This window comes from Haemaphysalis longicornis, unplaced genomic scaffold (genome assembly GCF_048455015.1).
Source record: "Haemaphysalis longicornis isolate Haplotype H1 unplaced genomic scaffold, Haemaphysalis longicornis Haplotype H1 scaffold_26, whole genome shotgun sequence".
NCBI lineage: Eukaryota > Metazoa > Arthropoda > Arachnida > Ixodida > Ixodidae > Haemaphysalis > Haemaphysalis longicornis.
In genome coordinates, this window is record NW_027526319.1 from 3,723,233 (window position 1) to 3,844,825 (window position 121,593).

A 121,593-nucleotide genomic window follows, 5' to 3' on the forward strand; every position below is an offset into this window, starting at 1 on the left:
GGTTCTGATGACGTCAAGTAATTAGTGTCTGCCCATCGTCAATGTGAGATAGAAATAATTCGGGATTGGGAAACCGACATCAAAGGAATAAATAATTCAGTGTCCTTCTACACTGGTAAGTAGGAATAGTGGCGAAGCTGGGCGCAGTCCAAGGACCGAATGAAACAAACCACGTTTATTTGTAATATACGATTGAAAATACTTCCCAGCCGATCACCTGAAGGACCCTTGTGAGGGCTGTAATATTTTCGTTGCGGAAAAGCACGGGAATGTCCATTTTCCTCCAGTAGGAGCATATGTACTGACCGCAGATGGCAATTTCCCAATATTTAAAACCGCATTGTGATGTTATTAATGGTGAAAATTATTATCACTCCCAACACGGTACGTCTTAGCGGCTGATACCAGGTATTGTTTTGTGATACTTTTGATTAAACAAGGGTTACAGCGGTTTTCTAGCAACCATTCTGTCAGAATGGTTTTGAAGCGCTGAGCGCGTGAAACCTGGCTGCCTGTACAAGTAACCCCTCCCTTCCTCACCCGCCCCCCCCCCCCTAACACGGGGCTGTCAATACAGAACCGCCAATCCTACAGTTGCCATTGTTCAGTGGTCCAAATCTGTCCTTTTACCCGCCGCGATGGCTCAGTGGCTATGGCGTTGTGCTGCTGAGCACGAGGCCGCGGGTTCCATTCCCGGCCACGGCGGCCACTTTTGTGATGGAGGCGTAAAGCGAGAACGCCCGTGTGTTTGAGATTTCGGCGCGTGGTAAATATCCCGAGGTAGTCAAAATTATTCCGCAGCCCTCCACTACGGCGCGCCTCGTGGCCTGTGTTCCGTCGGCGCGTCCAACCGCACAATCAATCAAACAAAATCAAATCACCCCTTTTATTATCACCATCGTCCTTTTCGCACTGCATTTTTATCTTCCTCCCTCGGTTGCTATAATTTAGATGCTCAGGCAATCGCCGTTGCCAGCCTCGCACATACGTGATTAGCGGAAACCTACGCTGCTACTCATCCAACTACTACTTGCGCAAATACCGTGCTCGAATTTCTCCTGTAGCATTGCGGAGAGGTTTTAACCACAGAACGGTTGTAGCTCGAGCATTTTCGTGAGTCTGCTGAAGGGCGTGCCTAACGCAGTGGTAGCCGCAGGTTCCCAGACCAGCCGGCGGCCTCGCATAAACCGTTCTCTGGACCCTGCGATAAAGGGCGCAATGGACTCATAGGGGCAGGTTCCTCTTCCTCCGGCTAAGGGAAGGAGGAGGATGATAAGCTTTATTAGGAGTCGTCCGCCGCTGTCGTTTAGCTGCTGGTTTCTTAGCACGAACACGCCGCGGTGGCTCAGTAGCTATTGCGTTGTGCTGCTGAGCACGAGGACGCGGGTTCGATTCCCGGCCGTGGCGGCCGCTTTTCTGATGGAGGCGAAACGCGAAAACGCCCGTGTGTTCGAGATTTCGGCGCGCGGTAAACATCCCCAGCTGTTCAAAATTATTCCGGAGCCCTCCACTACGGCGTACCTCATGGCCTGCGTTACGTGGCGCGTTAAACGCCACAATCAATCAATCCTTAGGGCGAGGCATAGAATTTGCGCTGGTTCGACGCTCCCATTCTTGGGCGGGCACCTCTTGACGTTCGAGCCGACACAGGAGGACCAAAGTTTCTCTGTTTCAGCAGATTTAACACCGGGTGGAAGTAGGCTTAATAATTAATATACAATTCTTAGCCGAAGGCAACAACAAATTCACTATGTTCACCTATCGTGAGTAAGAATCCCTCATATTTGGGGGTGGAAAGGCTACATGCTCTTCTGGCCTTCCCGAAGGGCGCTAAATTATACCTACTACGTGCTAAATTACCATTTTTTGATTTCAACTCAGCTTGCAACTTTGTTCACAGCAGCTTGCCTGAGAAATGTGGCGTCATTTCGAGTACTTACTGACGGCTTCTTTTTTGTGTTAGCAGGGACCATTTTTCTGCCACTCACACCAGATTTCTTGACAATATAGTTAACTTATGCTGGCGCACAAATATTAATTCACTTTACAGTACATACCTGGGTGATTTAAGAAGATACAGGAAAGATGTGCTGAAATAACGTTGGTTGAATGATGACTTAGCCCAAAGAACCATTGTTGTAATAACCATACCATAATCATAACCATGTTTGGTGCCAGGGGGGCACGTTTTTACGTTATTTAAGAAACTAGCTGGTTGCACTGCCATTCCCATTGAAATAAATTAACTTTACCAACATGCACCATAATTGTCGGCAATCAACCTTCTGATTTAACTACTCAGGTGTACACATGTTCGGCCCTAATCAAATCACTTCAACTTAGTTTTGCTTTCTCGACATAGAATGGAGCTGTCAACGTATTTTAACGAGGTTAAATTTGTTCTTTGCAGCATTTGTTTGTGTCCCACCAACGTAGCAACCTTTGCCGACCAGAACAAATCATTACAAAGGGCTGTTTTGAAGCACAAGCAAAAGATCTCTCTTTCAAGCGCACGTGTCGTTGTCACCATCATCATCATCAGCCTGCTCAGGTTCAGTGCAGAACTAAGGCCTCTCCCATTAACCTTTAACTGCTTCTGTTCTGCGCTACTCGAGTTTAGAGTTTGCCCTGAAGTTCCGCATTTGATCCCTCCACCGTGTTAATACCCTTCCTCTTCTTCAATACGCGTTTCTTGGTAACCACTCGGTTATCCTAATTTTCGACAAGTTGTTAGTTCGAATCACTACATGACCAGCCAAGGTACATTTATTTTTTCCTTTTAACTATGATATCGTTTGTTATCTGATCTAGGTAGCTCGTTTCGTGTCCCTGGGTGTTATTCCTAATATTATTCCTTTATGGCCTATTGAGGCGACCTAAATTTGCTTTTTAGTTGGTAAGTAAAACGATACCTTGCTGCTCCCTATATGCATCCCCAGCAGCATGCAGTGATTGTAGATTTTTTTAGGGGGTGAGGTAGCTTGTTTTCTATTACTTCGGAGCACCTGCCGAGTGCGCCCCAACACACACCTATACTTCGGCAGAGTTCTCTTTCACGGTTGTGGTCAGCGCTAACCATCTGGCCATGGTAGTCATATTATTTTGTTATAGTGTTATGAAAATAATACAAGGTGTTTGAAGCGCAAAAATCCGGGCTACAAAAAAAGTTGCAGCTGTGATGCTAGTGAGGCGACCCAGGAATACCGTGCTGGGGAACAGAAGCACCAGTGCAAGAGGAGATTCGGAAGATAGCTCTGAGGAAAAAGGACCCTGGAGACTACAAGAAAAGGTAACAGAAGTGCCAAACTAGGGTCGGAAGCTGGCGCCTGTGCAATACAAGCCATGTTTATTGCTCAAAGTACATACAGTACCGAACAGCAGGCTACTGTCTCGGGCGAGCGATCGGTATGAGCGTCGCAGTGTGCTGTGCCGGGAAGATGGCCAAGTGGTGCTGGGTGCTCGCGCAAAATTGCTCACAATATCTAACTCTGTCGTGCCTTCGCAATAGTAGGAAGTCCTACCCGAACCCCATATTTCTTCGTCGATCTTTGTCTTTAAGTACTTAGTGGCATGGGCTCGGACGACATAGTCCCGAGTGATTTCAACATGGCAAGTTGCACACCTGGGATACAATTTTAACCTCTTCACCTGGGTGGGACAAATAACCAGTGGGTGATTTAGGAAAAACATAAATTTTGTTTGAGTATGGAAAGGAATCAGCAGCAACAAGCAGCCTTGCAAATCCGTTGGGCATACCTGCCGTATGCCGAACGGATGCCCAACTCTGACATCTCAGTTTCTCAGGCGTCACCATGTGAAGTATTTGTCGGCTAGTTTTTGCCTTTTTTTCAAAAAGAAACGTAATTTAAACGAGCACCAACAAGTACACAGACCACACAGCACCAACAAGTATACAGACCACACAAGAAACGTAGGGGCAGGAAGCATTCCACCCGTGTCCCCACACACTTGGCGAACTTTGTTTCAGTTCTTTCGTCTTTCGCCTTTCTAACAATGAAGCACATAATAAAGCTAACAATATATAAATCTTTGTATGGCTAAGGTTTTACGTATTTTCTGTTGTGCGTAAAACTTTGCCTCGCGCCAAAGCCAATTTATCACGAATATTCAGCGGAAAATGCTTGTAACTCCTGCTGTATTAAAGCTGTTGCAAAACAAACTATGTGAAACTTCACCGCTAAGAGGACTTTATTATTGGTCTGAGTTTATTTGATTGTCATGAAGAGTTCGCAGTGAAGTTCTAAAAGTTGCTACATTCCTGTTGGCTCTCCACTTTGGCGTTTACAGGAAGAGAACGGCTACATAAAACTGCTGCAACCCCTTTTTTCAGAAGGTTTCCAACAATTGTTATATGGCAGTTGAGTGCTAACACTACTGTATGATGACTCTGAGTTTTAATCATTTACTTATAATTAGTTCATCCAAAAATGGCTGCGCCTAAGTTTAACCTGAAACGTACTTTTTGTGTCGTGCGCTCATCTTCGCTGGTCTTCCACCATTGCAAAGTAGAATGACTAAAGATTTATAGCCAGACAGGAAGGTACCTCAACGCTCGCCTGTCTGCTAGCTCTTTGAAAAGGTGGCATTATTCAAGCATTTCGCTCCATCACATGCAGAGTACCTGCAGTCTCCGAGCTCCGTAGTTCCGTAGTACAATAGCGGTGATGCGGCACAAAATGATGCGGTGATGCCTTTCGTTGTAACAAATTCTGGCAAAGCTGAACACAATCTTATCTGCATATACGTACGCAGAAACGGATCAGTTTGGTCCCGAATAAATTAAAATATTAGCACAAGCTCGTTTCAGAGACAGGTTCTTTAATTCTTTCTCTACAACTTTGAAGGGGTGAAACATACTGCTGTCATTTAAACGTTGACGTCGTACGGCCCAGTGCAACCTGCCTGCTGTCCCCAAAGACGGTAAGATATGTACGAGGGGGAGACGTACAGCCCGACGTTTTACCGCTGGAATAAAACTCGAGACTTTGCTAATTTCATTTAGCTAAATCGCTAACAATTTTCTCAATCGGAAATTACAAGCAAACGTGTTTTCTTTTTCTTTTGTACACTCCATTTACTGCGCGTGTAACGTATGTTATCCTTCTTCATTGAGGAGAAGCGCACTGAATTTTTAACTAAATCATGAATCAATTGAACTCTTTCTTGTTACAAACACCAAAGGTCGTGTTCATAAACTAGAAATATTGCGGCTCCCTAAAGCAAAGGGAAACCTTCAGTGGCACGATTTTGGATTGTCCCTATGCACAGCGTTTCCGAATTAATGCAAAACAATAGGGCTCTAAGGACATAGCCCTCGCCCAAAAAACACGGCACATGAACTGGCACCCCAAAATTATTCAAAATCGACTGCCCAGTCCGGTACGCCCGGGTGACGCCCGTTGGATCGCTATTACCCGATCCAAAATACAAAAAAAAATCTTACGCGACACACAATCAAACTCTTTTTTAAGTCAATCTGAAGGAATTCTACACTCGTGTGCAGGGCGACGCAGCACTCTATCACACATCATGTCCTGAGTATATTAGTGAACACAATTTGGCCCTTAATTTCGCGTGACTGCTGTGGTTTAACTATTTGTTCAATAATCCTCTGGCGTTGTCGGGTGAGAACTTTCGCCAAGGTTTTTGGTGTCGACGTTTTGTAGTAAAATTGGCCGCCGTTGGCTGTTCAAGAGATGAACAGGAAGGAGGTTCTACCGGGTTGCTTGTAACACGCAATGTTTTTCTTTCGGAGGGTACAAACACGCCATGTTACGCTTTAGCGAATTTGGGTGTGCAACGTGTCCACAAGTTTGTCGCACAACTTAAAGATAAGCACTTGATGGCGCTAGTTCAAACAGTATGCCCGAACTGCCCATTCTTGAAAACGGAGTGTCGCCACAAAGCCAACATACCCATCTTAAAGGTGACATACTCACCAAGGTGCGTCGGCCAAAGGAGTTGACAGATCATTGGCAGACAGCAGGTTCTTTACTCCAGTTATTATAAACGTTAACAACAGCCCTCATATACTTTCGCATATACTCGCGCATTTCTAAATTATCAGCGGAGCTTTGTTCTCTCCAGTAACACCGTTCTTCTTTGCAGATGTTCCAATTGATCCCGCTTTGTGGACATAAACTTTATGGTCCATGTTTAGGCGTGTGCAAATGTGTCTTTCTATCATCTTTTTTCCGCGGCAAAACACAAGAAACCAGGAGTGTTGATCTGGCAGCAGCCTCTACAAGCAGAAATAGCCAATATTCCCGATAGTAGAATGAGAGCGAAAAACCCCTTGTTCACCGTTGTACTCACCTGTCCTGCCGATATATAATAATAGTGCCACGAAGCCAAAGAATACGCAGTTGGTTTGAAGGAACAACCACTTTATAGGAGCGAACTTGTGCTCCCCTAAGAAGTCAGATACATAGGAAGCGAAGCGGAAGTCAAGAAAGTTACGTGCGCAGGCGAGTGTCGGTGAATCGAATACAGCGGCATCTGCTCTGCGGGCATTTATGTCTCAGCGGGAGGCCTTCTCGAGCAGTCGAACTGTATCCAGAGCACTGTATATCAACGAATTTTATTCTAGCCTGGTGACGCTAGTTCGAAGCACTCTCTCTATGAAAAGAGATAACACGTGCTGCATAAAGAATGGAACATGCGCTTCACTTGGCCCACGGATAACAAAGATAACATAGCCCGGCGCATAAATATGAACCAACCCAAAAGATGGTTCGTGGCATTACCCCCCGCCCCCTAAGAGAGCATCGATCCAATGCTAAAATAAAAGACATTTCGAACAAATGACAAACAAAGTCTGTCATCTTTCGTAGTAAGGTTTTAAGCGAAACACGTGGATGACTTCGGGCCACGTGCGGCGTCGTGATGTTCGGGAATCACCATCGGGGATCCCCTTGTAGGTAAATTGAACAACACGATGTAGAATCCGGTAGGGTCCGAAATACCGTTGCAGAAGCTTCTCCCTGAGACCACGTCGTCGGAGGGGAGTCCGCACCCACACACTATCCCCTTGGCGGTGCTTGGAGCTTACGCGTTGGAGGTTGTAGCATCCGGCATCCACCAGCTGCTTGTCCGTTGTGCCAACTCGAGCGAGCTGGCGGGGATCCTCCACAAGTCGACGATATCCTTGGACGTCGGCGTTGAGGTCGTCGTCTTTCATGTGCGGAAGAATGGCGCCAAGCATTGTAGTCACTCGTCTTCCGTAGACAAGCTCGAACGGTGTCGTCTGCGTAGTTGAATGGATAGCCGTGTTGTACGCAAATGTCACATAGGGAAGGACTTCGCTCCAAATATTATGTCCAATGTAGACGTACATAAAGCATATTCGCGATCGTCTTGTTCCGACGTTCCGTCAGTCCGTTCGTTTGGGGGTGGTACGCCGTCATAGTTCGGTAATGAGTGTTGCTGTAGTATGAGGTTCCTTGCATAAGCTCCGCAGTGAAGGCCGTTCCGCGGTCCGTGAATAGGATTTCAGGGGCTTATATCGGAGCACAACTTCGTTTATGAAGAACTTGGCGACTTCTTGTGCAGTCACTCGGAAGACCGGCGGTCTCTGCGTAGCGCGTCATGTAGTCTGTTGCTACGACAATCCACTTGTTCTCGGATCGTGACATAAGGAACGAGCCTGGAAGGTCTATTCAAATCTGTTCCAAGGGCTTCCCGGGCATGCGTCTATCGATTGTGATTGGGAAAGCCATGTAATGCATGTTCGAGCTGGCCAGCTGCCAGAGTTCTCTGCGACGCCCTGGAAAAGTCATCCCTTAGCGACGAGAGGAAGACCACCAATCTTGAGCGGTGCCGTGCATTTATGATAGGGATGTGTGAAAAGCACCTTGAAGCGTCTCCCGTCAAATATGAAGCGGTTAGGTGACCTCAACCTCTTGCACTGCTACAACATACGGAAGTTCTCTTTTGATGCTCTTTTCAAAGCTTTTGCGAAATTTATTCCACCGTCAAGTATTTCTCTAATGCAGGGGTGAGACAGCTGCGCATATTGCGCATTTTTGATACAATTCTATTTTCCTGCGCCAAGCTGCTCCAAAAGCATGAAAATTGCAAAAACTGCGCCAAACTGCTCCAGAAGAGCCTGAAAGGCACGGATTTTGATGCTGATGTCAGTTTCGGAGGGGACGAAAGCCTCCCGCATCCTGGTGACCGCTTTTATTGCCAATCAATTGTAAACACAGAAATGACAAAAATAGAAAGACTGAAATGAAGCAAACAATAGCTTCTAAAACACGATTGGCTTTCTGTCCGGGTTCGCTGAAACGGCCTTCGCGATTAAGCATCGCTGTGGCTACAAACATGGCCGCCGCCTGACCTGCCTGCTACTGCCTACTTCATGCGCTCACTGCGCATCGCCGATATTTTCCCTGGATATTTTACGCTATCAGCTGGGTTCCAGTCTATTCATTATATCAATTGTGGCTCTGAACAGTGACGTTGACGCGGGGATATGGTTTGAGATTGGTGCGAGATTACGAGAAGTTGCGCGGCTCGTAAAAAAGTTTTGAAATGTGGGGCCTACGACTTCGGCGTGGTTTGTCCTTGAGTGCGAAACGCGGTGCCTGCGTCTATAATCGGGTTCGTGAATTGAACTTTTTGGCTCGTTGTCGTGTTATAAAATGCTTAGGTGTTGCTGAGCTTCGAAGCGCGATCGCGAGCCTCGGTCCGGGAGGGAACGGTCGGCACAAAAGTTGCGGGCTGCGCTGCGGCGCCGCGACCTGTCCAGGCAGCGCCCAATAGCTGCAGGTCTGCATGGTTGCCATAGCACGTGGCTAATAACACTTGATGTATGCGAAGTGAAATTTGATGCCCAAATCTAGGTGGCTAAACAGTATCGCTACTCAAATGATCACCGGGGTGGACGTGCGCCCCACGGACTGCAACGGGTAGGCTGGTTGGGCTATGCGACCGTTATCTCGAAGTTATCTCCACAGTTGCCGTGACTACACTCGTTCGTACAACGCAGCCTGGGATTACAAAAATAATAATGTTAGCATTGAAACGGTAAAACAAAACACGCCAGAATTGCAGAGCCCTTAAATTTGATAATGTGAACGGCAGTTTTGTTGTCAGTGTTGCGTACATCGCAACACAATATCACTAGTTAAGGAAAAGGTAGTGCAGTTAGAACTTTGTGATACTCTTAAAATATTTTTTAACTTAAGGCTGTTTCAGTGTTCTGTGTATTCAAAACTGATATTGGCATGTGTACTTGACCTTTCCAATTGCTTTAATTGTGATATTTTAAGCTCACAAGACGATGTATTAAATTTCCCTACCTGCTCCAAATCAAGATTCTTCTGCTCCAAAATCGAAATTTTGCTGCTCCGAAAACTGCTCCCAAATCTCTTTGGGCTGTCTCACCCCTGCTAATGGAGTCCGAATATGGCTTTCTGCAATGTAGGCTTGATGAACTCCGTGACGACAATATTAAAGTGTTTTGGAAAAATGTCCTGGATGCCAAAAACAGCGCTGGTGCCCGAATGTTTCCGCTCCTGTCGCAACTAGCCATTTCAGTGCTCACGCTGCCAGTGTCCAATGCTGCAGTAGAACGAGTGTTCGCTCAAGTCACTCTAACAAAAAACCGACTTACGGAACCGAATGTCCATAGAAACTTTCGAGAACATTATACGTGTAAAAGTTGGACTAACGAGAGGTGTAAAGTGTTGTATGGACTTTACTCCATCCGAGATATTTTTTGATCGTTTCAATACCACCGCGATGTACACTGGTAGAGCTGTTTGTACTCTAAACTGATGTTTGCTTATATAACTTGCACTCATTCGGTATATATGTCAAACTTTTAGCAGTAGTCATCTTAATAAACGTTTCAAATGAATTTTGTGTGAAGTTTTCTCCTTTAGATATTTGGGTTATTTCAATATGTGAACATTTGGCTACTTTTGCGCTATGCGGCGCAAAAAAAGTTGGCGGGTTACTCTCCGAGAAACTGGCATCCCTGGTCAAAGTGTTGCGGTGGTGGGCCGACGAACAGCCCCGGAGTAGGTCATAGCCTGTGGCTCACGGGGGGCTTCGGATGGCATAGAAGTTCCCAAACAGTGTTGAACTTCTTCCCGGGTCACGTCAGACAGGGAAGCGACTTGGGGTTTTGGCGCCGTCAGGAAAATTTTCCGCAGCTCCTCCTGTACCACTGCACGGATGGTCTCGCGGAGTGTGTCGGAGCTAATTGCCCCGCCACCAATCGTCTCCGAAAGCAGCGCATTGATTGGACGTCGGACTGCCTTGTTCGTATTTCAAGCGGCTTCTCCAACGCGGCCGCCTCAGACGCTGATTCGGCCGCAGTCTTCGGCGGGTTTTGGACAAGGCATGCGAAGAGGTCTTGCTAAAGCCCTCGCATCAGAAATATTAGTTTCTTTTCTTCGCTCATATGTGGGTCCGCACGGCGAAATATTCGCTTCAACTGCTCAACAAACACGAGCACGTTTCATTGGGATGGTGTGTTCGTCTGCAGCAGCTACGTGGCCCGTTCTTCGCGTACCAGAGATATGAAAGTTTTGTAAACCTCGGTATTGAATAACTCCCAGTTCGTCAGCGTACGTTTCTGGTTTTCGAACCAAACCAGTGCGGAGTATTTAGGGTAGAAAAACTCTTGCCTGGGTGTTTCGTCGCCATTCCATCGGTTAAACGTTCAGACCATTTCGAGATGCTCCAACCATTCGTGAGGATCTTCGTAGGTGACCCGTGAAATGATGGTGGCCCCCGGGGTTGCTGCAGAACTACATGAGCGCTCGCTGCGTTGGTCATCGTGGATGCGTGGTTCACGCCACCAATTTAACCGGCAGTAGTTGAAACTCAGGCTTTATGCCTTGCTGTTGACGGCTGGCACGAGTTGGGTTTGGCTGACGACTTGAAGTGGCTGTAAGGTGCATGTACCCAGCCCCTCCGCCAGATGTCACGAAGCCAAAGAAGACGCAGTTGGCTTGAAGGAAAAAATGGCAGCATCTCCACTCACCGAATAATGGCAAGGGTGCGGAGTACGGGGACTCGAAATGACATCCAAGTAGCACCCAGAGTGACATTCGATTTGCGCCCCGGCCGTAATTCCATTTCAGCGGTGATTTCCACCTTGATTATTGCCTAAATGGAACTGAAAACCACGGCTCAAATTGAAGTTCGCTTGATTTTCGCACCATGGTGTTGTGCGCACGGATGGACGCGGACGGACATTGGGTGGTCCAAAGGTACTTCGCACCGTTGCACGCAAACGAGTAAGCCGTTTGACTCTCGGGTACTAACTCACGGTCGTAGCCCAATGGGAAAGACGACTGACAGTAACTCTGTCTGGTCTACCAGACACAGGCTAGAATCCTGCCGGTGCCGTTGCCTGTGTGAGCTTTTGCAATTGTAAATGCTATGCGCATGGACGCGGACGGACATTGTGCGGTGCTAAGGTACTCCGCACCTAAAACAAGTTTGGTGGACGCAACTTGTGCTCTCCTAACAACTCAAAGAATACACAGGAGGCGAAGTGGCAGTGAACAAAGTGGCGTGCGCAGCCGAGTGCCGGCGAATCGATTGCCGCGGCATCTGCTCTGCGGGAATTTATCATTCGGCGCGAGGGTTTCTCGAATAGTCGAATTGTATGCAGAATACTGTAGATCAACGACGATTATTCTAGGCTGGTTAAGTTGGTTCAAAACACCCTCCCTATGAAAGAAGGTAACACATGCGGCATAAAGAATGGAACATGCACTTCACTTGGCCCACGGATAACACAGATAACATAGCCCGGCGCAGCCGGTCGGAAGAAAGAAAAAACAAACAAACAAACCCAAAACATGGTTCGTGGCAATATAAAAGAACACACGTGGCTCGTGAATTGCAGTAGTTTATCTTGTAATTACACGCTCCACGAACCGTTGCTCTCTTCGAGATACCGTTATCGACCAACGCCTGGCGCCGAAGTTCAAATCAGTTGTGGCATCGTGTCCTGAAGTCTCTAAAATGACTATAATTTATCTGCATGAGAAGAGCTGTAGTGATGAGAAATAGTGCACGCACTAGGCGCCGTGGAATACGTGTGCGCCATGCGCGGCAGCTAGCGCCATTGGCATCGCCGTTAACGCTGCAGCCGCCAGAGCCGGAAAAGATGAACGATCTTTCCACGTGGGACGAATTGCCAGGGGCGTGTCGTGCAAATTAAAATGAGACTTCTTCTATGTTCTAGCTTCTAGCTCGTAATCTTTTCCTAAGAAAAAGCTAAAATAACTGTGATAGTGGCTGTGCACAAAAGCGCTATTTCAGAACGCCTTCATTTCACCTATCTTGCGCATATTAATTTTTGAACAAACTGGTAATGTCAGACGCCGTGTCTTTTACATCGAAGCTGCATGCTTCTACCCCACCGCACTTCGTATCGTTCATCTGCCACCGAAAACATTTCTTTCACTACTTTAAGACTGCTTACGTTCACAGGAGGTAACGGCTTGCTGTAACGTACGAACAATTTTTTTACGTTTGCATTGCATTTTCATCTTTCTCCGCAGCCGTTTTTTTTCGTATTTAGGCGTAAAATACTTCAACAGGCAAAGTACAGGCAACTGCCACAGCTCCACGCCACAGAGTTCTGTGCAGCTGAGAAGCAGTTGTTCTTTTCATTTGCTGTCACGTTCACTGCTCACCCGAAGCGCAAGCGAATAACGTTTGTTCAACCATTGCGAAGGTACACTGACAACGCAACGCAAACACAGTGAGTTCGCAGTCGTGGCACCTGTTTTGCAGTATACTTTTATGCGCACAAATAAACCATTTGCATTTGCTAACTTCACTATTTACACGTTTTCTTATATTAACAACGCATTAAACTGTTCGCATTAAAACCTTCACCAACATTGCTTGCGTATTCGCAGATCGTCTTAGGAGTTTCTGTTGTTAAAGCATGGAGAAAGTGGAAAGGGTTCAATTGTTCCAGAATTCGAAAGGCGTCAAAGCAAATGCTTAGAAGGACGTCTGAATAATTCTGTGTTACGCATAACATTTGCCGTGATTATGCTTGACCACCGAGATTTTCACCCTCCTGCACCATATTGCCGCGAGACATGCATGGGTTTGTTTATTTATTGTTTGTTTTTACTGCCCGGCCGCGCCCGGCTATGGTATCTGTGTCTGAAGCGAAGCGCGTCTTCCATTCTTTATTTTGATGCCACATGGGTTATCTCATTCCGATCAGGAGAGGGTTTCGCCCTAACGTCGCAAGCCCAGAATAATCTTCTTTGATCTACAATGTTCTGGATGTAAATCGACGGTTCCAGAAACACTCGCGCCGAAAGATAAAAGCCTGCACAGAAGGCGCCACGGCATTCGACTCTCGATGCTCGCCTACGCACGTCACCTTCTTGGCTGCTGTGTCGCCGCCTGTGTATTCTTTGAGTTATTAGGGGAGCACAAGTTCGCTCCAATAAACTCGTTTTCTTTGAAGACAATTGCGTCGTCTTTGACTTCATGACAAGATATATACCTACACGGTATGGTTGCGCTGCCGTCCAAGGTAGAGTGACGTCACGCCACGAGCTGGCGCATACATTTTCGAGGTTGAAAATGATACAAATGAAACCACTGAACAACAAAGAAATGAACCAGCACTTCCTACGTTCCGGTTCTCCAGCGGAAAAACGGCTAGACACACGTAACAAAGTAGGGGTAAGCCGTCTGGAAGTCCTCTTCCAGTGTACTTCCGGCAGTTCCTGCTAGGGCGTACTTTGTTCTTTGACACTTCACGCTGATGTAGGGGTGGACCATCGCAACACATTTGTTTGCTTACTCTAACGGTCGCATGGCAGGTATTTTGAAAATATTTCTTTCATGGCGCGTATTCATAAACATGTACTCTACGTTGGCAAAAAATGGAAGCGTCTAATACAGGAGAAAACGCTTGCAGGCATACATGAAAACCCGTCCCCCATCATTCCGTATGCACAAGTAGATAATATAGGGCTAATGTTCCTTTCTTGAAGATTGTGTGCAAAAGCCTGCGATTGAAAAAAATCGGGGAAGCTGTAACTGAAGCTCAGGACTTAAACGGCGAAGCGGTTGTAGGTGTGTATTGCCGGATACAGAGGTAAGTTTCAGTATCATTGTTTTTGCAGAGTTGTGGTGCTAGTAACAGTCGCCATATGCATCGAAGAGGTCGTCTTCTTCTTCGCGGCGAGTTGTGGATGCAGTCATCCTTAGCATTGTAAACTCAGACCAGCTCTTCGAGGCAGCGATGGCGGGATCTCCAAGACGTCTCGGGGAAAATTGCCGCACTCTTGGCCACGTTTCCAGTTATCCATAATGGCTTCTAGAGAATACGGTGGCCGCGGTAACCTCTTCCAAGAAAGGTGTCTTTTCAACTTTAGAACTTAAGCATGTGCGCTGGAGTTCTTTTTACATGCGCGGAGGTGCTTGACGACACCGCTGGAGTTTTGTTTTCTGGGCAAAGCCACTGGGTGAGCCGGGGAATCGGCAGTCGCCGCGAGACATGCGCTCACAACACCTCGGCAATTTCTTGGTATTTCTTTTCTGAAACGGTGAACTTACGTCTAGTAACAACAGCTCTGATGTTAAAAGTGACCCCTGAAACAAATACGCTTGGATGCACAACAGTTTATGACAATCCGGCTCCCGGAAATCTGTACCGCCGTCGTGTCACTCTCACTAGTGTTTTCCCGTAATTCGGAAAAGAGATAATAATGCTGTCTTCAAAAATGTTCTCGCGTGGAGAACCCACATTTGCGTCTATATCTGGCGAAACCTAATTTTACATGTCGTAATACTTTTGACAACCCTTACCAGTTGACCAGTTGACACTCTGTTCCAATTTGAGATGAATATGAAGGAACCTAGACTTTGAGTGTCCCTAACAAAGTGCGTAAACCTACTTCTCACGCATCGCTTTCTTTAAGTTCACGCAGTATGTATATGCTGCAGAGAAGCTACCGACGACCGAAGATAAAGTTATGAGAAGCTATTTTTTTTTGGTCTTGGTAAAAGAGGGCTAGAAATTTTGTTACAGACAGAAACGTTTCTTCAAGAACGGCGGTTGAAAATTCATGTCGGCAGGTGTGGGTGTACTGATCATCTTTACAAGGAAATTATTCCACCCAAAATTTGGATACACAGCTCCAGGAATGCACATTGATCCAAGCGTTTCCTCGTGTGTGCAGTGTGAGCTTACAATGCGATAAGGGTGATTTGAGAAATAGAATATTGCTGCGGCCCGCTTAAGATATAGGTCTTATTCATGGTTACTCACTTGTTTTAGTAGGTTCGCTCTGGTGTCGACATCTGGGACGTAGCACGAAGGACGTCTTTGTTTTTCCTGGGCTTCACATATTTTACCCCTTTGAGAAAAGGTGTAAATCTATGTAACAGGGGAAATATAATTTCTGCCGTCTCCACTAACCGCGCCATAGAAACTGAATGCTGCGAAGTAGAACGCACTTTATTACACAGATGTTTGAAATGCAAATAGACAGAACATTTAAAAACACAGTGTAATAAATACTGACAACGACAAAGCAGACGTTTTAAATTGTTTCCTTGTAAAAATGGCGGTTGCAAAAAGTAAAAAGTCATCTGTTTTATTGTTGACGCAAGGCCAAACTTGGTCTTTTATGGTTAGCCACACCTCTCGAAGCACCCTTTGTCCATATATATTTCAGGTGTGGCGTTACTGTCTGCCTTTAGATATCATCTGCATTTACCAGTTATCTTTTTAATAGCAGTATAGTGTCTTGGGGAACGTTTTGTTTGGCCCTTCCTCTGCTATTGTCTGGCTGTGCTGCAAGCCCTTTATGTTAAAAAGTAAAGAAAACGATTGATGGGTACTTAGGTATTAACACAGAGAACCACTGAACACAAGCTCCGGGCCGCTTTCCGTGTAGCTACTTGTGATCTTGTCTACAAACTTACCTCGTTATTAAAAAAACATACCACAATTATCCAAACAGCTTTTTGTGTATTTCGGCTAACTTTTCGTTATTATTTTTTAGTCATAGTTGGAAACAGTACTCTTGCCAAGGGCATAAAGAAAGACCATACATCTATTTAAAATCACCGGGATCTTAGCTAGCCACTATTTTTCAAGATAATAGCAGCAGCTTTATCGGCGATCATCATTGTAGGCGCATTTAAGTTGCCGGACACAATAGTAGGCATAACGGAAGCGTCGACGACTCGAAGAGCATCCAGGCCGCGAACCCTGCAACAACAACAACAAAAAAAACAAGGCAGCTTCGTACTTTCAGGTTATTTAGAATGAATGATTGTTCGAGTGGGTGCTTGGGATTTTGGTCGTTCGTAATATGGTAGAGTCAAAAGCGCAAAAGACAGAGACAAGAGACGAGAGAGGACACAGGAAAGGCGCTTTACTGTTCCCTCTACTCTCTCTTGACCCTGCCTCATGCGCTATGCCGTGTTGTTTCAATGGTTGTTCAGATAATTCTGCTGCACGGCTATCAGTTTGTATTAACAGAGAGGTACTGTATAGACGCTAATTATATTCTCTAAATAGAAACTGATTATTTTGCCTGATACCTCTACAAGACTGTTTCACAAATAGACAAAAAAAGAAAAATAGGAAAAAGAAAGAAGAAGGAGGGTTCTCGATAACAGATTGAATTGGCGTCTGCGTAAGGTCACAACAGTTTCTCAGCCGTAAGCGTAGCCATACCCAATTTGGGATTCAAAAGTTTCTTGCTTTGGAGCGTACCATTGAAATCAATAGATGCCGTGCTCATGTGCATACTAATGGCAAGAGGAGGGCTGCGTCGTTGTTGGCTGGAATTGGAATCCTTCGACGCGGGCTACTAGGCTGAACGAGGTTTAGCGACTTGCATATACATGTACAATAGCTACTTGTCTGGCAGAACTCAGTGCTTCATGTTTTTCTATCCTAACGAAGCAAGGAAATCATTGAGCTGCTTTTGCGGATTTCTGGACAGTGTTCTTCGGCTTAGCCGAAATTTCTAAGCTCCAGAATATTACGAACTAAATAGACTCAACTCACAAGGAATGCGCTGTGGAAACAGCGCGGAATTTCAACTGCTTCCGGTGGTCTACGAGTGGCTGGAAATTCGCTTTTTAAATCGCCAAATACATTTCCACACGAAAAATGCTATTCGCAACAGAAGATATGTCTACACTCGCACTCTTACACTCTCCAAAATGCAAAACAGCAATTTCCGTCGCTCCACTTAATAGGTCTGAACTTCCCTGAACAGTGAGGAAAACATCCTATGTAGCGGGTGGTTGAATGTAGCCTTCTCGCTGCACTCCCTCCTGACAGTACAGTAGTAATTTTCACTACTTCGCTCTACCTGTGACGTAAACAACGATGTCGGGCATGTCACACGCTTACTTATTATATTTAAATGTCTAGACCGGAGATCACACTAATTTCAGCTCAGTGTGGTGCGCCTGACGTTGTACTCGAAGGTTTTCGGGTACTTGGAGGAGTACAGAAACAAGCCGGTACTGTTAACGAGTGTTGTTTCAGTGGTCGTATAAAGCACTTGTCTTGTATTTTCTACGACGAACATCAGGCCAGAACTCTGTGTGACCACATTTTATGCACATAATTCATCGGCATTAGCTCGGCATTAACTACAATTAGCTTGTATAACACCCGCAGACCTCAACATTTTGCAACTGGCGCGCCAGCTCCTCGAAATGCTCCTAATACACACAAGAGTGAGGGCCGTCGTGTTCTGGATTCTGCTTGGGGACCCACAATGTATGGGCTCGATGCCTACGCTAAACAAATGTGTTTAATTATTCATATTCGTACCAACCAGGCCTTCACATACTTACAGAAAAGTTTCCAGGCTGGTGGATATTATAATGAGGCCATTTATGCCAAATCCAGGAATAAGGCATCATACATCGATCGTTAAGAGCTTCTTCACCAAAGTCAATGCATCGTCTTTTGGTTAGGCTTCCGGGCCTGTTTGCGCCCCAGAAGCCTAACTAGAAAACACTCATATTACGGCAGTATCACTAGTGGTATCTATTTTTTAGCATTCCAGACCTTCGTAAATATTTGGATTCTCACAATGAACATAAAATGCCCAAGGGAACACCAACAAATATTATTTCGCAGCAGAAACGAATTGCAAACAAAAGCAATCAAGGCACTTATTGCACAGTTCCGCAAGGTCACGAAGAAGGTGGGTGAAACACTGCCAAACAGCATGTATGCCCAAAAATGAACAGCATTTTGCAGCGGTGGATGAATGCAATACGAGCCTGCTAATTTGTCATTTCCTACTACAAGCTCTCTTGATACCCTGGACAATATTCAGATGAATTGATAGCACCATCATGTCAGCGTGTGTATGTCCACTTTTTGACTAATGATTCGCCCGGAATGCGGGATTAAACCCCCAAAAAATTGAGAACACCAATAATATTCTGCTGATGGAATGGTATTTCCTACCCGGGAAATCATCCGAGTATGGTTGCACCTATTTGTGTAGCCTTCTCTTGCATCCGGTGATATATTCTCTGCCAGATCAGACGGCCGTCAAGGCCTGAGTGTTGCTTCGCCTTTCACCACACATATGCTTTCAACGAACAACACCAAGAATGCGGGGGAATGTCGCGTAGAGCGCGTTGCTTACTTCAATGAAACCTTGGATGGACACAAACGCAGGATGGCGGGGCTCATACCGATGATGAGCGCCGTCGAGAGAACGTTGGTTTTGTCGGTTCGCATCGCGTGATAGTTCCCTAACCAGGCAGAAACTATTATCTGTACTTTTCAATTTTATCTTGCTCACTGAATAGCAGCAACTCCTATTGCCCCCTTGGTTTCGGAATGAAACAGACTTAGAGACATGATGCTACGTTCACGACAATGCTACCCACGTCGTTAAACCCATTTAAAACTAGGTCTAACTAGGTCAAACAGACTCCCACCTTAGATTATGGTCGAGAACGGCGCGCTCGTCCGAGCCCATGGGACATGTGCAGCAGGCGTGCCACGTCGTGTGTGCTAGGTGCCGCACCAAGCATTCCAAATAGGAATCACTCCATACAGGACTCCTGGCAGCGCACTCTCGAAGTGGGACATCCCACAACTCAACTCCCAAAGCTCTCATTGGACGGCTTTTGATAAGTTTAATTGCCAGCTTTGTGCCTATTGGAAAAATAAAACAAATATAAGATGGATATAATTCGTATTTTAGCTGGAAATAAAGTTAACATTGCTCATTTTGCACGCGAAGCATATGAAACGAACGTTTTCCTGAGGCGGAAAGGAGCAATAATCAGTTAAGGGTAGTTAGTACTATGTGGATGCGTATCACTTAATGCGTTCAAAGTTTGTTATAAAGGGTACTGAAATTTGCGCAGCCCTACTTCCCAACAACTAAGCTAGGAACAACGAAAGATATGCCTCTCTTTATCTCGTTAAAGTTGGATCCCGTAAAAGTCACATTAGGCCTGATGTTACATTTTAGGGAACTACGCTGAAATAAAAGGTGATGGCAGCCAACTACTATGGGTGGTTTCAAGTTTAAATCCAAGACACAATCTACGAAGGTAAAATTCAACTCATTGCTCAAGCCAGGTACAATCTACAAAGGCAAACTAAAACTCGTTGTTCAAGCTAGAGTGCGCAAAAAATAGGCGAAGGCATTTTGTTCCCGTGAAGCGAAAGCTGCTTCTTTGTACACTGATATCTTGCGCCATTAAATGACCTATTGTAGGCCCTTGAAAAGAAAAGTGTGCAGAATTCGACATATACACTGCAAGTATTAGTTTTTAATTATTCGTACAGCACCGCAAAATCGTCTTGATTCTCAAGCACCACCATGAAACAGAAAGGACATCCTCGGGCCATGGCGCTTTTTTACCACAGCTGTAATGTGGTAGATCGTCCTCCTTGCTTTTTTTGTGACGCGCTGGGGCCTCGAAGTGTGGAGAGGAAGAATTAGTTGACTCCTCTTTGGCTGCTGATTGGTTTTGTCGCATGCCCAGTCCGTGGTCCTTTGTCACAACACGACTTTCTCATTAACCGACCAGGACATGGCTCGTGTTTAAGCCACACTGTCGCCTGGTATCGCCTCTATATTCTGTATGCAGCAACTCCACCGCCTTCTTCGTTTCGTTTTTTGAGTCTTAAAGGGATTCAAAATTCTAAACATTTGGGATTCTATTCTTTGGGTTTATAAGGGCGCAGCGGTGGGGTAGAGGTAGAGCATCCGCCTCGCGCGCAGAAAGACCGGGGCTCGAATCCCGGTGCCGGACTATTCCAACCGGATTAAAAAAATCCACGTGTTGATGGAATTGCAAAATGAGGCCTGGGGTGTGGCCTGACGCTGGCGACCATTGCCGGTAACGTACTCCCTCACCAGAGCAGAATTGGCCAACCTGGTGTAGTAGTGATCGCAATCTCTTATGAATATGCCAATTAACCCACGGCACTCAGTCTGCAGTGGCTGCGAAGCAACTGACCACGGCGGCTGAGAGACCTGTGAACCAACAGAGGGGGCTAAGAATCCTCGGAACCGGACAGGTCGTAATTGCAATCTGAACCTGGCAACGTCTATGCGAGAACTTTATCTAGTTAGGCCAGTCTAGATGTGTTGTTCGAGGAGTTAAAGTGCAATAAATGGGATGTCATAGGTCTTAGTCAGGCTAGGAGGACAGGTGAAGCCTTTGTTGTGAAATAAGTGGATATCCTTCTCTCGTTCCCCACTATCATCATCGTTAACTGTGTTCGATTAAAGGCATCATCGGGAGGGGTCTTCGCGGCTCGTCCCTTTCTCCACATATTTTGGTGCCGTGAAGCCCGGGAGAAGGGACCTCCAGAGGTGAGCTACAGCGAGCATACTCCGCTTCTGTTCGACCGCATCCTCACCTCTGGAGATCGGGAATGAAGCCGCACAGGGAAGAAGCCGATTGGGAAAAGAGCGGGGCAGCCCAAGAAGAAGACTGAACGAACCCAGCTGCAAGAGATATCTGCCCGACACAGCACGAGATGTCCGTGAGCAGTGACACAACCGATGCGGAGACGACGCCGTCTTCTGCCTTCTGAGCCCGGTCACCAGCTATTACAAGCGACTTGACGCTGGACCGTACCATGGAGGCCCTTCTCGAAAGGCGGCGCATCGTCCGTCAAGACATCACGGCATTCATCGGCTACGTTGAAGACCTTCTCCCAATGACACGACCCTCAATGAGTGAGTTGAATGAGCTTGCTACCAAGTTAACGGTACTTCATGATGAACTACGCAAGATTAACCGAGAAGTGGAAGGTGCTGTAGACATTGATGATCTGGAGGCCGAGTTTGAAGACGCATTCAACTTTGACTACCTGGTTTGTGTGGCAAAAACGACCCTTGAACTTAAAACAATTGAAACAAAGAAAGCTCGAGAAAACCTAAGGATGTCTATCAAAGACCGAATTCAAGCAGAACATAGGAAACACCGAGAGAATCGGACCAGATATTTGGAAAGTGACGAATCATCAAATGCGAATCACACTCATGGAGCGCAAAACGATCAAGGCCGACAGGAAATGAAAGGGAGTTTTCCAGAGATAACGCGAATGGAAGCCAATTATGTTGTATTTTCTCCCGAAGAGACTGAATACAAAGAAGGGACCACTACCAATACATTCCTGGAACGAAAGGCAATGCTTCCTACCAGGACTGAACTATCGCAAACAAAAGAAACCATGACGAACTTTCACAGGGATGTCCTTATACCAGAGATGTCCCAAGAGAAGCCTTCTTGTGAAGGGGAGACAGTGCTTCCAGTGACCAATGGTGGAGACGCCGATTGCTCTGGCGAAGATAAAATGATAGAGTTGTCATGGCCCGAAGTACCTTGTTCTCCAATGATCAAACATAAGGCGCTGGGAAAGCAGCACATGCGAAAGAAAGAGATTGCAAAAAACAATTGGTCAATGACAGAGGTCCTGAAAAATAGTTGTGCTCATAATTTTCCAAAGTTGGAAAACAATCACTGTTGCCAGCTGACATTGAGAATACGAAGGAAGCATATTCACGTTCATGCAAGAAGACGCACAGTGAAGCACTGCTCAAAGCGCAGAACTGCAACAGCAGCGAACACTAGAAACCGAACCGTGCGCTCTGAAAAGACCCGCAACGAGAGTACGACTCACGTGCACCCGGCTGCTACAAGGAAAAATGTCTTGTGGAAACAGAAAGAAATACCTGCAACCCGGACAAGCAAAAGACTGCCTCAAGGGGCTGCAGTACCTTGGTTCACAGGTCTACAAAAGCCACGGCATTGTTTCCATCGATGGAGGTGGAAGCCGACATGTGTTGAACTCTTTTGACCCACTCGGACATGAAATTAGCTCTCCATGGACTGGACACTTTCTTCGCCACGAACCATACTCATTGTCGCGCGGGGGAGGATGTTGTGAAATAAGTGGATATCCTTCTCTCGTTCCCCACTATCATCATCGTTAACTGTGTTCGATTAAAGGCATCATCGGGAGGGGTCTTCGCGGCTCGTCCCTTTCTCCACAGCCTTTACGGTGCTGAAAAATTGACACGTCCTATGTTACCGTGGTCTAGATGACAGAAGATAACTGGGAGTGGCATTTCTAGTCAATAAAAGCATAGCTGGCAACATAGAAGTACGCTATAGCTATAACGAAAGGGCAGCAGGTTTTGTAATTAGGCTCAATAAGAGGTACAAGCTCAAGGTGGTACAGGGCTATGCCTCCACATCCAGTCACGACGACCAGGTAGTGGAACGCTTCTATGAAGATGTGAAATCGGCAATAGCTATAGTAAAAACACAGTATACCGCAGTTATGGGTGACTTCAATGCTAAAGTAGGCAAGAATGAGGCTGGTGACAAGACAGTTCGGAACTGTGGTCTGGGGTGTAGAAATAGCAGGGGGTACCTACTAGTCGAGTTCGCCGAACGGAATATTCTACGCATCATGAATACCTTCGTCTGCAAACGGGAGAGACTGAAGTGGACGTGGAGGAGCCCGAATGGGGAGCATAAAAATTAAATAGACTTCATATTATGCGATAACCCTGGCGTCGTACAGGATGTAAAAGTGCTCGGACAGGGTAAGGTGTAGTGCCCACCGTATGGTGAGATGTCGGATTAGACTAGATTTGAGGAGGGTCCGCAACAAGCCTGTATGAGAGAAGCCGATCAATGAGATAACAGTGAGACGTAAAGTTGAAGAATTCAGGATCGCACTGCAGAACCGATATTCAGCTCTTACCGAGGAAGCAGAGCTTACGATACAGGAAGCCAGAGACCATCTTACACGCATTATCACGGAACGTGCAATAACGTCGGGGGCACGATGGATAGACAGGATACTGGCAAACTTTCCAAGGAGGCGAAAGATCTAATTATAAAACAGCAAAGCATGATGATCTCCACCCCAGCGGACAGAATTAAACTCGCGGCGCTTTCGAAGTTAATCAATAAGCATAAGACAGCTGACATACGGAAGTATATTATGGACAGGATCGAATATGCTGTAAAGAACGGAGGCAGCCTGAAAGCAGTGAAGAGGCGTCTAGGTGTGGGGAGCAATTAGATGTATGCACTTAAAGACAAGGAAGGCAGTGCCATCACTAATACAGATAAAATAGTCAAAGTAGCCGAGGAGTTCTATGGAGATATGTACAGTAGTCGGATCATCCAGGAGGGAGTCACAATGAAACCTAAACATGAGCGTGGCCAGTGTTTAGCCAATAATTCCAAGCGCTACTCAGAAGCTTCGGTGGACATAGAAAAAAGAAGCACTCAGCATCTCCTGGTGTTTTTGGGATACCACCTTCCACTGCCGTGGCAATGTCCTCCGGATGCGACAGGTAGTTCGGATCGATCATGGGGTGGTCCAACGGGTTGTTGGACTTTATCTTTACGTATCCTCTTGACTTGGGACGATTTATTATTGGCCCTGAGAAAAAGCCATGGCGTCCACGATTGGGCAGATAGTATTGCATGTAAACCTGTGAGAAGAATAATAGACCATTTTAGCACCTTCGCATTCCGGTGTGACGAAGAGAACGTGATCTTCAAGTACCACTGCTCTGATCAAATGTAATACATTACCGCTTCCGAGGCACAATATATTACTTCTTATACGCCTCATTGTCATACCCTTTGTAGGATTAATGTATCATTTCAGCTTGGAAAATTTTCATGTGGCCTTAAAAAAGCTAAAATAACTATGTTTAAAAGTCGCTTTCAAATGAAGTTTGATTCACTGACACAGCTTCACCCTTTCGGGGGAGACTTCCCGCGTAGACCTTAAGTTGACGAGTATGATACTCTTGATAGGCCTTATGCAAAAGTGTTGCTCTCTGTCCGAGCCAAAGAGAACCCACCTTTTGATGCCATGTTAAAGCGTAGCACCAGCCCTGATACGTTGCGTGTTTTCGTGTCGCGCTGGCTTGCTGCTCGCCTCGTGTTGGTTGCGCATGCTGGCTATTGAATGTTGTCTGGACATTACTGTGTTTTCCCGGTTCCCGTAAGGCCTCGCAGATATATTTGTCGCGTCCGAAACCCAATCACAGTGGCACGTCAAACGGAGTTATATGCTTCCCACCTAGCAGAAGAAATTATGTTTGGTGAAGTTCTGTGAGCAAACTCGCGCTGTCCTGTCGTTAAAAAAGGTGTTCTCTTTTCACGGCAATCAGCCATGCTATGCATGCCTGTTCACCATCGGAATGCACTGCAATGAGATTTGCCAAAATAAGATGACCTGATGATTGTTATAATGGGGAAAACTACTGCTCTTAACATAACTTTTTTTGCTGAAAATTTGTGCTAGCTTCTAATCGCAAATACGGTATAATAGGTCAATCCATTGAAGTCTGTGCTGAGGATTATTTCATAAAAAAAAACGTAGTGTGATGGCGGTCACCACACAACAACATTGTGAAAAAGTTAGCCATTCCCTTCCCTGCCTCCTCTCCTCATGCGCTACTTCCTTGAACCCCACGCTGTAAACGGTGTTGAAAGTTTATTTATTTGGCTAATCTTTGAACTAAAACATCCAAACTTACCTGCATTTATATGCACCCAAACTGCACCATATCTTTATGTTCTCACTTTCGCTGTATTTTTGCAGATATTTTTTTAGGCTTGGAGCATTTCCTGCCCTCTTGTTGTATAATTGCGCCAGATAATCGTCATACATGGCAAGAAAAAGCACAGATCAAGCAATGATTGGGTTTCGGCACAGAGTTCATTCACGCGACTGCTCGACTTCAATGCGCATGCAGTCTGGTCCGAACATGGAGTGCTTACATCGTGTGCAAAACTTTCTCTGGGAAATTTTTTTTTCATCAAGGGCGCGCAAAAGACTCATTCTTGCAAACAGTTTATTAAGAACATCGTGCCATGAATTGCAGCACATAAGTGTACCTTGAGCTCACAAAGCATGCTGTCAACACAGTTGTTGAAGCCTCTCCGCTCAAACTTCAGTGACATCCTGCCTTCCGAAGGAGGAAATTTCAAACACCGAACGAGCAAAGACAGACGCTAACCCGACAGCATTAAACACGTACATAAAAGTTACTATTTGCTTAAATCCTCATAGAGCTTCGATCTTGTTCAAGCCGATTACCGCAGGATCGCCGCTGTGGTCGCGCGATATTACGGGCAGATTCCAGGCAAGCAGGCACTTCCTTGGTAACACCTTTTGTATCACACTGATTTAATGTCGGCTTGTCGTTGTTACATAAACGAAACATTCGCAGCGCACGGGACACGCCTACGCGAGAAAGCGCAACCTCCGCGGTCGCTCTTAAACAGTAAAGTATAAACAACAGTACTTTGACTTCTGCAGTTCTTTCATTTCTCCCTTTAACATCCTTGTTCCACCTTTTTGTACAGCATGGCACACAATAGAATGCGGGTACCCCGGACGACAGCACATGCCAGATCCCTCAACACTGAAGCAATGGAAGTGTTTGGGCTTGTTAGTTCATACTTTACACAAAAAACAGCGCTCAAGACGGGTAGTCGGCGCTGTGTGTGTGTGGCCACATTCTTTGTGTCCCGTCTTCAGTGGTGTTTTGTGTATGCTGCTCAACACTCTCTTAGGTAGCTGCTCCGCTTTCCGGTATACCCTTGAACATGGCGGCCGCACTCGCATTGGCCGCGAGGGTGCAGCACATTTCGCATAAGGCCTATAGTTCAGTTTTTTACCCACCTGCGTCAAAAGTACATACACAGGGCAACTTATTTGTCCGTAACACAGCCTTCGATCTTTCAGTCTTGTCATGCCTCGCCCTCGCCGTATTTCAAACATATTACTGCGCCGCCCCAACGCCTAAGCCCACAGCTTTTGTCTACAGCGTTTTTTTTTTGTAAAAAGTTTGTTCCGGCAGTTTTCAGATATAGCAAGCTAAAGTTGCATTCCCTATTAAAGACAAGTGCTTGGCGCACAGTACATGAGATCCCAAATCAATCTAAAAATTACACTTAAGAATAGTTCCGAGTTTGCGTCTTTTCAATGTGGTAAATAATTTGAAAAAGCAACACAATAATCCTCAGCATACGAGAATCCCCAGTTCACATGCTTAATTTGAATGACGTATGAGATTGGCTTTAATAGCTAAACTGAGGAAGAAAAGCTTCAGGTTTAAGTTCTCACATCGGGCCGCAGACCCATGTTCTTTTCGTAGAACTCTGTAAATATCGTGGATGGGGATAGAGACTGCAAAGCAATCTCCACGTCGGGAAACTCGAGCGACGCGTTGACAAGGGGCGTGCTAAGAAATGCGAGTGCTTCGACAGATCCCGGAATGGACAGCGGGCCTGTAGAAAGAGAGAAAAGACGGTGTTATTTGCAGGATGCTTTTGAACCATCTCTGTTTATTGGCTATTGTAACTTATCTTAAAAAAAATGCTTGAAACCGAGTATGAGACAGGGCTTCGTATCTTTGAGAAATCGCACTGTTTATTTTTTACAGTGGGCCAGCTATGAATAGCGCCCAGTAGACTAAGAATATTGTGTGCGCATATTACAGCCTAATATTCTGTTCTTTTGCCGTTTGCTGCTTCCTGCGTCTGGAGTTCTGGAGTCAGGAGTGCCCGCCGTCTTAACAAGAACTTGTGTTCATCTTGGCTACAGTTACATGCTTTCTACGAGAGCTGTGAAGTACTCGTGCTAGTGTATCTCAGGAGAGACAGCGCTGTACCCTCCCCATCCACAACATTTTCCTGTTTTGACAAGGTTCAAGAAAGAGGCAAAGCAAGTGTGAGCACTTCTCTTTACGTTTTGCTTTATTTTAAGAGCAGCCGTGGTTTTTCACGCATTCTAAAAAGCCGTTTGTACGATGGAGAAGCCAGCACACTTAGTTGGCGCCAGGCTTAACCGACGGGCGGAACTTTAATCGTAAACATAAGTATACCTACGTGCTTTGAACGTGTAAGCCTAGCGCTTATCAAACACGCCTTAAAAATCTCCGCAGGTGTTCCTCAGCACAACACCCCTGAAAGACTAATAATCGTGACCATATTGTGCAAATTTGGCCAATGACGGGGCCCGCTATGTGATTAGAGCAAAAATAGTATCTGCGCTGTAAAAAACAGCGCAGATGCACGCTTTGCGCTATTGTCACAGTCCAGATAATATTTTTTGCTCCAATCGCATGCTGGGCATCGTCATTCGCCAAAGTTTCACATTTGGTCACGAAGATTAGTCGTTCTGGAGCGTTGTACTGAGAGCTGCCTGGGGAGATCGTCAAGAATGAAGACTTCTTTACTGCTATATGTGCCGTCTTTGCAGCTTTTTTTCGCTTTCGGTTCTTCGACTTTTGACGCAAATTACTCCGACAGCCAGACATGCCGTAATTCATATGACAGCGTCCCCGAGGTCCCGGTTATTCTCCGCACGCACCCGTTCTACGCACGTACCACCCCAACGCCGCCTGTATACACATTGCCTAACGCGTGAGCGAAAAATGGTCTAACAGCCACTCTCATATTGCTCTCTCCTACCCTTTCCCGCTCCGCAGCCGGCCTGCCTGCTTTTATGTCCGCCAGCAAGCGCCGCTTTTCGGAAACTATGTAAAATAGTTGACAGTTTGTCTAGCGTTATCTAGGCAGTGCTCTACGACTTCTTGTTCTTCGCCGTGCCTGTCGGTCTAGGATAGAGTTTCTTGGTAAGTATGAAGTAAGAAACTCATTGCAGTCTAGGTCTGTCGCTGATAAAACCACCTGCACCAAGGCGGACGCAAAATCACTTGTGCTGCCGCAGGATGATGCCGGCTTTACGCGCTTACCTACGTGGATCTACAGGCCCCGAAATTTTCGGGGAGAGGCATTCCCCTTTCTGTGGTGTCAGCATTTCCGCCTTGTTTTGTGCACACTGTTCGCTCTACGTATAGATATATAATATGCAAAAACAAAAAAAAGGAAAACTATATAAGGAAATGAAATCACATTATGTTGGCGCGCAGGCTCTTTTGCTTTTTCGGTAGTTTTTTTTTTTCGCCGGCGTATGCACCCCGAAACAGATGTTTAGCTACGCCACCTCTCCTGTTTCTTATTAGAAGTGCTATTACTACTTTTACCCCTATTGTGGAAGCAAACAGAATCATTGCACAGCAAACGGTCTCAAGCTGCAAGAATACGAAGTCCTTCGAGAAGCCACCAGGAAGCAAAAGATCGACGCATTCATGTTACTTGTCCTAGGTTGGTGTTTAGGCACTGTGCTTTTAGTAATAAGGTTCTGCATAGCCCAGTAAGTCATTTATGTGTGTTTAATTAGCAGCAATACCACCCCGGATTCAGGTTTTGTAAGCCATCGGGTCTCAATAATGCGCGCGTATCGATCGAGGGACATTGCTCGTTCTGCCTTGACTGTTATAAAAGCTAAACACGTACGCGCAGTAAAAGTAAATTTTGACAAAATAAAATACAAACCTAGAAACTTCGTAACACTAAAACAGGCATTCAAAATAAGAAAAAGTAAGCAAATACAAAACAGTCATGCAAAACTGCCTTTTCATGCTATTAGTCGAACTCCGGATTTTTCTCACACATCAGTCTCAGTTCTGTGCACCGCTGTCTACTTCAAGTCCCGTTCGTCTGTAGTTATAATTCGGTTCCTACCACTAATCAAGCTCAACCTCCGCCAGGAATGTTTCGAAAAATGCCGCAGGTATGAAGCGAGCGACACGCACTGTTGTACGCGTTCCTATAAAACAGGAACGAAAGCTCGTTCCTCGTTCCTTCCCAATTTTGAAACGAATTCCCGTTACAAGTTCTTTTATTGCGTAAGGAACGCGTTCCAGTTCCACTTCGAAAATTGGAACCGGTCATTACACTAACGTTACAATTACGTTTTAAATGCGGAGCATTTCTTAGGCTCGCCAACTCCTCCGTCCATAGGCGTCCGCAGCTCATGACGTCACGTCGAGGCGCAGGTGCGCGCCTCACCCCCGTACCCTACTCGCTCCCAAAAACAGCTGCGGCGGTGCGGCAGGAGGGCGTCTTAGCGCGCATGCGCCGTAGCTGCCGCGTGCGCCTCGTCACTCTCAACAACAGCTGCGGTGGTGCGGGGGGAACGCGTCTGCGCGCGCATGCGCAGTAGTTACCCCGTGCGCTCTGTCGCGCTCAGCAGCAACAGCGGCAGTTGTACACGTGATAACAGCGTGCTAGCGGCGTGACAGCTGCGTGACAACAGCGTGGTGGGGGGCATGGAAAGGTCGCGCGCTTGTGTACGGAAGTGCGCGCATGCGCGTGTCTCCCCCATACTCCTTTCCCTCGACAGCGCGCGCAGAGTATATAAGCGGCGGAGCGCGCGTTCGACAATACCTTCACCTGTCCTTCCCGTGTAAGAAAATCACGAAACATTAAATAAGAATAATAAAGACGAAATAAATAATTAAGCATTCCAAACCCTCCCCACATCCAAACGGTGACCACAAACTACCCAATTACGGAACTTTCACGCAATACAACCACCCCTATGCGACGTATTTACTCGAGTTCCCCCCGTGGGAAGATGCGGGCGGGCGGATTTTTTTTAAAATTAAGTATAGGGTCGATAATCCTGGGGCGAAATCAAGGGAAAAATTCAAAACTCACATCGAACTACGTATATTATACGAATATTAACACCACCGCCAGCAGATTTTCTGGAGATAAAAATAACCGAGAGAAAATCTCCTAGGGGAATGTTTTCAGGGAGCACCGGACAAACTCCAGACGGCTCTGGGAAATTTCGGCGCAGTATGTCTCGGTGCTGAAACTTCGGTGTACGGACATATCGGTGTCCGGATGTTTCGGTGCACGGACATTTCGGTGTACGGACAATTCGGTGCGCAAACTTTTCGGCGACCAAATTATCCGGTGCTTGCCTGTTTGCGACAGCCGTTATATTTTTATTTCCGCTTAAGGTGGGTTATGGACAACAATCTGGAGCAGGGAATTTTATTTTTTCGTTGATGCTGTCTTTGATCTTTGCCAGGTATTTTTAGAAATACTAAGTTTATATGTTTTTGTTTATTACGTATTCCTAGGGACACCTATTATGCAGCTGATTGAATTCTTTATCCGACATTTTTTTTTAATTTACGACAGGTTAACAATTAATTTGTGTTTACGATGGTCCGACGCCGTTTATGTATTTCTTTTTAAATTACACACCCTCAAATTACATAAATTACATGACCACTCTCAATATCAAAAACGTAACAAACATTAGCTAGCCCCCCAGAATGCGGAAAAACTTATGAGGGGTATTACGTAGGCTTGGCTGCCTTGCTAAAATGAATTTGCGAACACTGGTCTAGGATATTGTCTTTGAGGCAGAACGGGTCTTTTGGAAAACAGCCGCAGCTTCTAATGTCACAAAAGTTCATTAAGCGCGTACGGGTTGTGCATACAAATTCCACCCAACCTGTTCGGGAAAACCAACCTTCGATTTATGTTTACATGCCTACATTTACCACATATCTTTGTCCTTGCGGCCCCCGCCTGTACGCTCGAACCTCGACCAGATTTCTTTTTCAATCATATTATTTTCGGTTTCCTCTGAAAATCCTACAGGCGTGGCAAAGTTCACGGTCTCCGAAGCCTCACCGCAGTCATACAGGAAAAATATTTACATTCACCACGAGCTCACCAAATCTCTATAATGTGAAACAAAAAGCCACCCAAAAAGCCGCTGAGACCACGTACCATGACCACTATCGTTTGCTGGCTATGCCCTTCCGCTCGTCGCGGTCATACCGATGCCGCCCCCACTCCAGGAACCGCTATTGGGGATTAACTCTTCAAGTCGGGCATATCATGGACACCCCAGGCATACATGGCTTTCTTTCATTATAAGGAGCAAAAAAATTGAATAGGCTAGCGTGACGAGAGCGGCAACAGTCGTCTTAAAGTTTTCTAAGTCCAGTTGACGAAATGGTGAACCACAAGTGACACCCCTCTCCCTCTACCGAGGGGGCTGGTAGCCGGTGGGGCACAGCCCTCACCACCCCTAAGTAACGCCACCGTAAGTGCGATCGTTGGTTGGTTTTAAGTAGAACCGACACCAAGTGCAACGAATACTAGATTGGTTGAGAAATTAATTAAAATGGAGTGCACACGCGCTTAATCTAGCTCGTATTTCTGTTTTTTTTTGTGGATGCTTTGCTGCAGGGGGGGGGGGGGAGGGGGTGGATGGACTAAAAGCAGCAGCATCTTGCACCGGTGGGTGAAGTGAAAGCAAAGCGCTTTGGTAACACTTAAAGTAGTAGGGTTGTTCACATGAATGTTAAAATAAAAAGAAAGGTTCAACGGACGCAAATTAACAACGTTAATTTTTACCATCTACTACAGAAATTGGGTTTTACGTGGCAATGCTCCGCCAGGGTTTAGCGTTCGTTTCCACGCACGGCGGCGCGCACACAAGTCTCGAACGTAAAATCATATCAAGTCACGAAATTACAATACTAGAACTAAAATGTTCAAAAAATACCTGGGACATCCCGTGACTCAAAAGGTCTGGGCCAAGACGTCGTGCACCAAAATGTCTGTGCACAGAAATGTCCGCACCGAAACGTCCTGCACCTAAATGTCCGACACCGAAATCTCCGGATCCCGTATTAGACAATCTTTCCCCGCCAGGGACCAATTCTATCGGCCAGGAGCGCGTCCTGGCCTCCCCAGGCAAACGATGGAAGGTGAAAAGCATTCTCGCGGCTACGCTATTCTCCCGTCGAACGCCGCGTAAGTACAACCAGCATGAAAGCAAGCACTAGCTGCGGCCTACTGCGGGGTTATTCTTCTACCTTTGACCCTCGCGGAAGCACGTACGGCTGAAGGGCGGGCAAATTGACCAGATTATATAGGAGGAGAAACACAATAACGACTTGTGGATTTTTGCACTCGAGCCTTGGCATCAAAAACAGCCTAATCCTAGCGATGTAACGGCAGGAACGCCGTTCCTGCCGTTCCTTCATAAACCTAACGAGTTACCGTTACAGTTCCACCGACCCTTAATGAAACGGCGGCGTTCCTCCGTTCCTCCAAAAAGGAACTAGTTCCAGGAACGCCGTTCCTTGTAACGCCGTTCCGTACAACAGTGGCGACACGTAGATCGATATCCCCAGTGGCCCAGAGCTAACGCCTTGTCGCGGCTCAAATGTGAGCCAAAGTGATCCTGAAACTCAACAGGCAAGCTGACATACACACTTCGTAAAAGTGGGCGCAGCGTTTGACACTCGCGAGCAGTGACTTAAGGTGAGACGCCCGCGGGCGTGCGCCAAGTTGCGGACGAGCGAATGAACTAAGCGCGCCCACCGCTCCCATTGGAAAACGGCGGGCGACGCGTTAGGCAAAGTTTATATACAAGCGGCGTTGGCCACCCAATGCACCTGTTAGGGCGCGCGCATGTGGCTAATTCTTGTTCATTCGGGCAAAGTGACGGGCTTGCAGAGTTGCTGCTCAGGCAACACGGGTTCAAATATCACACAAACCCAGTTTATTTCTCATTTTGAGCAGCGGTCTTTTGTAACCATTTGTGTTGAAGCCAACGACAAATGCGGTCCCTTTTCGCTCTTCGTGAGACACCTAAGGCCTTCGCATTAATAAAAGTATGGCGTCCAGCGACAGAAAAGACAAGGCCACAGCAGCAGGGAATGAAATGAGTATGAACGTTTTGAAACAACTAAGCTTGTGGCCAACCTGGAAGCATTCCTGCCTTTCCTTTATCTTTCTGCCTTTTGTTTGAACCCGGATATTAGAAAAAACTCGCTGCTGGCAGTGATGTTGAGTATAGGTAAACATTGCTGACTGTGGTATCGCGTGCTTTTCAGTAGTTTATGACTTACACCGAATAGAACACTCCACCTTTTTATGCGCAGCTGGCCGATAAACGCGACAGCCACCACAGATAAACTCCGTTGTACAAAGCAACACCTCTAAATATAACCTGCGACTATCACGCCCGATAGGAAGCTTATCGTACGGCCTGCGTGCGACGCAACATCCTTCGCAGTTTTACCCTGCAATTTTCAGGTTTAAGCAGGTTAGAACTATCTGCACATGAAAAGCATGTCAATACCTTCCAAAAAAAAAACCTTCAGAAAGCGCAACACTTGAAAGAACACTACACAAACGAAGGGAACACCGGACAAGCGCTTTTCGCCTTCTCTGATTAAACTTCAGTCGTAAGTAAGCGATCGTCCTTGGTTCCCTTCGTTTGTGTCGCGTTTTTTCAAGTGATGCGCTGTTTGAAGTTTTTTTTTCTTTGTTGAAGTTTTCGACATGCAATTTCAACGACCAGCCCAACTCGCTATTCTGCACCAGAAAACGATCGGGAAAGGCTAATTAATCGATGGCCCGAACACTACAAATACACACCAAAAACAAAATTACGATGCCCTTGCTCCTAACTTCAGAAACATTGGTACTTCACACCACGGTGGCCTAGTAGCGCCCCAGAGGTTTACACTCAAGTGCGTATACTGCCAATATTTCAGAAACTATGTTTGGCTTTTTGGAATTTTCAGGTGCCGATAAAGTATATCATTCGGGGGGGAAGGGGGGGGGGCGGTAAGCACACATAACGCTGAGACGGCAGGCAATCACAGTGTTTACCTGATCGAGAGAATATGTAGTCCGTCAAAGAGCTGATACGGAAGATGTCAATACCAGCACCTTGCTGCATCGTTCCTGCAATGCCTTCTACGTGCATGTGGTCCTGGAGGTTACGGCCCACCGGCAGGTCCGCAATTACTGGAATCTGTCGCATAACGTCACTCTTCAAAAGCCACGCTTCGGAGAAAAGTGCAACAAAATTTCTCGCACACCGTAGGCACGTCTAAACTGTGTAGCTACGCCTAGTGGTAAGACGACTTCCCATCATCTTATGTATAGTTAGATTGACCCAGAATTTCTTTACGGAAGTATGGCGATGTTGTCAACACTCACGCGCATGAAGTGGCAAATATGGCTTTTGTTGTGGTACTTTCATGTAGCACGCGTGTTAGTCCAGTGGCCAGCCATTAGCCATATCTTATTTCCCTCTGAGGAAAGCTTTTCTGCATACCAATAACTCAAACTGCGATATCATATGCATGATTTCTATAGCTACCTTGGGGTCGCGGATCTTATTAACCACTCATCATCATCATAATCATCATCATCCCCAGCTTACTTAGGCCAACTACAAGAAGAAGGCGTCTCCCACTGACCTCTAACCGCTCCTGTCAGGCGCTGCTCTGGTTCATTCTTTACACCTGAATTTTCTTACTTCGTCTTTCCTCCGAGTTATTGGTCTTCCCCTTCTTCTACACCCGCGTCTCGGTATCTGCACTGTAACCCTGAAGGTCAGCGGCTGCCATTCCACCTCACTACGCAGCATGCCCAAGGCCATTTCTTTGTCTTTATTTCAACTATGATATCCTCTACTTGAGTTTGTTCTCTCATAAAGGAAGCTCGCTTCCTTTCCCTTAGCGTTGCTCCTATCATTCTTCTTTCCATTACCTGTTCAGGCACCCTAAGTTTACTTTCAAGTTGCTTAGTAAGGCGCCAAGTTTCTTCTCCATATGTCATCTCCGGCAGGACGGATTGGTTTATATTCTTCTTTCCAGTGATAGAGGTAGCTTATATTTCATAATTTAGGAGCGTTTGCTGAGTGCACCAACCTGTTCTGACCTGGCTTTCTTTCTCCTGGTTGGGATGAGCACTTACCACCTGTCCACGGTAGTTATAATGTTGAAGTTGTTCAAGCGTTTTGTGCATATGCAAAACAGCGCGCTTTAGGCGTGTTTATGCATAATAATTAAAATTTATGCTTATATATTTTGAGCCATCATTTGGATTTTATTCCGTCAAACAATTTTTCAAGATGTTCTGCAGAATCTCTTACCAAGACTATGTCGCCTGCAATCCTCAAAAGGCTCAGGCTTTCTCGCTTAAGCTGTAATCTAGTGTTTCGCAGTCAAGCATTCTGAATACTTCCTCCAGACATGCTGTGAACACTTTTGGCGAAATGTTATCACCCTAACGTGAGCCCTTTCGGATCGGTAATTTGTCGCTTTGGTTGTGAAGAATTATCCGGCCTGTGCAGTCGCGGCCACTGCTAGATGCAACACGGCAAGGCGTTGCCACGTTTCAGGCAGCACCACCGCTGGCGCTGCGGGAATCTTACGGCAAATGTGCAATCAGTGCAAGGTGCGTCCACCTCTGGCACTAAGTTTGGTAACCTCACATGTGCCGCAAGATGCCCGCAGCGCCTGTAGTTGCGCTCCGCGCAGCCCGGCGATGCAATGCGGTGTTGCACCTAACAGGGGCCGCGCCTGTATGTACATATTTTATACATGCAATCTGGGAGTCTCAGTTGGGTCCCCTCTATTCCCTGGTTTTTCAATTCTTCCAGCACCGCTGTGGTGATTAGTGAATAAAGCGCCTTTTTGTATTCTATAAATGCCACATAAATACTTTATTGTACTCTGGGAATTATTATATCACCTGATTGACGACATGGATGTGATGCTTCGTTGAGTGCCCTTTCCTAAACCATGCCTGCGCTCTTGGTTGTTGAGAATTTGGCCCATCACTTATTTGGTTAACTGTTAGTTTAGTAAACAGCTTGCATGCTATTTTTGTAAACCGCTTGCATACAACTGAGAGTAGGGTAATCAGTCTATATTTCTTAAGATCTTTGGTGTCCCCCTCTTTGAGAATCAGAATTACACTGGAGCTTTTATAGGCTATGGGCACTAAGGTGTCCTGAAGCATTCTGAAAACACTGTAGGAAGCTTTTCCTGTACCAAATATCCTCCCTCCTGCAGAAGATATCGGAATGTGTCGTCGGTACCTACAGCGTTTCCTCTTTTCATGCCCTTGATAGCCTTTTCTACTTCGTCGTTCGTTACTAGTAGAACACCCCGACCTAAGCCGGTAGGCTGATTAGTTTCCCCACGTGTAACATCGCTGGCTTATAGCATGCTGTAAAATTGTTTTTTATTGTCTCGTTGATATCATATGTAATGTTACCCTGCTCGTGTCTGAGTGCGTAAATTCGGTCTTTGTCGATAGCTAGCTTCTTTTTGGTTGCTCTGAAGCTTCTTCCTATTTCCAATGTTTCCTCTATCACTGTATTGTTGTACGCATGAATGTCGTTCGTTTTGCTTCCCCTGGTCAATTTTGGCAACTCAGTTAACTCAATTTGACCCGCCGTACTTGACACGTTCATGTCCCTAAGTTTCTCGTACATACATTTAACTACAAATATAAGCGTTTGCTTCAGTCAGAAGCGATGAATTGTAAACATGTTTGCCTAATACCAGATGTGACAGTCATATTCAGCGCACTACATCACAAAAAATAACAGAAAATACACAAGTTGTGGCGAAATATCCGGTAAACCTGGCACGAACGCAGGTGTTACCTATATTAAGTACTCTGAGCCCCTCGCTGAGAAAGAAAAACCAGAGTATCCCTGCGCTATGACGATTAGAACTGGGTATATAATAATCACATTTGTAATGATGAAAACAAACCCCGAGCTGCCTTAAGTCGGACTTGGGGCCCACTCCAGACAATTGCAGCAGCTGAGCCGACCCAATGGCACCGGCTGATAGGATCACTTCGCGGGACGCGAGCACACTCTGCATCCGGCCTTGTTTAAGAAAACGCACGCCGACTGCTCGTTTTCTTTCGAACAGCACCTGGGAAAAGCAAGCCCGAGCGCAAAGTTTGGCAGAATTGAAAATTTCACTCCCAGCTAACGGCTATTGATAGAAGTCGCGCCATTTAGAAGCACAATAGCCGTTTGCACGTGTATTTTAGAATTTTTGCTCAAACCACATACACAATTTGAGAGATTCCGACTCCATGTACCAAAATCATGTGGCCAATGCGAAAAAGTATAGCATGAAGAATCTGAGCTGCAGCATATGTGTATCATCTGCGCTATGCGGCATCGCTTTGGTTACAAAGTGCTTAGTACTAACGACTGTAGCCCGGGTAACCTTTAACGGGGCGGAAATGGGTATGTCGGAGTAGATATAAAGTAAGACGGTGAATGAACAGTAAATGGATGACGACTGCGAGAGGCCTAGAGGAAAATGGGAATTGTCGTTCGAATGTTTCCGTACTTGTAGCAAGCAGCTGTAGAGGAATGAACGGTGTAGACACGGTAATTTTGAGGACCCTCTTATTAGCCATGAGTGTGTAAAGTTTTAACTCCGAAACCATTCTATGTATTCTGAGGGGGAAAACCCTGGTACAGCCCTCGTAAAATGAAAAAAAAAATCCATGGACGCGCACTTTAAAATTCATAAACACTGCATACACGGTAACAGAGCACAGGTACGCGCCGTGATAACGTCATGACTAACCCCTACTCCCCGTTGACTACACTTTCACATAGCTTTAGGGGTATGTTAAATATGAACGAGACGGCGCTAATCATAGAGTTTCTTAGTAAATATACTAGAGAGCAAACTGGATCTGGCAATCCATGTCGTCGTGGGTGTTATGGTAAGACACCCCCTTTTGACTTTGGCTTGGGATGACAATTGGATTCTTAAGCGGTTTTGGGGATTTGCTTTAGTCACAATGCATCAAGGTATCTACGCGCAAGGAGGAAGCCAGAATCCTCCCTGTTCTGTGGTAGCCGTGTTCGGTGAAAAGGCAGGCAGTGCATGATTGTACCTGACGTTGGTCGTGCCGCAGTCGAAGGACGTACGACTGAGCGCATAATATGCCGCCGTGAAAGTTGTGGCTGACGAAAAAAATAAACAAAACGTACTTCGACGAAGACAAGATACCACAGATGCGGGCGCCTGTACCTGTTGTATCTTGTCTTCTTCCGCGGCTGTTAACGCCACGTTGTATTTATTCTTCAAGTATGAACCAACTCGCTCGGCAACAAGTTTTCTTAAACTAGCTGATACTTGCTGCACCGGTTCACCACGAAGACGACGTTTTTGTATGCGCACTTAAAAAGCTCTCTAAAGTATTCAAACGACATCATGTCTGAAATAATAGTCAAATGACAAAATAGGAGTCCGAATTTCCCACAATATATTGAAATTTTGGTTAACGACCAACTTCGCCTGCAGAACAACAGTAGGCACAACCGTTGCTGCGAAAATATGGTTCACTTCCTATTTCACTAGCGTTGAAACAGCCTGTTTTATTCGGAACTTATATAATAACACACCATCTTTGCGTTTTTTGTGGCACTGTGTTCAAATATACGGCCACTAAAGCGTTTCAATCCAAGCCAATGATATATGGCGAGCGCATGATGTAATCGTGGTCTATGACTACACAGACAGCCTTGATGTGAGCCGCATAGACGCTAGCACCAGATTCCTTTCTAGTTCATATTGTAAGAAAATATATGCGCCAATACAAGAAATTTAGCACAAAAAGTACAGGCACCCTGTTAGTTTCTCAGTGAAACATAGGGAGTCATGTTGCTTTTGCTTTGAACTCACAAACACAGACGTAAGCGCAAGAGTATTCGAGACTTTTAAAAAGTTATCCTTCGACACCCGGCCAGTAGAGTCCTGCTTCACGTCCGGTAACTGGTGAAAAAATATTTAGGGACGAGCTGCTGGGGTCGTTTCGAAGAAAAGGTCTTGGGGAACTGAAGTCTGCTTGTGGGCTTTGAAAGCGCAGCAAAGACGGTTTGAGATTTCTCTGCTGCTACTTGGCGTTTGTGTCTCTTTAGTCGCTTTCGTTTCTTCGTCTCTTGAAGCGAGATAGTCCGACAGGTCGACTAACCGCAATTTGCACGGCCCCCTTCCGTCACAGAAAGCTGTACTCCGCGTACGCCTGTTGCACTTACGTGCCACCATCTTGACATGTGACATGGACCGCACAACATTAATCCTTCTTTTTTCCTTCTGCGGAGTGCTAAGCTGGCGCAGTTAGGTTCAATCTTACATTAACCTAAATGTGTTTTCTTTATTTATTTGCGGTTCACAGCGGTGGCCATTTTGGTGCCTTTTATTTTAGCGATGGCGACGGTCACTTTTTGAATTTGATGATACATCGAAGCATTGCGCCTAATAAAAAACAACCCTTACGTAAATAACCAAACAGGCTTCAAAGGCATCCTAGTATAGAAGTTTTCAATGAAGTAGCTAGATAGGTGTTTTCAAAACACGTGAAAATCTATCGTGTGGTATATTTTTAAAAACTTCGCGTCGTAAAAAAATGCGCGAAAAAGCGCAATGCCGCTTCCGTAAAACACTGTATCACTTGCCTTGGTCACGTGGCTGTCAAGCGAAATGTGCAAGTTTCTCCTCCCAAGAATCGGCGTGATGAAGGATTTTGCCGCACTGTAACGCTCTCCATTGGCTGCGTTAGCTTGAAGTCGGGAGCAACCTGCGACCGCATAAATTCACTTCGCTACACGGTGTAGTTAGCGTTTGCAATTTCAAGTAACCATAGTAAAGGGTATTGCCATTTCATGAAAATTCACGGATCGATAAGTTGAATACGTTAGCAGCATCTTTAACCCTGCCCAAAGAAGCATCGCGGCCTAGGCAAACTGTCGCTTCTTTGCTTCCCTATGTTACGTCGTAAAACTTGCTTTAATGCGACTATATTCCTTGGTCTTTTATTCTACAAACGTCAGTGCATTACAGCTCGTGAAATTTTATTTACATATTTTAATTTCTGTGTCCGTGGCAACATCTCGAAACATAATTTAAAGCCCGAAATCCCTTTACCGAAAATCTATTTTCTGTGGGTATTTACAACTTGGGTATCTAACAAAAGTACCGACAAGTTCGGGTAATATATAATATTCAAATAACTACAATGTGTTATTTGATATTAGAAGGTTCTGACTTTTTGTACGTCACCAAAAAAGAATACGCCCACTTTTATTGAAACAACATGGAATAATATGTGATCAAGAATAGGACATTCAGACAAACAGAAATACTTGTTAATGTTTGTACACCAAAGGAATACTATTATCTTGCCTTTTACACAAAAATGACAGCCATTCCGCTTCGCGAACGGGGGTACCGAGCGGAGCTGTAAACATCGTGGTATTGAAAACTGTCGTAAAGACGTAATTCCGTCACTCATTGTCACATAATAACGGTATACATTCCCAATGGCTTCGTGGTCGCTATTGTATACAGTGATTGGCACTGTTACAACTGCCGACACAATGTCATCATCATCATCAGCCTTCCCAGGCGCACAATGTCAAATAACACAAAATTGGAGCACGTGCCATTGAGCGCTGAGTAGGGACGGATTGGTTTTCAAAATAGAAGCACTCCCTTTTCGGTCCTGGCGAATTCTCATTGATAAAAATCAATAGCAACTACCGCAGGGGTAGTCCCATCCCAACCAGGCCCGCAAGACGAGCAGCCATCATGCTTTCTACATCGAAATGAGGTGTGCACGACAATATATTGTCACCACAAGACGATGAAGAGGGCAAGGCAGCGTACCTCGGTCGTCATTCGACTCTTCCGGCTTTGATGATGGCCCCACGTTGCCTTAGTAGTACCCTGGAAAACGTCGGACTTCATGCTGGAAGTGCTTGCACTGTCTCCGCTAATCCTGCGTTTGGGGGCGTTGTGTCGGAATGGCCGGCAATGGAATCAGCGTTGCAGTCCGACAGCTGTCGTTCTTGCTGTGTTCGTAGTACTTTACGCCGACTCGCGTATACCAGGAGGCGGCTACAGTCGTCGACGTGGGTGGGTTCTTCGGTAGCAAGATGCTCTGCAAGACAGAGCCCTCATCGGTGCCGTTATTTGAGGACCTTGCCTTTCCCTCCCGGTGCCTGACGAGATTGCGGTTAAGGTGACAGTCAACGACTGTGCTAGCGTTTGGTTAGTGCTGACGTTGCTCGGATGATCCTCGGATAGACCCCGGCTAGTTGCACCTTTCACCGCATGGCTGGTTTGGTGTGGTAGATCGGAAGAAGCGACTAGTGTTAGTGTTGCAACTTTTGTGTTCGCGGTGGAAACTGCCACCGTGTAGGCCTCAAGCATGTTCGAGAGTGTAGTAGCTACTGACCTATTGTCTGGATTAGAAGACACGTCTAGGTGAAGGTCACCGTCCCCACTACGGTTTGTCGTACCAGCAGCTTAATCTCCCGCTAGCATATTTTTCCGTGCTTCATATGTTTCGACTAATTTATTACTGCCACCAATACGGCTTGTCGATTATATACCACCGGAATTTCCCGTATTCCTTTCGGCTCGCCTGATGTAAAACTGGAGAAGGGCTTCCGTTCCGGCTAGTTGGTATTCTATATCTTCCTGTTAATTGCACTGGTATATTTTGTTGGTGTATATTTCACCCTGATTCAATAAAATTCAGTTGAAAGTAGCGCTTGTTACTATCTTCTGCGTACGTGTGTTTTTTGTGCGCTTAAGATGAACGTAAAAGTGGAGGTTACCTCCATGGTGGTAACACCAGCGCTTTCAGGTTCCGTCACCGAGTTCAGCTTGGTGACGTCAAGCTAGCCATTTATAACCGAAGTTTATAACCGAAGCGAGATCTTGAGTTGACAACAACGCTGACGTCGTACTCTCTTCGTCGTCATCATTGCTGGTAACTTGGTCTCGTACGGTTGAAATTGCGCTTGCATTATTCCTTGTAGGAGGCTGCAGTTTGGTGGTGCTGGGTGCCGTGTTGATCGATACAAGCAAAACTACGCTTTTGTTCAATGCAGTTAGTGGTGCAGAATGCGTTTCCTTCGAGGAAGCCGCTATCGTATCAAAAACACTCTGCCCGCCCCGCTCGTTACATTAGTACATTCCAGTGGCTTGTGGGTGCTTGTCAAGGAACTCAGTGTACTTGTTTTCAGCAGTGACATTATTCCTTCCCGTTTTCTTGGGACCGAAAATTTCACCTCCACTTCAAGCAATCGATGTCGGTCACTCGTAACATTGCGTGGTGTCGGTGGTTTTGTTGCGTTACGAATCGAGTAATCTGTCGTTTGCGGCTTCTCCCCTGCGATAACTTTCCACTGATGAGTTACGTTCGAAGGAGTTGAAGCTCTCGTTGAGGTGTTTTCGGGGAGGGGGGATGTTTCATTTCGATATAATAGGAACGAGGCTCTTTAACCACCTCGTGACTCCTTCTCTGACGCGCTAGCAATGTTGGAATGACTGACCTCGCCTTCAAAGCTCTGTTGATTGGATAAGCCCAGGAGTTGTGGACACTTTTAGCAGTTCGTCACCTAAAGCGGCCATTGAACATGCATCACCTTCCGAATCGGCCGTATCAGGTACGACCGGCATTTGACTTGTTTCGTTTGACCCGTTGGCCGGGTTTCGGTCAAAGTGATGAACTGCAGTTGGGGACTGCTCACCGCTCTCTTCTACGTCACGGTCTTCTATAGTGTCGTAATAGTGGGATTTAAAGTATACAAACCTTCCAGCCTCTGTACCGCTGCTCTCACTCACGTCTTCGGGTGTCTGATGAGTTACTGAAGTACCGCCAGAGGGATGAGGCGGTGCGACCAGCGATTGGCGATAGATTAAAGTGGTAGCTTTCTCAATTTCCGGCCTATGGCGCACAGCTGTTGTTAGAGGGAACAATACAGCAGTGACAGCCGAGGCTTCGTGATCATCCGACCCGTTAGACGGCGTAACAGATTTAGAACTCGGAGTCGATACGTTCTGGTCGTTTTGTATGAATACTTCAGTTTTATTTGAGCCTGCGGCTCTTTATGTATACGCCATCTTACCTTCCGTTAAGTGAATGAGTGTCGCGCTTCCAGGTGTGAAATTTGTACTGCCAGTAGCAGAGAATTACTGTGCTTTAGGTGACTTTTAACTCATTCCCAACGGCATTGCTTACTTTTTAATGTGCTGAACGATAGGTTATCAGGTTGAAAAGGTGCCTCTGACAAATGTTGTTTTGCCCGTGCACGCGAAGTGAGTGCATTACTGTCCGACTCGGTAAGTTTGGGAGATCCGCCAATGTAACGTTTGAGCTTCGCTAGACCTGCGGTTTCATTTGCGTCATTGCTGTGCCGGCCTCTGGTATATTATTGGCGAGACGTACCAGACTCTGACAGCTTTGTCCCTGGTAGCCCCCGAATCCCCTTAAGCGGCTTCTTTGTGCGCATACACCAATGCGTTTTCAGCGAGTGCGACGACGCCAACACCGACTCATTCTCCAGCGGGGCGGCGCTTGAAGGACACGACATAGTGGTGACCGCCGCGGTGACTACGCTGCCGCCCCTGGTGTCGTTATTTCCACCGACGTACGTAAGGCCAGCCGGAGCGCTTGGCGATTTCTGTTGGCCTCCTCTCTTGGCAGCGGCCCGACCGCGAAGCCTAGTGTGGGCAGCCACGAAGGCTAAGCTTGCGGGTTTGGTGGCGAGCCTTGTCACTGGGTGACTGGAGCCGTTTTTACCACTGGCGCTCATCAGGCCAACCGGAGCACTTGTTGATTGCGGTTAAACTGCTTAGTTGGCAACGGCCTTACCACACCCGGCGGGGGATTGTACTCCATCGGCGTGAACTGGCCTACGGTGGTAGCCCGGTACATGTTCCTTCGAGTTCTCCTCGTCATCAGTCACTGTGGCAACTCGTACTTTCCTCATTACTCCACCTTTCGGCACAGCGATGACCTGTTCTGGGAGAGCTTGTGCTTCCAGCAGGTCCATCTTTGCCTTCGTCGTCGTCAAAGCGGCTCCCAGGTACGGCGCGTACACTCTTTCGCGATTCTAATTGCCCATGCGCTGAGCCGGCGGGCCATGGGCCCCCTTTGCCATTCCCGACGGCGGTCAGGTTTGCAGGCGCAAGTCTTTGAGATTAGCCGCCAGCTTCACGATACCTTGAGGGGCTTCCTGTGCCCCAGGGGAGTCGTAGGGGCTCACAGATTCACCTCCGACTGTCGTTCTTGCCACCAAAGAAGCTGTCAAGGAAAAGCAGCTCGCCTGCAGTGCCCTTGAAAACAGTGCAGTTCAGAATGAAGACAACCCGGGGTGCGGCGATGACACCGACGAGGGCTAGCAGCGCGGCCACCAGCATCGGGAACAGGCACCGTACGCAACACCGTTACACAGGCGCCGCCGGGCGTGGCGGTTGGAGGATTTCGTCTTCGTCTGACGCATCGACGTTGTTGTCTGCCTGCCGTCCACTGTATTCTGCGACGCCTTACCAGACATGCTGGAGGGCCTTGTGTACTACACAGCCACGATGCCGCCGTCGTGATTTCAGCGCATGGGCGCTGCCGCCGCAGCGCGCTCCCACGACGCCTAGGACCCCTCTCGGCGAAACGCTTCGTCGTCGGAGGCTGGGACGACAGAGTTATGCTGAATTGCCCTCTTTATCGTCTTCTCATTACATGGCCCCCATCTGAAAGCGACCGTCGCTGTCGACGCCGCAGTAGTACTTGATGTGGTGAGGACGAAAGTTGCGATGACAATGTACAATGAACTCCTTGCCGCCGCATAGGATGATAGGACACGACCTCGTCGCATAGGACACGACCTCGTCAAGACACGAACGAAATGTCTAAGGTAGTCGGAACCACGTCGGACTTCTGGGCTGGGGACATGTCGCCGTCGTCTGGTCACATGTCATCGGGTCTTGGCGGTTCCGGATCGGCTCGTCACTGGGTGGGAAGACGGAGCGGGGGGGGGGGGGGGGGGGGGCGTTGGGTGTTGTAGCGGTAGGGCTGGGGATGCCCCTCGATGATTTCGCTGTTGCCGTTGAGGTGCTCAGCTAGGGCCAGGACGGCGATGGACCCGCACAACCCACCAAAGATGTTACGTGGCAGCAAGACAAGTACATAAACGATCAGACAGTCGAACGATGCATTTGCTGCTTGTTTACATGGCGGCCAAGACAGCCCTAGGAGGCAGGCCGCAGAATGCTGCCTAGAAGGCTACCGTAGAAAGCAGCCCTAGAAGGCAGCCCGCAGAGCCCTAGAAGACAGCCTTATAAGGCAGCTTCGTCGCCGCAGGCTGCGACGACAGAGCTACGCTCCGTTGCCTTCTTCATCGTCTTCTCGTGACAATATATATTCGCGGTAGAGGCCAAGATCCCGCACTTGGTGATTACGGCCAACGCACACATCTTCAATCTGCGAGGCCATGGCATACGGTTACATGCTCTTTTAAAGCGAATCTTTTTATGTCTTACTGATTCGTCCGTAAGCGCCCCAAACGCTATGCAGGAAAGCCAATTCGTTTATGTCGGCCAAAGTTCATAAAATTTGAAGAACATGATTCGTCTCCACTCAGCGTTCCTTATGGCCTCAAGAAAAAACACTTTCCGTGGACGGCCCCGCACTTGGATCTATCGCGTTATGAAGCCGAGGGCCATCTGATTGCGCTATTCGGACTCACTGTTGGCGAGTGCCGCACTAAAAACGAATTTCAGAACAGCTTACTCATTGATGATAATGAAAATTCATAACTTTGAAGAACCCGATTATTTCCTCTCAACTTTTTTTTAAGGCGTCAAGAAAAAAAATCAAACCTCTTGAAAAAATTTCACCATCTTACCGTAGGGGAACCCTGAGAGTATGCGAAGCAGCCATGGGGTGGACTCAAGTAGGCTGCGTTTAGGTTGTCCGCAGACATCATGCTCACCTCGTCTATGATCCCGCATTTCATGTTCCGGAAAGCCACGCGGAAGGTGTGGACTCGCTGGCGCTGAGGCCTTCGTTCTTGTTGGCGCCAGTGGTCTTCCGAGACAGCTTGAAAGCCACCTGCACCGTGGTTCCTCCCACTGCCGCAGCCGCCTTTCCGATGCTCGCGCAGATGAACGCGTTGTAGGCGGGGTTGTTGTCGGTGTTTCTGTACCGGTTGTAGAGGTGCACGGCAATCCGGAGGACGAACGTCTTTCCGCGACCGGCCGGTCCGCTGAACAAGACCCGTAACGGAGGTGCTGACGGCATCGTCTGCCGGTGGGTGATCTCGCGCAATAGCTCATGTTGTTCCGCGTTTGTCATCCTCATCAATTTGTAGTATTCGTCCCGGTCGACGATGTCCTGGCGCTTGCGCACGGCCACGCACGGACTCGCGTGTTTGATCAAGCGCACCAAGTCTTGACTCGGGTTGAGGTCAGCGTCTTTGTGTTCCGGGTGGACGATCCCGGCAGGAGGAGGTGATGCTCCTTCTTCTTCTTGTTCTTGTTGTGCCCCTTCTCTGCGGCGCTGTCCGTGGCGCGGACACTGTCGTTGACGCTGGCATTGCAGGTGGCGTTACCGGCGGCGTTGCACGTGGCACTCATCGCGGCGTTGCGGGAGAAGGGTCCCCTACAGGAAGATGATGACGGTGGGTGAACGAGAAGCTATCTCGTGACGGATTCTTTTGTTGTGCAAACCCTAGGGGCATCCTGCCAAAATCATCACCAGCGGTGCCTGGCCAGGCATGCGCAGTGGGGGTGTGGACGCAGCACAACGGCGCCCACTGAACGGCGGAGGGAACAGGCGCGACCATAAGCTTCTTCGCATCTAAAAGAGTTCTGAACGCGAAGCTTTCTACCATGGAAACTGAGTCAAAGGCAAAGTCCATAGCCAACGACCACACAATGAACAGACGAACTGCTGAGTGATCCGAATGAAATCACCTAATAAAACCAAAACATCGCATCGGGTAGCGTAGCATGTCTTGGGATCGTTGCGTGGTTCTTGGCTTTGGACTTTGCCTTTCACTCAGTTTCCACGGGAGAAAGCTTAACCATCTTTCGTCAAGCAAGGGTCTCTGATTGTTTCGTTCCCACTGTATACAGTAACTCCACCAGCACCCCAGTCCACACTCCTTAAAAGCGAGTCCAGTGTATTGAAATATTGCGCGCAAAAAAAAAAGTGCTTACCCGCCTGAGATCGGCCATTATAGTCAATTATAGGATAGCCATTTTCACGACAGGCGTCCAGAAATGCTTGACTCAGAGGCGTCTGAGTGGTGGCGTAAACCACTGGCGTTTCCCCGTAACTTCCACGGTACGGAGCTGAAATTAGAAAAGAACGGGTGTTTTATTGTTTGTAAGCTTGCGTACCTGCAGTGCACCCTTGCCCACATTATTCACCACAGTGAATGACTGAACGAATTCATTTATACCGGAGAAGTCGAATGCCTGTCGAGGAGATTAGAGAGGAAGGGGTCGAGATTTTCTTGGGCAATAATGTCAGCTTGCACTTTTTGATTACGAAAGCATATACATAACCAGAGCTATTCAATTCTACATCGTGTTGTGTCTCTTTCTCTTTTTTTGCCGTCTTTTGAAGTGGAATACTCCTACGGGCAGATTCGCCGCAATTCATCCTGGAGTTTAGCACAGTGAAAGCTATCCTCCACGTGCAGCCAGTCGGCGCACGTGCCGCCACACGTGCTTGTCAGGGCGCACGCATCAGCCTAGTTCTTGTTTGTGTTGAATTAGGCCTGTGGTTAGAGAACGTATGTCCTGACCTGGTGACCCGATTTGAAACCCACACGCACCCAGTTTATTCTCTCTTTGTAGTGACGGTCATTTTGGTACCATTAATGTTGACGCGGACGACGACTACGACTACAGTCGCTTGTGACGCTTATGATATGCCTAAAGCTGTAGCTTTACTACGAAATCAGTGTGTGGATAAGTTTCAGTCCCTGCACGGGTCGACCCGCACAAAGAACATTTGATATAGGTAATTTTTAACACGAGAGTGTTTTATTCCGGGATCAAAATTTTAGCTTTGCGTGCCTTCGTTGTATCAGTAGCTTCTTGACGTAGTTTGAATGAGTCAAGGACATAAGGCGCGTTCGTAGCACTTGCTCCTGTCCCGGATTTGTAGCGTATTGGGAGAGCAGCGCGTACCTCCCGTTGCGGACAGAGAGTCGTGGGATCGAAACCGGGCGCAGCTAACTATTTCTTTTTTATATAGTCTAGTATCGCGGAGCTGTGGGTGTAAGGAGGAGAGTTGCGCATGCGCAGTGAGCGTGTGGACGGTGCCGCCATCAACGACGGAGGACCAGGCAAGCCTAAGAACTGCTCCGCATTTAAAAGGCTGTTTTATGCAGCCCTTACTTCCTGATCCTCACGTTGCTTTATTGACACTGCAGTGTGTTTAACTATCCTATGCTAAATGTGAGTTTTGTTTACCATTACATTTACTTATCATCTTCTCGCTGAAATCATCGTCTTGTTCCAATGATAGAACGGGATCTTTTACGAGCGAATATTAACCAACCTGAAGGTGTAATATTTATTTACGATGGTCGAGATTTCGACGGACCTGAAAGATCCCCAGGTGGTCAAACTTAATCCGAAGCCCTCCATTACGGCGCGCCTCATCGTCTGTGTAGCGTCGCCGCACTAAACCTCATAATCTATCAATATACGATAGTCAACGTTGTGAATGTGAGTGGAGATCAGCCGGCATACCGTATCAACAGCGTTGCAGCCCCAATAAAATGATTTCCTCGTGGTTTCAAGGAGTGCTCGGCTTGAAAAAACATTCTTCACTGAAATAATGAATTCGCCCTGCAATACTATGATTTTAATGTTTATTAGTCACCTCTGTGCCTTGTCTGCCGACGTATGTAAGCATGAAATATATACGAGCGCTTGTATTTAGGTATTACGCTTCAGGTATGGCGGCATTTTTTCCGGCATTTGTATGTTTTGTTATTTTTTATTCCAAGTGCATTTCTGTGCACCTAAAGTTGGGCTACAGCGCCACCTGTACTCATTTGGTGGGCCACAGTTGGGAGCAATTGGAGCTGGGATAGCATTTCGTGAAGTATACAATCAATGAGCATCTTGTTCTTCGGTTTTTCGATAAAGTGCTCAGTATCACAAGCAAAGCAACCATGCTACATCTGGAAGTCTCTTCAAGAGGCCCCACACAAAGACAGCACGGTACTAACCGTCATGACCAGGAACATAGGACGTCTCGATATTTCGGAAGTGCGGGAGCACATCACTGTAGGACCAGCCGAACGCCCCGAAATCCTTCTGCCAGTTGTCGTAGTCTCGCTTGTTTCCCCGTACGTAGAACATGAAGTTTATGGAGCTCGAGCCTCCAAGGGCCAGTCCACGAGCCCAGAGACATCTCTGTCACAGTAAGAGGAAAAAGGACAATTACGGAAGATGGTTATACTTTTTATTAATAATGTGAATGCGAAAGCCTAGTTGGAACTTTTTGTTTCTCTGCTCTTGAGCTTCCTTCTAAACTTTGCGGCTGCGGGCGTCGCCTCATTAGAATTACCTAGATAGCGCCCTCCGAAGCTCGTTCCGCGGGCTCACAGTCAGCAGTGAGCTCACGTGTGCCTCGCATCGGTACCGTCCTTTCTCTATGCGGCTAATATTGCACGTGCGGCAGGGGACATCCCTGCTCCCACACCGCCGTTTCCCGACCAGGCATGCCGTACGGTGCCCTTTTTGAGAGCCTTTCTCCGACCCCCCTACCCCATTGTATTTCTATTTTGCCAGCGCAGATCCCAGGCTTGAGCATTGAATTCGAAATTTTAAACACGATAGATTATTTGGGCTACTTCAACTCGAAACTTTTGATCTGCTTGTCTGTATGTCTGTCTGCTTGTCTGTCCGTCGAGTGATGCACGTGGCTAAAAGTTCAGAAAATTCTCAAAGATAAACTTCATATAAAGGCAACAATTTTTCCACACCACCAATCTTGTAGCGTGCTTCATTTTGTCGACATTGCTGAGAAAAAAAACAATATATCTTTGATGCAGAACTGCAATACGTAGCTGGTACTATGCAGTGCTCTTTTCATCTAAAATAGGTTTGCGCTTGATATTTTAGGTAAGAAAATAAAAAATAGCCGTCGAAAACAATATTCCAAGTATGACCGAACATATTAAAAGCGCCTTCGCCCCAGCCCAGACCTCGCGGCTTTCCAAGTCCAACAGCAACGAAAGGTTATAATAGATTGTGCGCGGTAGCAATGGGACGCCAGAAAATAGAATTGGCTTAGGAAATCCTCCACTGGGTTTATCATAAGAGGAGCGAGAAGGGAGAAGAGCGTGAAAAAAGAGCAGGGCACCGAAGACTGAAAACTACGTGGCAGGGGTAGTAGAAGAGTGTCGTCTTCCGAGGGCAGTGTCGTCTTTCGAAAAGTGAGAAGATACGTGGACAATTTTTGTACTGTTCTGTGTACATTACAACAGCTTTCTGTACCCCACGTGTTCAGTCTGTTTTGCATAGGACTCCATATTTCGGCAGAGGGGGTAATAGAAGTCCATCAGTCTAATCATAAGTCACGCCTCCTAAAAACCTCCAACGGTCACAAAGTCCTGAGGCGAAGTGGATTTCTCTGGCTGCTTTCCCACTCAAGAAAATCCCACAAGAATAACGACCAACGAATAAGGACCACACGATACCCATAAATATGCATACCGACTACACCCTCAGCAAAAATACGGTCTCTTCCAATGTTCATATGCACGCAACCTCATTCCTTGGAAGGCGGAGAAAACTATGCTGGTAAGGACGAAGACAAACCTCGTGATTGTCGTCACCCTGCTACAAGCCGCAGCACAAGCAGGAGCTTTAGTTGTAATACTAGACCCGACCCAAACCAAAATAGTCGTCATAGTAACCGATCTCATCAAATACCCAGAAGAAGTTTTTATGCAAGTTGATACTCAGATATAAAATACATTAAAGCGCCAACATTGAGAAGGACTAAAAAAGGACGGGGGACATGTGTTGTCCCGTGTGTGTCTAAGCACCCACAAACTTTACGCCAGGGTTAGTGGCTCAGACCGACCAAAACGCGAATACTGATCACCAAGCAACCAGCCAGGAACGTTGAAATTGTGTGAGCACCGCCCTAATCTTCCCTGCAGGGTGAAGTATTTGCTTACCGTGAGGCCCCAGGTTTCGCATACCACCGGGCTCGCACTGTTAACGACGTATACTACAGACTTACTTGCAGGACACTTCCGCAGCCGTATCCGAAGCTCATGCAAACGCAAGAAACAACACTAAGTCCACTCAAAGTCAGCACAGCCCTATATTCAATGTGAATTCACCTCCTGCTCTCTTATCAGTCTCGAGCGCAATATCAATAAAACGCGCAGCCAGGAATACTCAGAAGCATCGTCCTATAGCACGACATTAATCCAATCCTGCGACAGCTACACCCCCTTACTCATTCCCCAGAGCAGTGGTAGACGCTGTTGTCCAGCTCTCATCTCACCCCCCTGCTCCTGCTGGCGGAAAAGACGATAGTAGTCAAGACTTCACATAAACACCCGTCAAAAAGGCACCACTGCACAAGAACAACTTTGCTCTCACTAGCGCAGTTTTCTCTCCACGAAACATACAGATCTAAGGACTTTGCCTCAAGGAGTCTAGGACACCTAAGCACTTTTTATGATGTAATGACAGCGGAAGCATTAGTGTTGAATGGAGGAACGAAGATAACCGGATTCTTGGCGCCACTGCGTTTGACATGATTGATTGATTGATTGATTGATTGATTGATTGATTGATTGATTGATTGATTGATTGATTGATTGATTGATTGATTGATTGATTGATTGATTGATTGATTGATTGATTGATTGATTGTAGGGTTTTACACGCTGACGCTACACTGACGATGAAAGGCGCCGTAGTGAGGGCTAAAGATTAATTTTCACCACCTGGGTATCTTTAACGTGTGTTGGTCTGCACGGTTCACAGTCGATCGCTGAATACGCAGCAGGGATGAAATATGTAGGATATGTCACACGTTGAGGGCAGCTCGCTCATTTTACGAAAGCTGATGATATAGTGGCTATAGTGCATGTGTCCGGTGCTGCATATGTACTTTTATTATTAGCGCCTTTTTTTAGCTCTGTGTCGTTTTCTTAGTCTTGCTGTTGCTTTGACTGAAAACCCTGGTTGTTGAAGGGATTCTAAAGGCTGAATAAATGTCGTTTTAACTGAGAGATCATCCGTTTCGTAGCTCTCTAGGCTTTTGTTCGACCAGCAACGAAGCGTTATTTGCCGAGAAATGCGTCAACAAAGCTGGCATTTCTCTCGCCCGCTTCCCTTTAATTTTTCGTGACGTAGCCAACACGTCAAAATCTAGCAGCGAAACGCCGACAGCCCCGGGATGGCCTAAAACGCTCTTAACGGTAGCTTTAACGACTCCGAGCCATGGGCGACTACGGCAACGTTTCTGTTGCCGAGGACGCTGGCTTGGACGTTTCTGATTTTGCACCGACGGAATAATAAACTCGTTTATAGGCTCGAGCGCCTGGTGTGCCTGCCTTTTCCGGATTCTCGGACCCCATTCAGCCGGAGGCCAGCAAAGCCCATTGAGAAGCAACAAGTGTCGCTTCGAATATCAAGTGAGATGTCCCGGGCTCACGGCTGGCGCGGTTCAGTATGGTGCCTCAATTTCCCCTCATCTGGCGATCACAGCCATCTCATATCATCTTGCCTCGCGTGGCGGAACCCTAGCGTGAAATAAACACTCTTCACGGATAGTCGCCAGTGCCCGCACTCCCCCTGGCCCAAACATCACAAAGCTAGACCGACGCGTGCTTTACGAATTACCAACGGTGGCTGGAGGTGAACGTAAAAGCATCAGGGTAGATCCGTCAGCTAACCACCGGCAGTTAGCTCATTTCACGGGCGATTATGTTCGAACCAAGCGTGGGCATGCTTTACTGATAGCGATATCCGCGCGAGGAGAACTATAGATTGAAAGGTCAGGAGGGTCGCTTAATCAACCTGCCCTGCATCTTGTTCCTTTTGCCGCTTCTAATTAAAGAACTTTAGCTGCTTCCAGCGAGGTATATTGCTTACAGACACAACTGCCATACGCGAGAATGGTGTATTTAGATTCTGACACCATAATCTAGCGTTCCAGGCCAACTTCCATTTACAGTTTAGCATTCTTTTAATCGTCCTCTTTAGCCCAACACATGCAGTGTTAGCGGGTACCCACATTGCTTCTCACCCGACTGCTACTTGTGCAAATACCATTCTCAAATGTCTTTTGTAGTACTGACTACTGTCGTCAACCGTCAAAAGTCCGTTGTGCGTGGTGTGAATTCACCTGCGAATTCGGAGCCCCAGCACCGCTTGTTCGGCAAGACGATTTTTGTTGCAGCCGAACGTACCAAGACAGCTCGCCTAGCCGGACGAACGGCGCCACTGCTGCGCCTTCTCCGCCCTTGATGTGAGAAAATTCATCCTGAACTGGGGCAGTGCTCTCAAGTTCAATCGGTCACATAGGTCCTACACTTCCGTTTGCACTACGTTTTATCAAAGTTTGGGAAAAATGTCGGGCTAAAGTCGAATCAGATGCTCCAGCTAGGCTTGGAGACGGCTGTACATGATTGAGGAGCGGAGCTATTGTAGGTTTAGCCCTTTCCTAAGTCTACTGATGTTCGTCCGTCACGCAGGTGCAGGAGCAGCTCCCCAGACCCTCCGACGGCCTAGCAGAAATAGTTTCCCAGAATCACCTATAGGGTGAGCAGTGGTCTCGCAGAAGCAACGACTTCTCACAGAAGCAACGGCAACAGCGATATGCAACGGCTCATAGATATTAAAGGTAAGGAAGCCACAGACCTCGGGTTAAATTAAGGAAGCCACAGACCTCGAGAATAACGGTTTTCAATGAAACTAGCACTGACGCAGTGTCAATCTACTACGCCGGACTGCCCAGAGTCAAGGAATATAAATATTTGGGTGTGTGGATAAACGAAGGCGATAAACACCTAAGACCTCACCAGGACTAACTTAAGAGTAAGAGAAAGGGAAATGCAGCTCTTATGAAGCATAGAGCTCTGTGGGGGCATAAGAAATATGAAGTAGTGAGAGGAATGGGGACGGGAGGAATGGCTCCGGGTTTTACCTTTGCGAATGCAGTACTCTGGTTAAAATCAGATGCTCTAGTCGGCCTCCAGGTAAACCAGAGAACGGTAGGCCGTTTGGCCTGAGGATCGGGTGAAAAAACAACCAACGAAGCAGTGCAGAAAGATATGGGCTGGCCGTTGTTTGATGTTCGAGAAGCGCAGAGTAAACTATATTTTGAGAGGAGGTTGAGAGAAATGGATCAACGAAGGGGGACAGCTGAAGTTTTTAAGTTACCCATACTTGAAAATCGGGGACACGCATTGGCTAAGGAAGACTAGTAGGTTAACGATGAAATACGGAAACAACCGTGGAGAACCCAAGACAGGCGAGATAACCAAAAAGTGGCAACCCAGATAGAAACGAATCAAAGGCGAGAACGAATGGTAGCTAAGACTTCGTTAGCTATGTACATGGCAGAGAAATTAGACATTAGAGAGGAAATTTCCCACGATAATTCCTAAGGCAGTGCTTTGCGTTTTCAGGCTAGAGAACGTTGCGCGCGAAGTAAGAGCTTTGTGGGGAAGTATACACAAAATGATATGGTATGCGTGGTTTCCTGAAAAGAAACAGAAACTATGCGGCACATAGTGTTAGCAAGCGAGGGTACCCATCGAAATCCAGAGGGAAATATTCGGCTCCTAGAAGGCCTAGAATTTAAGGGTAGCACAGAGGCAGTTAACTTTAAGGCTGTCGAGGTGACAAAAAGAAGATAAGAATGCTTGGGTACGAAAAGCAGAGAGGGGAATATTGCCTAGGATAGTTACCCCTGTAACGGAAAAAAATATGTATTTTGTGCCTAATAACCTTTTTGTGCCTGCCCTAAGGGCAGATTTATTGTTAAACAAAGACTAAAACATGAATATATTTGTTTTCTTTTATTTTTTGGTAAGATGACACGTCATCACCCCGCTACAAAGGGGATACCGCTATCAACCATCATCATTTTCATCACTCGTGGGTTCGGAGAGTAGGAGTGTCCCGGCGCTAACGTTTAGCTGCCGATTCTTCGTGCGAGCCGCATAATTTGCGTGGTGACGGTGCAGCGTTTTTTGCGCGAGCGTCGGTTTATGCTCGAACTGTTGCACGGGAATCGCAGCTCCGATGTTTTAGTAGATTTCACAGTGGATGCAGCTGGGTTTTAATTTTTATCAAACATTACCAAGCCGAATGCCACAACAAATTACCTCGGTTCAGCATTAGTCAGTAAAATCACCCAGCTTTGGTGGGGCAGCGGGTGCACGTTTTTCTTGCATTTCAAAGGTCTCTAGATTAAAATCTAGCGAGCAAGAAATTTACCTGATATTCATTTAAACTCACTTTGTTACTTTGTTCAAAAAAGCTTTCCTGGAAAATGGCGGAACAGTCCCAGACTGCTTTTTCACCGTATGTGGAGTGGGCCATTTCTAGACCATGAACATCAAAGTTTTTACCAAAATTGTTTGCTAGTGCTAGTTTACTAAGGCTAGGTTAGGTTAATTATTATTCCACTTTAGTAATAATTCGGATGAGTTTACGCTTTATCAGTACATTCTTGGCTGATGCCGAGTATACAGGGCAGCTGCGTTGAAGGAACGGTGGCTCAATGATCACCTAAGACAAACACTGCCCTCACAACAGTGCCGCCAAGTTCGGGGGCTGGGGAACACCTTCCTAAGTAACACATGAACTCATTGTAGTCGCATGCCCGTTGAAATCAGTTTGTTCTGACGGCGTGCATTATCATTCTCGGCAATCAGCCTACAGATTTAACTCTGAGGTGTCATTACACTCTGCGCTAATACCGTCACTTCCTAATCTGGAAGAATATTACTGTAATTTGTTGATGTTTACTTTATTTGTTTGTTTTGCTACCAAATTAAGAACGCCGGCCAGCCAGAACAATTCCTGGCAAAAGGACTGTTTTAATTTGAAAGCATTAGATATCTGTTTTCAGCACGGGCATTGTGAAGTAGGAGAAATTTGAAGTTGTGCTGATAGCGTGATCAAGGATAGAATTCTGGGAAAACGAAGCACCAGTGTTAGAGAAAAGCCGGGGGACAGCTCCGGGAAAGGAGGACACAGCCCGCGCACGGGAACGTAAACAGCCGCGCCGCGGGAGGGTGGACCACTGTAGCACGTACCATACCAGCCGTCTTGGGAGGTAAAGATACCGGCGGGCGGTCCCTTGCTCTGGCGACTAGCGGAATGAGCTACGCAGAGTGCTGTTCAGGAGAGCTCGTCAAGTGGTGCTGATGCCGCTGAGATGTTCAAGATATGTGACTATGCTTTTTGTTTACATTCTTGGAAAGGTCTATGCATACCCCAAATGTTTTTCTGGTCCATTATCTTTCAGTATTTTATGGCATTGGTTCCCGCGACAAACTCCCGAGTCCTTTCGACACGCGAACTTCCCCTATTCCCTTTCCATCTTTTAGAAGTGAATGGCTGGTCTGGACGATGCGGAACTTGGACACAAGCAAGACTTGCTAAAGAGGGCCTCGAAGGCAAGTCGAGGCACGAGTATCGCGGAAATATGATGCCATCATCCGGGCGAGAGCCCTGTCATCAGCACTTCAATGGATCAATAAATGTTTATTCTCTCTGTCTCCACACGTTGCCTGCACTTTTAACCTTTTAAAGCCAAGCTTTAGTGTCCTCACAGACGCCGTTGTACGCCAACGCGCCCTGCCCGAGAACCAACTCTTCTAGACAATGATTATGATGATTCGATGAAAGATCGCGGGTGAAGTGAAGCAAAAGAACGCTTCCCCGTGGCCAGAATCGAACTTGTGCCTCGCGTTATGAAGCCGGCGTCTATCCGATTGCTCGATTTTGACATGGTCGAAGCGAACGCCAAGCAGCAGATACCGATTCGCGCAGTACACCCTTAATCCAAATGTTAGGCCTAGGGAGTGCACACCCGAGAGTTGATGGTGGTATTCTGGAGAAGTGCTGCGCACCTGCAGAGTAACACATATTCGCAACGTGGGATTGGCCAACCAGAGAATGCACCACGAGAAAGCTTCGCGTTCAACCATTGCCGTCGTTAGACGGAGGGGTGATTGATTTTTTTACCTGGTGGGATAAAATTAATGTCTAAGTGGTTTGGGAAAATATAAACTCTGAAAAAATTCAACAGGGTTCACAGAAAAAGCAGCCCTGCAAATCAGCTGCACATGACTGAGGTAGGTTTTTATGTAGGCCGTGTCTAGAGTGGCGTCCCACGGTATTATAAGCACTCCACTATATCGATGTGCACCGGCATTTTGTAACAAAATTACCGCGTCTGGCACTACATGGCTCCAGATAACGTAAAGCTAGGCAACCTAACCAAAACACAACATAAGATAACCTAACACACACAAAGAAATCACTTAAAGCACCAAAATTAACCTGAGCCATAAAAATTATAGTTCAATTTAAATATAAAAAAATACCCGAGGCAAAGGCAGGTCTCGAACCACCGTCGTCGGGATAACGAAGCTAAGACAGATGTTCTACACTACAACTACAGACGCTTTGGCCTGTGATAGCGTAGTCTTACGTATTCGAATTTGTCGGACGGCACTCTAGCCATGCCTGCAGCGATCAGCTAAAGTGCCGTCAGACAGCGCTCTAGACACTGCGTTTTATGTAACCGTGAGTGGGGTTGTGCGTTTGCGTTCCCGAAAGAAAACTTCAGTATAAAACTCAATTGAAATGACCAGGCATATCATATAATACCGAAAGAAAAAAAAATAGAAGAATGCGATGTAGAAAACCGGTCGTAAATGATTTACTGTGTATAAAAGAGTGATCTAGAAAACAAAAATGCTTCGATATCTTCAAGGGCAGTCATTTGCTTCTTGCAGGTAGCTCCGGCAATTTGGAAACTAAGGGACTTCTGTATGCCCGAAACGAGGAGATATGTAAACGGTGCCGCAAGGAACGTAAACGAATGATTTAATCTATTTTGTTATAATGCTATATTACGCACTAGAATGTGTCGAATAAAAACTTCTCGCTTCTAGAAGCCGTATACCGCTGTAATACATATACTACAAACTACATAGACCACAAGTCCGTAGACTGCAAACAGGTAGACTACCAATCCACCTGTTTAACAAAACCACAAGTAGAACCCTTCCAGGGAATTTCCGAAGTCTGATACACTATGCAGAAGCTACTGGGTGTTACGGCAGAAGATTGTCTGACCTGTATAGCAGCATTCTGATTGAGTGGTAACATTCTATGCAGATACATAAAATCCTGTTGCGAGGTAACACAAGCCACCTACATGGCGCTAAGCGGTGCCCTATCCGTAAGTATTCGTGTGTGTGTAGATATTTCCAAATAACTTGGGCTCTTGAATATTATTAATCGGCGAGCTGAAAGGTCACTGCAGCAGGTGATCATTATGCAGCTACCTAAAATTCGTTCAACAAATAAACTCCACTTTTCTATTGCAGCTCTCAACTATTTCTTCCTAACAGGTTGCATAGAAAACAGTCAAACTGTGTAAAACAAGACTTCTAGGCAAAAAGCAACGCTTTGTATCTGTATGCGATGGTTGTCTCCGTCAAGAGTCTTCTAGAATACACACCTTGTCGACCATAGAGAGGCAGGCGCGTCTCTGGGGCTCCGGCTTGTAAGCCCAATCGTATTTCCCGCCAATCAAGAGTGGCGCAATGATAGGAATCTGCATCAGTGCATCCTCCATCTTGCCGGCCTCGAGGAGCAGCACGCTCTTCGTTGGATCCGCGGACAGTCGGTTGGCTAAGACGCATCCGGCCGAGCCTCCGCCAACTGCAGTGAAACGGTTTGTTTTCGTGTGCGTTGTCCCCGATGTACCAATGCCGCCATCTGACCTTATTAAAAGGGCAAAGGCGTTTCTAGGCTGACGAGTTGATATGAGCGGGTATTCTGTGCTGCTCGCGGGTCGGAGACTGGATTTTGCGTGGAGCTGTGTCTAGAATGCGCCAATTAAAAATAGCCTAGATAAATGTCATTAAGAGACAGGAACATATGTCTCTAAAAACTTGAAGAGTTCAAGAGCTCATCGGAATCGTTTAGTGCACTACTATGCAACGTCAGAAATTATACGGGGATGTGACGTGTTTTTCCGCAATGCTTCAACCACGAGACTTCCCTGCAGTTCTGCCAAATCGCATTAAAAATCGACAGAGAAAAACATATTCCGAGCAATAAACACGTATTAATGCAGAGTGTACTATACGCCAGGACTTGATATGAAGAAAACCTAAAAGGGCTACACAATCATGACAGGTTTGGCCTCTCTCTGTATGTCTTTGTGCCCTTTCCCTAATTGAGCCGCCTGGCCAAAATTCCTTATTCGTAAATTTTTAACACCACCTTCATACTTCCTGAGCATAAATACAACTTGTACTTCCTTTTTGGTGCAGGAACGTTGCATTATCGTTATTCTTGATTAGTTGTCAATAATCTAATAATAAAGCTACAACGACGTGGTGAACCTCCTACAACGTGGCCCGGAAGCATAGAAGACCGTGTAGTACCACCTGTACATAAATTTAACACAGTACGTTTTAGACGTTCTTTCACTCTGCAATGAATTTTGGTACATGCGGTTAAAACCCCGAACACACGTGCAGTTGTTAAATCAAGTATAGCCAATTTGGTCCATGCACCGAATTCTAGTGCAATGCGCATGTACAATGAAAAGCTTCAGTCGGAAAAAATTGTTTCAGGGGCTTCATGTATGAACACTTATTGGTAACTTAATGTCTCACCTGCCGTGGTGGCATAGTGGCTAAGGCATTGTGCTGCTGAACACAGTAATGCGGGTTATACTCTACATAGGGGCCGTTTTTCTTACAAAGCGAGAAACCACCCTCGTGTCGAGATTTCGGTGTATGTTAACAACCTACATCCAGTAAAAATAAATCGAAAAGCATTCGGAGAAATTGCATCAGCTCCCCTACAGCTTTCAGATGCAGGCTACCACCTTCTAGTGCGTTTTTAGCGACTATCCGTTTGCATATGCTGTCACCAGCAGACGATGAAGACGGCAGTGGGTGTAGTTCTTCGGCCACAGCCTCCCGGCAGGAAGAAGCTCTGTTACGGAGCGCAGCCTTCGCGACCTTTGTCATAGCCTCCATGCACATACTGTATACACGCTGTTAGCATTTTTTTGTGAACAGATTTCTTCACTATGAAATATGAGTCGTCTTTTCTTCGTTCTGCTGGACGTAACAACCCGTTCTGAAACGGGCCCTCGTCATTTATTGATTGAGGAATGTCACAACATGCATTCAAAAGCATCTCGAGCGGACGACGGGTGGCCGGAGCTGCTTGGTGTGCATATATAAGTAATCGCAAGACTCTTCTGTGGCAATCAAGTAGTTGATACTTGGTTTTAGTATTCTACCAACCAATATTTTAGATCGAAATCTATATAGACCCTCTGGCGAGACATGGACAGGTAGACGTTGTGTCCGGAGTTGTTGGGACCAAAAATGCCTTATGTAACACTTCCTAACATACTTATCACAAGCGGAAACAAGAACTATGTACACAATATTTAAGAAAGTTTATCTTCGCTCGAGCCGTCTTGTTGTGTCTGCTGGATGACTTGGTTTATCCTTCATCTGGCACTGAAGTTCGCCCACAAAAAAACCCAGCTTCGCGGCATCGATGGCGAGTCGTAGTGACCAATCGTCGGCGAAGCAGCAGTTTCACTCTCACCTAGTCACATCGTACCACATGAGCGAGACATAGGCCTGCGAATCGATGAAAAAGAAACGAGCAGCGTACTCACCGACACTTGAAGATCATGCGGGATTCAATGAATGATATTGAAACATCTAGCGTATTGAATCGTTCGCTCTAAAGCAGTGATAAAAATATTATATGAAACGCGCTGACACCCAAGGTCGAAGCAGGCAAACACAGAAAGAAAGGACGGACGCTCAGATGCTTGGTGACGGAAGCCGTGAACATGGTGAGAGCGCAGCACCTGCGTAGCGTCGACGCACTGTGTCCGGCCGGCGCGTAATGCGAAACGGGAGACATCCACTTAGAAGGCCTGCGCTAGGTGTTGCGGGAAGCCACAAGGAATAGCTCCCTCAAACCAGTCTAACGGCGCATCTGGCGCTTCAGTTCCGCGGCAGAAACGGTTTTAATAAATGCAGAAATATGTCTGAAAAACGTTTAACATCTGGGGCGAGAAGGGTTTAATATTATTACACCTATTTATTCTCACACGCATGAAACAAAGTTTTATTGTACCATAAATGTTTCTTATGCTCATGGAAGCGTTCACTCATTCTTCCTTGGTGTCCATAAACACATATTTGCGCGTTTTCTAAACTGAACGCTATTTTATGGATGTTTACCCGGCACACCTAGCATTACAATCCAAAAATATAAAGTATAAGTGTAATAAATTTCGGCACTGCCTAAAAAAAGTGCCTCGCCGCTGTCTAGAGAAGTGTTCTAGCGCTGGTGCAAAAATTGGCGGAGTGAGAAATCCTGAGAGAGATAAAGAGAGTAGTAGTAGTTAACCTTTTATTTGGGGAAGGGAGGGATAAAGCTCTTTGGTTTGGGAGATGGTTTATGAAAGAGAGTATTACACGGGCTACTTCCATTCAGGGACTTTTTTTTCTATTCACTGACAGTTACGAAGCTTCGCCGGGGTCGTCCTTCGTCAGACTACTCGCAACAGACCCCTTTTGACTGCAAATTTGCGTGTTTCGTGTAATAAAGACGATGTAATGCGGCATGTGTTTCTTGGTGTAAGGTGTTTGGATCAATGTGTCGAGTGTGGTCTGATACAGAGAGAGAAAACTTTATTTTGGTAATAGACTCATCGAGGGTAGCTGTCTTAGCACTACCGCTGTTCGGGACTGTCCGTGGGCGCCAGCCGACGACTGCACGCGCTGGGGCGCCGCCACACCTTCATTAATTTCGTCTCCAAAAACCTCAAATATTTTCGGTATAAAGCTGGAGTGCTGTCAGAGAGTCGAAGAAAGATCACCATAATTACCACATGTAACACCATGTCGTACCCCTTGGGAAATATCGCTCGTCATTCAAACGTGAATATCGGCGTTCATAGTGGGACGCGTCGGCGAAAATAGATAAAGCAGAAAGCCGGAAGTGCAGCCGGTCTTGAAAAGTGATCAATAAATCACTGAAGAGACTTTTTACCGACTGTGTACCTGCGGCGTTCTGATCTAGTTTTATCGTCATCGATTGCTCGTCTGGTGGTGTATGTAGTACAGCCAAGCTCTACAATATTCGCCATTTGAAGCCACATAAATTCTTACTTTACATGACTAAACTTTTCTGAGAGCCTACGTACAGTAGCGCGGGGTATTAAGGTTCGTAAGGAGTTAGTAGATACGGCCCTTACTACCTTTTTAGGACCTATTTTTGTTAAGAGTGTATGCTAAGCAGCTTCAGTAGATACCGACGGCCCTTACCACCTCTTTAGGACCTATTTTTGTTAAGAGTGTATGCTAAGCAGCTTCGCTGGTCTTCCACGTTCGCAAAATAGAATTATTCATAATTTTGTAACCAGACGGGGTGGTGCAATACCGCACGCTAGCTCTTCGGAAGGCCTGCATTCATCACACAATACCTTCCATCGAAGGCAGCGTGCCTGCTCCCGCCAGGCTCACTACAGGACAATAGTGGCGATGAGACACAAAAGCGAGCGCATCCGGGAAATCGCCGAAGCTTGTGGAAATAAAAGGATGAAATACACGTGCATAAACCAAAGTTTATTCGAACTGACAAATGCTGACGTATGCTTCCCGGATTTTTGGGATTGCAAAACGTTGTGCATGAAGTGTTTTTGGCCTTATTGGTGTTTTTACTAAGCTTTAAGTACTTGGGCAACGGCTGTTTCGTTCCTCTTTTTTTCTCTAGTTCTTTGTGCGCCGGCCCACATTAGTACTTTTCGTTTAGGAACCAGCAGCTAATGAAGTGCGCTGTCATACGAACACGTCACTACAGTTAAACTTCACAGTGCCAGCCAGCGTAACTTGGGTGGCGAGAGTCTTTGATGACCTTCACGTCATGCCTATCTTGGCGAATACCCTTATTAGCCGAATCCTGCAGGATGTTTTCTTTCCTTGAGCCTGGATTTGGAAACTACATTAGAAGTCATTTTCAAACATGCTGAATTAAACTCTGTTGTTCAGGCACCAGCTTCTAATCTGTTGATTTAATTTCCAGAATAAATATGAGCATTCCACCTCCAAAAAGTTGAGAACAAAAACATGCGAAAGAAGTCAAATGCACAGAGACCTTATACCAGTGAGTGTAATGGTGGTTTGCTGATGTGAAAAACATTTCCAGCGAGGGTTCCTCCACCCATACAGCCATAATTGCGGTTACACTGCCGCTACGGATTTGACGACCTTTCAAATGAAGAGTTGTCCATTACGCATAACGGTTCGCTGATGCCTACTACTAGCCATCTTAGCGCAAAGACGAGCTTGGAAGCTTTGTACGGGTATGCTACGTTGCACCCTACACGCCCCACCACCCCACTGACCGGGTCAAGATGCCAGCTTGGGTCTCGCGCGATACCATCAGCTCGGTACCCAAAGCACTCAACAAGGAATTCGACTCAACAGCAAGAGATACTATTTGCGGTAGAGGCTCGACAACATGTGCATAAGGCGTGCTGCTCCACATAAAATGCCTGCTGAAGTCCGGTGCGTCCAAGTCCTACAATGCCATCAGCGCAACTCAATTCGCGCCAGACTCTTTCTACTAGTAGGACGACATCAGCGTACCCACGTTTGCGCCCAACACGTCCAATGAAACGCCGGGAGAGCAACGCTACGCCTGGCACGACCAATTTGTACGGCACCATCTTGAGGTGCAAGCTTGGCGTCCACGATCCCGCTGGACTTCACAGTTAATAAAGTTTTGCTACTCCTCCTCCTGCCTGAAGTAGGGTCAACTAGCATGGGGACAGGTATGACAGAAGTTTTAACCGCACACTTACAAGGGCCACGACGCCATTCCGAAACGCAACTTCGGGCGCGCTGAGCAAACCGTAAGGGGGGACGTCGGACAAAGCAATATTGTTGCACTCGACATTCACGGTTCAGACAGCAACCTTTTAGCAAGTGTCCATACGGCTCACGTGAGCCATATGTTGTTATCCTTGGCATGTTCTTTGTTCTCAGCCGCTACCAGCTGTAAGACCCCACTATTATAAAAATGTCTTGTTGCGGCCGAGTCAAGCTATATAACCGCAGTCAGGCACGAAAGCTTGTACATGCTTGACCTGAGCCGTGTGGCGCCTTTATTTCAATTCTTAACGCCCGGCAGCCCTCAGCCATTCGCCGGCAGCAGGAGACACAGTGCCGGCCCGAAATCGAGGAGATCGATGTTACAGGCGAGCGGCCAACTTGACCCTCTCTCACCTTCCGCATGACTCCAACATCGGTCGTCTGGTCATCGCATCCCCCACGGCCCCATCCAGCCCGACATCTTGAGAAAACTTACAGGAAGATGTTGCAACCGGCGCATAAATGCACGCGGAAATGCTTATGCAGCCAAGGCCATATCCCATTACACAGTCGCGGTAGAAATCGTTTGATGTTCAGGTAGTAGAGCACGGGCAACAACTTCGCCCACCAACAGGTTAGCGAACCGGCCCACCATGCCCCAGAGGTCACCGCAGCTCCGACGCCACTTCTCACCTATCAGGAAATAACTCTATTTTACCGGACCACCAGACAAAAATTCCCCTTCCCTCACCCATCCCTCAGCAAAACCCAGGAAATAACACTCCGACAATTACAAGCAGGCACGTACGTCCACCCGCTTCGAATGAATTTATTGTTTCCCACACAGCACACTGCTCTATGCAAATTTTGTCCACAACTAGGTACCCTCCAGCATATAATTGTCGAATGCGTTCACAACCCAGCCCTACACACATCTCTACCCATTTCTTTCCTGAGCTGTGGGAGACACTGATGACCACCTGTCAACCGGAGGACCAGACTCTCCTGGTGACACGGGCCAAGACGGCGAGGGCAACGCATGTATTCCCGGACTGGGGTTCCACTCTCACATCCGCACTAACTATGGTGGGTCGCAAAAGAAAACCTACATAATTCCCGACTTTTTGAACAAACACCCTGTTATTATTACATTGATACAGTCTTCTCTTTCTGTACAATCTTTAAAAAAGAAAATTGATTTGTATTTGCCGTGGCTACACTGAACAAGCTATGATAGAGATAAGCGTAATATTACCTTTGAACATCGCTCTGTATTTCTACTTTGGGATCTTGTTTATACTTCCAATGCCAATTATTAAGTAATACAAATTCTACTTTTAATTGTATTATGTAAACTTTGTATCAAATGGAGTTTGTTTTCTGTATTATGTTTTCTGAGATCGAAAATTTTGTACTTTGTCACGTTGCTGCTGAGTTGTGTGTAGGGGGGTAGGGGGGCGGAGGAGGGGGGTGGGGGATGTGTCAGGTAATTCGTTTGCCTTTTCGGCATTCCCCGAAGACAACAACTTATGTGATATTTTTATGTGCTCATTGCGATGTTTACTCGGTAACATCTCCCCTGTAACTTTTTTCGGTTGTCTGAAATAAAACATTCACATTCGAGCTCATTAAAATGTTTTCTCACGGGTAGAAGACAACATCCCTGAAATTGAGGCCAATAGTACAGGCATCGTTTTTTTCGGAAATGGGCAGAGAGAGAGAGACAAAGAGAGAGAAAGAGAGAGAGAAAGAGACAAACATTTATTATATTGCTGAGGATGAGTATGTTCTTAGGGCCTCCACCTATTGAAAATCATTATTAACCCAAGACGCCTTGGTGCTGGCTGGCCGTCCGGGTGCGTTCAACCAGTGCGGGCTGGTCCGGGAGCTCAGGGCTTCTCAGCTACCCCACCCACTGCTCGCAGGTAGGTTTGGGATTTGGGATATTTGGTGTCAGAGTAGGGATCCGTTGGCATTCCCATACCACGTGATACAGGGAGTCAGCGACAGGGCAGTCGTTACAGGTGGAAGATTAAATAGGCTATATAGCATTCAGGAGGATGTTATGGGAATATAAATTGGTGTGTAGGCGCCTGAAAATTGCACCTTCACCGCGTGTTACTTGTGCTGGGACTGTGTGAAGCGGCGGCGCTCGTTTTTGCAGTGGGCTAAGATTTCGGTATATGTGTGGAGGGGTCTTGCGTGTTAGTGGATTGGTCATTGTGTTGTTTTTTTTTCTGAAGAAAGGTTCGCTCTGTATGAACACGGGCTTTGTTCCCTTCGAGGAACTAGTGGCCTGGTGGCCTGGTGACCAGATGATATAAAGTTCTGGTAATGTTTGTGCTTGTCTTAGAAGCTTCAGTGCTGGTTGAGAGATGTGGCCTTCATAGTAAATCGATATTGCCACTTCAACCATGCCGGAAATTCTTACAACGAGCCACATTTTTTGAGGGGTAACTTAAGCAGTTCTGACGTAAAGACTGATACTCATAGCCTGGTGATAAGCATAAGTAGCAGTCATCGCAAGGTGGCAGCTGTAAAGAACACTGTATCGCTTGCTGCTCCTATTGAAATACAAGGCAAACGCTAGAAGCTAGCCACGATTTTTTTTATCACACCCGGCTGTCAGGCCGTGCTAATGGTAGTTCAAGCCATGGGTGCATTGACATCTGTTGCACGTACCATGGACTTTGTTGCAGCAGAAGCTTCCTGACTTGGATTTGAAAGAAGTGGCTTGGCGGTAGCTTTGTGGAGTCGTTGGCACGACCAAACTAGGAGATTAGGACTGCCGGTAGTGGTGCTACACATTTACAGTCAATATCACCGTACCTTCAAGAGTTGTGAAAATGCCTCACTTTTATCCTCCGCACACCTATCCAGTTTTTACCCTCCCCTCGCGCTCCTTCTATGGTGGGTTTTTTCTCTAGTCCATTCACATTTACCACGTTTCACTCCTATCGGGCCACCTGCTGGAACTTTTCGTTACTGTGTACGTCTTGGAATGCCGCCAAGACGGCTAGCGTCTTGGGGGTGTGGTTTTCGTAGTTTTGGGCCGAAACATTTTTTTATGGCGTATTGGAAAAGTCGAGGAACCTGAAATTTTTAATTCCCGTTTTTCCTAAATTTGGCCTGATGCTTAGTTTTTGAACTGTTTTTAACAAATACGAACATTGCCGCCAGATTCATTCGTTTGCAAATGTTTGGCCGTGTAAACATCTCGTTCCCGAATTCTTTTTTCTGTGGACCGGGTGGCTGGATCGATGAACCGACAGACAGACATGCACGGCGAAAAAGTTCACGTTTTAGTACCCATGAAACACTATAACCTTTCTTGTGCTAGCATTCTGGTGTGCGTAGGCTACATACTGGAAAGCGCAATGACAACCAGAAGCCAACCTTGAAAATTCTCTATTGCAAGGTGAGCTTCTTGTTGCGCTAAATGCATGCGTTGAATATTTCTGCTTTTCTCTGTTTAACTGCCTCTCGGAATATCGCTTTACAACCAGTTGCTGCTAACTTTTATACTGATACTAAGAACCCCTTTTTTGACTGTAAACCTTTTTTTTCCATGAATCAAAAAATCTTTATTCCAGAAACAAACTGGAAAGGCTCCCCGGGCTAAAAGCTGCAGTACGCAGCTTGACGGGGCCCCAGAGGCCATTACAAGACACGTAGACGACACTGGAAAATGATATTAGAACACAGCAATTAACATTTACACCGCAGTTGAATCAAACACTTACATTGTAACAATACGAAACATGTTGACAGCAATACCAATTTTACACGAGTAAACATACACACGATCTAGGTGTACAAACATAATAACGCAGGTCTCAACGAATGGAGTCCTCCAAGAGTCCTCCTCCAAGAGTCCTTCAACTTGCTATTACGATCTAGCCATGGATGGGAATCCTTGAATTGCAGCTAATCTGAGCCTTGGCTCGTTTACTCCTTGGTGTCGATTCGAGATACATGCATTTACATGTCTACAAGGCTTTCAATTTAAAAGTTTAATGTTAGGCAGCAGTTCACCAGCGTAAAAATTATGAAGACGCATTTTAATATTCGATTCGTAAAATAAACTTCGTAAAATAAAGATTGACGCAGCCCTTTTGTTCATTCAAAAAAGTTTAATTACTTCTTCGATACTCATTTGTGAAATAGTTGCTTGATTGAATGGTTTAACGCGCCGACGCAGCGCAGGCAATGAGGCGCGCCGTAGTACAGGGTTCCCGATTAATTTTGACCAACTGGGGGTCTTTAACGTGCGCCGAAATCTCGTACACACGGGCGTTTTTGCTTTTCGCCTCCATCAGAAAAGCGGCCGCAGCTCCGGGAACCGAACCCGCGACCTCGTGCTCAACAGCGCAAAGCCTTACCACTGACCCACCGCGGCGGGTTTATGTGTGAAATGGGATGGGCATTTTCAGAGACAAGCGCCTTTGGACACCATTACCGCTTTTAAACTGAGATGCATTCACACAAAACCCTTTAACCCTAATTTTACATGTTACTCGCCAAAAACAAAGAAGCATGTTCAGAGTGATCATGGCATTGTCAGTTTTTTCTTTTTATTTCTACTAAAACGTTCAGTAGAAGAAGGCACTTTTTGACGTAGTGATTGCAGAAGCACTGCAGCTGAATTATCCAGTGGATAGGCCGTTATTTTGTGCCCCGCTATGCTGTATTGCGGATTACCTTGTACAGTGTTTGGTTCGCCGTGTAAAGTACACAACTACCACCTGTTGGGGCAGCACGGTATGCTCGAAGTTGCTTGACAGCTTTTACAAAGGCAGACGTCTCGAAGTCCATCTCACTAGATTCAGCATCTTCCTTGTCGTAGTTTAATATTTTCGGTTCTGTCTTGGCGCGCCCTCCTCAGCTCCGCTCACGCTGTTGATTGTGGTGGGCTAACCGCTGGTTTGGCTTTAATGAACCCGCTATTCTAATCCTATCCCCTTCAGTACGGTACGCCTTAAGTGAACACGTTTCAAAGCTACTGTTCATTTAGACAGATGAGATTCCTTCAGTCCATACAGCACACTACAAACTTTGTAGAAGGAATTTTTTCTTGCAGTTAGCAAGCTTATGTTATGTGTAATATTGAAGTGGGGCCTACAGTGGTACCAAATTGGTAATATGGCTACGGTTGCCCTTAATAACCAATGATTGTGTCCTGCCATTATTGCCATCCTAAATGGTGCATCATGCAAACCCTGCTTCTACACCTCTCGGGTTTCGGTACTAGTAAGGCCACCCACACTATCTGGCGCTGCAATCAACTGTTCCGCACAAAATCTATCTGTGTATTTTAGTGAGGAGCTCTTATAGGCTACTTCTCTGTTTTGTGAGTGCGTGAATCGAGAAAAGGCGCTCCTCTCTTCCTCACTTTAGTATATCTTCTCCCTTTGGCCACCCGTGTTGAATCGGAACCGAACCAAACCAAAAACGATAACTGAATCGGCATTTTTGCCGGAACTAAATCCGAACCCGAACCGTTGGTTTTTATCACGCCAAACCCGAACCGGAACTGAACATAAAAAAAAAATTCCAGCTACCGCCGCCCGACAAAACAGTTCGACCATCCACTCTTGATAGCGCGCGCTTAATGGTATTTGGGATTTTCTTCTTCACGCACTCTCAACTTCACGATATGTCGCGCACTTTCCCCTTCAGGTCAATCAAAACGCTATAATAGCTCTCCCGGTGGACGCAAATCTGGAAGGATCGCGCTCCAGTATTGCAATGGCAGGTTGCTGCAATGCGCTCATGAGCAGGATGCCAGGCTGGGCAAACTAAACGTCGCACTCTCCCTCTCCGCAGCCTGTTGGAAGTATGAAAGGTTGACTTCGCCTTGTTGGGACTGTGCAGGGGCATTGAGACCGCAAGCTTGTTGCATAATGTCCACCGGCCAAAGCTAAAGTCCTAAAAGTTCCCACTTGTAGCCTCTCCAAAGTGGATTGGCTGGATTTATAGTTTCAAACTTTATTGTTTAAAGTACAAATAAATAAATTGCAGAGTGCAGGTATATAGGAGGAGGTCCCGAAGTTGAAACAGGACACGGGACATAATTGTGACAATTAAATGAACGTATGGACGGGACAAAGAAGAAAAGACGCAAACTTGTGCTGGCTAGCAGCCTGTTGTTATTGGTTTGGAGAATCGGGTTTATACAAGCGAGGCAAACCTTACCCTATGAGAAAACAAAGAAGAGGGTGAATTGTGGGCACAAGAATAAAGTTCTAAAATTTTGAACATATGGATAACAGAAGGCACACGGGTCAATGCGAAATTTCGACCGTGAAATCAAAACTCGCAAGATTGTATATTTTCAAATTTATAAGGGTTGCCAGCGTTATCCACTAGCTGTTCGAGTTCATAAATTGCCAATACAGTATTTCGCACAAAATTCTCAGGTTCAGGAAAGGCGGCTTCTCATAGGTTGTTGGAATGCTCTGTGAACTGTGCGTGCGCGAGCTAAATAAACCATTAATATAAAACCAGACCTACAAATATTTTTGTAGGTCTACTGTTTTTCTATTATGGCATCAATTCACGTTGTTTTGAAGAGAAAGAATTGTTTCATCAAAAAACCAAAATTTTCTGCTACGCAGCTTCAGCAGTGACGTAATAGGCGAAATATCTACAGCAGCTGGCAGTGTGCGAAGTGGTTGTTAGCATTGAAGCGGTATAACAAAAAAAAAACAGGAGGCACAAATAAATCCCAGAGTCATGTCTCGTCGCAAATGCTCTATGTAGGCCTTAGGGCGACATAATGGCTGGAAGGAAAGGTAGGTGGCACGTTTCTTTTAATATCTGCCTAGTCGTTTAAAGTTCAGCTTGATATTGCACCCCTTTTACATGCGAAAGCAGTATTTTGAGCGAGCAGGAACCGTATTAGGTCTTCATGGCGGATGTAATCTACAAAACATTTTTTTCTGCACTTGGTTAATAATTACCTCATTGAAACGGTTTACTATCCGTTTTGAAGCTTCCGAAGCGGTTCGGTACGTGATTTAGCTGAAGCTTAACTGAGACAAAATGGCGGTAATTTTTAGGAACCCGAACCGATACTGAACCGGCATTCTGTTTTTTTTTTTTTTTTGGTTCGACACCCTGATTCTATTTTAAGGTGGCATAAACTGCCCCTGAAATACTGTTTTCCTGGCATCACGCTTCTGTATGGAAGTGAAGCCGACTTAGGAAGGGCGGTAAGAGCTTGGGATTTCTAAGCTGTATTTTTCACATTGTGTGTGTTGCACAGGGAAGCTTACTTATTCGAAAAAGAAGAGGAGGAGGAGCAGGATAAACTTTATTGGGAGCATCGTAATGTGGTGTGGGGCCCTCATTCCAGGACTCCATTGGAGACACCTGCCGCTACGGCCCTTTCCACCAGCCTAAGCTGGGAATCGAGACCGGAGCTGGACAGCTCCTTCTCCCACTGCTCACGGGAAGGGTGCGCGATTCTTGGAATTTTGGGGTTTGCCGAACACTCCCATACCATATGGTACAGGGTGCCCTGGGAAGCGCAAAATTTGCACAGCTGGAAGTACTGAGTGGGATGGAGCAAGTGAAGTTTTGACGGATGAGGAAACGTATTTGTTTGGAGGAGCCGGAGGCAGTGCTCCTGCTCTTTGGTTAGGGATGCATGACCGGGGGAATATATCATTCTTTGGCACTTATAGTACCCCGTTATGTCCTGATACGTAACCAAAGGACACGCAGTCTCTAACCTACACCCTCGTGTCGCCTGGCGGGAAAAGAAGAGAGACCTGAATGGCGTGAACGTGGTGGAAGAAGGCCACCGACTATCAGCGTAACGAGCGTAATACAGATCGGGACTCGTTGGGACACCGGATACCACGCGAGAGAAAATTTAACGTGGCGACCTGGCTACAATATCCCTGAACGGTCTCCGAGGACGCCGGCGCGGTTCGCGCACAAATTTGTAGCCACATGATAACTAAAAGGCAGCTCGAGTGGACATCCGCCTTCACAGAAAGTTATTGAGCCCAATTTCTGAGGTACCCCGCGGTTAGTGTATTTGTCTCGTATTCTCACCTTAATTCTACAACACTGTGATTTGCCCATAGGAAAGTTCAGCGTTAATTTTGTTTATATATTTACCATGATTTTACATCGTCCTTTTGAGCATGGTCGAATAATAAATTTGGCGGGCAAGGCCAAGTTACAGCTTGCCCGCGTGCCAAAAAAATTACTGGACTCGAATTGGCTCGCTATTTTGTACTCAACTCCGCTGTACGTTCCTCCCACTTTCTATTGAACCTGACACCATGCCAAAGGTCAAAACGTGCAACAGGGCTGTACTCTTAGTTGTAACCGGAGTAGAGCTGTTGAAAAGTCAACCCGGTGCCAAAGTGGCGGAGTGAACACTATTCTGAAGAACTCTGTCTCAAAGCCGCCCCACTATAATCCTACATTTAGTTCCGCATCAAAGTGATAAATAATTAGTTCCCTTTACTTAGGGTAAGTTACGCGTAAAAAGAGCTTGGTGAGCCTATGCTATCCCCTGTTTGTACAATTGACGGTATTGTTCGAGTTCAGTCGTTGTACAGGTCAGCATTATAACTTCTAGCCCCGGGAACAGTCAAAAGTGCCAAAACAAGTTGCAGTTTCACGCTACTCCATCTTATGGTGGACATTTCTGGTACAATGCAGGCCATCATTTTAAGCGTTGTCGTCCCACACCACGGCCTCGTGCCAAGCCCCGAGGTTTTCTGAATGTATTTTACCGGTAGGTGCTCGGTATCACCCGGGAATACGAATGCACGGGGTGACTTCTACCGCCACCGTGTATACTCAAGCAACCGCCTGTGGCAGAACAGCATCCCTGCTGTTCGCCTTAGGCGGAACATTACTATAAAGAACATTACTTCCATTTTCTCTGCTTCAGCCCTGCACGACAGAAACGCTTCGGTAAACTACTATATAATGACAGTAATTTTAACACAAAGCACAAAATCTTGCTAAAGGATAAGTGGGCGTTGAGAGAATACTTGCGTTTCTTTGGTAATGAGCGCCGCCCAGCATATTTACTAGCCTCTGACGTTGAAGAAACCAAGTTCAGGAAAAGAGCGAGATATTGCACTCACCAATTACGTAATCATACTTCTCCAGAAAATTCCCAGTGTCAACGACCACCGTGGTTGGTAAGTCAACGAGTTCAAAAAGAGACAGAAGACCCGACAACAGCGTCAGTATTGTGGTCATGCTGAGCCCAAAGCCACCCAGTGCGAAGGTCACAAAATTTGTTATCAAACTCAGTGCGGCGGCCATATCTCAAGAGCGTTTTTTTCTATGCTCGCAAGGAACGCTCCGTTTGGCGATCTGTCGTGCACTCGTATAGTAAAGGCAGCTGCACTAACGGGAAGCGTCTAACACGTTCTCCTCATTGGAAGCAATTTTCTCTCTGTATAACCATTTTGCGATTTTGTCGTCGGTTGAGCAGTACACTTGTGTGTTTCATCCCCCAACCTTTTCTGGCTGTACCGGAAGACTTAAGTTACCATTCACTGATGATGACCTTTATTCAGTTAACTTGTGTCGAGCTCAAATAGTAATGCGTGATCATCAGGCCGGCAATACTTGATTTACTTGGCACGAAGAGTGCCGTCCCCCGGCCACAAGAATCAGGCGATGTTATAAAATTATCTATTCACTGCATGTCCCCTGAAACCGCTCATTAAAGTTTCTCATAGGGTGCAATGTTCTCACAACATACGTTGTCAAAGGGGAAGCCCAGCGACGATAATAACAGGCTTCTTAGGGTCAGAACCAATTCGTCAGTTTCTATTTTCACTGAGGGCAACACGTGGACCCTCAGGAGTTGTGAAGCCCCTTACTTATTTGAGGCAAGTGTTACTTACGCATTCCGACACCATTTTAAGAACTGTCGGTGCCTACTAACAGCACCGTCTTGTTTGATTGCATGATCAACGACCATGCTTTTTTTTAAAGCTAAGCAACTGATGAGTATAAGAATACATTTTCTGAGCGCTTGTTCGGATTTGTGTAACCGAGCACTGAGAAGGATCGGTGGTTAGACCGACGTATGTTACCAAAAATAGTCATAGTAAGCCGTATTTGTACTTGTATGGAACACACTATAGGTTTCACTTACTAAACCAAAAGGAAAGCTGTCATAATGTTGAAGACAACATTCACCCGCCGCGGTGGCTCAGTCGCTAAGGCGTTGCGCTGCTGAGCACGAGGTCGCGGGTTCGATTCCCGGCCGCGGCGGCCGCTTTTCTGATGGAGGCGAAAAGCAAAAACGCCCGTGTGTACGAGATTTCGGCGCACGATAAAGATCCCCAGGTGGTCAAAATTAATCCGGAGCCCTCCACTACGGCGCGCCTCATCGCCTGCGTTGCGTCGGCGCGTTAAAACCCTCAATCAATCAATGAAGACAACATTCATGCCAACATTCAAAGAGTATGTAACGCACAAGGCCCAATTGACCTTAACCATTCGCCTTAGAAGTACTTCACAACACAACACTACAAAAAACTGGAAAGACAACGAGTATAATTCCCTTGAAGGCATCCTTCCTCTTACAAGCTGCCATGTTAATCGCTCTTTTTCCAAGTGCCAGATTTTCTTACTGATCACAGTGTTACACTGTGAAGCAGCCATATAACCATCGTCTTATCCATAGAACCGTCTTGTACAGCACCACATAACCAATGGAGGGGGAAAAGCCTTAAGTTACCGCGGCTCTGCTGCAGGAGTGTACATTCAGAACGCCCAAGCCATTTTTAGAGTTTTCTTATTCAATTGTTAAGGTCACGTGGTGTTGACGCTGAGGCTTTTCACAACTGTCTTCTCCAGCGAGACTAGTGGTATTATGGTCTTGTCGATCACCCGAAGTGGCTTCATCCCATTACACTTATTATATGTGGGAAATGGCATGAGGAGCCGGGCAGTCACCCCTGAACTTACTGACCTGAAGGGTGCCACCGAAAACCGTAATAATATCCCTATTCCCCACAAAGTACAGGAGTGATTTATATCCTTACTTGGCGACACCAGCTACGTTCAACAGTTGTGCTCACCACTGACTTCGCAAAACCATCTGACCACTGGCAGGGTGCCTCGCCTGCCGTGTAGGAAAGTTACGCATATGTCGTAGTCAGCGGCCGGAATAAGCAGAGAGCGGGTGTGTTTGCGCATTGTAACCGCGATCAATAACGGCGGGGTGACAGAGCTCATCGCTGAGCCTGTATGTGGCAATGACGCTGTTCGGGTAGAATGGTGAGGCGAGCGTTAGTCCCCATTTCAGGGCTTTGTGCAAGGGGGCATATCCATTCTGACGCACTGATAACGGTTCTCCAACTTATCGCTTTATAATCTTTCCTTCCCACTTCACAATTTATACACGCATTTATCTACAGAGCCGGGTAGCATTGTTACAGTGGTGCATCCAAATGTGTGTGCAAGTGCGGCTCGGCACTCGTAATCCGGATACCGCAAAGATGATTGCTTTGCGGCGAGCACGTGGGGTCGTTCACAAGCCGACACGTCTCTTACGGCTCGGAAAACGGCGCGAAACAGTGGAACGAGCGTTTTTGCCGCTAACTGCTAAAGCAGGTGAGTAAAGCGCGAAGGTGTTTTGTAGGCGGGAACGCACGTGCGAGGGCGCGCTCGTGGTGACGCGCGCGGGTCGGAAACAAAATGGCAAAACAACCCCTAGTGAATAGTTCCAGAGGACAGCGGTTGTCTTCCGTTAGCACAGGCAGTCTGCCGGGAAAGCGTGTTTGCGGGCGCACGTGGAAGCTCCCGCCTCTCTGACGCATGCTTTTATTTCACTATGCTTTTATCGTTCCCCTAATGCAGCATTTCACGGGCTAAAAAAGCGCCCACTAAAATTTCCTTCCTTTCCGAAAAGCCGTATACAGGGTGTTGCGACGATAACTGGAACACTTTAAAAAATTTTCCTGAGCGATCCGCCGCTCTGTTCGCGCTCAAACTTCACACAAAGGTCGCATTTTGTGGTCTATTTTGTTTGACACCCGGAACAACAACGGTACTTACCTTTTTATTTTGAAAATAAATAAAAACGATTTTCGCCTATGGGAAAATGGCCGCTGATTTGGACGTGCGAGCCAGCGCAAGTTGATGTTGGAACGACGGAACCACCTGCAGAGTGAAACGCATGTTTGGGATTCACGTACGGAGCCAAATGGTGCAGCAGACGATCAGAAAATGCACCTAGAAATGAGCTAACAGACGATCAGAAAACCCAGTTTTCGGGTTCGCACGTCCAAATCGCCGCCATTTTCCCATAGGCGAAAATCGTTTTTATTTATTTTCAGAATAAACAGGTAAGTACCGTTGTTGTTCCCGGTGTCAAACAAAACAGACCACAAAATGCGAACTTTGTGTGAAGTTTGAGCGTGAACAGAGCGGCGGATCGCTCAGGAAATTTTTTTAACGTGTTCCAGTTATCGTCGCAACACACTGTATGTTAGTGCATATCCTGCAAATTAGGACTAAATATGGAGTCGCGACATAGCTTGTTTTAAAGTAAAGCTTTCTAGCTCCTGCGTCCTGAATTATAGCGTGCCACCAATCTCAAACCGCAGTGCAGTCCCGAGGGTATTGAGAATTACATTAGTCTTCTGTTTATAATTTTGGGGCCCACGGTTCTATTCTGTTTGTCCAGTGTGGAAAGCATGCTTTGCAATTCGTCCCCCTAGTTACTTAGCAAGGCAACGTCACCAGCAAGACTGGGGTCACTGAGGTATTCTCTATTAACCCTTTCTCCCACCTGTTCCCAATCCAACTTTCTGAATACTTCTTGTAAACATGCTGTGAATAACATTGGATAGATTGTGTCTCCTTGTCTGACGCCCTTCCTTATCAGTATTTTACTGCTCTCCTTATGGAGGATGATGGTATCTGTGGACCCTCTGTAGATATCCCCTAGTATTCTAACATAATGCTCATCTACACCCTGGTTCCGTAATGCATGAATGACGCATGAGGTTTCGAACGAGTCAAATGCTTTCTCATAATCTATGAAGGCTATATATAGGGATTCGGTGTACTCAGCGCACTTCTCTATCACCTGATTGATCGTGTGAAAATGGTCCATTGTTGAATAGCCTTTACGGAACCCTGCTTCTTCTTTAGGTTGACTGAAATCTAAGTTTACAGAAATTTTGTTAGCGATTACCTTGGTAAGTATCTTGTAGACGACTGACCGTAAGCTGATCGGCCTGTAATTTTTCAAGTCCTTCATGTCACCTTTCTTATGGATTAGGATGATGTTCTCGTTCTTCCAAGAATCCGGTACACTTGCGGTCATTAGGCATTGCGTACACAGGTTTGCCAGTTTTTCAGGTACAATCTCTCCGCGAGCCTTCAAGAGATCTGCTCTTATCTGATATTCACCAGGTGATTTGCCCCCTTTCATTTCTTTCAAAGACTTGCTTACTTCTTCTGCCGTTACTGGTGGGATGTCTATCTCCTCTGAACTACTTTCTCGTTCGGCATTTTCCTGGATATGCCGGCTACTGTACAGATCCTGATAGAATGCGTCGGCTACTGTGAATATTTTATCCCTGTTTGTGAAGACGTTGCCTTGCTTGTCTTTGTGTGCAAACATCTGATTTTCCCACGCCAAGACGCCTCTTGACTGCTTTCAGGCTACCTCCGTTCTTTACAGCATATTCGATTGTCTCGATATTATACTTTCGCATGTCAGCTGTCTTAGGCTCATTGATTACCTTCGAAAGCTCCGCTAGTTCTATTCTGTCAGCTGGGGTCGAGATTTATTTATTTATTTTATTTATTTCAATACCTTCAAAGCCCAGACGGCGTTACAGAAGGGCGTGGTCACTGGCATTATCACCAGGAAAAAAACAAGAGTGAAACAAATCATTGGGAACAACCACAACAAGAACAATAGTGGACAACAAAAATGCAAATAGCACACACAACAGAGTCAATAGCATAAATGCAATTATAAGGAGGAGAAGCAGGAGGAGGAAAAAACTTTATTTGTTCCATCCGTTGAGTGCAGTCACTCCGGACCAGTGAGGGGTGTCCTCAGTCCAGGACTCCCTGGCTGTAGCCGGCCTTCCGGGCCCTTTTCACCAGCCGAAGCTGGGAGCAGGGGTCGGAGCTGGTCAGCGCCGCCGCCCAGTGTGAAGGGGTAGGGTTCGGATTGGGAGGGAGGTCTGGGATGTTCGGGCATTCCCACACTATGTGGTATAGAAGGAACAAAAGTAATTTTCGATGGCAATCTTAAATGAAGATACATGGATTATACTAGCTATTGCAGTGGGCAGGTGATTGCATTCGTTAGCAGTTTTGGGAATGAAAGAGCCAAAAAATAAGTTAGTGTTGCAGGGGGGAATGTATACCTTATGGCGATGGTCAATACAGGATGATACATATGACGGCGCAGAAAGAAGTTCAGTTTTGAGGGATGCGTTTGAAAAATAATTTTATGAAAGGCTGACAAACGGGCTATTTGTCTGCGTAGGGCTAGGTTGGTAAGGTTTAAAGTTCGTTTCATAGCAGAAACACTAGATGTCCGAGCATAATTAGAAAGGATGAAGCGTGCACTACGATTTTGAACCATTTCCAACGTGTTAATGAGATAATCATAATGGGGAATGTCATGTCATGGGGAATGTCATAATGTCATGGTTTGCCGTTTCCTAATTAGGTCTTTCGTCTCCTGAGAAACATTACCAGTATCCTGTCTAGCCATCGTGTCCCCCGACTTCTACTGCACACTCTGTGATAATGCGTGTAATGTTGTCGCTGGCTTCCCGTGACGTAAACTCTGCTTCCTTGGTATAAGCTGAATATCGGCTCTGCAGCGCTATCCTGCATTCTTCAACTTTACGCCTTAGTCTTGGCTCGTTGATCGGCTTCTTTCATATTAGCTTGTTGCGGTCCCCCCTCAGAATTACCCTAATCCGCGATCTGACCATGCAATGGTCACTACACGTTACCCGTCCGAGCACTTCCACATCCTCCACGACACCAGGGTTATCGCATAATATGAAGTCTATTTCATTTTTATGCAACCCATTCGGGCTCCTCCACGTCCACTTCCGACTCTTCCGTTTGCAGAAGAAGGTATTCATAATACGTAGGTAATTCCGTTCTGCAAACTTGACTAGTAGGCCCCCTGCTATTTATTTCGGTATAAATGGGAATCACTAAGCTCGCATGCCGAATTGTTACGGGGTCTGCGCTTCTCTTGCGCAGTCGTGTAGCCCCAAGCTAGCACTACAGGATGGCTAGGTTCCACTGTCTAACCTTTCGGAAGGAACTCATGTCCGTTTTCTTTCTCACGACTCACCTTCGGGCTAAGCGGTGGCGTCCCCCACTTTAGTCCGGCCATGGCCGACGCTGCTATTACATTCGGGACACTGCCCCCGCGAATTCCAGGTAACGGCTGGCAGAATGTCTCTTTTCACTATTTGTAGGGCCACGTGTGTGAATTCAAGGCACGTCGCCTGGGCAATTGTTGTTGGTGTCGTTTAAAACTTTGCTTTCCAACCGCCTTCACAGCGTGGGTTGGAGCCCATTTTTTGCAGAGGAGATCTTGTCATCTGTTGTAAACGTGACATCTGCTAAGCGGGCCGCTCGACTAGCCGAGTGCCCCGGCGCATTCGCACTATGAAGCAGTTGTTTGGCAGAAGTCGGCCCAGGAAACGTTGAAGCTCCCATATTCCTACTGTTCATCGGAAAAGGGACATCTGATTCATCCGTCACAGGGAATTTTGATTTATTTTCTTTGGTTGAGTACAGTACTAAAACTAATTTGTTCACACCAGGACATCAAGATTTCTTGCGACCGAGCAGATTCCAAAAAAGCGGCGTAAACGTGACTTGTTCTCAGCGCATTGATTGTGCTATTTATAGTAATAAGGGTCTGATAAGTGGGGTGGCTTGTTCACTAAAAAGTCTTCTGCAATGAACCGGCTGGTGCCAATAAAAGGCGTCGGGTGGCCGCTGTAGTTCTGGTGTGCTTTTAAAGGCGATAGAATTTCTTGGCCTGTCTGTTTGTTTCTATGTCTGTGAGTCATTTTATTATGCCTACCCGCTTAAACGTAAAACAATCCGTACAACAGGGGTGCATATATACAGGCAGAATCGTCAGAAGCTCCTGAAACGTGCTGCAATAGTCATGCATGTTAACACTATCTCGCTCCAAAAAATCCTCAGGCACATTTGAAGCAAAATCTCAGTCCGTATCCATTGTTATTGCCGTTATTTTAGTTAGGGATACAGGTTGGGTTGTTTTTGACGACAGCGAGTGAAAAATCCCAGGCAATCCCCAATACCGTGAAACCTGGGAAGGGGCGAAGCATGCATTGTATAAGTGTATTCTCGCGCCTTGGCGTTTATGCCAATGGAGGTACGACCGTTGGGGGTGGGGGTATACAGCTTTACTGTAAAAGTGTCTCCTTTTGAAGCCCAAAGCAATCTAGCGCGATGAGTAAACGAGTGTCGATGTGCTGTTTTAGTGGCGGGTTGCGTACTAGCTCGAGGCGTGAACGAGTTTACCTGTGTTTTAGTACGTGTCTACATGAGACGACGTTTACGAGGACGAGAGGAGATGCCAATAGTCGCAGCCCCTGAGGGGCTTCACCCCTAAAAAACGACGTGTTTAAAATGAATCAGAAAAGCTCCAGCACGTGCGAACAGAAAAGAAGCACTGAACGAACAGAACTTCCGCTGGTGATTTTTAGGCAGAACAAAAAACAAAGCGTAAAAAAAGATCCGTGCTGTCACAACAGATGGTGTGCGAGAAGTGCGCACCGTCAAATACATGAACACTTGCGAATGTTATACTGAGCTTAAAATTAGACGCTCTAGCAGGCAATGAAGTGAGCCATAGAACGGTGCGGCGTTCGGCCTCAGAAGCGCATGGAAAACGATTAACGAAGCTGTGCAGGGAGATATGAGCTCGGCATAGTTTGAAGTTCATGAAGCGCACAGTAAAATATGTTTTGAGTGGAGGGTAAGAGAAATGGATCAACGTAGGTGGACAGCTGAAGTTGTTAGGTACATGTACATAAAACCTGTGCTCGCGCTTTCTGGACGTTCTCGTGAGCCAGGGTGCACAACTAAACATCCCCCTCACGAGGGGCACGGTAAAATGCAGAGCATTTTCGGGGGGCGCACATACCCGATTTTATCTGGTTCGAAAGAAATTGACAGCGAGAGCGAACGCCGAGAACCGCCCCATCACGGCACGACCGCGCCACGACCACGTCACGACTACGTCACGATCACGCCACAACTGTTGTTGCTCCCGCGCCAAACTACGACGCATGCGCGCCCCACCTGTTGCTGAACGCGATCCGAGCACGCAGAGAACACGCGAGGAGCAGCAGAGAGCAGGCGAGGAGGAGTGGGGGAGGGGGCGCACCTGGAACGGCTGTCGCCGAGGCACGCCAACGCCGGGTGACATCGTGAGTCAAAGAAATGCTCTGCATTTAAAAAGCGTCGACACGCAGTGGCTAAGGAAGACTACAAGGCTAACAATGAAATATGGAAAGAACTTTGGAGAAGCAAAGACAGCCCACATAATCAAAAAAAGAAAGCAAGGCAGAGAGGAACGATATATGGAGAGAAAAAATGGAGGCTAAAACGTGCTTAGAGGTATGTTCAGGGCACATAAAATGGACTTCAGACTGGAAAATTTATAGGACGTTTCGAAGAGCAGTGCCTTGCATTTTTAGGCTAGAGCAGGTTGCTTGAAAATTAAGAGCTTTGTCTAGAGGTACACATAAAACGATGGGGTATGCGTGGTCTGGAGAAAAGAAACAAACTCCGCTGCAGATGGTGTCGGAATATGAGTGTATCCATCCGAATCTACATGAGGGAAATACTCAGCTTCGAAAAACCCTAGGATTTAGGGGAAGTACAGAGGAAGTAAACTTCGAGGTTGTCGAATTCACTAAAAGAAGATGAAATACTGATGGCAAAGAAGCAAAGAATGACTGTTGCCTACGAAACCTACCACGTGCAACTGACAAACTTTACTTTGAGCCTGCCCTAAGAGCAGCGCTATAGTTAAATGAAGTGCATACAACATAGATATATTAGTTTCTTTGGTGAGACGACACGTCATCACATCTTTACAAAGGGAATAACATTAGCAATCATCATCATCGTCAATCATCAGCCGGGAAAATTGAACTGCATCGAACCAACCCATCTTCAGTTCATACCGAGGAGATCTGTAGGAGAGGACAAGAGTGCGTTGGTTGGAGGCGCAGAGCGAAAAAGAGTTATCTGGCAGGGCGCCAGACCACTGCCGTCTCAAGACGGGTGTTCCAGTGAAGTGAACAGACATTGAACAATTTTTTTTAGTTTTAGGACATTTTGATCAGATGCCAACGCAATCAAATTACAGGAAAAACAACATTCACGTCCCAGTTTAGGGGTGTGCACGGACTCGGGCTTACCCGAAAGCCCAGCCCTGGCATGGCCCACGGGCCGGGCTCGGGCCACCCGACTTACTTTTCCCCCGGGCCCGGGTTGGACTCGGGCCGAAAGTAAATGCTTCGGACGGGCCGGGCCGTCCCGACGGCTCGGGCTGGCCCGGCTCAGTGAAGAAATACTTAGGTTTTGTATGGTATAACAGAAACTACATGTTGCTGATGCGGTAAAAGCACGGGTCAGGTTTCGTTTTACATTCCACGGGACTGATCATTAGGCCCTGAGGCACATGTGCGCGTATGGCAAGCCGGAAAGTGTGAGAGATCTGCAACTGCATGTCTTGGGATGAACTGAGCAACACATGCGGCTCAGCGACACACCGCCTAGGGAAGTACAACGAATGACAATTCAGCGTGACTAGTTTCCACTTCTAAGTTAGGGCGAAAACAAATTTTCAAGATGGAACACTTTGAACTGCAAATACTGCTAGAGAAACCTGCGTCTCCATCGGTTTTCTGTAGCAGTGCCCTATTCAGAGTTGCGTTTCCTTCTCTGAGCCAACAAAAGTGAAGCTGTCAAAGACTGAGGTGACAATTCAACGTTAGTTTTGCTTTTTGTTTCGGCGGAAAAACATCGTGGCGAGAGTAGCGGGTGGTAGGAGCTGACCTGTGCCCTCCGGCGTCGTGGCCGGCAGACGAAGACGAAAGGGAAAGCGCGACAGGGGAGTAGGGTGGTTCAATTGCGCCAACAGCCCCCTAAACAGTAACACGTGATATGATTGAAACTTTATAGATAAGCGATGTGAGTCGGTATAGAACGTAGTGAAGCAGCATTGATAAAATGTACATAAATGCACGCGTGTACTTTGCGTCTCGATAAAAATAAGGAACCGAGTCCGACAGCCCTATATACTATTGAGAAAAGGAAACGTATACGGACGAAACAACAAAGAAAATACACACCCTGTTTAAACCAACACGAACCGGCTGGTCCCCTGGCATACAGGTTCCATTTCCGGATAGCAATCGCAAGAATCAGGTTCAAATGCCCAAGGTGCCAATCCATTTTTATTGCTTGTTTTAATTTTTATATGGCACATTATGAAATTTTACAGAAAATGCCGGGTGGTTTTGTTCTCTTTAGGTGATCTCAAGCTATTTTTTTTTACTTTTCAGTGGTTTGGGCCATTTCGGTTTCGGCTACTTTTTTTGAATATTTTCAACATTACCATAAATTTGTCCGTGGTCGGGAAGTTTTTGGCGCATCTTTTTTTTAGGTTGGGCGATTTGGTCACCTTTATGTCGGTTTCAATTCTTTCGTATGCAGCTGAGCGAAGGACAGCTGCTGTAGGGATATGCGCATGATTGGTATGTTTAATTGGGGTTGCTTTGTCCGTTTAATGTTGGTTTTGCCTGTTATCATTTTTCTTACGATGCATTTTACTGCCTTTAGGTAGTTTTCGCATCCAAACGTGCCCCAATCAGGCGTGGGCCCCTGCGGTATTTGGGTTGGAAACACGCAGTCGGGCCGGGCCGGGCCCGGGCCATTAGGTTAAGGTCCCGGGCCGGGACGGGCCGACCCGTCAGCCTTCTTCGTCGGGTCGTGCTGGCTATATCCCAGTACTATAAGCACCGGGCTCGGGCTGGGCTATATCCCAGTCAGATAATATCCAGAAAGCTCTTGAGAACTGCCCAAACCATAACCAAGTTAGAGGAAACGCTCAACACCCGTAAGTCTATTCTTGAAGCAGTTCTTAACGACAGAGTGGGCAAGATGGCCAAAAACCTCAACCAGGTCGTTACAAGCCTCGAGAAAGAACCACCACATTCGCACAAGAAGTCAAAAGCCTACCCCTTCCGCAAAGCGCCTATGCAAAAAAAACGTGCCAAATCCCCAACAATGACTAACGACCTCTCACGCGAAGATATCTCCCTTCCTTACTCTCACCGTGTGGCAGTGGAACGGTAGATCATTCTATCACAAGTGAGAAACCCTCCTCCGTTTCAGCCAGCAACACCATCCGGATGTTATGGCCCTTCAAGTAACTGGAACAGATCACGGTAAATTAGGTGGGTATGATACGCACATCGCTCCTGGTCGTTTCCGTACGGACATTGTAACGAAGAAGCAGCACACCTCACAACAGCACTCCGTTCCAACACAGATCGAACACACCCTTGTCGAAATACTAGCGCACATGAGACTAACTGAAGCTTGTTTATCCACGCTGCTCCGAACGACCGAACAGGTCGTCCTTGGAAATTTTAGCGCTCCGCACACCGCGTGCGGATATAGCGTTAAAACTAAGAAAGGCACGGATGTACACAACGCTGCCGAGCAACACCAGCTTCCCTCTGGACCGACCACACGCTGCCAGTCGCATCGGCCACAGCGTGTCCCGCGACACGACGCCTGACCTTACCTTCTTCCACAATATCAAGAACCTCGAATGGACAAGACTGGACGAAACCCTGGGCAGAGACCAGCATAACATTCCCTCATCTTAGTAAAACATCACCGTGTGTTCCAAATAATGGGGCAAATGAAGATCACGAACTGTAACTGTATCGCATTATGTGAGCCTGCACAACCCACAATGCTCACTGATATCGAGGAATGGATTAAAGTATTGTTGGATTTTCTCAACAAACACGCTAAAACAGTCTAGCTTACGATGGACAACGCAGCGGAGGGACCGGGACTGCTCCATATCTGGGACGCCCGGCCGAATTTTATATGCCGCTGAAAGAAAAAACCACAACCACAAGCTTAAACAGCGAATAGCACAGCTGCCTAAACAAGCTGAAGAATATCCAAGCACCCTCAGCCGACAGAATTGGAAGCAAGTTTCCGACCAAAAACAAGTTACTTTAAAGGGACACTGAAGTGCATTTGTCAAGCTCCTGTTTTTGCTTGTACTGTGTATACTGGCACAAATAAACACACTTTTCTTCATTTATCCGAGCAATAAGGCGGTATTTATATTGCAAAGCCTGAAAGAAGAAAAACTACCATGCGCGGTTTGCGGCGGCCGCACCAAATAACAGCACTGACGTCAGTACAAGGTGTTACGTGCTTCGACGATGTCCGACATTAGAATTCAAACCAGTTCAGGCTTCCGTTCTGTGAAACAACATGCTTGGCATCCGATGTTAGCCTTGGCTGAGCATGTTCGATATCTCAGTAATCGGCATACCACGCTTCTGCCATGTTGTGGACTGTAAATTGCGTCAGATAAGCCTAACAGCACGGCTTGGAGTAGTAACAATGACTAGCCGAGGAGTACGACGTGGATGAACGCCCTCCGCGTCACCGCAGACGCTCAAATGCGATGCCCTATGCCACCATATTTCGAGCTTGCCTGGGTCGGGCCAATGTCGTAAGAGGCGTTTTCGCACCATGCCAGTGGTCGGATGATTTGGGACTGTACCGCCAAGCAGTCACTGCCAAGAGGAACTCGCCAACGTGTCAGTGTCAGTCTGCACGCGTTCTACGAACTCGCTCGTGGAGCAATGGACGTCACAGCGCAAAAAAATTGTGAATTCAGTATCGCAAACATTGCCCAGAAACAAAGGACTCAACTTAAAAAACAAATAAACATGCCATATCGGGGATTCGAAATTGGTACTTGCAAAACATATACCTAGTGCACCAGACCACTTGGCTAAGCCAGTGGTGTCAATGGCGGAAATATAAAGCAAATAATGTATATCCAGTATTTATTTTTATTTAGCTTTAGTATTTTAAGCAGCTTAGATGAGTATTTCTTGTATAGCGCTCTTACAGTAAGCGTACCCCAAATTCCTACACTATCTCATGTCTAGCGACTGCATTCCTAAGACGGAAAGTGGTCCGCAGATGTGCGGTCGTTGTGCTCACCGCTGTTCTAGTTAATTCAGCGCTGAAAGTAGTTCCCGCACCATGCTTTTACCCGGTACGATAAAATGTTCCGTTGATTTGAATTTCTTAGTACGCATATTACCATCGTTGACTCTTCTCCCGCCTTCAATTATCCCTAGATTTTTCTACTCGCGTACCGGATAGCGAAGCGTCGCAAGTGCGCTTGTGCGCGGCGACTCAGACTTAAAGCTTGATACAGTCTACAAACTAACAAAATAAACGCACATTTTTCCTGGCACACATTTAATGTGCCATGGCTTACTATCAAGTGAGCGAACGAAATGCAACAACCCACCAGCCGCCCGCCGACTAAACGCTGGGTCGACTGATTCTGCCGGAGTATCAGCTTGCCGTGCAGTAGCGCGGTCAAGCCAAGCCATCTCTTTTTGACGTCATAAGAAACACCACTGAAAATCGACAAGGAGTGTGCTGAGTCCAGAACGGCATTATCGAATTGCTTTTTCTGGTGAATAAACTTGCGTAAATACAGCGAGAGTTGTGGAAACGTGGCCTGAAACACCAAATTTCAGCTAGTAATCCCGAAATGTTTACAAATGCCTCTAGTGTCCGTTTAATTAATCCTCGCACCTATGTCATTCTGTGGTCGCAACTCTGACCCACGCAATGCGAAACAACTACAGGAAAACAGCTCGAACGGCTCATCCAAAATCATCACGGCACAGATGAAGACTTCCTCGACGACATCACTGCCCAGGAAGTGATCCTGGGCAGTGATGTCGCCGCTCTTAATGATGTCGCCGCACGCTGTTAATCGGACATGTGTCCGATTAAGACTGTGCGGGGCTGACTGAATGTGGAAGGGTTTATTTATTTATTTATTTATTTATTTATTTCCAATACTGGTAGCCCTTAAAGGGGCACTGACACAAAAAATTTGCATCTTGTTTTTTTTTGTTGCGATAAGTAGCTAGTGACCTACTTATAACCTGTAGAAACCTCATTTGCTTCAGCGTGCGACGGTTGTTTAATTAGAGGCATTTTAAATGCGGCCAGTCGCAGTTTCGGTTTCAGCGAGTGCCGCGAAACGATGGATTTGTGGATTTTGTGTGCACAAAGCTGACCACGTGACCGTCGGAGGGATATCACAGAGCAGAGCCGCCGTAGCACTGTCGAATCCGCATCGACGGCAGTTTCTGCGAATGCCCCCACGTACTGATCTCGTGAGGCGCTTAATTAAAAAGCGACCGTGGATGTGACGCAGGCGCTGCGAGTGCAAATGCTACCGGGGCTAAAGAACGACGCGCGACGCTCGAGACGGTGAGTGGCAAGACGCGCGCTGGGAGCAGCCGGCCGGTCTGCCTACAGGTCCGCCTACAGATGTGTTCGGCTTAGCACTGCGGCGGATATTCGAGTGCCGCTCTCGTAAGCGGTGCAGATGACAATTTTTAATGCAACCCGCCATCGCATCATTAACTCCTTTCTCATGTAAGCCACCATGGTCGGGACTTGGGGGCAATTTCGTGCAGCGGTAACAAGCTATCACTCGAGCTACCTGCGCCGGCCTGGGCCACTGCGCGGCCGTGGCCGCCGCCTGCACAGCGACCGTGCGGCTAGCTCAGTGGGCTTTTCGTGCCTCGGGCGCGTTTTCGCATCCAATGGTAATAAACAGAAATAGAAACAGAGTGCCTGGAATCGCTGTAGAACTTTGGTCGCGGCCAGCTGCCCCATGAGCTGACGAAATCACGGCGCCTCCGCCGCAAACGATCGGGTCGTTCGTTCTCAAGAGCAGAAGCTCCGCCCTCCGGCCCTCCGATTGGAGCGGCGAGCCGGGCGAACCGGCGTAAAACGCCGGCAGTGCGGAAGCGGCAAACACAAACTCGTGACGTATTTGGATATTGTTTATTTACACGATATCCTCGGGATGTCGATTGCGCGTGGTCTTCTGCTGGCAGGTCGGTTCAGTTTCGCACACTTTAAAATTGATTTTAAATATGTTCTAGGCTGTATTCGCCGCTGATATTTTGCAGATGATGTATATGTGTTCCCACCAATCTATCTCCGAAGTTATCTCGCCTTCAAAATTTTGTGTCAGTGCCCCTTTAAGGGCTGTTACGGGGTGGGAATACAGTACGAGGTTTACACAAAGAATGCTTTTAAATTGTTTGTAACAGCGTCAACCATACTGCTGATAGGAAATACGCATGAGTTCAAGTTGTTCCGCTCAAGAATTGTTTTGACAATAAAAGAGTGCCTAAAGACATCCACTCTAGGCGCTTAAGGCATAATGGCATAAGCGTGATTAGTTCGCGGTGAAACTCTTCCAGGAGGCTTTAAAGGAGCCATGAAGAGAAAACAAAAGTTTGTTTTATTCGAAATATTAGGTGTTTCATAGTACCCCAAGCGCTTTCCCGGAAGCAAATGATGCTTTATTCACTGAGAAATAAGGCAATTTAAGCCAAAATTTTAAATCTCCCGCTAAAATTGAACATTCCGTGACGTGTACAATGGCGTCATAGAGCCGGTCCATGAAACAGATACTTAGTATGTCGACTCCATATAGCACCCACACGCGGGAGTCGATCGAGACGGCGGCCATTTTAAAAATACTAGTAAAACCTAGTGCACCCGCAGCCCTAGTCATGGAATGCATTGGCGCACAGTTTCGTATGCATTGGCGCACACGCTTGCGTGTTCGTTTGGACCTTCAACCGTTTACTCCACCGTTCTTTGTCATAAAAAGAATGTGCAGTATGTTTGACGGGCATTTAGCTCGCTATGCAAACTGTAAGCCCTGCCTAACCTGCGTTTGCTTTTGCCGGCCTCCGCCGATCGCAGAGCATTCTCGAGTGACATCATAGATTCTGTTGCGGAAAATGAGCTGGTGGGTCGCATGGTTATTTCCTTTTTTCCTAATTATGTAGCTTATTTGAGCGAAGTTTGCGTTATAAGTGGTGTCGTTATGGTTCTAACGAGGCAATCTTTCGAATGAACCAAACTTGTGTTTTCTCTTCATGGCTCCTTTAAGTGCGAACGGGGACTCAAGTTCAGCTTATTGTTGTAAAGTTGGTATATAAATTTAAGGCGCGCAATTGCCCTGAGCACAGCCAATGTAGGTTTATCAGAGTAGGCGCGTTGATACTTTCTCCGTGGCAGCGATTCTGGCTGAGCCCCAAGTGATGACGTGACCGGTTTGGTTGTGGTGTCCCGCCAAGGTGTTTAGCTGGGTGCGGCCGTTATCAACGTGTTTTTGGGCTCCTTTAGTGGACTCCCGAACTTTGAAGTTTCGCCAATATAAGCTGCTTCGCAAGTATGGACCACAACGGTAGACCCCCCCCCCCCCCCCCCGGGGTATCTTTCCCGGTGTATAGACGACCCGGAGATATCTTTCGCGTTCAAGCGCATCTTTGGCGTGTAAACAAACAAACGTGGACGTCGTAGTCACTGAATATTTGTGATTGCATTTCGCTTACACCGACTGCCCAAGGAATGGCGGCACGGTTCCGCTCCTCCCTCAGTGATGTGGGTGGGTTTGCCGATCCACGTTGCTGGGTGCTTAAGTATTTTGCTGGGGTAGCATTCCTTGCGAGTTCCTCTCTTATCTTCTTTTCTTGTCCTCTGCGCCTGTGTAGAAGAGCACAGCCGCTGCGCGTGTCTGAAAAGTGCCGAGGCGACAGAGCGCTTGCGTCTTACCGGGTGCGCAGAAGAAAAGACCAGATATTAACCGAAAAATGTCCGCTTCCGGTAGACCGCCGTCACAAGGGCGGTATTTTTGCGCTGTACTTCAGCATCGCTCGCAGCGCCTGTGCTCTTCTATACAGGGGCGAGTGACAAAAGAACGTAAGAAGGGACCTCGCAACCAATTGCTACACCAGTCAAATTACAACTGTTCGAGAACGCAGACCGGCAAACCCACCCACATCACCGAGGTAGGAGCGAAAGCGTGACGCCATTTCTTACGAATTTCTTACGCCATTTCTTACGAAAAAAAAAAAAAAATTCCTGCGATTTTGCAGCCGCCCCATTCCATAGGGGCGATTTCCCGTGCAAGCCGGGTGAACTTCCCAAGCGTTGTAGTCCCACACAAGGGCCGAGCGCCAGGCCGGGGAGTCGCTTGTACCTATTTTACCGGTAGGTGCCCGGCGCCACCAAGGAACACGAATTCACATGGTGCCTTCCACAGCCACGATGGACGCTCAACTCGCAACCGCCTGTGGCAGGACAAGCCGCCAGACTCTTTCACCCCCGGCAATGGCGCAACGCGGCATGATGGCCGGGGGCCCCGCCAGATGGACAAGGGTCAGGGGCCCCTCGATAGGGTAAAGGCAGCTTTCCAGACGTGAAATCCCCTTTCAAGGGTCCGCACTCGACCAGGGACGCCTGTACCCATTAAAGAAACCGGTGGGTGTCCGGCGGTACCAGGATTCGAACCCCGGACCTCCCGCATACGAGGCGAGTGCTGTACCTTTGAGCCATCGCTGCGGTTAACCGCAGCGATGGCCGCAGCGATGGCTCAAAGGTACAGCACTCGCCTCGTATGCGGGAGGTCCGGGGTTCGAATCCTGGTACCGCCGGACACCCACCGGTTTCTTTAATGGGTACAGGCGTCCCTGGTCGAGTGCGGACCCTTGAAAGGGGATTTCACGTCTGGAAAGCTGCCTTTACCCTATCGAGGGGCCCCTGACCCTTGTCCATCTGGTGGGGCCCCCGGCCATCATGCCGCGTTGCGCCATTGCCGGGGGTGAAAGAGTCTGGCGGCTTGTCCTGCCACAGGCGGTTGCGAGTTGAGCGTCCATCGTGGCTGTGGAAGGCACCATGTGAATTCGTGTTCCTTGGTGGCGCCGGGCACCTACCGGTAAATAGGTACAAGCGACTCCCCGGCCTGGCGCTCGGCCCTTGTGTGGGACTAGAACGCTTGGGAAGTTCACCCGGCTTGCACGGGAAATCGCCCCTATGGAATGGGGCGGCTGCAAAATCGCAGGAACTTTTTTTTTTTTTTTGTAATATCAATCACCTTTCTGTCAATCATCAATCACCTTTTTTTTTGTAATATCAATCACCTTTCTGTAATATCAATCACCATGCACTGTACCTTTGTTATCGATTACAATATACTGAAACTGAAACTGAAACTCAAAGTCGGAGTAAGCGATATGGTATCGAGAATCTTCCGTGACTACGGCGTCCACGTTTTCCACGTGCCTACAAGTAACCTTGGACAGCAGGTTGTTCGCGCGAAAGAAGTGCAAGAACGAAAAAAATACTCGGGGGTGGTATATAGAATTTCTTGCCAGACTTGCGACGCAGCCTATTTTGTCAAAACTGAAAACTTCAACAGGTGAGTAAAATAGCACAAAAATGACGTTGCTAACGACCGAAGACTGATAAACGCCTTGGAAGAACACCACAACGAAACAGGTCACGTCATCTCTGTGGGCTCGGCCAGAGTCATTGCTTACGGGAAAGTATTAACGCACCTACTCCGAAAATCCTTCCACATCAAATAAACTCCGCACGCACTTATTTGGAAACGTGGGCCCATGCCTACAACAAACGTATGCGATTTTCAAAGTTCCATGCATGTATGAATACGGCCGAGCCGCTATTTTTTCATATGTGAACAAGGAACCCGTATGCGGGACCCGAAATGTCATTTCTTTTACGTATTGCTTTTATCTTTTCGACCAGTGTCAGTTTGGCCCCAGCAATCCCTAGTAATATGTATTCAGAATTCAATGCGCCCTGAAGAACAGCCAAGGTCGTCACCTTTAGAAAATCGTACGGAGAGCATAAACCAGGCGTCCACCACACCGCTGCCACCCGGTGACCTCAAAAATCTGCGCATGCCATCAGCGTTGTCAACAGCCTTGGCACAAAACTCACACCGGCCTTAATTATAATCCCGGACATTACCATTGTCCTCGCTGCCATCATGGGCTCAGTCTACCTCGCCGTCATCTCAGACTCCAAAACCGCCTGTCGGAAATCACAACTGGGGCGTGTTTCTGTTTAGCCATTCGCATCCTGAACCCACTAGCACGCCTCCGAACTCTACATACACTGTACCACAGGCCACGCATCCCTCTAGGGGAACGAAGCGGCCCAACCGGCAGCCCGCGAGCATACCTTCCGTGCCTTCCCCTCGTTGGAAGACCAATCGATGACCTCCAGCGACGACATCCTAGGAAGATACACCGATGTCTTCACCCACTACCGACTGCAGCGCCGCATCTACCCCTAGCACACCCCAAGATGACCAGAGAGGACGCGCCATTACCCTCAGACAGCTGCAAACACCTACCCCCATGGAGCACTACTACATGCCATTTACACAACAGCATACACATTGACTTGTTAATACTGCCCCACAACAAAAATTCTTTGCCACATGTTCTGTGAGGGCCGACAATAACCGTCATTAACACTGTACCAAAGCTTACCGTAGAGCAATAGGACGACCAGCTGACCAGCGCATGCCCTCAAGATCAGCCACGACTGGTGGATACGGCCCGCCGTAATGAAAATGACCAATCCTTCCTACACTTTTTAGGCCACCCTCAAAGAACTCATACAGTTTCATAAATGTTTATTACTCCTCCTTCTGCTTCACAACATTCGCTCCTGTTAACAGAAAATTGTTTTGTTTTGCATGACGGACACGCACACCGTGTTTGTTAAGCAACACACGTTCTCAATATTACGTTTATATATGTGATTTATAGGCATTGGATAGATCCTCAAGACAACGTACCTATTAAAAAAAATCTCAAGAAGTAAATCACTCAAGTGCTTCAGGTTGAGGTGAAATCAAGTTAGCGGTGGGTTTAACAGTGAACACAAGTTGAGGTAATGCACACTGATCTTAATGGATGCTGACGTGTCAACGTAAATTATGAGGCTTAAGATGGTTAAGGTGGTGTTGGAAAGATTTAAGTTTCAGGTTTAATTGAAGTACGCTATCTTGAAGACCGAGATCACTTACGATCAAATAAAAACATCACAATTCTGTAGTCTATATCAGTCCTTCTCAAAGGAGGTCTGCAAAGCCATTTGTAGGCTTCGCGAACCTCCCGACGTAACAAAGGCACTTCGCCCGGCCATCGCTCTACAGTGAGGTCGTGAAGCTTGCTTATTTCTACAACAATCCGCACTTGAATGTTACGGTCAAATCTTTTTTCTCCTCCCCCCACAACCGGTGAGCCGCTTATGTCGTATGCATCGAAGTTATTTCAGCTGGTTGAGCAGGGACAACTGCTCTCCTTTTATGCTGGCCAGTGATTATGTAGGTTCCTTGCCGGCACCTGTGAGTTTCCGAGCCTTACTCACGGCCTATATAGGCCCATTACGTTGGCGCATCAACTGCTTCTCAGAAGAGGGGGCAATCGCTTGGCCTGTGAGTTGTTAAACCTGACATGCATTGCAACGTAACGACGTTGAAAACGCCTTGATGAAACTCCAGTAAAACATCCTGACGAGTACAAGGTTTGCCTCTGATCCTTAAAAAATTAGGTTGGAACGGCAGACTTGGTCCTCCTATTGCATATGAAGGTTGCAAACCTTATATAACAGTTTTCCACAATGTGGGCTGCTGAGCCCAAGGATGCGGGTTCCATTCCTGGCCGCGTCGGCCACTTTTTCGATGGAGGCGAAAAGCAACAACGCCCGTGTGTTCTAGCTTTCATTCGATATTTTGTTCGAGATTTTGGCGCACGTTATAGGTCCCCAAGTGGTCAAAATTAATCCGGAGCTATCCACTACGGCGTACCTCATTGCCTGTGCAGCGTCGGCGTGTTAAACTCCACAATTAATCAATCTATTTTCCACAATGTATGTACTTTTGCTGGATTGCCAACTTGAAAACAAATTACCAAAACAGGTTGAAAGTGGCCGCAGTTATGCATATCGGTTGAAGTGCGAATTTGCACCGTATGATTATTGGTCTGAAATAGAGCGATGTGGCACATTTGTAACTAAAAGAGACCTCTTTCACTTACCAGTGGGGTAATTTACAGAAGAAACTGCTTCACCCCTTCTTGCAAAGCGTCTCGCTTTGCATCCACCCTTACCAACTAATCGCCAATTCCCGCATGATTCCTGCAGGAGAATTTCGTGGGCGTTCTGGAAAATTCAGCGGGCATCCTGGAGACCTTAGCTTGAATTGTGTTCAATACAAAGAACTTTCTTGGGCAAGAATAATAAATCTTTGTATTAGTGGGAAATATAGTGGTAGCTTAGGTAGCTACGGCGGGTATCCTGGGCAATAGTGGCGGCTTCTGTGGTCACGTTATCCACCAGGAGCACTCCGGGGTACATAGTTCACTATCGTCTGCCTTTGGGATGCCGCAGTTCTTTGCTTGGCGGCGCCGATCGAAGTTTCCAATCGATGCCGATCGAGGCGTTGCCGAAGGCGCAGCAAAAGCCTTCATGAGCGCTCCAAAAGCGCTGTGGAGACATCGACAGCTCGACATCGCCATCGACATTGACACCGTGGCCCTTCCCATTGACGTCGCCATCGCCCCACCAAACTGCTGTAGCGGCGGCTGAAGTGCTGCGCACTATGACAGTTTGAAAACGGTGTGACTTGATGCAGCCAAGAATATACTGACCCGATAGGATGGCTACCTTTTTTATCGCCGAGCCCTCGGTCGCGCCCAGCAAAGTCACCTAGCCACCGTCACCGCGACCGGTCCAGCCCACCAAGGTACGGTATCGGCATCCTCATCACCGTCCGCTGTGTCGTCCCGTACTGGCACAACGTCCGCAACTCCGCCACTGCCGAAAACCGTGCCGAAATACCAAACGGCCCTTTTTCCTAAAGACCACATAAAAATTGTCATCCGCGCTAAGGATGTGCTCAACGCCGCCAATCACTCAGGGACTACCCTCTTCAAAGCCCTACGCCAGGGTGCTGGTCTTACGCTGAAGGATACACGGGGTGAGCACCTCAGCGTGAACCTGGTGCAGAACCTTCTCGTCCTGAGCTCTCCGGAGCCAGACAGAGCGATAAAGTCGCTCACATCACCTCCCTCATCTTGGAAGAATCAGTTGTTTCCGCTCGTGGCTGCATTGCTTGCCCAGAGAACACTGTCAAGAGAGTGATCCACGGCATCTCACCTAACCACTCTGCCGCAGACATCCACGCTTCAGTGGTGCAGCCCTACAGCCACACCGCTCCGCACGCTTGCCGGATGGGCCAGACCAACACGGTACTTGTCTCTTTTTTGGGAAGCCAGGTACCCCACTACATTGACTACCAGGGCACCGTGACTCGGTGCTACGTCCACAAGCAAAAACACGAGGTTTGCTCGGCCTGTGGCAAGCTGGGCCATCGAGCCGACGTGTGCCCGTATCATGACAGAGCTAAATGCGCTGCCTGCGGCCTGGCCAACCCTGTGGAAGAACATGAGTGCATCATCAAGTGCGCTGTCTGCGGCCTAGCTCATCCAAGAGATGCAGTCTGCCAGCAGAGGTACAGCACCCCCTTCGTTCTTCGACAGCGACAGCAATGGAGGGTCCACAGCCGAAGCTGCAATTGCAAGGACGACCCCCACCACAACTGTGATCGGACTGGCTCCTTCCCAAGGCTCCTAAAGGACTCATCTGTGCCTGGAAGCAAGCCTACCACCCAGTCGACTGTGCAGCGGCGTCGATCCCGGTCGAAGTCTAAGCGACGTGGTTCCCAGCCACCCCCTCTGGCTACGGGTGCATCCAGTGACCAGTGACCGTCGCCTCAGGTGAGCTGAGCAGCAGTAGCCTCCCCTTACCATGAGCAGCCTTCCCGGTCCCCTGCTTTTCCAGTTCAGCATAGCTCATTCGACCCACCCTCCGCCACCAACTCCTAGCTCAGAACTTGCCTACCTTCGCACCTGGCTTGAGGGTGTGGTCGCCACTCAATGTCAGCCTCAGGCCGACGTAAAACAATTGCAACAGCCATCCGTACTCCTTCCCCTCCAAATGCTCCTCTCAACTCACTGCTCCCCGTGTAATTAGTTCATCTCAGCCTGCCCTGCAGCCCCCCCTCTAAACGACGATCTGGTGACAACACCACTGAAACTTACTCAATGGTTTGTGATCATCGGGCTGTTGAGAAAAAATTCGATGCTGCCAACACTGCCCGTTGTAAGAAGCTTACTGCACTTTACAATCAATTTGCGGACATTAAAGCGTCCGTTGCCACCACGCAAAATATGATTGCACCCTCAATACGCAGTTAGCCAATGTCGTTCCCAACGATGCACCTGTCCGCACCAAAACTGCAGCCCCAGGCCCTACGCGTCACACTCCGTACACTCGAAATCCAAGTAGCCAACGCCGGGACACTGGCCTAGTGTTCCTCGAGGTCTAGATACTAGACAAGGGGCGGTGAAGCCCTGCGTGGCCTGATCCGCCCCTGCACGCCGGACTACTCAATAAAGGTCATTTTCTCTCTTTTCTCGAAATCCAGTCACCTTAGTTTCCGTTAATAATGGCGACTCTTTTTCAGTATCAACCTCCCCGGCTACCCCCTCACTCTCCAAGCCCGTTTAGGGTCTGGCAGTGGAATTGTCGCGGTTTTCGGTCGAAGGTTGGCAATCTCCTACAACATCGTAATCATTTGCGCCAACGATCCCTCCCAACCCCTGGCGTGCTTGCCCTGCAAGAGACAGAGGTCCCTGCAAAGTTACCCGGCTATCGAGCTTTCACTGCCAAGTCGCAGAAACAGATGCCCCAGCATGGAGAGGTGTGACTACCCTGGTGCGACGTAACATCCCGGCCTGCCAAAAAAACCTAATCGCTTTGGACGCGGAATATGTGTTTGTAAAAATCTTGCCTGCCCCCAAGAAGAAAAAGCAAGAATGCCTCCACATAGTGAACATTTATAGCGCCGTCAAGCAGTCACAGAATCTCACATTACTTCTGAAAAAGGCCTGATCCTACACCCAGGGCCAGCCACTGCTTATTGTCGGTGATTTCAACGCCTCGCACTCTGAATGGGGGTATTCGCATGTGTCACGCAAAGGCAGTGGGGTGCTCTCTACGATCCTCTGACATCAGATGCGCCTCCTCACGGACGCGGCGCACCCTACTCGACAAGACACCAGCATCCAGAGAGACACCACTCCCGATCTGACCATCACACATAACATCGACAACTCAGTCTGGCGCAACACTGTTCATCATTTGGGCAGTGACCACTATGTTGTTCAAAGCCTGGTCCAAGACAGACCCCCACTTCCGAGCACCCGTTCCCACGAGCTGATTGATTGAAACGGCTTCCGATCCCTCTGTGATGCCTACTTACCTGAACACTGATGATTTGGATGACTGGACTGCCAACCTCCTCGAACAACGTGCGGGTACTATAAAACTGTCCCTGAACAAGCTCACCTTGATGTGGTTGAGTCTCGTCTCATCCACTTATGGGAAGTCAATGAGGGCCTACTGCGTCGACTCCAGGGGCAGAAGCACAACCACCCTCTCTGTCGCCGCCTGTGTAAACTCAACCAGGACATTTTCAAGCATGCAAAAAACCTGAGCACCCAGCATTGAAATGCCCTTTGTGACCGCATGCAGGGCAACATGAAAGTTCCGCAGACCTCGAATATGGTCCGCGGCCTGGTAAATCCGGGGAAGAAAAGAGAGCACAAGTCGTCAGGTTCCGAGCAGGAGCTTCTTCGACAGCTTCAGGAGCTCTATATTCCGTCCGCTGCCCCCGTTCCTTCCACCGCATTACACCGGAGGCCCCAGCGAAACTTAGATCGCCCCATCACAGTTGCCGAAGTAAGGGCTGAACTTACTCGTGTCAACGTTCGATCAGCCCCGGGTCCTGACGGCATCCCCAACAAGCTTCTTCGGAACCTCACTGGAGCCGCAGAACAGGCGCTCACTGACTACATGAACACAGTGTAGACGATGGGCCTTCTTCCCGCCTCCTGGAAAACAGCGAAGATCTCGCTTATGAATAAACCAGGCAAGACATTGGCTATAAACAATCTCAGGCCCATTTCCCTTACCTCTTGTCTGGGCAAGTTACTTGAACATGTCATCCTGGCCCGTCTCCAAGCCTATATGAATGATCCGGGTCTGTACCCTCACACCATGCTGGGCTTTCATCCTAAACTGTCTGCCCAGGACGTTCTGCTGCAGCTTCAGCATCAAATGTTGGATAACTTCCTTATCTCCCGGCAGGACACTAAGATCATCATGGGCATCGATTTGACTAAGGCATTTGATAATGTCACTCATCAAAGTATACTGACCGGGCTTAACAGGCTTCACGTGGGACTCCGAACATACCAGTACATCGCCAACTTTCTCACTGGTCGCGCAGCATCCCTCTCGGTCCAAGGCCCTGAATCAGACCCCATGCCCTTGGGCAGTAAAGGCACACGTCAGGGTCCGTCATTTCCCCTTTTCTATTCAACGTGGCTATGCTCCTGCTCCCTCCCCTCCTGGAATGCATCCCGGGCCTGCACCACAGCCTCTACGCGGATGAAATCACTGTCTGGACAGCTGTGGGCAGCTATGGCGACATTCAGGAGAGCCTTCAGCAAGCTGCTGACATCATCGCCACTTACGCCCACGAACGGGAGCTCAGCTGCTCACCGCAGAAGTATGAGCTCTTCTTTTACCACTCGAGAAAGCGTCGCCATCGTGAGGCCTGTGCCCATGATATTCAGGTCACGCTACAAGGCATCCTTATTCCGCACGTCCCCTTCATTCGCATGCTTGGACTCTCAATTCAAGATAATTGTGCGAACACCGCAATTATCCGCACCCTCGAAAACACCGCCAACCAGATTGGCAGACTTATCGCCCACATAGCAAACCGCAATCATGGTCTCAAAGAAGCTAACCTCCTTCGGTTGGTGCAAGCATTCATTACCAGTGGAATCACATATGCCACCCCCTTTCTGAAGTTTACCCAGACCGAAATTGGACGTCTCTAACGCATCAACGCAAGGCGGTCAAGCTGGCCATGAGTCTCCCCCGTCACACCTCTACAGGAAAGCTTCGCAACTCCGGGATATACAATACTTTCGAAGAGCTGGTTGAAGCGCAGCGTGTCAGCCAACTCCATCATCTGACCTCTACTCCGACGGGTCGGTACATCCTAACGAAACTAGGCCTCTCGTTTGCTACACAGCAAGGGGATAAGGTCAGCTTGAGTGACCCTCTTCAATCCCTCTACAGTGTGGCCCCCATCCCACGGAACATGAACCCTGCCTTCCACCAAGAACGCCGCCTTGCCAAGGCCAAAGCCTTACACAAGGCCCACGTTTGCCACCCCACCACCCTGTACTTCGACGCAGCGGAATAACCCGACCATGCAGCCTGCGTCGCCGTAGTGGTCAACTCCTGAGGAGACTGTTTCTTCGTGCTCGGTCTCCACGCCTCACCCTCAAGTTGCTGAAGAAGTCGCCATTTCCCTGGCCCTTACAGCTGCCCCGGCCACCGCAATAATCTCTGACTCGCAGACGGCTCTTCGGTACTTTGCGACGGGTCGTGTATCCCCCATCATTGCACGCGCTCTGCAGACAGCCCCGACTCTGCCTGCACATTGCCCACGACTGATATGGACACCGGCCCATTCGTCCCTTCCGGGTAACGAGCTGGCTAACGAGGTAGCTTGAGATTTCTGCTGCCTGGTTACGTATCGGGAAATAAAGCAGCACTACCGTCTTAGTCGCATGCACTTCCCCGGCCCCGTTCCCACCTTAAAGGGACACTGAAGCGAATTTGTCAAGCTCCCGTTTTTGCTTGCACTGCGTAGACTGGCTCAAATTAGCACAGTTTTCATCGTTTATCCGGTTGACAAATCGGTAATTATTTTACAAAGCGCGAAAGAAGAAAAACTACCATGCGCGGTTTGCGGCGGCCGCACCAACTAAGGCTGTGACGTTGAGAGGAGGGGCGCCGTGATTGGACGATGCCCAAGGTTAGCAATCACACAAGTTTCGGTTTCGGTTTCGGTTCTGTAAAACATAACCAATGGCTTTGTTGGATGGGCATTCTCAATATCTCATTAATCATCGTACCGCGCTTCTGCCATGTTGTCGGCTGTAAAATGCACAAGATAAGCCTCCCAGGACGGCTTGTAGTCGTAGCATTCACTAGCCGAGACCTACGCAGTGCATGAACGCCCTCCGCGTACCCGAAGACGCCCAAATGTCATGCGCTTTTCGCCCATATTTGGAGCTTGCCTCCCTCATGCCTGTATCGTAAAAAGCGTGTTCGCACCAGGCCAAGGGTCTGTTCATTCTGGCCTGTGCCCACTGCCTGCAAGCAGTCGGTGCTTATGGCAACAGCACGCCAACGAGAACTCGCTAGCGCGCCAGTGCCAGCCTGCGCGCGTTTTGTGAACTAGTTCGTGTAGCCATGAACGTTGCGGCCCCAAAAAAGGTGAACTCAACATAGAAAACATCGGCGGAAAACAAAAAGTTAACTTACAAAAAAAAAGCACGTACCCGCGGGGATTCGAACTCGTGACTCGTAAAACATTTGCCGAGAATTCCTAGCGCCTCAGACCGCTAGGCCACGGAGCCGGACGCCAATGCAATGCTAATATAGGGTATATATTGTACAACCGGTTTACACTTTTATTTAGTTTTGGCATTTCAAGCCGCTTAGGTGACTATTTGTTGTACTGCGATCGTGCAGTAAGCGTCGCCCGAGTTTCCACAGTAGCTCACGTCTAGCAATTACATTTCGTAGACGGAAAAGCGTTCGCAGATGCGTAGTCGTGCTGCTGACCGCTGTGCTTGTTCGCCCAGCGCAAAACGTGCTTCCCGCGCCCTAGTTTTACGCTGTACGGTAAAAATATCAGTTCATTTTATTTGCTTAGTACCTATATTGACTTCGCTGACTCTTCTCCCGCCTTCAAGAGGCCTTATATTTTCCTACTGGCGTACCAGTCAGCGAAGCGTCGCATGTGCAGCGCTTGTGTGAAGCGACCTTGACTTGGAGCTAGATACAGTGTACAAACAAACCAAGTAAAGAAAGGCACATTCTTCCATTCACAAACGTGTCCTGGCTTCGTTTCAACTAAGCGAACGAATTGCGACCAAGCAATTTTTTTTAACCTCCTTGATTGCGACGTCCCGCCGGCGGCCGGCGGACGAAACGCTGGGCCGACTGGCTCTGTCGGCCGGGTAGCCGTGCAGTAGCGCAGCCGTGGCGCAGCCAATTGCCAGCTCATCCCCTCCTGACGTCACACGAAAACGCCACAGAAAATGGGCGAGCGTAAAGAGAGGGGGACAGCGTTTTCGAATTAGTTTTTCTACTAAATAAAATCGCGTAAACGCGCCTAGAGTGGTCGAAACATGGCCTGGGGACTCCGGACTACAGTTTGCGCTAGTAATCCCGCAATGTTTACATATCACTTCAGTGTCCCTTTAAAGCGCAAATAGTCAGTTCAGTGGCCTCGACTCCAGATTAACAATTTCCCGCATCCTAAATTGTGCCACCTCCACTTCCCCGCGCGATACTGCCACACGTGCACATGGTGCGGCACGCCTTTCGCTTCCCTTCACCACATGGTGGGCGCGTGCCCCTCCACACCCCCCCCCCCCCTCCATCCTACTCTGTCCCTGCCACTTACCACGCTAGAGCAATGGGAGGCTACGCTCCTCAGCTCCGATGAACCAGTGCAAGAGTGTGCACTCCAGCTGGCCGAACTCCCAGCTAAGACCCACGGGCTTCTGGCCGTTGATTAGGGGACTGTACTACAAAACTGTAATGCGCCGCTGCTACCAGCCGGCACCTCTTTCTTAACAACTCTGCATAAATAAAGTTTTTACCGCCACCACCACCACCCACCTCTCTCGACCCCGATTTTACTGCTGTTTCCCTTTCCAGAGCCGCCAAAGTATGTACAGCACTTGGCCGACAATAATTGTTCTCGTAACTTCATGCCTGCGGCTATTCGGATGGAGGCAGCTCTTAATAGGGGTGCTATTCCAGAAGGCCCGAGTTTGAGTGAAACTCGGACTAGGCGGAGCTGTGGTGATAATGATAAGCTCATGATAACATTTCGGAGCAGGAAGAAAACACTTTAAAATGCGAGTCATGCTATTTCATATGTAATCGGCCGAGGGCAGCACGCTCCAATTATGCGCCACTAGGGCGTGGCACATCTTTCAGTGCGTTCTCTCGTTCCGCTGCTGCACTGGTGGCTACTGGCGCCAAGCAAATCCATGTACTTTTTTTATTGTACGTTTTCTTTAGTAATCGGTATGTCAGTACACAGTTCATTTTATCTTTTATTCCAGGCGTTCATATGAGCTTTTTCTTTGAAAGTTTCCGTCCTAATAAGTACTTTCTGCCGTCGGTAGCAGACAATGCAATCACGTGACTATGGCCGACGGGCAAAAAAGAACGCCGGTGATAGAAGCCCGCCACATTCCAAACATTGCTGCTTGTATTACTTTATCGAAGCCCTCCGTATTTCGACACCAAACTTTATCGACGCGGTCTAGTCTGCGTACGTGCTTTTAAGGCGAAAGCCTGGCGATACGTATTAGCTTTTCTAATAAATTGCCCTTGCGCCTTTTTTCTAGCGTTTGTTTCTTTGTCTTTTGGCACGGATTAATTTAAACGGCTTGTTTTCTGCTATTAGGTGTTTGCGTCAGTTTCTTCTATGTCCTTCGTTTGTCTTAGTGTGCAAGCTAACTCGAACATGCCACAGCCTCCCCAGATTCGCGGTTCGGCGAGGGTGGTGTGCACCTGTCCTACTCAGTGACATCACGTTCAGTCCTTGGTGTTGACGCAATATTCTACAACTGTTACTTTTCAATTGCACAGTGTTATCAATTTAGCGAACCGGCACGTTAGTTCCTCAAAGCTCCCAATTGCGGGCCAATCCCCCAGGTGGCCATGCCTTACGAAGGAAAGAATAGGAACCAGGAGAGAGAGAGAGAGAGAAAAGACTTTATTGAACGAAACCGGCGTGCAGGGTTGCACCGGCCACGCAGGGCTCGGTTTCACCCCTGTCGTAGACTTAGGTAAGAGTCCTAATGTCTTGGACGTAGACCTCGGAGACTTGGGCCCGGCTTAGCTCCGGCTACTTGGGTTCCTCCGTCCTTCCCACCGTCCCTGGCATCGCTGCCGGGAGGGGTAGGCGGATTGGAGATCCCCTTTCGCCTTTGCTTCGCCAGGGCGTCTTCGAGCCGCTGGATCGCCCGTCGCTGTTCTTGGAGTTCCACGGAACCCACGCACACGCGCACTTCCGGAGGGTATGTGTTCGTCGGGCACAGCACATTGTCCCCCCCATCGCGCACAGCACTGTTGCATCCCCACATTATATGGGCGAGCGTCGCTGTCTCCAGTTCACAGACGCTACACGTAGCACTCTCATAGAGTTCCGGGCACACGTGACGCGCAAGCGCCGGCGTGAGCACGGTCTCTGTTTGCAATTGCCGGAACTTCGTTGCCTCGGCCCGGGATAATTCCCTATGCGGAGGTGGGAAAGTTCTTCTTTGGTCGCGGTGCCAGCGGAGCACCCCGCCGTAGTCGACGAGGGGCTTCGCTTCTTCTTCTTTGTCTTCCTCACCGTCGTCGACGAGGTGTGGCGGACGATCGGCCGCGGCCCGGCACGTGGCGAGACCACGAGCCGCAGCGTCCGCCTCCTCGTTGCGGTTGCAGATGTTGGGTGCCAGCTCCCTACCCGCGTGGGCCGGGAACCACTTGATGACGATAGTCTTGGCGCGGTCCTGTCGCGCAGCCCGCGAAGCCTCCAGGGACTCCGCCAGTCGCGCCGTACCGCTCCACACCACGCCGCGCGCGAAGTTGCGCACCGCCGTCTTGGAATCGCTCAGCACCGTGCGGGTGCCCGGTAGGCCCACGGCCGCGGCGATCGCCATCTCCTCCGCCTGGCCGGCCGTTCGAGCTCGCACGCTGCTCGCCGTGATCAGCTCCCCGGTGCTCGCCCGAATCGGCACCGTCACGTACGCGTCGCGTCTTCCCCGGCACCTAGCGGCGTCCACGAAGACTGCGCCGTCGTCGTTCTCGTACTGCCTGGCGAGCGCGAGCGCGTGCCGCCCTTCTTCCGCCGTCCCGCTGCGGGTCCGTGTTCTTGGGGAGCGGGTAGACCACTAGTCGTCTGACGAGGTCGTCCCGCAGGGGAACGAGCTCGTCCGTCGTCGATGTTGTCGTCGGCTCTTCGCCCGGAGGCAATATGCCGGCTCTCGCCAGCAAGCGTCGGCCCACGGCAGTACTGCCCAGGCGCGCCAGCTGTGACGCTCGTTGTGCCTCGCTGATCTCCGAGAGCGTATTGTGTACTCCCAGAGACAGCAAGGCCGTGGTCTTGGTTCCCTGCAGGAGCCCGAGGGCCCCCGCGTACGCCCTGCGGATGGCGGCGTCGATCTTCTGACGTTCCGCCTGCGTCCAGCGGTGGAAAGCCCCCGCGTAAGCTGCGTGACTGACCACGAAGGCCTGCGGCAAACGCAGGAGGCTCTCTTCCTTCATGCCTCGCGAGCGAGACGAGACCCGCTTCACAAGGCGCGTGGCGATGCCCATCTTGGTCGTGATGTGTTTCACCGCCGTGCTGTTGGTTTGGACGGCGTCCACGAACATGCCCAGGACCCGGAGGCCCGGGACGTGCGGGATCGGTTCGCCGTCTCCGGTGCGGACCACGATGTTGCGGGCCGCTTCTTCGGTCGCCTTCTTTCTGTGCCGGCCGGGTGGCGGAAGAATCAGGAGCTGCGAATTCTGCGGCGAACACCGGAGGCCCGTGCCCGAGAGCGCGGTCTCGACGGCGTCCACCGCTGCCTGCACGCCGGCTTCGACGCCGCCGTCGCTGCCGCCCGTCGCCCAGATGGTGACGTCGTCCGCATATATGCAGTGCTTGATGTTAGGTCCGAGCTTCTCCAGGCCCCTCGCCACGTCGATCATCACGAGGCTGAAGAGGAGCGGGGAGATCACCGAGCCTTGCGGGGTGCCCACGTTGCCCAGTTCTTGCTCTTATAGCTTGACTCCCCCCACCTCCAGCCGAGCCGTGCGACGAGAGAGGAAGGACCGTATATACTCGTAGGATCTTGATCCCAACCCGAGGCGCGACGCCTGGGCCAGGACCGCAGAGTGACGCACCTTGTCGAATGCGCTCTGCAGATCCAGGCCCAGGATCGCGCGGCTGTCGTTTTTCGGAACCCCGCCGGGGGCTCCAGAATCTCTCGTTGAAGCAGCAACATTGCATCCTGGGTGCCGAGCTTCGCCCGGAACCCCAGCATCGAATCCGGGTACATCCCACGGGATTCCAAGTATCGATTCCACCGGGTGTTGAGGACGTGCTCCAGCACCTTGCCCACGCAGGACGTAAGCGAGATGGGTCGCAGGCCCTCTATCCCCGGCGGCTTGTTGGGTTTCGGCAGCAAGATGGTCTTGGCCGTCTTCCATATCTTCGGTAACTGTCCGCTGCGCCAGCATTTGTTGAAGAAGCTGGTGAGCGACGAGATGGCCGCGTCACTCATGTTTCGCAGCGCTTTGTTTGTTGCCCTGTCGCGGCCAGCGGCCGACCGGCAGTTCAAATCTTGCGTGGCTTGTCGCACCTCCCATTCCTCGATGTCTCGGTCGAGTTCGGGGTTGGGCGGGCCCGCGTAGTCTGGATGATCCTCGTGCTGGGTGGACGGCAGGTACTTCTCGTTGAGACGCCTGTGCATTTCGTCCTCGCCCAGCTGTCTTGCGGTGGTATGTAATATCTGCGCCATTCGGCTGCGCTGAAATTCGCTGCTCTTGGTCTCGTCCATGAGCTGTCGCAGTTACTTCCATGTACCGCCGCGGTGCAGCTGTCCGTCGGCTTGGTTGCATAGCGCGAACCATTGTTGCGCGCAGAGCTGGCGGCTGTATTTCTCGATCTCACGACCGAGATTGGCCACCCGCTTGCGCAGCGTCCGGTTATGGCGTTGTTTCCTCCATCGCATTTGGAGCGATCTTCTGGCCCCCAATAGGTGAGCGAGGCGGGGATCCATCCTCTCCACGTCACCCGGCGCCTCGATTTCTTCGGTGGCGCCCTCTGTCGCGGCCACCATGTTGGCGGTCCACGCTTCGATGTCTTCGATTTCTCCAAGCTCCGTTTCGCGGAACTTGTGCCAGTCGACCAGTTTGTGCTTGGTAACCTTGCCGCCGCTTCCCTCGCGGGAATGGCTCAGCGGCATCGTGATCTCGATGATGAAGTGGTCGCTGCCCATGTTGTGGCCCGTGTTCCGCCACCTCGCGGTCCCGCCGTCGGGCAGGATCGCAAAGGCGAGGTCCGGGTTTGTGTCTCGGGCAGTCGACGTTCCGATGCGTGACGGGTGCGCCGAGTTCGTGAGTAACGTGTACTCGGCTTCGCTCGCGTCGTCCAGCAGGCTTCTGCCCTTGGCCGTCGTGTGCGTGTAGCCGAGTTCGGTGTGCTGTGCGTTAAAGTCGCCGCAGACGATGGCTGCCGCGTCTCCTCTTCCCGCCACGTCCCTCCCCGCCTGAAGGGTGGCTTCTTTGACTTTGCGAAACAGCGTCTTAAATTTCTGTTTCCCGTGTTGCGGATTACTGTAGACGTTGACAACGTAGATCGTCGTCGACGTCTTCCCCTTTCTTCTGCTTCCGCTTCGCCGTCCCGTTATGGCCAGTTCGGTCACACAGAGCTCTATCGCAGAATCCCGGGAACCCAGGAATTTGTCGTGCTTGATGTGCGCTATGCCTTTGCGGACGAACGTGCACACGCCTTGTGCCGCCCCCTTCCCGCAGGTGCGGGCGCTCGGCGGGCAGGCGTGTGCGCGGTATCCAGGCAGGGTCATCTTCGTGAAATCTTCCGCGTGCGTCTCCTGCACCGCTATTACGTCCGGGAGTTCCGATGCATCTAGCGATCGCAGGTGCTGCTGTAATACTGCCTTTCGGCACCGAAACCCGTTCGCGTTCCAGTGCCAAATCCTGAGTTGATCGCCTTGGGGTCTTCTATCCATGTTTCGGAGTCGGACCCTGCTGTTGTTCCTGGTTACCGTGGCCTATCTTGCTTGCTAGGCCCATGATCAGTTGCTTGAGCTCTTCGATTGATTGCTTCGTTTCGGCGAAACCCTTCTCCACTCTGACTTCCAGGCGACTCACTCGCTCGTCGAGATGGGTCACCTTCTCGTTCAGAACCTTGATTTCCCGCTCATGCCAATCGAGCCTTTTGTTCATCTTGCGAATTCTGACGGCGTAGTTGATGCCGGCGTCCGATGAGGTCTGAGAATGGCCCGAGCTGTTTTCGCCCATGGCGCTGTCGGTTTCGGTGTCCGATTCCGGTGCCTTCCTCCTGCGCAGCTTTGCTGGGGGAGGCCGGATCTTCTTCTGTTCCGGCGCCGGTGAAAACGACATGGCCGGTGGCGTCGACGGCTCCGTAGCCATCGGTTTCACCCCGAGGGCCGTGAAGCTCGCCGGTTTGGGGACCGATCCGTGCGTGCACGTGAACGGGAACGCCGGCTTCTGCGCTGCCGTGAGCTTGTTGATGGTTTCCTGCTGCTGCTTGATGGTCTCTTGCAACATCTTGATCGTGTTCTCCAATTGCTTCATCTTTGACGTCATCGGGTCGTTCGGTTTCCTCGCCGGGGTCTTGGAGCGCCCGCGTTCTCCGCTTGGCGCGGTGCCAGCGCCGCTAGGGGCGCTGCCGGCTTCCTCGCGTTGCCTAGCAACGGTCGCCCAAGTCGCGCGGTTGCGTGATTGGCTCCTCTTCCGCTCTCCGCTCTTCCCTCTCTCTCCGCTCTTGCCGCGGCTCTTGCTGCGGCTCGCGTGATGTAAGCCCGCTTCTCGGAGGTTCGGGAATTCTTCCTTTCCGGGAAACCGGACCTTGTTTGCCTGGCTGGCAGATTTTGCCGCCTTTTCGGCCGCCATCTTGCGCTCGTGCTCACGCTGTCGGACTATAAATGGCGTTTTGAACTTGTTCTTGCAGTTGCCCATGCCCGATGCGTGCGGTCCGCCACACAATTTGTATCTCGGCTTCCATTCGTTAGCGTGGTTTGGGCCCGGGTTGTTACGACCGCAGGCGAAACATATTCTGAGCTCCGGGTGCGGGCAGACATCTTTGCGGTGTCCAATTTTCCCGCACGTTCTACACACTTCCTTGTGCTGCCTATACAGGCGGCATCTCACCCACACGCCCGCGAAGTTAACGTGCGACGGGACTTTGGTGCCCTGAAACAGCACGATCACAGAACTGGAACTTCCAATCCTATGCGCGGCAAGCACCGTGGGGTTACGGTCTTGGATAACGCACTCGTTGATGGTTTCAGCCGAGTGTTCCAGGGAGATGTTGTCTATAACTCCCTTAGCCGTGTTCTCCGGCGCAACTCTGTAGGCAAACACCGCGTAGCTGCGGCCTCCGACAGAAATCTCTCTCACGCGGTCGTACAGACCGGCTCGCTCTTCGCTGGCCGTTCCGATAACAAAGATGTTCTGGTTCGCGTTTGGGCATGCATTGTCTGACATAAAGGGATTCAACTCGATCTTGGCTGCCGCCGCCATGGCTCGCACGAGCACGAGCGGGTCCAATTTCCCCACTAGCAGTCCGCCACGTGGCCGAACAACCACTTTATGCTCTCCAATGGGCATGTTAGGCATCCTTGCTGCTTTCGTAAAAGCCGCGTTCACTCTCTGGGCAAATTGCGCTCTCGATGGTTGTGAAGTCGAAGAACGCTTACCGGGCTGACGAACCTGCTGCGAAGATTCGGTCGAGTCCCTCTTAGTCGGTCGGCTGCGACGATTCACAACCACCCATCCGGCGTGGCTTCCCGACGGTGAGTCGTCGACGTCTAAGCCACGCACTGCAATCGCCGTGCGGCCTGAGCCGCGGTCCAGAAATCCATCCTGGACTTCCGTTTGAGTCACTTCCATGTCCGTCGAAGGTCCCGACGACGTCATTTCTTCTCCGGTGAGGCCCGAGGCGAGCTCCGATGCGGCCGAAGCCGACGGCGGACCACGCCGGCCCGTTAGGCCTAGCGCGCTCGCCACCTCGATTTTAGAACTATGGGCCTAAAATGCCCAAAAGTGCAACGATTTGCAAAATTCTTTCAGCAGGACGTAGATCTCGTCAAACTGAATCCGTACACACCCTTCGGGTCGAGCTGGGGCAATTTGAACCGCCGAAATCTTTCATTCCTCGCGGAGCCGATGTGAGGTGCGTCCGATCGCCAGCGCACGTGAGCGCGTGCCCTCTAGGAACCAGGACAACTTTTCCGATTTGTTTGCGTTATTTTATTTTGCTCCTCCCCGTTTCTGTTCGAAGAAGCTCTTCACAGTCGTTTTCGTTTCAGAGAGTTCAATCCCCTCATAAGGCTCTCTTCTTTCACCCCCTTCCCACTCCCGCTTAACCCCCCCCCCCTCTGGAATAACGCGGTTACATCCATTCTTAGCTCTCCCCTTTACTCGCTTTCCATGCTCTGCCTCCTGCCATATGACGGTGTCGCGGAACAAAAACAGGTGAAATGTGTAAATATCGCCTCTGACAATAGACACGCGCCGTTGATTGTTTTGTAGCGAGGATATTGAACGGATGCAACAGGCCATCGAGCTATCCGGAGATGCGCCGTACCAGCATCAACCATGTGGAAGAGGAAGGCAGGATTATGTCCTATCCAGACGCGAGGATATGCGCCAAAGACGTGTCAATGGAAGAGAATGAACCCTATAAGGTACGTGCCAAGAAGCGAGCTGGGTTATCTCAACTCTCGGACCTGCGTTCCGATCGGCTTCAGCCTGCGAATAAACCACGTCAACCGGATATCGGTGCGTCTATTGTCCCCTTGACGCCACATGTTATACGTATAAGCTGTCCTGCAGGTAAACGTTTCACAAGAAATCCGCCTCACGCAAACCCTCGCGGGAGTTTGTCTTCCTCGCTGATGATAAAACGCACAGTCATGCAACGCTTCACACGAAACTGTTTTGCGAGCAGGCGATATCTGAAGCGCACACTCCGGCTGCTGACGAATAGACGCGCGGTAGGAACCTGCGGAAGCCATGTCCGCCAAATCACCTAAAAGAAACGCGAGGTTATGGAAACACGCCTCCACTGACCATATTGAGCACACACCGGTTGACGGTCGACTGGTGGCGGTCGCCACCAATGCTTCAGCAGGAGCTGCCCCTCGCGTAAAACCGCGGCGCACACTGCACTTGCTCCCCGACGGTCATAGAGCGAACGCCGCCTCTAAGTCGTCGCAAACGGGGGGTCTGTCGCCACACGACTGTACAACCAATGCACACCCCTTTTCTAGAGCTAAAAGCGAGACCAAATTACTTCTACGTTTTAAAGACCTGTCAAGCAGAAATATACCTGCTACGGTGAACATAAAAATAAATCACGCCGCAGCAGTGGCCACCACGGGCGTTCCGAGTCACACTCAGCCGTGCAAAACCATGTCCGAGTTTCCTCCAAGTTCTAATGTCGGTCAAACACACAGCCCCTTCGTGGGCGCGGCGTAACAACCGAAGCCCCACCCACCCATGGCGTCCACTTCGTGTGGGCGTAGCGTCGTAGCCACGAAGTTGTCATTTGATGCCCGCCAGCAGCGACAAGTCCTTAGCACAAAACAAAAATGAAGCCCCCAGCCCACCGTCAGCCAACGCTGCCACAATCGCGGGGGTGTTCGGTCCTACCTGGAGTTCACTCTTGTACGAGCAGATAGGACAGGCCAAAACGACGTGATTTTACAGTGGGAACCTTACACATACAACGTCAAAATACCGTCGATGACAAATAACACAACTTCAACGTCTAAAACACACTCGCCAATGCTCAAACACGCTTTTTACACAGGAAGTTTTCTGAAAAGCGTCCGCCGTGCACACTCAAGCAAGCCGTAAACAAAAGCTATATTTGATGGTCAGGATCATGGCGCGTTCTGTTCGCAACAGTGGACCCCTTTGATTACTTGGTTTGTGCTTGCACAGAGCTGCACTGGGACTGCCTTCAGGCGAGTAGCAAACATAATTCAGTAGAACAACCGAACACCGAAAAAAACAGACCGCCCGGCGCCGGGCGTGGCCAACAGCCATGCTGGGGGTTTCAAAGTAGCAGTGGGATTATGTAGTTTATGCTGGGAAATAAGTATTGCAGACCAATTTCAGAGTGTTGCGCATGCGAAAATAGCACAAAAGCCGTACTTAATCAACGTAAGCAGCCCCAACACAGCGCGTGAATATGCCAGGCGTGCTGCGCGCAATTCCGGCGGTTTCGCTCGAGGTGTGCCGAATGCTCCACTATCTCTACTTTCATAGCCCAAGCAGCTGGAAACTCGGGAGTAGGTGGAACTCGGGCCTTCTAGAACACCGCCCCAGACCTCTATGTATTCATCTGCTGCAGCTCTATTTCGCGCACGGGCGTTCAGGTGGGCGTAAGCGCGATTTACCATCTCTTTTACCATGTTCACAAAACAGGATATGAAGAAATGATTACTTGCCAAAGTCGTTAAGGATCACTTACTATGTCAAAGAAAAGCAGACATTGTAGCTTGCACGGCTGAGGACCCAAAGCTGCATTGCAGGACACGGGATCGTTCAATATTTCTTGGCTGGCCTAAAAATTGAATTTTCAGTGCATTAATCTTGCAGAGTCTTCGTCTCGATTCTTCGCTTGATGGTCATTTTGTACAGCTGTGCTTTGAGATTTTGTTTTAAGATTTTGGGGTTTACTCCCGAAGACACTTATAACGTATTCTTTATTAAAGTTTTTACCTTCTCGTAGTATATATTTTTGCTCACTTTGTCGCGTTGTGTAGGGATCATATCGCTGGGTAAAATATGCCTTGTACCTTACCACATTAAGTACCCTCTTACTTTTGCCAATTTAACTTGTTATGGGTGCGTGCGCTGTGCTGTAATATAGCTTAGGCCTTTTTTGTTCCTTTTTTGTGTCTTTTTTAAATTGTTCCTACGGTGGTACTACTGCGCAAATACTGGTTCAGTGTCGCCTATAGCGACAAATTCCTGCTTTTGCCTGTTCACGAGGTGTTTTTTTTTTTCTTTTTTACTACCCCTCCTGCCTACGACTTTGAACTAGAGGCTGAAAGCACCTTGTAAATTAAAATAATAAATTAGGTAAATAGAAACAACCACACGCATCAGCTGCAGCAGTGTGTCAGCACCGCGCGGCGGCCAATACATATTACAGCGCGCTGTCACGTGGCAGGGTCACGTGGTATTGTGACGTCTGGGCTGGCTATGATTTTAATTTTGATAACTAGGCTTCACGCTTATGATGTCACGCCATCGCCTAATTTTAGTCCTCCTCGGCAATGGTTTTACAAACGTTCGGCGTTTGGCGGCGTAAACGTTCATGTTACCTGACGACTGGGGACTATCGATAGTACGAAGGAATACCGCTGAGAAGATAAGGAGTGTAAAACCTTGCTTACTTGTCCCTTTTATTTAAAGGAACATTGTTGCATCCCTATTGCGCTCGGCGCTTGGGACTCACGTTGCGTGTGATTTCTACGTTACGTAGATTTGACAAGAAACCTTGCCCGAGTTGTCACGTGGGTGAGCAGAATTTATTCTTTCTTTATGTCTGGGTCTCACGTTGGAAGAAGTGGAACATTCGGTTTTGTTAGCCAAATGGGTCTCACCAGGTTCCCGAGATTCGTGGCCTTGTTCCTTGCTCTAAGCCACGTCAAGACTATCAGTTCAGTCCATGCTATCAGATTAATGCGCAAATGTATAATAGTTCGAGTACTTTCTTGAAGGGAATTACAGAGTAAACCAAATGAAACGCAAGGTATACCGTGAATTGAGCCTTCCGCATGTATCCCGTGAATTGTAAATAGTGTGAACTGATAATCAGTTCAACCATGATTGTTATTTTTTTTCTTTTTTTGCTTATGCTATGCGTTCTTTTGTTTGTTTTATTGTAAAATGTATCGCACTCTTCTTTCCAGCCTGCTACGACCCCTTAACTTGGGTCAGCAGTATTGTAAAGAAATTAAGCCGCGTATCGGCGTAGTGCGTTTACGCCCGTACTCGCACGTTGGGCACCATGAATATTTCAGGGTTCATTTGTTGCATTACGAGCGGGAATGGCATTGTGGTTGTGTCATCGGCCTCAGCAATGTGCATGCAGCATGAAGTTATAAGTGATAACGTGGATAGAACGCGCGTATCGTGCCTTCTGTAGGCGTTGGCATCAGCAATACAGCGTGAGGTCCTGCTTTCATTCCATTCCTAACGCTAAAAACTGGCCTTCCAAAATGAAAATGCTTCAAAGGAGCATGTCTGAATTATGTACGTTTGCTTTGACGGTTATTATTTACGGCCATTGCAGACGCTCTTCTGATAGACGGGAAAAGAACAGTTGTGCATGGAGACTTTAGACCATTTCTGAAAATTCGAGATGGTATAAGTTAGCTGAGCCCTCAACTTCCGCGCATCCCGTTATCTAGGTGCAGATCCCATTATGCTGTTTTAAACTTTTGGCATTTTCATTTCCACCGCCGTCGTTAGGTGTGCTCGAAGGACCTGGCCAACCATCTGTAGCTTAATTTAGCGAAATCGTACGGCTTCAGGCTATTTAAATTGTATCATGCTTCTCTTGCCGTGTTAATATGCTTGTTTTTAAAATGAAAACGCAAATAGAACTTTAATAGTGTCATTGTTTCTTTCGAAAGATTTTACTCAGTAAGGCTCATTGTACCCTATAAAATATGCAACTAATGTGCTTTCTTGGAACCTGAAGGTAAGACCTTCTTTTGTATAGTGTCGCGCAGACTTCGGCAGTAATTTGTTGATTTGTTGTCCTACAAAAGAGCGAACAAACAATCCCGTGTTTCCCCTAGTTCTATCCCATAGCGGCTAAATGAAACAATACTGCTGCAATACCAGGGCGATGATTATTGCCCACTTTTCTTTGCAAAAAACCAGAACCCATCGCTGCTTTTTATGAAATGATATAACGAATGTAGTACGCCGTGGCGGTGTAGCAGAGAAACTACCGGTGGAACATTCACTGCGTCCTGTAGTAAGTGTCTAGAAATATGCACGGTACAAGTTTTTCTTCAAAATCACTGAACCGCGGAAACATGTACTTGTTGCGGGAACTTGTTGTTTCAGTGACTTTCTTGCAGGTGCAACTTCGTCTGCTACCGAGCTATTCAGAACACTTGCAGTCATTCTGATGCGTGTGCACCAAGCCATGGCGATTGTGCAAGCGCAAATAACTTAGTTAAACAAAGTTTACAGAAAGCAAAACTTCTGTGCAGTTCGCCTTTAAAGTCCTTGCATAAGAACAAAACTGATTTGCTTGATTTCGGTTATTGTACAACAGTGCGTGCAAACCTTCCCACAGATCAATTATACTGATCAGTGTCTTGAAAATACAATTTGCTGTAAAATTTAAAAAAAAGCAGTGGATATATTCTTGTGGAGTACGCCAAATGAACCTGCTACGTAAAATTAGCCTGCTATCGTAATTCAAGAACTACTGGTGTTCAAGAAATATTTGAAATAATACACGTTAGCACTGAAATATGCTCAAATCTTTGCTTTCATAATTGGTTCGCAACGCAATGCTACAACGTGACCGGAACATAATTTTTTCCTCGCTGTGGTACTAGATTCTACTTGCTATTGTAATGGGGCATCACCACAATTACACAAATAATACGTTCCTAATTCTTGAGCATTAGTTCAGGCTCAGTGGTAGCATATATTTAAAAAATGAGAGGGGACTGAAGACGTGAATGAAATACAGAAAATTGTTGGATGAGCCGTATTTGCACCCACTATTTTTCACAGCAATATTTTTCATTTGTTCATCCTTTTCGACTACAGTTTATTATTTCTAGGTCTGAAGTAGTAAATATGGCTCGCTTTTTTAAGATTCCTTAGCCAGACACGTGGCCTGGCTCATACTTTCGGAATCCCATGGTGAAATGTTTCAATTGGGCCGTCAAGAGAGCCGCCGCTGCAAGGGCACAATAAAAATAAAGCTGTTGCGTAAGCACAGGCTCTGGTACTACTTCTTTCCGATGTGGCAGCAAAAGTGTCAAGTATTTACTTATTTATTTATTTATTTATTTACTTATTTATTTGTTTATTTGTTTGTTTGTTTAATATTTTATTTATTTATTTATTTATTTATTTATTTATTTATTTATTTATTTATTTAGGAGAACCCACAAACAGCTCTAGGCCTGCCTTGGGTGATGCACTAGAAGTACAAGCGACACACAGAAGGAACAGACAATGAAGTGTGGATACTGGTCACGAGTGCAGTGAATCATGAAGCACAGTTTAGCACCACACACACACACACACACACACACACAGAAGCATACACACACGCACGCACACAGAAACACACAAGCACACAAATTGCACGTGTAAGATATGAACATTGCTATCCGGTACATAAGCATGCACGAAGACAGGGTTCATGAAAAGGTTCAGGCATCTCAAAACACTGACGTTCTGAACATTCAAGTGTTCGAATCATACTGGAGAACACAGATGTCGCGAAATATATGGAAAGGATATTGATATGCATGAACAACACATACGCACGCATGAACACATGCACGCACGCATACAAACAAAACGGGAACTCGGGATCCTTTAAATACCATACTGAGGGGGCCTGAAGAGCTTTAGACACTTGCCATTTGAAAATCACGTTTGAAAGACTTAATATTGCTTAAGAAGACGTCTCATGATACACAATATTATTATTATCACGCGTTGCACACAGCAGACTGGAGACAGCATCTCTGTGGTCGTTACATCAAATAACATGTGAGGATGGAGTGCTGGCATTTGCTGGCGCCATTCGCTCAACAGAGCTCATTAGTTTTTGGATGTCGAAAAGGAAGTCAATGCACCTGAACACAAAAACTTGCGGTTTGTGCGTCTATATGGTAATTCACCCATGTTTACCCCCTTGTGAACGCAGTTATAGCCGTATTTTTTATGCGTGGTAAAGCGGCCAGAGAAGACGCCAGAGAACTTTTATTGCACCCTCTCCAGGGGCAAAGATGTCGACGCCCTGATACAGTTCCCGACTGCCAAAGCAAACTCCACCTTTGGGATGAAAAGGGGCTTATACAGGGCTAGAAAACACGATCCTGGCGAGAAATCTTGTTGCACGAGAGATCGTACCTTGGGTCCGAAGAGATGTGCTTGCTAGGTAGTTGAGGTGCGAGCCGAAGTTTAGAACCTATGAAAAGACCCAAGTCGAATGTTACGTTTGCTCTTTTTATCGCCTAAGAGTCAACGTTGCACAAAAAGGTTAAAGAATTCTTTTCAGTGTGTGCAATACCAACGGCCTTCAAAGAATTTAGGTTCAGGTGGTTAGTTTTGCATCAGAGCGAAATGGCGTGCACGGCGCAGTCTGCCTGTTCTAATACTTCATGGTATAGTTTCATGTCGTCTGCAAACTGCAAAAGGGGTAACTTTTGTAATCAACTGTACATAATTCACAAATACGTTAAACAGTAAAGAGCCGAGAATAGAGCCCTGGGGAACCCCGGATGGCACGGTGAAGCGACGAGATTTTGCGCCGGTGTACTGAACAAAGTTTGTTCTGTGTTTGACGTAGGTATTGACCACTAGCAGAAAGCAGGAGACAGACTACGCCCAGATAGCCTGCGAAGGCGCAAATCATGGTTTACACGGTCTTAGGCCTTACTGCAGTCGTAGTAGATGGCGTCCATTTATCCCGTGAGAGTACGCATTGGCTGATGTCACTCAGAAAGCAGGAACGGTTCGACAGACCGGACTGGCATACGCCTGTGCTGATTACTGTAAATCAGGGGGCGGAATATGGTCAAGAGATAAGGGTGTACTACTTTTTCGAGTCTGTAAGAAAAGAGAGAAGTGGGTCAATTGCTTCCACGCAACCATGCATGCATCCATGCCTATTTGGCACGACGGCTGCCATTCCTGGAAAATTTACGACCCATCATTTTCGCCGTGCCTATTATGCCCACCATTGCCATCACCACACTCCCCAACACCGGCGTGCCCGATATGCCCGTCAATCGCATTGGTAGTGCTCCCACTACAACAACCCACTACGCAAGCAGTAGTGAGTTTCCGCCATGCCCGGCGTAATAGGTCCCCGCAACAGGCATGGCTAAGGACCACTGGTCCAGACATTTCTCGGCTAAACACTGCGGCAACTAACTGGGGTGGCTTTTCTGTTGTTGTGGCTGGTATGTCGTTATGCAGCGAAGGTCGTCACGGCGGGAACAGGCAACAAATTGTTGACTCAGCTGACACTGCCGGGTCAAAACAAATCATAATATCTAAAACCTTTTTGTGCAGTTCGACAACGCTGGAACCAAATAATCATATGTCTGTGAAAGCTCACAGCAAAATCCGATTTTCGCGAACTGTTTGGCACCCAACAAACTCTTAAATATCAGCAAAACTACATCCGTTAAGTCCATTTGTCTGTGTATGTGCCCGGTCAATGAGTGAACACTGCTTCGAGGTCGCTGTAATGACGTTACATTCTTTCATGTTCAAAGCAATATCAGCCACGGCAGTTATGTAGAAAACACAATTAAGGTGAACACACTATAAGTGACTGCTTACCGCTAAACATTGTGCAGCGACGCTGTATCGGGACCATACAACAAGGTCGCTGCGCCGTCTCATGTGTGCTTTCTAAACAACGCAGAAGGTTAGACAACGCTGGTGTGGTTAAGCTATGATGGTGGGTTCGTGCCGTGAGCAAAAGGTTTTTTCTTTGCGAAGTGTGCAAATACGTTCCCTAATTTTCTTCGAGAAACGAAGTTAATTCGATTTTTAGCATGTTCATCTCTCCATGGCCAGAGAACACGAGGGATACGCGGCGCGCGGCGCATGAAGTAAGGGCTTGTTCACAGTTCGTTGTATGTCCGTGCGAGGAATACGGGTCTAAATTGTTTTGTCTTAACACGGGACCGATGGAACCTAATGCCAGCCGGAAAGGTAAGAGTACGCAGGCCACGGGTCATTGGTGGTAGCCAATCAACAGATTCAAAAATTTCCTCTTACGTGCCTGCGATTTCCAACCGCAGCCTAACGCAAAACACCCGGGATGCCTGAAGATCCGGTTATAAATTGCCAGTCTGTTTCCTGTATTTGCTATTTATCAGGTAATACTTTTCGAGTCTTGAAATCTTGTCACCCATTGCGAGAAGAAGATATGAGAGAGAATTTTGCTGGCGATGACGAACATTGTTGCCGCCTGCTTTTCTTCTGCACTGCTGGGACTTTTTTAGCCATCGCGGCTTTCTGTAACTTCCTGCGGGTAACGATTTTATGATGACCACATATACGTGTGGATGTGTGCCCATTTTGTGGAGTGTTTTGTGCGGCTGCTACCGCAGCTGTACTTTTTTTCTGTAGCACGGAGATTTTTAGTTCAGTCGCGTTCTTTCGTGGTTTGCTGCAAGTACTTAAAACAATACAATGAGAACTAATTGTTCATTAGCAATATACACAACGTAGTTTGAAGAAGACCGCTGAAAGTGATTCCCGTAAAATAGGAAAATAGGGTTCCATCACAGTGCTTGTCTACTGTTCTGGTGTCTCTTTAGCGCATTTTTTGCCGAAGGGCACTGCGCTAGGCACAACACTTGGGCACGCGCCTGACCAAATAAATGAATGGTGGCAAATAAGCTTTGATTTACTTTTTGTGAAAACTCCACTGGGTGGACGTAGCACGAAAAATTCACCAGCCACCTCTTTCAAGGTTACTTACCTTGTAAACACTTTTCTCGCTCAGTATGTCATTTACATATATCGGTGTCATTTACATATACTTACATATATATATTATGTCATTTACATATATTTACATATATATATTAAGAACATTTCTTCGAAATACACACATGGCCTTACCTTTCTTGGAGGGCCTGTTTACATTTCGTTGTATATCCATGCATGGAATACGGGTGTAAATTGTTTCTTTTTTTTTGTTCAGAAGTGCGGCGGCGCAAGAATGAACTGCCCTGTGTGAACGCTTCCTTTCGCCCAGTTTTTAATGCCCCACTGGTTACGCTTGAACTTAATGCCCTAGCAATTATATGTAGACAGCTTCGAAGTTCCATTATAAGTGCTCAAAATATGACTTGCAACGGCGTAAGACTCCTTGTTTACGGAGGAAATTGGTCTAAATAGTGTTGTATCTTGGCAGGCCATGGGAGCAGACTTAGTGGATTTCACCCAACCAGCCAAACCGCTTCCGCTTGCTGAGTAGCCAGAGTCACTGTTAACTACTGATAAGGACTCCGGCTAATCAGTGAGCGGAAGCGGTTTCCCCGGTTGGGTAAAATCAAGACACACTGATCTCTTGCAGATGCGGCAGGACACCAGCGAAGATTACCCTACAGGATGGGAGCAATCGGTCTTCATTTTTACCCAACCGACCAAATCACTTCCGCTCACTGACTAGCCAGAGTCACCATCAATAATAAACAGTATCTATGACTAATCAATGAGCGGAAGCGGATTGAGCGTTGGGGTAAAATCAACCATGACTGCGCCCATGGCCGCCGTGATGCAACACTTTTTAGTCCGCTACCATGGCGGGGTTTACGTTTTCTTGACGGCTGCAACGACCATTGGCAGTGCAGTTCTTTGCGGCACCGCTTTACCAGAAACATCTAAAATGTTCCTGCTCTTGAATAATTTTATGCCCGCTTCCTCGTTTGGCTAAGAAATTATTAGAGAGTGGTCAATCCGGCGAAATTCAGCTCGCTTGTATGCATTGTTCGCCTACGCAAACGCCTGCCTCGGCGCCTGCATCGCGCCTATCCCATCATGGACGCAGGTGCGGCGGTTGGTGGCGCTGCAAGGCGGAGCAGCGAACCCTCTTTAGGTATGTCACGCTCCCTATGTGCCTTGATTTCAACATATTGCGTGCTGGGAGCAATCGGCGCAGACCCGAAGTGTTTTGCTGGGACAAGCTATAGCGTTTCGTGTTTCCTTTTTGAAGTGCTCCTGGTTCGACGTTTCTGCCGGTGTTTTTCCCGTCCCGTTTGAAAGGCTTTCGGAGCGACGTTTTTGCCAGTGTCTTTCACGTTTAACCAGGCACACATAACGGTTTCCTGTTATGCGTGCACGGGTGAGGGAGTCAGAGGGGGCGATAGGCGTGCACACACAGCCAGGCTTCATGGGCTAACCCCTGACATGCCCGTTGTGCAGTTGGGAAATTTAAACGTAAACATTCCTGATGCGGCCTGACTGATGTGCTCCTTGGTGCAGCGGTATGGGTTGAGGTGTTACACAGACACTCAGACGCCTACGACGGGGGGTGAAAAACGGCGCTGCCGCATATTTGCCCGTTAGCATAAAACTGAAGTGCTTGAAGTTTTGTTCAACTGATACGCTAGGAAGTGTACTGCATGGTACATTACCAAAAAAACATGTTTACTTCGCGCACATCTTGGGATACGCCGAACTTCACTGGTCAGCCTTCTTCAAAGATTGGAAATGCACTCAATTTTTTTTTTTCAGAATAACTCAAGCTGTCAAAGAGAAATAAAAACTGAAGGAAGCTCACACTCATGCGTGAGGCTTGAAGGTAGCGGAGCTGTATACAACTTTCACGACCATCACGACGGTTTTCTGTCCACGATTGCAGCCGGTTTGCTTCTTCTTTGCTGCCGAAACGACCTTCAGATCATCATTGTTGTTATAAGTGTAAGCTTCCTTCATTTCTATTGAAGTGTTGATCCTTGAACATAACCTTAGAGGGGCGAAGCTAGGATGTGCCTTTCTCGTTCTGAACAAGTGTTACCAGGATAACGGCGAACGCTGGCGTCTTTCTCGTTCCGAGCAAGGCTTGTGATGATTGTGGTGAACGTTGGAAGTTTGCGAATCTTCCTAAGTGGGTATGCTTGGTTTGAAAAACGCAGGGACGCTGTGCGATCGCCGCAAGGAACGCACGCACGAGCGCTCGGCATTTTCTTGTTTTTTTTTTTCACTGCCGGACGGTCACCCCAATCTTAGCCGACATCCCTATCTGTTTATGCTTGGCTTGACAAATGTGCGTAGGGGACGCTGTCCGGTCGTCGCGATGCACGCACACACGTACGCTAGGTATTTTCGTGGTCCATAGTGGGCATGCTTGTCTTGAC

The 121,593-nt window shown here is 47.9% G+C and overlaps 1 protein-coding gene across 1 annotated transcript; it reads right to left on the reverse strand.

Moving 5' to 3' along the window:
- Positions 1-15,625: 15,625 nt before the first annotated feature.
- LOC144172832 (alcohol dehydrogenase [acceptor]-like) lies at positions 15,626-73,567 on the reverse strand. The gene is made up of 11 exons (XM_077701456.1): positions 73,369-73,567; positions 58,843-59,045; positions 49,328-49,514; positions 47,295-47,429; positions 39,743-39,864; positions 37,023-37,190; positions 34,114-34,258; positions 26,669-26,832; positions 23,837-24,014; positions 18,967-19,186; positions 15,626-16,249 (listed from the first exon to the last, which is right to left on the reverse strand). Exons 1-11 carry the CDS (start codon positions 73,550-73,552, stop codon positions 16,117-16,119), a joined length of 1,839 nt encoding a protein of 612 aa, XP_077557582.1. The 5' UTR covers positions 73,553-73,567; the 3' UTR covers positions 15,626-16,116.
- Between the last annotated feature and the right edge of the window lie 48,026 nt (positions 73,568-121,593).

What these genes read in the sequence shown, in the direction of transcription:
- LOC144172832 (XM_077701456.1), bottom strand. Translation starts at nt 73,552, where the DNA reads ATGGCCGCCGCACTGAGTTTGATAACAAATTTTGTGACCTTCGCACTG. An exon ending in CTATGTTCCTGGTCATGACG is followed by an intron (nt 47,430 to 49,327) that starts GTTAGTACCGTG and finishes TTCTAATTTCAG; the next exon opens with CTCCGTACCGTGGAAGTTAC. An exon ending in TTGACAGCCACGTGACCAAG is followed by an intron (nt 37,191 to 39,742) that starts GCAAGTGATACA and finishes TGCTTTTCCCAG; the next exon opens with GTGCTGTTCGAAAGAAAACG.